We start from the raw sequence: 144,179 nt of genomic DNA on the forward strand, positions 1-144,179 counted from the left end.
TGGCCGCTCATCGTGGCCGTTTACCACGTGATCGCTCCGTCAAATGATGGAGCAATCACTTGTAAACAATTTGGCGTCATGTTATGACGCCGGTTCCTCCCTCCCCTCTCTGTACCGATCGGTACAGCGGAGGGGGAAGGGATCAGTGTCAGCAGCACTGTGAGCTGGATCTGCAGTGCCCACAGTGCTGCTCACCAAAAATGAACCCCTCAATTCCCTGCCAATACCCTGCAATACCCTGCCAAATCCCTGCAATACCCTGCAATACCCTGCAATACCTTAGCAATACTCTGCAATACTCTGCAATACCCTGCCAATACCCTGCAATACCCTGCCAATACTCTGAAATACCCTGCCAATACTCTGCAATACCCTGACAATACTCTGCAATACCCAATACCCTGCCAATACTCTGCAATACCCAATACCCTGCCAATACTCTGAAATACCCTGCCAATACTCTGCAATACCCAGCCATACTTGGCCATGCTCAGCCATACTCTGATACCCTGCAATACCCAGCCATACTCAACCATGCTCAGTCATACTCTTTGATACCCTGCAATACCCAGCCATACTCGGCCATGCTCAGCCATACTCAGTGATACCCGGCCATGCTTGGCTGTACTCGGCCTCTGTATGTGGCCAGGCTGTGGAAGTCTCACACATGTTGTATCGCCGTACTCAGGAGGAGTAGGAGAATCTATCTTGGGGTGTCATTTTTGGTATGTACATGCTGTGTTAGAAATATTGTATAAATTGACAACTTTGTGCTAAAAAAAATCAATTTTAACCACTTCCCGCCCGCTGGCCGTCATATGATGTCCTTGACTTTGTGCGGGGATATCTGAATGATGCCTATAGCTACAGGCATCATTCAGATATCAGCTTTTTCAGCCGGCGATTCCCTACACCATAAAACAATCACAGCGGCTGTTCCGCTGCTTGATCATTCTTACAGGAGGCGAGAGGGGACTCCCCCCTCCCGCCGCCCTCCGGTGCTTCTACCGACTCAAGCCAGAATCTTTTTTTTATTTTTTTTATTTCAGGCTTCCTAGCCTAGAGGTGAGATGCGGGATCTTATTGACCCAATATCTCACTGTAAAGAGGACCTTTCATGCCAAATTCCTATTCCAAGGGATGTTTACATTCCTTGTAATAGGAATAAAAGTGATTAAAAAATAAATTTTTGGGGAAAAAAAAGTCAAACTAAAATAAAGTAAAATGAACAATAAATTTTGGTTTTTAAAGCGGCCCTGTCCCCATGTGCTTGCATGCAGAAGCGAACACATACGCAAGCCCCGCCCACACATGAAAACGGTGTTCAAACCACACATGTGAGGTATCACTGCGAACATTAGAGCGAGAGCAATAATTTTGGCCCTAGACCTCCTCTGTAACTCAAAACATGTAACCAGTAAAAAAAATTTAAAGTGTCACCTATGGGGATTTTTAAGTAGCGAGATTTGGCGCCATTCCACGAGCATGTGCAATTTTGAAGAGTGACATGTTAGGTATCTATTTACTCAGCGTAACATCATCTTTCACATTATGCAAAAACGTTGGGCTAACCTCACTGTTTTTTTTTTTAAGCAGAAAACAGTTTTTTTCCAAAATTGCTGCGCAAATACCGTGCGTGATAAAAAGTTGCAATGACCACCATTGTATGCTCTAGGGTCTTTGCTAAAAAAATCATATATAATGTTTTGGGGTTCTATGTAATTTTCTAGCAAATAAATTATGATTTTTACATGTAGGAGAGAAATGTCAGAATTGGCCTGGGTGCTCCAGAACGCCTGATGGTGCTCCCTGCATGTTGGGCCTCTGTATGTGGCCACGCTGTGTAAAAGTCTCACACATGTGGTATCGCCATACTCTGGAGTAATAGCAGAATGTGTTTTGGGGTGTAATTTGTGGTATGCATATGTGTGAGAAATAACCTGATAATATGACAATTTTGTGAAAAAAAAAAGTAAACAAATCTTGATTTTGCAAAGAATTGTGGGAAAAAATAACAACTTCAAAAAACTCATCATGCCTCTTACTAAATACCTTGGAATGTCTTCTTTCCAAAAAGGGGTAATTTGGAGGGTATTTGTACGTTTATGGCATGTTAGGGTCTCAAGAATTGAAATAGGCCGTCAGTACTTCAGGTGTGATAAATTTTCAGATATTGGCACCATAGCTTGTGGACTCTGAACTTTCACAAAGACCAAATAATATCCACCAATTTGTACTTATTTTTACCAACGATATGTAGTGGTATAAATTTTGCCCAAAATTTATGAAGAAAAATTACTAATCTGCTAAATTTTATAACAGAAACGAAGAAAAATTATTTTTTTTTACATAATTTTCTGTCTTCTTTCTTTTATAGCACAAAAAATTAAAAATAAAACATTGGTGATTAAATACCAAAAGAAAGCTCTATTTGTGTGAAAAAAAGGACAAAAAAATCATATGGGGGTACAGTGTTGCATGACTGAGTAATTGTCCTTCAAAATGTGAGAGCACCGAAAGCTGAAAATTGGTCTGGTTATTAAGGGTGTTTAAGTGCCCAGTGGTCAAGTGGTTAAAAAGGCACCAAAAGCTCTCCTGGTCTGCATTCTGACTGGGATTCTGCTTGGCCTGTTACAGTGACACAGTGACAGGCAGACCGCACAGACCCCCTGGAGAATGGGCAGGGACCCCTTATTCTATGCCCATGGCTAGCATCCCAATACATCGCATGGCTTGTTGCTAAATCTAGCCAAAATCAGCAAAATAAGAAAATATCATCTCATTTTTATTGCCACATTTACTTATCCCAGCTAATACATTACTCTGGTCTAATTTTACACATACAGTATTTCACAAAAGTGAGTACACCCCTCCAATTTTTGTAAATATTTTATTATATCTTTTCATGTGACAACACTGAAGAAATGACACTTTGCTACAATGTAAAGTAGTGAATGTACAGCTTGTATAACAGTGTAAATCTGCTGTCCCCTCAAAATAACTCAACGCACAGCCATTCATGTCTAAACCACTGGCAACAAAAGTGAGTACAGTATCTCACACTTTTGTGAGATACTGTATATCTATAACTATGCCTGGAAGGGTTAAACATGTTAGACAAGCGGTCCTGTAAGTGAAAGCAAACAAGATGCGCTGTTTGCTTTACAAAATTTGCTGTAGGAAGTGACACTGCCTGTGAGCGCCCCTTGGTTTGATACACGGTACTGTGGTCTATTGCTGTAATAAAGAGACATTTTTTTAGGAAAACTAGAAAGCTTTTCTTGTTGGTGACTCCTCCACATATTAACAAAAAGTTATTCTCTCCCCATGCTGGTTTGACTGTAGAATTTCCGATTTTACTGGGAATAGATGACTTCTCAATCAGTCTGGGGTGAGAAAGGTAGAGCAAACCGGATCCTTATTCAAGTCTTTGCTGAGATGCTGCAGCTTGGCAGGGAGTAGACATGCTGAACATATCTTTGAAGAAAATCACAGTATGTCAGATAGCTCTTCAGAAAGATGTATACCCAACTAGTAACTGTTACACAACTATAATCAAACTGGAACTGCTCTCAACCCTGGGAAATAGGTAAGACTGTGGGCCTGTTACAGAAGCTAGCCATGTAATATAAAAATCTTACCTGTGTAGTCTGTTCCATTATAACAAGGAGAACATTTATTGGCAAGAATAAAAACGAATATATATTTTAATGACCCATCGCACAAGTTAGCATACACAAGTTAGCATAACCATTGAATTGTTTAAGTTTTAGTGAACATCTATTTGAAAATGGGCCACTAGGTCTGTGTGTTTCATATCTGCATACAGGACATTACATGGAATGGGTGAAATACTATACAATAGACAATAAAACTTTAAAAAAATATATATTTCTGAAAGTATGTGCCATCTTTATAGTAATGCTTTATATTTACTTGTTAGTAAAAGATCATGCACCTTTCTTCCATTTTTGAAGCTGTATTATAAAAAAAAAAAAAAAAAGAAAAAAGATTAATGTAATTGCATAATGGTAAGATAGCAAATTTTATGAAAAAAAAATAGATAGCAAATTATCAAACAATGTGGAGCAGTGCTTTAGAAGAAGTGAATAATACATTGTTCATCTAAATCAAATTACACACTGCAGTCTTTGAGGATTTTGTAATTAATGTCATTTGGTTTCATATAATAAAAGTTTTATCTCAGTAGTTTTATATTTTTTGTGCTGCTCAGCTAATCACAAGTGCTTTAAATCACACAGCCACTAATTTATTTTTCTGCTCATTTTAATATTATAGACACATTTATGAAAGGAGTACTTTTGCAGAGAAAACTGTTATGATAAACAACTTAAGATTTATTGCCAGATTTTAGCAGTAGATCAGTAAGTTCCATAATGTGTAATAAATAACCTTCATTAATGTACTTAATTTTCTAAATGATAATGTTTCCTTTTCATAAGTGTTTTACTAAATACATTAAAGTAAACCGTTGGACTTTTTATTTTTCACTCTGCAAGGTAAAAGGCATATGCATCGCATACTAACACATCATGTTAAACTTACCTTAAATTGAAGCCCTCCTGCCCTGAGATGTTAGATCTGGAGGCCGCCTCCATCTTCACTCATCTTGCTTCCGGGTTTGTGGACTCCGGCTCTGTGAATGGCTGGAGCCCCGATGATGTCAGGCAGGGGGCTCTGAAGAAACGGCATGGCTGACAGCTTCTTCAGATTGCATGCTCCAGTGATGTCATCGGCTGCATGTACAGTAAGTATATCCTAAACGCCGCACATTTAGGAGATATTTATATTACCTAAATGTAAGCCGTATTATAGGCTTACTTATAGGTAAAAGTTATGCATGGAAGTTAAATCCACTTTAATGTGTATCTAAACCCCAAAACAAAAATGTTAAATATTGTAGCTTGCCAAACCTTCATGTGGTGTCTGCATTATTTTTCTGTTTTTAGGCTTTCTCCATTATTTTTACTTGGTGATCTAGCAAAACACTTTCTGTTCTAGGGTGGCTGCTATATTAATAGAGGAGCAATACAGACACTTTTAAATGGCAGGAGTGTCTGGATAAGGTATTGTTAGATGGAATAGTAGATTTATATGGCCCTTACAGTAACAAGTAAAAGCTGAACCCCAGTTAAAACTTTTTAAGTAGTTACAGAAACAGCATCTTTTTTCCTTTTTTGGATAAAGGCTTTTCATAAATAAATAAAAATTAAATTGTTTACTTTAACCCTCCTACTTACAGTTTTTCTGGACAGTTTGGTCTGTTGAAAAAAGTTGAAAAATAACACTTACTAGTTAGAGAATTGCTGAAATTAAAGGTAAAAAAGAATAGAAAACAAAAGTAATGTAGCCACCACATCAAAGAATCAGTAAACTAGAATGACATTTCTGCTTTTGGGTTTAGATATACTTTTATACTACTACTGCTATTTCTACATCTATTATAATTACTGCTATCACTAATAATAATATTAATATAAAATACAACATTGAACAATTGGTAATATAATGGCACGCAGTCAGGTTCTTGTTTTTGTAAAGGATTCCATGTTATTTTTTTTTAAGTTCAGTATTAGACCTAAGGATCTTTGACAGTGCTTGATTGTTAATATGACATTGTACATGGCAATATCACCAAGATACATCAGTATTTAAACGCTTGGTCCTTAGCTCCTCCTGATATATTCGGATACAAAGCACTTGTCAACAATTTATTGGTGGCACAATGACTATACATTACTATGCCATTCACAGCTCTGCAGTCACAGTGCTAAAGTTTTGTACACAATGTCTCTCCTGTTTTTTTATATGTAGTGCCAAAAAAGATCCTGATGCCCTGCATCATGTACACCTGAATTCCAGGAACTTGTTGCATCCAGGGCCGGCCATATCATGGGTCCTGCTGGGTCCATTGGTCCCAGGTGGAACCTTGAGAGGAGCAGCAAATTGACGCCCAAATTTCTTTCCAGGAGTTAAGTGTGCAGGGCCGTTGCTATCAGTACACATCAGTCAAGGGCGCCAGAGGTGCCCCCTTCTCATTGGCCGGCTGTGTGGGTTAGGGACATCAGAAGGAAAGACCTCTGGACGTGAGATGCTCTGTGTCTCCCCCATCCAGGCGGGCAGATGGTGCATCCCAGTGAGTGGGCTTCCAGGCTGCATATGGTGCACAAAGCATCTGGACTGTCCCTGGAGCTTGCGGCCACCCACTCAGCCTCTCCACGGCCGCCCATTCAGTTCACAGAATGGCCAGATGTTGGAGACCAGAGGTCAGTTGACTTGTGAGGACTGAAGTGGGAGGGGCTGAAGGAGACCCCATCTCCTGATTTTGGCATAGGTGTCACTGCTGAAAGAAACCAAGGAGGCAGAGACTAAGTGAGTACCACTGCCATTGATCGCACCCTCCCCAGCACTGCCACTGATCACACTCTCCCCAGCACTGCCACTGATCCCATCCCTCCCCAGCAATGCCACTGATCCCATCCCTCCACAGCACTGCCACTGATCACACCCTCCCCACCACTGCCACTGGTCCCATCCCCTCAGCACTGCCATTGATCCCATCCCCCCACCAGCACTGCCACTGATACCAATGTCATATACTACCCTAGCCGGCCCCTTGGAATTGAGCATAAAGGTATGTCATATCATTTTGCATATAGACAAGGTGCTGTAAACCTGACTTCCTGATAAATTTGATTTTAGTTTTAATTATCATGCTATAAAATAATGGATGTCGGGGCCTTTTGGTGGGTGTGATTTTTTATTTTTTTTGCAGGGGGGCAGCATTTTATTCTTGGGCCCAGTCAGCATACAATGTCTTGGGCCAGCCTAGTTGTATCACCTAATTTTTATCAAGCTTCAAGCCAGACTGCTACCCTGATGTTTTCCTGTACATGCAAATAATCTCCTTCCAGCTTCACCCCAAAAAAGAAGGCTCTTATATCATTTATAAAGGATCCAAGCATAACCATCCTGCCAGATGACAAAGAGAGAGCCACTGTTATAATGAAGCATCCCATTGTCATTTGAATGCTGACCACACATTGTACAGTTTTTGTAAGGTTCAGCCAGCAAGCTGAATGAACAAAACAAAATAAAACTGTATTGATTCCCCCATTCGCACATTCAATGTGGATGCAAGAATCCTCTCCACTGTTCCATTATATAATGATAATGGGGCTCCCCTGCCATCAGAATTCACTGATCAGTACTGCACACCATTGGTGAGAAAAAACTGTAGTGTGTACCCAGTTTAAGAATCATTTGTAGAGAGTCACTGGAGGTCCTCTTGTGTCCTCTATAAAATAACTTAATCTATTGAACAAACATCAGGCTGATCTGACAAATATTCATCACTTAATTACAGTTCTGAAACAACTGCCTGGACATAACATATTGGTGTAATGACTATGAAATATGTTCACAGTGGCTATGATAAATGGTGTAAAATGTCAAGCTATATTGTACCTCATCTTCTTAAATGAAACTCATATTCTGATCAGACTCCATGGATAATAACGTGTGCCCCAAGTCTTTTGGTACCTTAGCATTGACCGAGTACAAGGTACCTTTTGGTTCCATCTCCCACTTTGAATAAAATGGTTAAGATGTGGTCATGTGAAACACCTTGTTTTAAGCATATAAGTTAATGCTCCCCTCCAGCTTTCCTTTGTGTAATAAAATCCTACCAGGATTCACATGCTGTGCACTGATCAACTGTTCCAGTCGTGTATCACTGGTCTCTCAAATCATCTGAGTGTGATTGAGTCCTGCTAATCCAATCATAGGTGGCTGGTCTTTTCAATACACAGTCAGCTGAGCCATGATGGAAATGCTTGAGCTCTCTGAGAAGATGGGGTGGTCAGGCCAGATGACAAATGGGGGGGGGGGGAATCCCTGTGTCTGCATCTCCATGTTTCATTCCAGGGGGCGAAACTTCATCAGGACACAATCAGCGCACACCATGTGTTTGTTGGGAACAGCAGAGCGGACATTACTCACCTGCAGGGGAGCATTAACGGTGGACTGTTAGTACTTATGACATCCAGACATGGGATTAAGTGTTCCCTGATGGTACTATTGACAGGTTGAGGTTACCCGGTTGTTGTTGGGAAGCTCCCTGCTGTATCACTCTCCTCTGTCAGCCCTCCAACCTTTGTTATCAGCACGCTCCCCAGTAATGCTTCAATGCTGATACAACTGCTGAATATATGGTCTCTCACACATACCATCATGGGTCATTTTATCAGTTATAGTCCAATGACTGTCATATGCAAGGCTCTTTTATCTTTGCTGATTGTTGGGACTTTTCCAACTGTGGAGGGGCAATTGATGGGAACACACGTCAACATAGTTCCACCCCCCAACTCTGGATCCTACTATTAGAACTATAAGGGGTTTAATGGTATTGTGATGTTGGCGGTGGTGTCGGCGAGATATGAGTGGTGAGGACGTGGGGAAAAATGGCCGGATGTCGGAGTCATCATCCAGACGGACTTCTACAAACGTCTCCAGAGTGGTGGCTTGGGATTGCCACCTCCGGAAGAGAACATGGAAGGACTCCCGTTTGTCTTTGTTTCTGATGAAGCATTTGGGCTGGGTAAACATCTGATGAGGCCATATCCCATGAGGAACCTCACCATGGACCAGAGCATTTTTAATTACCGGTTGGCCAGAACCAGAAGAGTGGTGGAGAATGCTTCCGGGATAATGGCCAGCCGGTTACACCTATTTCTGACACCAATCCACATGGTGGAATATAAACGGAACCATATTGTGCTTGCCTGTTGCATTCTGCACAATTTTCTTCGAAAAAATTAATGCAAATAAAAATATTCATAATTGTAAGCACCATGAAGTAATTTTTGGGAGTCACGAAAATGGCGCGATTTTTGCAAATTATAAAGCACTGTGGGTGTTATATTCTAAAGGAAAATCTACTTTGCACTACACGTGCACTTGAAACTACACTGAAAGTGCACTTGTAGTGCAAAGTGGATTTACCTTTAGCAATTAAACCCCATTGTCACTGTAAACACCAATTACCTCCAAAAAATGCTCTTGAGTATTGAAAGAAGCAGCCACACATTGTTGAGTATAAAACTTTTTACTCAAAGCACATTTGTTTATAAAAAGGGTTTTTGAACAAACCAAAATCTTTGTTGTATAACATTTTTGTCACATTAATTAGAAATAGCCTTTTTTGATTAAACAGGCATGTTTCAAAGCATAACTTACACAACTCAGGAGCTTACAAAGTTCAACTTTGATAAAGTGAAAGCAATATCAGACATTAGTATGTCAAAACTGTGTTGATCTTGCTTTCATCAGATGGGATGATGTCACCACTGTAAAAGCCAAATTTTGAAGATGCACACAAATTGAGAGTCAAAATGGGGATTTCCCTCCTGATCCCATGCCTAATGTCAACATGTGCTAGCTCCCATCATGGGGGATCAATGGACATGTTTTGGGGGTGCAACCCCTTCCTCTCAGCTACTTTAGTTGGTAGGAAGGGGTTGCACCTACAAAACGCGTACATTGATCTCCCGTGATGGCAACATGAACATGTGCAACTTCAAAAAATGTGGCTTTTAAAATACTTTAAAACTTTTTTTAAAAGCAAAAATACACAATAAGGGTAAAATGTTTGTGTGTTTTGCTTAAGATTTTCTAAATCACGATTGCATCCCATTATTTCCCCGATGAGGATCTGGGCACTTTCACTTGTGAAATGACATTCTTCTTCCACAACATCCACATCACCTAAAAAAAAAAAACACATCATGTATTATAAATATGCAGGCATCCATCTATTACGTGAATCTGTGGTCTCAGACACTCACCTGTTGTGGTGACAATTTTGCCCACTTCCAAAACGTCTCTCTCTCCTCCTTCTCTGCTTGCATTTTGGTGACTTCCCCTTCTTTCGGAGGTGGGGAGTCTCTGGTGTCCTCAGATGTCCCAAGTCTTTTCTCCCCTATGTGAAAAAAAAAATAGGTATACTTAGCACACACATATTTGAGGCCATAAATAGTAATATGAAACATTGCTTGAAAGTGTCGTACAATTGTGTGTTTTAGCAGAGTTCCAAGCTGAAGACATTTTTATCTCCTTTCCAATGCTGCAATACTTCCCTTTTTTGGACAAGTTTCACACATGGAGACACCTCAAGTATCCACTGGAGCACCTGTGTGGGACGCCCTAAAAAGATTTTTCTGGTGTCCCACACTAGTGCTCCTGCGTCCAGATGTGTAAACAGCTGCTAAGTGTCCTCTCCTTTACAAGTTTGCATTTCATTCTAGTTACAAACCCATCTAGACAACAAACTTGTTTTAAAACAAATGTAGTTAACCTGCATGTGCCAAAAACATTGTATTTTAGTGGGCGAACGAACAATGTTTCCTGCGACCGATTAATGTGCCCATGACCATGAAAGTTGCCATTTTAAACTGTACAACAGTAAATAAAAGCACATGGAGCAGCATGCAAATAATAATAATAATAATAATAATAATAGGAACACAGGACAGCTACTTACTTTTTAGAAGCAATCTCTTGATCCTTCTGTACTGATCCTGCTCCCTCAATTTGAGGTCTGGCCATCGATTCCCCAGTTGATCCTTGAATGGCCGTACCCCAAAATTCTTCTGCAGACTCTTTACAACTTTAGTCATGATCTTGGCCTTTATGACATTTGGGTTTGGGTAAGGTCCATGCTTCCCATCATAGTCCACCCTCTTCAAGATGTCCGCCATCTCTACAAAGGGCATATTTGAGGCCTTAAATCTCCTCCTGCATCAGGACATTCGTAGCTCCGGACTTTCGTTGTCCTCGTTGCTGGTATTATCATGCACCTGCTGTGTCTCCGCCATGTGCTCTCTCTCTCCCCACTGCACGAAAGACAAGGGGGGGGGGGAATAGACTAGAAATAACATCAGGGGTGGGCGGAGTTTCGCGCATACATAGTCTACATAAAGCGTAACATGCATTAGTTGTATGTACGATTTGTGAGACTGAATTTTCTGTCAGACCAGACTGAAGTCAAGCCATCACTCTCCACTAGGGATGAGCCGAACACCCCCCCTGTTCGGTTCGCGCCAGAACTTTCGAACGGACCCCAAATTCGTACGAACGTTAGAACCCCATTGAAGTCTATGGGACTCGAACGTTCAAAATTAAAAGTGTTAATTTTAACGGCTAATATGCAAGATACTGTCCTAAAAAGGGTTTGGGGACCTGGCTCCTGCCCCAGGGGACATGGGTCAATGCAAAAAAAAACTTTTAAAAACGGCCGTTTTAGCGGGAGCACTGATTTTAATGACGATTAAAATGAAAAAAAAAAAGTGAAATATTCCTTTAAATATGGTGCCTGGGGGGTGTCTGTAGTATGCCTGTGAAGTGCCACGTGTTTCCCGTGTTTAGAACAGTCCCTGCACAAAATGACATTTAACGGAAATAACGTCATTTAAAGCTGCTTGCGGTTTTAATGTTATGTCTGGTTCCTGCAATATGGTTGAAAATCATTGAGAAAAATGGCATGGGTAGCCCTCCCTGCCCATTACCAGCCCCTTTGGGTCTTGTACGCATATTAAGGGGAACCCCATACCCATATTAAAAAAAGGAAATGCGTGTGGCCCCCAGGCCCTATATACTCAGAACAGCAGGATACAGGCGGTGCAAACAAGACAGGGACTGTGTAGGTTTGTTGTATTAAGTTGAATCGGTTTGTAATTTTCAACTGGTACATTTTAAAAGTGTAGCTCCAGTCAGAAAAACTATTTTTAAGCTTTTTGGAAAACATAGGGAAGGGTTATCACCCCTGTATAATTTGTTTTGCCGTCCGTCTTTTTCAGAGCACGCAGACAGCACGCACAATCTCCTAACACTGACTGAGAGCTCTATTTAAAACGAGCAAGATATTTAGCTATATAGGTGGATATAGCGGTGTATACTGCGTTCAGAGCACGCAGACAGCACGCACAATCTCCTAACACTGACTGACAGCTCTATTATAAAAGATAGATATATCGCTAGATATATAGGTGAATATAGCGGTGTATACTGCGGTCAGGGCACGCAGACAACAACCACTACAGAAGAGCAAGAACGAAAAATCGGCTGGTAACGATCGGTGTATACTGTGTTGAAGGTACACAGAACACCCATTAACTGCTACAGATGCCAACACACTACACAAGGCCGCCGCGCTGGCGGCCTTATATAGTGTGGGGCGTGTACTACACAGCCTGAGCTATGATTGGCCACAGGCATCCTGCCTGTGGCCAATCATGGCTCTCCTCGCTGCCGGCACTGTGATTGGCCAAGCATGCGGGGTCACAGTGCATGCTTGGCCAATCATGAGCCAGCAATGCACTGCACCATCGCAGTGCATTGTGGGCCGTGAGCGCCATACGAATTTGGTGCGAACGGCCCATAACGTTCGGAATTCGCCGAAAGGGCGAACAGCCGATGTTCGAGTCGAACGTATGTTCGACTCGAACACGAAGCTCATCCCTACTCTCCACTCTTCCTTCTAACTCAGCTGAGGCTTCCGACGCCCAACCTAGGCCTTCCAGCCAGGAAGAAGTGGAGGAGCCCAGCTTGAGCCAGTTATAGCAATGTTCAACAAATTAATGATGTTAACTTGATGTTATTATTGATCATCAATTGCTGATTTAATAAAGTGTTTACATATCAATAGACAGTAGTGTCACTTTCCTAGTTTGGGCGATTATGCTTGTATTATCTGAGCCTTCTGCTCAATAAATTTGTAGTTAAATCATACTGGTGTGCAGTGTCTATTTGTTTTTTATTCATCAGTAGTTATCCCTAGGCAACACCCCCCTTACTTATAGAGTGAGCATTACTCTTTTTTTTAACCAGTGGGATTCCAATTTTTCCTTTTTTGGTACACATGCTTACCTTTTCAGTGGCCCTTGTGTAGAAACATCTCAGCTTCACTGCGACGCAGCAGTAACGGCCAGTAATGGCCGCTCTGTGTGCAGGAAACCAGCGTGTCCTGTGTGCAGGGTTCCCTGCACAGAGTGGCCATTACAGGCCATTACTGGAACACTGGACACTCAGACTCAGTGCTGGTCTACGGCACATATACACGTGAGTGTAAATTTTAAACCTTTTAAAAACCCAAATAAATATGGAATTTTGCACAATGATGGGCATTTTGTTTTCTATGAGTACACAAGAAGCCACACTGAAGAAACTTAAGGAACTAACTCTGTATCTGGTGGAAACGTGATAGACTGGCTGTTAAACACAGTTTCTTTTTTCGTTTCTGCTTTCTGGTAAGCGGTTAAAGTGGATGGTGGTGGTGAATCATGTATCACGATTGTTTTGGATGCACAATCGATTCAGTACGGTAAATAAATATATAAACAACACAATTCATGGGAGTTGTAGAACACACAATTTTGCAAATGTTTTTCTGTTTTTTGAATTTTGACTTTTTGTTTTATTGGATCTAGACAGATACAGTAGGAGCACTGTATTCGATAGTAATAGATGATATATATGCATATTGATGGCACAATTTTGATTTGAACAAAAAAAAATGGTGGATATTTTATACGGTACAAGGGTGAGTGCAACTACCTAATATAAAGGATCAGTGAATGTCTTGCATTTCAAACAACAGACTGACAGAAATGTAAATATATTGCTTCTTCTTTTATTGGTATGCTCTTGTATGCAAGTCGCCCTTTGGGGACAAGGTCACATCAGTGCAGGGCTGCTGATAAGCCAGTACAGCTGACACTGTTGTACCGGGCCCAGCCAGTAGGGGGGGCCCGAGCAATCTTAACAGCATTTAGAATAATAAAAAAAAAAGAAAAAAGTCTGACTGCACAGTGCTGACCGAGGGAGGAGGAGAGCATCACCCCAGGAGCCTGGATCTCAGATAACACAGGGGTCTATGGATAAGAGAAGAGGGGACGTGTATTCCTATCAGCACCCGGGCCTCCCTCCCCCTCCTCGGGAAGGACAGAACACCGGAGCTCTCCTCAAGGCAAGATAACAGGTGACAGATTGCATTCTTCTCCTGTGATCCCCGTTCTGCCTCTGTACAAATCTGTGCTGTAAACTTGCCCTGCACCTCAGCAGGACAGGTCTGGTGGATATGAAAACATACACAAGCGCTGTAGGGAACCATTCAGCGCTGGAAGAAGCCAGCTAAAGCAAGAAATTGGGTAAAGCTGGGTACACACACATCAAAATTCAGTTTAGCAGTAATCGGACAAATTTTGATCTATGTGTAGCCCTCCGTGTTAGAAGCCAATCATTATACCACCTTGGTATATTCATATGCCATCCCACATACTGACTCCTACCACCTTTGATCACTTCAAATCACTGAAGTGGTCATTGTGGTTAGAGTGTTCCTTTAATATCTCTCAGAAAAAGTTAACCTCTGTATACTGATTCCATTTCATTTGATCATCCTCTAGTTGTGTTAAATTGGTGGGGGGTGCTGCCTGTATACCCTAGCCTCTCGGTATAGGGGCGGGGCCAGGGATGTGGCTAAAGGGGGCCCCATCAGGTAGGCTGTACGGGGCCCCATGATTTCTATCAGCAGCCCTGCATCAGTGATTCAGAAAATCCACCCAGAGACAGTATTGCTTTTGTTATACAGGTCCTAATCTTTACAGTATATCTCTTAGGGCCTGTGTCGATGGACTTTTGGGCTTTGGTTGGCATCAGTCTGAGACACTTCTTATATCATTCAGAATTAATTTACAGGTATGTTTGAACTGCAATGGACCTTCTTCTGATCAGCTTGAAATGTAAAGTGCTTCTCTGATCAGCGTGGCACTACCACAAAAACAAAAGGAACAGCCACAGACATGCTTTTAACACATTGGAAGGAGGCTGGCAAGGGGGGAATTAGAGAAAGCCCAATTGAGATCAACCTCTACCGCTTAAAGTAATTGTGAACATACAATTTATAGATACTTTACAGCTGTAAAGTTGCAGGTACCATAACTGCTTTTGCCAAGTTTCAGAAATCATTCTTACTATCAAAGTTCTCTCAAAGTTCTGTCATGTGACCATGCATCCCTTCTTTCTGATAGTGGGGTTACAGGACACTGTGCAGACATACAGTATGCCTTGTGGAGATGCGACCCCATGTCACAGGTGTATATGAGCAGTGTATGCCTGATTTTGGTAGGCTTGCTAATTGCACACCTGTGGGCTAGTTTTATATTCCCCTCCAGAAGAGAGCTCAGGGCTCAGACTTGGAGACAGCACCACCAAGCAGACAGGAAGTCTGGTCTGGGAGGTCAGGAGGGTCCCAGTAGTAGACTGCTCCAGGAGAAAGAGACAGGAGGTCTCGGAGTCTAAAGGCCCGTACACACGGTCGGACTTTTTGACAACAAACATGCAAATTAGCTGTTTTGGAGCAACATCCGACTGTGTGTACGCTCCATCGGACAAACTTTTTCTGTTTTCATCTGACTTTTGTTGGCTGTGCGAACGGACAAATTTTCTGGCAACAAAAGTCCGATGGAGCAAAGTCCGACCGTGTGTACGCAAAAGCATCGGACTTTTGTACAAGGTACAAACACGCATGCTCAGAACCAATGCAAAAGATCAGACTACAATACAGAAGTTCACCAAAGGTGGCGCTGGAGTCATTGAACATCCTCTTTTGAAGCGGCGTCAGTACGTTGTGACGTCATTACATTCGTGTTTGTTGTCAAAAAGTCCGACCGTGTGTATGCAATACAAACTTGTGGACCACGCCCTTTGTACAAAAGTCCACGGAAAAGTTTGTACAAAGTCCGACCGTGTGTATGAGGCTTAAGGCTGCAGGTGGCAGCCTGTGTGTGCATGTATGTAGCAGGCAGATGTGGCCCACGACCAAAACAGCATGAAGCTGACAGTGAGTAAACCAGGAGGCTATAGTTTGTAGTATACAGTGATGGTGGAACCCCCCTGCGAGGGTAGATTATTGTTTGTTTGAACGTTTTCATTACCTTTAAATAAAAGTGGGCTGTCATGCCCTAAAGACTGTCTGGAGTGGCACATTTCTGGAAAACTGCATGCACTACTTGAACCTAATTACCCCAGATCATCACATCCTGTATTTCATAGCCTGTTCAGCCTGAGGTGAATTGCAGGCTGTGCTTGAGCAGGGAACATGTTCAAGAGGCAGACTGTGACTGGTTGGGGGGTGTGGTGGCTGAACAAACTATCCAATACACGCATGCTGTGTGTCTGCACAGTGTCCTGTACCTTTGAATGGCCAGCCAAAAGTTAAAAACTGACTACACAAACACACAATAGCTTCTGTATTTAAGAGGTCAGTTTAGAACATGGAAGAAAGGTGACTGGCAGGATCCACTAGGTACTTCAGATGGAAGAAGTGCATGAAAATGATAGAGACTATGATTTATACAATAAAAATGTGAACACGTACATAGAAAAAACAAATACTCAGAGTAACATACACTTTAATTCTTACATTTTTGGAATAAACAACAGTTATCAGTATATTACTATATATGAATATATAATTTAACAGCCTTTAATTTCAATGTTTTATGGTGAACCAACTTACCAGTGTGCATGCCTTTTAATATTAATATCTTTTTGATCGTGTTTGCATACAAGCTCTTATGAAGTCCCTAAACGTTGTTTTCTGATCAAGTACGGTATATTTTTGCATTGAAAGATTGCTTATGATAATATGTTCTATGTCAAATATGAATTGTTTGTGTTTTTGGTAAGGTAGCAGCACACATTAAATCAGATTTCAATGTGCATGAATGAAAAAAAGTCCAATATCATATAAACACTCAAAGGAAAATATACTGTAGACCAGGGGTACGCAACCTCAGCCCTCAAGCTGTTTTGAAACTACAAGTCCCAAGAGACATTGCATGACCCTGACCATCACAGGCATGACTCCTAGAGGCAGAGGCATGATGGGATTTGTAGTTTCACCACAGCTGGAGGTCCGAGGTTGCCTACCCCTACTGTAGACAGTCTTAGGTCAGCCTTAAAAAAGATTTGTGCAGAATAGTTTTAAAGGCGCATAAATAGGAGTCTGACGATGTCCATTAAATTATTTTTTTTCATTCATTCGATTTATTTTTTTGGGGATCATATACAAAATAAAGGATAAAGCGACCTTGTCATATTCTAAAACAATGCAGTCAAAACTTCACTGTAGAAGAGGTAGTATCATATATTATACCTCAGCCTATGTCTTCTACCTCTGCACCATTTGACACTTTTGGGAATGTTGGATGCCCAATTTCCACATCGCAAGCTGTGGTTCCATCACCTGACCCCTACTTTGCAGCTGAGTCCTGTAGTGATGTAAAGGTTGGAGGAAGGAACCTCAGTGTGTGTGATGCAGGGGCCAAGCTTGAGGGCATGTGGCCTGGTATGGTACAAGTGTGGGGGGGGGGGGGGTTGCTTGCTAGTCCCCAAACTTTCCTGATCTGCTTGCTCGGATATGGGTCTGGTATAGATTTTGGCAAGGCCCCCACGCCATTTTGTTTTATTTTTTAAAAGTTTTGGCATGGGGTTCCCCTTAAAATCCAAAGCGGGACCCTACACCGTGTTTTTTTTTTAGAATTTTTGTTAACAGCAAATGTTTTTTTTTTAATTCAACTGTAAGAGGGGGAAGCCCATTGACAGCTGATGACTCATCAGTTGTTAAGGACGCCATAGCCGGCTTTCTAGCCCTGCTCCTTAACAACCAGCTTTTACTGCGCCCTGATTGGGCAAAGCTTTGCCCAATCAGGGCGCAGAATGCACTATGCAGAATGCAGAATGCAGTGTATTGCAGGGCTTTTAGGGGGGGGGAAACACCCTCCAAACACCCTGAAAATTCGGGTGTTCCCCCCAAACGGGGGCAAACAGCCAATGTTGAACCAGGGTTGAACCATTAGCCCAACTCTATTTGAAATTTATGCAGTCTTTTTCTCCTAGTGTCCAGTAAAAACATATGTAAACGAGGCAAGCATAATATTAGGAGACAGACAGTAAAATCTAAGAGGCAGCAATATGTATCTGATCTTTTTAGGCAACGGTTTATTAAATATGTAGCATTTTCAATAACTTTATTTACGTAGTGGAACAAGTTATGTTTTTTCCAATAAATACATTGTTTCAGTTTATTGTAATACTGAAGCAAATTTGAGCAGACCAAATAAAAAGGGATGTAAAATGTAGCCGTTTGTTCACTTTTTGACCAAATACATAATATATAGTACTTTATAATTTTGTGACAAAAAAGTCACAGCCTGCAAGAGAAAGATATGAATGGCTTCTGGCACTGTTTTTTTAATATTAGTAGAACTTGAAAAGCTCCCTCTTTTTTTTCCCATTTCCACAAGTTGCAAAGAAAAGACCCAGTCAGGAAAACTCATGGAGCTGCAGCAACCCCAGCAGCTGTGCTTTCTGATAAAGTGGTTCATCCGCTTACTGAATTAAGTAATTTAAGAATATTTGGATATTCATTTATTTTCTGTTAGTCTGTAACATATTAAATATATACACAAACACATGTGCCTGAGCCACATGCTGTATATGCTACACGTAAATGGACTAAAAAGAATAACTTTCCTAGTAATGAGTGGTTTATATTATTACATTAGACATACTTTTTGCTGCAGAGTATAAAAGGTGACTGGATAGCTTCCCACAGGATAAAAGTTACACAGGTCCAAATGTATGAAAAAAATTTGTAAGATTGTGGTTAGGAACTCCAGAACCTCCACACACTAGTTGTTCTCGGCACAGTGCATGTGATTTACAGGTTCACACTGCACCTCACTTTAAAATTGCGCAACTTCAGCACAACTTGCATGCGACTTCTTTAACAGAAGTCAATGCAAGTCGTACTGAAGTCGGACCAAAAGTAGTGCAGGAACCTTTTTCCAAGTCAGAGCTACTCAAGTCGCATCAATTAGAACAGTTCCATTTCACAGAACGTTGTCTAACTAGGGTCTAACTTCTGATGCGACAAGTGCTCCAAAGTCAGAGCGATTGTTGCATCAGTGTGAACCGGGCCTAAATTTAAAGAGTGCAAAATCTGGTGCAACTGTACACGATAGCCAATCAGTTTCTAACATCAGCTTGTTCAATTAAGCTTTGGAAAAAAAAAAAAAAAACGAAAAATGGAAGCCGATTTCTATGCACAGCTGCACCAGATTTTGCACTCTCCATGTTTAGTAAATCACTCCCACAGTGCCTGGTTAGAATCCTAGTCCTGTAAAAGAATAATTTACTTCCTCCTAAAATTTTAATCCATAAAATATGTGCAGGTAGGAAAGGAAGACATAAAATGTAGGCTGTTATATGTACCACAAACTAGAACAAGATTTATAGTCCTGGTCCAAACAAAACCTCTCTTGGCTAGGGAGAATAAATGCCATGAAAATGACACTACTGCCTAGAATACTCTACCTGTTCCGCTCTCTACCCATCCCAGCAAGAAGAGATCACCTTAGGTCATTCCAGAGCAAAATACTCAAGTTTATACGGGCTCATCAGGATACAGGATAAGAAAAAAAAACCTTTACTGCTCCTGTAAACAGGGCGGACTAGGCCTCCCCCATCTACACAGATACTATCAAGTTGCCAGACTAGCCCAACTCTCTACAATCTATACCCACGGGAAAAACCCAAATGGGTACAGATGGAGCACCAAGCTTTTCCACACTATACGCTGGATTTTCTCCATTGGAGTCCTCCCAGAAACTGCCCACCAATCCTAGCCCCCACCCTTTCCCACTCCTTTGCTTTATGGGACACATTAATACAGGGCCCACGCATTATTTCAGGAAGAAACCTCTGTCACATATCTTTCATAACCCCCCAGGGCTTGAGTCCAAGGCCTTACAGTGCTGGCTGGATAAAGGGCTGTACCGAATAGGGCAATACTTTACATCAAGGGGTCCCATCTCCCTTGCCCAATGTGTAAGCAAATTTGACCTCCCACAATCGGAATGTTCTCGGTTCTACCAAATCTCTCACTTTCTGTACTGCGTCTGGAAGGATAAACTAGATCCCCCCCAAATTCACAACCTATGAGCTGTGGTGTGGTCAGGCCATGGAGCAGAGGGGTGGGATTTCGATCATCTATACGTCACTTTTCCATCCATCGAGCAAATCTTCAATTATGATTGCTTGGGAGGAGGACCTCCAATTTCAGTAGAACCTGGAGACCTGGCACTCGGCTCTGGCCTCTGCTTTCAAGGGCATCCTTAACACATCTCTTTTGGAAGCAAACATTCAGGTCATGACCAGGTGGTACATGACCCCCCTCCAGACTAGCTACAATTTTCCCTTCAGCAGACTCCCTTTGCTTTAGGGGGTGCCAAATCACAGGCACACTAAAGGCAGCCAAACGGAAAGCCTCATGGATTATGAAAACTATATAGACGCAGCGCTAATAACAACACTTGACTGAATTACATAATTAATTTGTGAATAATGAATACAATTAAATGATCAAAAAAGAAAAAAAGTGATAAAGAAAAAAGAAAACGAATGCAGAGTCCCATTAGAAACAATGGTGAAAAAAAATATATAAAGTGTCCACACAATAATTTAATAATAATGATCTCCGAGATCTATCTTCAAACAGCATGCAATGTGCGTCCTCTTCACCACAAATAATGTATAGATTGCCTGCTTACCAGAGGGCGATGACTGCCAAAAGAACAGTCTCGCCTAGCGTTTGGGAAATAGGTCTCCTGCAACCCTTTAGATGTTCATAGAGCTTCCGTATGAAACACTCAATACCGGGAAACAAGAGAGACTTCCATAGTGTGATACCGTAAAATCAATACGTTTTTATTAAAGATAAAGTTTGCACTCACAAATTAGTAGTCATCAAATGGGCAAAAATATATCCAAGTATGTAAATCTCCAATCTGGTCTCACCAGAAAAATCACTCTACTTCCTCGTTGCTGTATCCATCCACCATCTTGCGGCTAGCATGATGACGTCACCGTCAAGGCTCCACCCTATGCTTTTCATCAAACGGACGTCGTCTGGGGATTTGCCAGTGACACTGTCATCATACGCTAGGTATATATACCCAGCGCCGCCATTTTAACTGATGAAAAACCGGAACAGAATAAAAAAGAGCACCGCCATACTTGTGACGAACCGCAAAGCAAGGCAGAAAATAAATATAGAAAATAAAAACATAACTAATAATGTTATTTAACAGAAAATATTATCTAACAAGAAGTATTTATTTATATATTAAAGCCAGCCTTAGAAGAAGGTGGAGAATAGTTATCGGACATATAAAATCAAATAAAATGGGTAGAGAGAGATTATGGAGAAACTGCAAAGGATATATGACCATTATGGAACAAAGAATTATTAAAAAATTCCATAAAAATTTAAAAAAAATATACAGAGAATTATGTAATATATATTACTATATACAAATAGCAGTATTTCATATATTTCCAATAAAATACAATAAAAATCCAAAAAATTTGGAAAAAAAAATAGAAAATTATGAATTACTAATACAACTATTTATGTCCCAGTCCACGTTTAAACCAAAAGGTACATAAGAATGCATGTCAAAAATCCACCTCGTTTCAAGTTGTGAGATGGATCTCACCATATTGGTCCCCCTCCAATGAGGTTGGACTTTATCTAAGGCTAAAAAAATAGTACCTTCTAGTTTTCTGTTATGGTATTTATCAAAGTGTCTGGATAAATTAGGTTTTTTAAAACCACGCTTAATGTTCCCCACATGTTCAGCTATCCTCACATGTAATTCTCGTTTAGTACGTCCGATATATTGCTTTCAACAAGGGCATTGTATTAAATAAACTATAGAGTAGAGCAAGTCATAAATGATTTGATGTCATATGATCTATTCATTACAGTGGACTGGAAATTTTCACATCTCCGTTCTCTAAAAGTATTTATCTGACAAATACTGCATTTCCGACATGGAAAAAAACCTTTCAAAGATTGAAAGAATGACAACGTTTTAGGAGGGTCAATCACATTTGGAGCTAGATTTTGTCTGAGAGACTAAGCTCCTCTATAGATGACTACAGGTTGTTTAGAAATAATGGGGCCTAGTACTCTATCATTTTTTAGTATATCCCAATGTCTACTGAGAATTTTTTTTATGGAAAAATGTTGGTTTGAATATCTAGTGATCATAGACCAACTAAATTATTGGGCTGATCTACTTCCTTCATATTATTAGTTGGCCTATTAAGCATGCCCGTCCTGTCCATGCTTGTGACAGTCCTAATGATTGCATCAATCTCACTCTCAATATATCCTTTATCTAAGAATCTCTGTTTCAAAATAGAGGCCTGTTAGTAATAATCAGTAATCTCTGTACAATTCCATCGAATCCGCTGTAATTGTCCTTTAGGGACAGCTGCTAACCATGACTTATAGTGACAGCTAGATAGTGGGATGTATGCATTACAATCCGTCTCCTTAAAATTAGTAATCAAACGTCCATTGCTGTTAATATTCAAATCCAAAAAATGGATTTGAGTGTCACTAACCACATATTCCAAACTAATACCTCTGTTAGTATTCAATTTAAGAAAGAAAGATTCCAATGATGACAAATCACCCCCCCAAAGAATTATCACTTCATCAATGCACCTTTTCCATAATCGTAGCTCACTAGGGCGATTGGTATCTATACATTCTTGTTCCCAACGAGCCATGAATCGATTCGCCAGACTGGGCGCAAATTTAGCGCCCATAGCGACACCGCGAATTTGTAAAAAGAAGTCTCCTCCAAACCAAAAATAATTATGGCTCGTGGCAAAACATAAAAGTTCCATAATAAATTTGCTGTGTGTCACAGACAAAGATTTATCTTGTTCCAAATAAAAATTAGCTGCTTCAAAACCGTGTTGATGGGAAATAATGGTATAAAGGGAGGCTACATCCGCAGTAGCTAAGATGCAGCCCTCCTTCATATCAAAACCATCCAAAAGGTTAATCACTTGGGTGGTATCTCGCAAGTATGAAGGTGTCTGGACAACTAGAGGTTGAAGATAGTTATCCACATATCTACCTATTCTCGCTGTTACTGAATCTATACCACTAATGATAGGGCGACCAGGTGGTCTAGTAAGATTCTTATGAACTTTAGGTAGATAATACATAATAGGCTCTCGTGGGACAGTAGGTATCAAATAGGCCTTTTCTTTCTTGTTTAGAATCTTATTTTGGAAGCCATATTCTATCAGCTCAGAAAGATCTTTTTGAAATTTTATAGTAGGATTTGATGGCAATTGTGTATAGGTACTCTGATCTGATAGTATCCTATTCATTTCCTCAACATACTGGGATTTGTCTAAAATAACAATCCCACCTCCCTTATCAGCCGGACCTATAACTATATCATTACGATTACAAATTTGTTGAACCTTAAATTGAAATTCACTAGTATTATGTGACCTAGGAATTTTTAAAGCTACCAGATCCTTCAGTACAAGATCTTTGAAGACCTGCACTGAGGGAGACACCAAACCTGGGGGACTGAAGAGAGAGGCATTGGAAAAATTAGTACGTCGAACTGCAACATTAGTTGTTCCCCCAGTATTAATCTGAGGTCCCAAACTATCCGTATTGTTGGCAATCGGCCGAACTGAAGGAATCATAGCAATTTGGCTACTATTACCAATAGGTTTCAGAAAGAAATGTCTTTTAATATTTAATTTACGAATAAACTTGTGCACGTCTATAAATGTTTCAAACTTATTCAACTTATATGGGGGGAGCGAATTTTAGGCCTTGGCTGAGGACTTTCCGTTCACCCTGAGTGAGTTGAACTAAGCAGAGATTAAAAATAGTACTAATGTCTACTTCTTTCTTTTCCTTGGCCCTAATCCGACCTCCATCAACCACCCCCCCGTGCCTCTCTTTCTTCGTATCCTCTTTTGGTATGAATGTTGTCCATTGGAAAAAAAAAAAGAGACTGATTATCACGCATATCCTCCAATGGAGAATCTTGATAGTTTTCCCTCTGTGAAATAGGATAATCATTATAATTATGTTGGTGTCTGAAAATGGCCTGATTATCTTCAGATCTATCATTCCGATAGTTAGACAAAGGTGCAAACCTATTTTGTGTAGTCAGTGGTCTATTCCTGGGGCTATGTGTCCCTGTACCTGGACCGTGATTGTTAACAAAATCTCTTGGGTCACTTCTAGACTCCCAATGATGAGAAGGATTATCTCTATATGATACATTCCGTGGGGGAGGATTCTTCTTAAAGAGATGATGATTATAAGAAGAACCACGTGGAAGGGTCTGATGAGAGGTTTCTTTTGGATAATTGTAATGAGGGACACTTTATTGACAGTAGTTACCCTGATTCCTATGAGGGTTCTGATTGGGAAAATTGGGGTATCTTCTGCTATTATTCCTTGGGGAAAAACCCCTCGGGTTCTGTCTATAATACAATTGACAAGAGGAGGTGGCAATGTAGTATCAGAGAGAGAAGTAGTTTGGGTTTGAGGTGAAGGGATTGCATCAGCAATCACTCTTGCTTCCTGGGTTACGGATTATGGCCCAAGAAAAAATAGTCAGCATCATTTCGGACTCAAACCCACAAGTTTGAGATTACTTGGGAACCTTGGGCCCATTTCATGGGAATTTCAATCACCCCGGGCATTACCCCCCCCCCCCCCCCATAACTCAGTCCATCGTATAGGTCAGGGATATGCAATTAGCGGACCTCCAGCTGTGGCAGAACTACAAATCCCATGAGGCACTGCAAGACTCAGACAGCCACAAGCATGACACCCAGAGGCAGAGGCATGATGGGACTTGTAGTTTTGCAACAGCTGGAGGTCCGCTAATTGCATATCTCTGGTATAGGTGAATAAATGTTTTCTCAACATCTCCATTCCCCCCTCTTTCTTTTCCTAACCTTTTTTCTTCCCCTCCTCTTCCTCTCCCACTCTAGGTTTCTCTTAAACTAAACTCAGGGGTCACAATAGGGTTTACCCCTAGCATCCCATGAAGTTCTGTGGGGGGGGGTCCAACCCGGGGGATGCGGGTTGGGGATTGGCCCATTTTCCGGCACAGCATGATCCCAACTGGGGTGCCAGGTGGGATCTCCCTGCCCTTCGCATCCCCTGAGGACGGGCCAGGTCCTCAGAACTAAGAACCTCTCACCCCTAGCAGCTACCTCAGCCGGGATGTTATATGTACAAATCTTTCTTAGTACTCCAACGGCTGGTGGACAACATTGCTCAGTCCTCAGACTTCTAGTTAAGTCCCACCTATTATAAGTCTACCGATAATACATGACTTTTATTCCACATATCCTTACTGTATTCTCAATGTTTTACTTTACTATATGAAAGAGTTTTGTTGTTATGCTTTTCATATAAAATAAAATCCTTTGAAAGTAAAATGTAGGCTGTTAAAGCCACTATTTATTTTTTTAGTTTTGAAAAGGTTAAAGTAGAGCTTAAGTAAAAAATTTAAAGATTTGCTATTTTAAGGGAAAACATAGAAATAATAATTGTGCCTAAGCAGTAACTTGAGGCTCGGCAAATGCAGTGAATGTGCATTTTCCGCACCGCATTGAAATCGCATGCCATTCATGTGAACCACAGGGGGTGTCAATGTTACGTTAACGACACCCTAAAATGGTTTGCAAAATGCAGTGTAATTGACAGAATCAGATCCCATAGGTGTGAACAGCCATTCAATCCAATTCCAGTGCGGTAAAAAAATAAGGTACGGATGCATAGACATTACATGTGATTTAAATAGGAATGCGTTGTGATTCCTACCTGAATCACGTGGTGTCCCGTACCACATATATATATATGTGAAACAAGCCTGACAGTTTTATACTTTCCTGGTCTTGAACTCACGGCCTCATAGGTGTATACTGTATCTGCTGTGTAGGTTCTATTGCTCTGCTGCCTCTGACTACTAATCTCATGAGAATTGGATTGAAATTTGAAAGCAAACTAACAGAATGCACTGAAAATCAGAGAGGCCTGAGAAGAGTGAGCTGAAAATCAGAAACAAGCGGACAAGAGCGCACTGAAGAACAAATATGTACTATAATAATATGCACTGAAAAACAAATGCGAACTGACTCCACGCACTGAAAACCAGATAAGAACCCACAAGCACAAACTGAAGAGCAGCAACAATATGAAAAGCACGAGGCTGAAAAACGCGAATCGTCTCTCACCAAACTTCTACTAACACGAGATTAGCAGAAGGAGTCCAAAGGGTGGCGCACTGGCTATTGAACTTCCCTTTTATAGTGCCATTGTACGTGTTGTATGTCAATTTCTAACAAGATTTGTGTGTATGCAAGACAAGTTTGAGCCAAAATCCATCGTAAAAAAAAACATGGATTTTGTTGTCGGAATGTGCGATCGTGTGTACGTGACATTACTGTGTATTTCCACCTTAGCAGTCATATTTTAGAACCCACCACTATGTTTTCTATGTGATCCTATTCATTCAGCATACTATAAAAAAAGAAATAATAAAAAAAATAGTCTTACCTTTATAGTTGTTTAACCGGTTCCCGACCGGCGCACGCCGATGTATGTCGGCAGAATGGCGCGGCTGGGCAAATGGGCGTACCTGTACGTCCCTTTAAATTTGCTGCCATGCCATCAAGTGTGCTCCAACCGGGACCTCCATGAGTCGGGTCGTTGGTCCCACGGACTTGATCGTTACGGGGATATCCGCGATCATCTCATGGGAGGAAGAACGGGGAGATGCAAATGTAAACAAACACACGTAGCCACGCCCCCCCACAGTTAGAAACACGCCCCAGGACACACTTAACCCCCTTACCCTGCCCCCTAGTGGTTAACCCCTTCACTGCCAGTGTCATTTACACAGGAATCAGTGCACTTGTATAGCACTGATTGCTGTATAAATTACAATGGTCCCAAAAATGTGTCAAAAATGTCCGATGTCGCAGTCACGATAAAAAATGCTAATCGTCGCAATTACTAGTAAAAAAAAAACAAAAAAAACGTATTAGTAAAAATGCCATAAAACGATCCCCTATTTTGTAAATGCTATAACTTTTGCGCAAACCAATCAATAAACTTATTTTTTTACCAAAAATGTGTAGAATACTTATTGGCCTAAACTGAGGAAAATTTTTTTTTTATATATATATATATATATATATATATATATATATATATATATATATATATATATATATATATATATATATATATATATATTTTTGGAGGATATTTATTATAGCAAAACGTAAAAAATAATGCGTTTTTTTTCAAAATTGTCGCTTTGTTTTCGTTTATAGCACAAAAAATAAAAACCGCAGGGGTGATCAAATACCATCAAAAGAAAGCTCTATTTGTGGGGAAAAAGGGATGTCAATTTTGTTTTGGTGTAACATCGCCTGACTGTGCAATTGTCAGTTAACCACTTCAGCTCCGGACCATTTTGCTGGCCAAAGACCAGACCACTTTTTGCGATTCGGCACTGCATCGTTTTAACTGACAATTGCGCGGTCATGCGACATGGCTCCCAAACAAAATTGACGTCTTTTTTTCCCCACAAATAGAGCTTTCTTTTGGTGGTATTTGATCACCCTTGCGGTTTTTATTTTTTGCGCTATAAACAAAAATAGAGCAACAATTTTGAAAAAAACTATTTTTATTTTACTTTGTTATAATAAATATCCCCCAAAAATATATAAAAAAACTTTTTTCCCTCAGTTTAGGCTGATACGTATTCTTCTACATATTTTTGGTAAAAAAAATTGCAATAAGCGATTATTGATTGGTTTGCGCAAATGTTATAGCGTTTACAATATAGGGGATATTTTTATGCCATTTTAATTAATCTTTTTTTTTTTACTAGTAATGGCGGCGATCAGCGATTTTTATTGCGACTGCGACATTATGGCAGACACATCGGACATTTTTGACACATTTTTGGGACCATTGTCATTTATACAGCAATCACTGCTGTACAAATGCAGTGATTCCTGTGTAAATGACACTGGCAGTGAAGGGGTTAACCAGTGGGTGGCAGTGTAGGGGTTAAGTGTTGCTGGGCTTTCATTTAGTGAACACTGATCTCTGCTCCAATCACATGGAGCAGAGATCAGCGTCACTTGTTGCTAGGCAGAACGGGGAGATCGCGGGTATGCCCGTGGCGATCGAGTCCGCGGGACACGCGACCGGACTCACGGGGGTCCCGACTGGCATGCGAGCGCGCCGCCACCGGCGCGCTTGCGATGGCAGGGCGGCATTAAAGATTGGACATACCTGTACGCCAATATGCCTGACCGTGCCATTCTGCCGACGTACATCGGCATGCGCTGGTCGGGAACTGGTTAAAAGATGCAGTGCCAAATTGCAAAATGTGCTCTGGTCAGGAAGGGGCTATAGTGGTTAACAGAGGGAATGTGATTGTAAAGTAAAAAAAATGTTTTTAAATAACCAAAATGATTTTGTTACCTACCAGCTCCGTGCTAAGAAGTGCACAGAATGGCATGCCACTTACTATTATGGCCCACCTGCAGGCTCATAGACACAGACAGCGCGGCTCTGCCCCACCACCTTGTCCCAGGATTTGACTGACATCAAGAGTCAACGGCTCCCACTGCCTCAGTAAAGCCTTTAAGAGAGAAGAAAAAGGAGAGTTGCTACAGACTGGCACTGTGCTGGATTGAGTGAGGGCTCAGATAAGGATTGGGGAGGGGCAGGGGGTGATGCTGTTATCTAAACATTTTTTATTGTAATGCAGGGAATGAATTAGCATTAACAATGTTTAGGCTTTAGAGCCACTTTAATATGGGAGTTTGGTGTGCATGGACTCTGACGCCAGGCAGCATGTCAAAGGAAATGGGACACTGGGCTGCTTGAAGGCAACAATAGGGGCCCTCTGCAAGGGGTTTGGGCTACTGCTGCGGTCTCTTTATGTCGTTTGTTCTAGAGTCAGCTATTGTAGATGGGCACCCAGTTGGCTCCTTCACCGGGGCCCTCTGAAGTTTCCCGCTGGCCTTTTATGCTGCGCTTCAGGCTTCACTGGGCTTGGACACACCCGTCGATAATGTCCCACATCATTTCAGCATACCGGTATGCTCAATGACACTCCTCACTGCTACACATGGAAATGCTCAGTATTGGCTCTGATATAGATACTAGTGTGGGTATCCATGCATCCCTACCAAATGTCCCTAATATTCCTGTAATTATGGATAATCAAATGTTAAAACCACTTGACCTTACCAGATATAATGAATATCTATTAGCCTGAAAGATTTTTGGCCAGAAAATTGCATGTAGGGGGCCAGCCTATCCTTAAGTACCACCTAATATCTCAATTTTTATGTGGACTATGTCTGAAATTATGTGAGATCTAACATTAAAACTACTTGATCTTACTGAATCTAATGAATATCTATTAGCCTGAATGTTTTTTGGCCAGAAAAAAATTTGATAAGTGGGGGCCAACCCGTTCCTATGTACCACCTAATATCTCTATTTTTATGTGGAATATTTCTGAAATTATGTGAGATCTAACGTTAAAACAAATAGCTTCCAAAATATCTAACTAGTCAATTTTTGACTGTTAATATTGCTTCTTCAGTGTGAGATATAACGAAAACAATGGTTGATCTAGCCTGATCTAACAAACTGCATATTTTTTCAAAAATTTTGATGAGGGGGCTAGCCCAACAGAGGTCATGTTTCTGCATGTTAGGACTTGCTTTCTTAGCGTTTGAAGATTTGTTATGCTTTCTTGAATTGAAGACAGAAAAACTGGAACAGTGTGTTGTGTGTGCACAACAAAAGTATGTCAAGAACATCTGAAAGTGGTGTTCGAAATGCGGACAGTGAAACTTTTTCATCATATTAGCATAACTTTTCTAACTACCAATGCCCTACACATCAATAATTTAATCTCTCTTTTTTTTTTTTTTTCCACAAAGGTTTTTATTGGTTGAATAGCAAAAAAAAAAATCTGATGAGACATTACAGTAATTAACCTCCTCGCGCCCTCCCTATAGCCGAATGACGGCCGTAGAGCAGGCGCGTTCGTCCGGGCGGTCGTCCCTGGACGGCCTGATGTTTACTTCCGCAATGCGCGCCGCCGCGGGCGCGCATCGCGGAAGTTCTGTGTTCGCCGTGTCCCCCGGGGACAGGCAAACACAGATCGCTGTAAACGGCCAATCGCAGCGGCCGTTTACAGCGTGATCGGCGTGTCCAATGGGAGATGATCTCATATGTAAACATATGAGATCGTCTCTCAGCGCCGCTCTCCTTCCTCGCACAGACAGTGCGAGAGGGGAGAGATGAACGGCTGCAGCGGCAGCCCTTCTGCCTGTGAAAAAAAAAAAAAAGTAAAAAAATAAAATAAAGTGCCATCCTCCCCTAGCAGTGCCATCCGCCCCCAGCAGTGCCATCCGCCCCCAGCAGTGCCATCCCCCCCAGTGCCATCCACCCCAGTGCTACCTGCCCCCAGTGCTACCTGCCCCCAGTGCTACCTGCCCCCAGTGCCACCTGCCCCCAGTGCCACGTGCCCCCAGTGCCACGTGTCGTCAGTGCCACGTGTCATCAGTGCCATCTGTCATCAGTGCCACGTATCAGTGCCATTTGTCATCAGTGCCACCTGTCAGTGTCACGTGCCATCTGTTGTCAGTGTCGTGTGTCATCAATGCCACTTATCAGTGCCATCTGTCATCAGTGTCACGCGTCATCGGTATCATGTATTAGTGCTATCTGTCATCGGTGGCACATATTAGTGCCACGTATTAGTGCCATCTGTCATCGGTGGCACATATTAGTGCCACGTGTCTTCAGTGCCATGTATTAGTGCCACGTGTCATCAGTGCCACGTATAAGTGCCACGTGTCATCAGTGCCACATATTAGTGCCATCTGTCATCAGTGCCACCTGTCATCATTGCCACGTATCAGTGCCATCTGTCATCAGTGTCACGTGTCATTGTCCTGGTGCTTCAAAAGTGTAATAGTCAACAAGTTAGATGTGTAATTTATGCTCCTAGAACACATGATGGCGCTACCTGCATGTTCGGCCTCTCTATGTGGCCAGGCTGTGAAAAAGTCCCACACATGTGGTATTGTAATACTCAGAAGAAGAAGCTGAATTTTTTGGGGGTGTCATTTGTGGTATACACATGCCACGTGAGAGAAATAACCTATTACAATGACAATTTTGTGGAGAAAAAAAAATGAAAAATTTAAATTTTGCAAAGAATTGTGGGAAAAAAAATGACAACATCAAAAAGCTCACTACGCCTCTTACTAAATACCTTGGAATGTCTACTTTCCAAAAAGGGGTCATTTGGGGGGTATTTGTACTTTCCTGACTTGTTCGGGTCACAAGAAGCGAGATAGGCCACCAGTACATCAGATGTGATCAATTTTGTGCGATTCGCACCACAGCTTGTAGACGCTCTAACTTTCACAAAGACCAAATAATATCCACTAATTTGGGTTATTTTTACCAAAGACATGTAGCAGTATAAATTGTGACCAAAATTTATGAAGAAAAATTAATAATTTGCATAATTCTGTCACAGAAACAAAGAAATATGCGTTTTTTTTCAAAATTTTCGGTCTTTTTTCATTTATAGCGCAAAAAATAAAAACCCCAGAGGTGATCAAATACCACCAAAAGAAAGCTCTATTTGTGGGAAAAAAAAAGGACAAAAAATTCATTTGGGTACAGTGTTGCATGACTGAGTAATTGTCATTCAAATTGTGAGAGCACCGAAAGCTGAAAATTGGTCTGGGCAGAATGGTGTTTAAGTGCCCAGTAAGCAAGTGGTTAAGTTGCACATATTTGTTACATAAGGTGTTTTCATACATTACAAAATTTGATGTAGTCAGATAATGTCAAGGAGGTATACAGGATTACCGTTGTACATTACTAAATTTATTCAGTAGAAAGGTACTCACTCTCCAAGAAGAAGAAAAATAAATAAAATAAGATAAAGGGATTTAGTCTGGAAAGGGGAGGTGGAGGGGTGACAGATTGTGTCGTTTATTCATTCTCACTTCTCTTGTACCTTATCGTAAGGGAGTAGACCGTAAAAGAAGAGTTTTGTTACTCTATGGAGGTTTTATAAGCCTGAGAGTTTTTATAGTCGATCCAGTTGGACCATGTTGCAGTAAAGTTAGAAATTTTCTCTTGTGAGATGCTTATGAGTTCGTCTATAGATTCAATATTGTTGATCCTACAAAACCATTCTTTTTTTGATGGAGTTATATTTTCACACCAGTGGCATGGAATACAGTGTCTTGCGGCATTTATCATAAACATCGTCAATGATTTTAGGTAAAGTTTTTTGGGGGTTGTGTAGTGTAAAAGGTATTGCGCTGGTTCAAATTGTATGATTTCTGAAGTTACCAAGGTGATGGTTTCGTGAACCATCTTAACCACTTTCCGACCGCCGCATGACGATATACGTCGACAGAATGGCACGGGCAGGCATATGGGCGTACCTGTACGTCCCTGCCTTCCCGCGGGTGGGGGGCCCGATCGGACTCCCCCCCCCCCGGTGCCAGCGGCGGTCGGTTTTCGTTCAGAAGCGATCCGGGATGAGGGGGCGGCCATTCATTCATGGCCACCCCCTCTCGATCGCTCCTGATGAATGGAAGTGAGGCATGACATCACTTCCTCTCCTGTAATGTAAACACAGGAGAGGAAGTGATGTAATCTCTCCTCCGTGTCAGTATTTTTCGATCCGGCACCGAGGAGAGAGGATTGGTGAGTTGCACCAACACGACACTTCACAGTAGAACATGCCAGGCACACTCACACCCCCCCAATCACCCCTGCCCCCCCAGTCACAGTGACACCAATTGCATTTTTTTTTTTTTGCATTGGTGTCATTTGTGACTGTAATAACTGTTAGGGCAGTTAGGGTTAGCCCCCTTTAGCTCTAGGGTACCCCCCTAACCCCCCCAATAAAGGTTTAACCCCGTGATCACCCCCCGTCGCCAGTGTCACTAAGGCTGGGTTCACATTGCAGCGGTTTATGAGAACGGATGTGATTCGCACCGCACTGCAGTGCAAATCACATCCGATCTCTGTGCGATTTGAGTTCAGCCATACAGATAGTATGGCTGAATTCGCGCCGCACCCGCCGCAAATTCGCACGGGACCCTTTTTTTGGTCCGCAGCAGAATCGGATCGCATGGGTGTTCACACCATGCGATCCGAGTTTGCAGATCGCACTGCGATATGCGAACTGATCTGGGGGTGTCATTAACATTTCACTGACACTCCCAGCAGTTCGCATAGGGCAGTGTGAACTGCCGCCGGGAGGCATGCGATGCGGGAACCCGCCGCGGATTCGTGCCGTTCCCGCATCGCTCCAGTGTGAACCCAGCCTAATAAGCGATCGTTTTTCTGATCGCTGTATTAGTGTCACAGGTGACGCTAGTTAGGCAGGTAGGTATTTAGGTTCGCCGCAGCTTTTTATAGCGCCAGGGACCCCCATATACTACCGCATAAAGCCCCCTGATTGCCCCCTAGTTAACCCTTTCACCAGTGATCACCATATAACTGTTACAGGTGACGCTGGTTGGTTAGTTATTTTTTTATAGTTTCAGGGCACCCGCCATTTATTACCTAGTCTCACTAGTGTACCCCTAAATTTAGGGGTGTCTACTTTCCAAAATGGGGTCATTTGGGGGGGGGGGGGGGTTGTGCCATCTTGGCATTTTATGGCCTTCAAAACTGTAACGCCCTTAGAAAGCCTGAAGGCGGTGCTTGGTTTTCGGGGCCCCGTACGCGGCTAGGCTCCCAAAAAGTCCCACATATGTGGTATCCCCATACTCAGAAGAAGCAGCAGAATTTATTTTGGGGTGTCATTTCACATATGCCCATGGCATGCGTGAGCAATATATCATTTAGTGACAACTTTGTGAAAAAATAAAATAAAATAAAAAAGTTTGTAATTTTCCCGCAACTTGTGGCAAAATATAAAATGAACCATGGACTCAACATGCCTCTCAGCAAATAGCTTGGGGTGTCTACTTTCTAAAATGGGGTCATTTGTGGGGGTTTTGTGCCATCTTGCCATTTTATGGCCTTCAAAACTGTAATAGGTAGTGAGAAGTGAAATCAAAAATTTACGCCCTTAGAAAGCCTGAAGGCGGTGCTTGGTTTTCGGGGCCCCGTACACGGCTAGGCTCCCAAAAAGTCCCACATATGTGGTATCCCCGCACTCAGGAGAAGCAGAATTTATTTTGAGGTGTCATTTCACATATGCCCATAGCATGTGTGAGCAATATATCATTTAGTGACAACTTTGTCATTATTCAATCGCTTGAGGCAAAAAAATAAAATATTCAATGGGCTCAACATGCCACTTATCAATTTCCTTAGGGAGTCTACTTTCCAAAATGGGGTCATTTGGGGGGGTTTTGTACTGCCCTGCCATTTTAGCACCTCAAGAAATGAGATAGGCAGTCGTAAACTAAAAGCTGCGTAAATTCCAGAAAACGTACCTTAGTTTGTAGATGTGACAACTTTTGCGCAAACCAATATACAGTTATTGACTTTTTTTTTACCAAAGACATGTGGCTGAATACATTTTGGCCTAAATGTATGACTAAAATTGAGTTTATTGGATTTTTCTAACAAAAAGTAGAAAATATCATTTTTTTTCAAAATTTGCATTTATATCGCAAAAAATAAAAATCGCAGAGGCAATCAAATACCATCAAAAGAAAGCTCTATTTGTGGGAAGAAAAGGACGCAAATTTTGGTTGGGTACAACATTGCATGACCGCGCAATTACCAGTTAAAGCAGCGCAGTGCCAAATTGTAAAAAGACCTCTGGTCATTTACCAGCAAAATGGTCCGGTCTGAAAGTGGTTAATTTAATTTCTCTCACTTGACAATTTCTTAATTTTTATCGTTATCTGTAAAAATTATGTGCAAAATATTATAATATGAAATACTCTACACAATTAGTGCGCAAAATATGGAGATTACACTTTATCATCATCAAATTACCAAGAATTGCTTAGTATTATATGGCTATTCAATATTTTACTAGCTAAAATTATAATCAAAATTCATAATTACACGGTTTCACAAAAAATAATTATACTAAAACTGTTATTCATTATATGTACCAAACATAGTACAGGGCCCTTTGGACTCAGTGCAAGGTGGTACAAAAAAAACCTGGTAAACCAAGGGTTAAACATATTCTCTCTTCTTACCTAGCAATGGTTTACGGTAAGGCAGTTGACGCCTCCTCTTTCCCCCCAGACATGTTGAAAGCCTAAATTGTGACTATCCTGACTTTGAAAAAATGATAGCTACCCATCTTATCAACATTCTCCCTAAACTGATCAAACCAGGTCAATCTGGATGCATTTGGGGCACACAAACTTCAAATGGGGAATTTTATAATATTCACCATGATAAACAGACTTGAATGCCTTCTCTATTGCTGTCCATTGATTCAGAGAAGGCATTTGACTGTATCCACTGGTCCTACATGTCCTGTGCTCAAGAGATTCGGATTTAGTGAAAAAAATATACAATTCCATCCTAGCACTATAATCATGCTGCTCGGCACAAGTTTATACTTCAGAAAGGCTTTCCACACCCTTTCTAATCTCTAATGGCACTCGCGGTTGTCTATCTCCGTCTTTCTTCAACCTCCTTATAGAACCTCTGGCTGAATTAGAGCTCACCCCGAGATAACCGGATTTCAGAGTTTGACAGTTGCACAAGATTCAATTGTTTTCAGATAATTTTATATTATTACCAACAAACCCGCATTCCTCCCTTCCAAAAACATGAGATGCTACAGAGTTTTATCCTTTTGTCCACTATTCTTGATCCTTGCTTAGACACCTCTACCAGATGCCATCTGGTAGAGGTAGTCCTTACTACCCAATACATGGTCCATCAAAGGAATTCCTTATCTAGGTGTCACACTTTCCCCAATCTAGCCTTCATTGCAGACCTTAACTACGCACCCCCTGATTACTAAACTTTGAACTAAAACAACCTGCTTAATGCAACTTCAGCTATCCTGGTCAGGAAGACTAGCCCCCTTTAAAATGACTGACTGACTGACTATTTTACCCCAAATCTTATATGATTTCCAAACCCTACCTGTCCAACTTCCCTATGAAATACCTTAAATTATTGACTAAGTTATACAATAGTTTGTATGGAACAATAAGAAAGCTAGAGTTGCCCATTCATACCTTCTTAAACATAGGAAAGCTGGAGGGGCTGGAACTATTGATCTTTACAGTTATCCAATATCAACCCGCTTAGTTCAACTCAAACATTGACTCCATGCATCCCTAAATATACCATGGCTCGACTTGGAGAAATCCTTAGTACCTAGTGAACCATTGTTTATTACCTGACCCTTTAAAACCATTAGCACTTAAAACTTTCCTGCCTACCATCCAATCTATTATAGCCTGGAGACACCCTTTATCCTCATCCAATGACATTAGCCCTATCTCCTTACTACCTATCCCGATAACTGTCCTAGAACCAATTATCCCACATAAATCTCTCAAAACATGGGTCCACAAAGAAATAACCCAAATTCCTGACTTATTTGAAGGTACTGCCATCAAAATTTTGAAATGATAGCAAAAGAATTCGATATACCACAGACTGACCGTTTCAACATTTCTCCAAATATCTCTCGCACTACAAACCCTTCCTACTGAAATTCGCTGTTCACCTCCTGCTGTTTGGAGATATTATTAAAACAATAAGATGCCTAACTCAGCACCATCCTTCTTTTATAATAACTTCCATGATAAACTGTTTTTCATCAAATCTATCCCTATTCTCTAATTGGGAGTCAGATCTAATGGAACATTTCTCCCTTCAACAGTGGCATAAAGCCTTCTCTATCCATAGAGCTAATTGTATTAATCATTGGGTGCTTATGACCAAAATAACCCTACGCTTCTATTACACCCCCTATCAACTCTCTAAATTTAACCCATCTGAGGCTCAACTCTGCTGGAGAGAGTGTGGCTCTCTGGGTACCCTAATACATATATTATGGCACTGAAAACACATAGGCAACTTCTGTAGAAAGGTTTCCCAAACTATAGCTAAAGTAACTGGCATTCTCCCCCCTCCTTCTCTGGCACTAGTCTTGTTAAACCTGGAAATGCCCTCTTCACTTCCATTCTATCATTTTCCATATATTGTTGGCTGCTAGGGCAACAATTACAAGATACTGTAAACCTCAAACAGCACCTAGTCCTACAGAAACCATTGAGATAATAAAGACCAATTGTACTAAATGAACAGCTGATAGCCATTCAGAATGACAAATATCCTTGCTTTGTCAAAATGTCGAACCTATGGATCACCTGGTTAAATAAACCTTAATACCATTCAGACCAGTATGACCCCTTAGGTATCCCTCACCATTCTTTCTTTTTTCCCTCCCCCTTCTCAGAGATGATGTAATGTTCTTATTCTGAGTTTATTGTATTTTACAATGTTCTATTTACCCATTTCTATCAAATGTCCACACATGCTGCGCTGTTCTGTAAAAAATCTTCTCATAATGCATCGTTCTAATGATGTACTATGACTTTTTAATATGACATGTGGCATTCGTTATGTTCCTCATTTCTCCTTTTTATTTATACTTTGTTTTTGTAAAAGCCATAAAAGCTTAATATATACTTTTTGGAAAAACAAAGTCTGAGAGATTACTAGCATGAATGCTCTGAGGACAGTGACTCATCCAGTCCCTTGATACCGCAAAAGTCCCAGTAAATGCACACTCAACCTCTCCTGAACACTCACTGTGACCAAAAGGGGAAAAGGGCGGAGCCTGCGGTACAGATCCCATGCCAGACAAACTTGTCTATGAGCACCATCTCTGGGATCTCTCATGGGGCAGGAACTTAGGTTCTCATTTTTAACTGAAGCTCTATTGAAGAGGGAGTTCCTCTAACCCCTGAAACAGGTTCCTTGTATTGCAACACATTAATAAATGTGGACTCCTACCTTTTGGTCTGGCGATCCTATTTATGCATGTCTTTTCCTGGTGACCTGCTGGAGGCAACACTGTAGGTCAGCCTTTCCTGGTGCGAGCATCCTAACCTAAACCAGTGGGCTCTTCAAATGTTTTTTACCCTCATTACTTTATTTAAACTCATACCAAAGTCCCAGTGCCTAGGAGGAAAGAGGCTGTTGAGGTAATTAGATGTACCTCCAAGACGATGCTGCACTTTGTGACAGCAAACAGAACTCTATGGCTTAAGCCAAAGTTACCATTTGAAGTGGCCAGAATTTGGAGCAGGCTATCACATGGTTGGTTGGGCCTTCTGTGGCAAGGTAGGAAGTCTAGACACCAGAGAGCTCACTTGGCTAGGGGCCTCATGCCAAGAGACAGTAGCAACTTTCATCAGAGACTTCAGGAAAGAATAGAAAGGTACGCAGGCTACCTTCCTTAAGACAGAGAAATCAAAAAGGTCCTATCTGCCTTGTTGGACTCCCAGAAGCATTGTTGACCGGAGGCCCGCCCAAGTGGGGGTGGCGGTTTAATCAATTTTGTGCACATCTGTAAAGCACAGTATCAGGCTCCATGGGTCCTGTCTACAATAAAGCACAGCCACTTTTGGATATTCAAGGATATGTAATGCCCTGCACACCACTTATACCCCTTTCAGGGCAATACAATGCAAAAGTTAACTGTCCATCAGAACATCAGGATCTTGCAGCTTTTTGAAAAATTGAATTTTTTGGAAAATGAAAATTTTTTCATAATTTTTTAAAACCTCAAAAAATGATATCTACAAAATACTCACACTGCCTCAAATACCTTGGCGAATCTACTTTCCAAAAAGGGGTCATTTGGGAGGTGTACTATCCTGGCATTTCAGGGCATCTGAAATCAAATGCGCAAGATACGCCCTTTAAAAACCTGACGGTGGTTAGGGAATTTTGGGTCCTCGTACGCAGCTAGGCTTCCAAATAGTCTGACATGTGGTATCCCCATACTCAGGAGAAGTAACAGAATGTGTCTTGGGGTGTAATACCACATATACCAATTACGTGTGAGAGAAATCTCAGTAAAATTACAACTTTTCGGGGGGTATTGGGAAGAAAAAAATAAATACTTTTGCCATTTTCCAAAAAGTTGTGGCAAAAAATCTTCCATTAACTCAACATGCCTCTCCGCAAATTCCTTAGGGTGTCAATGGGGGATGTTTGTACTGTTCTGGCATTTTAGCGCCTCAAGAAATGTGATAGGCAGTCAGAATTGCTTAAAAGTTGCATACATTTCAGTGTATATACACACGCACCATAGGTTGTAGACACTAACTTTCACCCAAATTAATATACATTAGGATTTTTTTTTTTTTACCAAAAGACATGTAGCAGAATACATTTTGGGCTAAATGTATGAAGAAATTATATTTTATTGGATAATTTTTATAATAAAGTAGAAAATATTGATTTTGTTTTTAAATGTTCAGTCTTTTCTGTTTTAATTTATAGAATACAAAAAAAAACTAAAAACTTTCAAATAATTAAATATCACCAAAAGAAAGCTAAAGTAAAGTTAAAATAGTATTAGGCTGAATAGCAAAAAATGGTTTGGGCATGAAGGGGATAAAACCTTCTGGAGGTCAAGTAGTTAAAAAGTGTAAATATGCACTAAAGCCCTCCCCGTTCAGCTCTTTATTATATTGTATGCTGCCATGTTGGCATCAGGAAAATACTATCAAATACTTAAGTACTTTTCCTTTCCTGATACCAATCCATGGCAGCGTATGGACCTACATCAATCTTGTGGTGGGTTTTCTCATTTTCCTTCTGTAGATTTAAACTGGTCCTGGGTGGAGGTAGGAGAAGAGCTCTTTGATATGTATGTTGCCACAGATTGGAGTCAGGAAAGGAAAAATTATGGTATTTAATCCAGTTTATTTTATTGTTTTTACACTTTTCTTGTATTTTTTCATTCTTTTCTTTCTATGGATGTTGTAAAACTGGGCAGTGGAGACCAGATCCAGCCCCCTATGCAGCAGCAGACCACTTCTAATAGTGATCTATTGCTGGCTGCAAGTAGCCAACAATAGACCTATATAGCAGTAAACTACCACTGAAGGTAGAGGATAAACACAGCTGCAACAGCGCCGCCATAGCTCCAAACTGTCCCTGATTTTGAGGGACTGTCCCCCTTTCCTCCTCATTTTTGACCTATATAGTTGTATATAAAAATACACTAATTATCTATCCCGAATATTTTGCAGTGCTAAACCTTGCATCCAATTTCTAAATTGCTGCATATGTAAATGCAACGGAATAGTAGTGTGGGATTAACCATTTTTTTTTGTATATTTATTTAAAGGGGGCGTGATAGGGGGGGTGTCCAATGCCTACACACTTTTGCTAATAGGTGTTCCTCATTCTCAGCTCCGGCCAAACCTCAATACTGACAGGAAGAGCAAAGACTCATGTCGTCACTACAGTTCTGATGTAAACAGTACGTGGAAGGATACTGCTAAGCATTTACTTGTACATATGAAAACGGTGCTGTAGACACTGAGTGCCGTTTCAACCGCTTCTGGACCCCTCCAATGTACATTTACTGTGGCAGGGCAGCCTGGGTGCACAAAATTATGTACCCGGTGCGCCGCTCCCACTGTGATTGGAAACAGTGGGAGCCAATCAGCGGGTCCGCCAGCCGCTGTGACCCGCTGATCGTTCACAGGAGAGTCAGATCAGCGGTGTGCCGATATAAACAAAGCACTCTGCTGATCTGTCAGGGAGGAAAAGTGAGAAATCATGTTTCAGCGAAGCTGAATCACGATCTTGTTTCCTCCAGTGAATACAGTCCCCCCAGAGATCACCTTTAACCCCTTGATCACCCCCTAGTGTTAACCTCCCCCCCCCCCCCCCCGCCGTGTCATTTATACAGGGATCAGTGCATTCTTTTTTATTTTTTTTTAGCATTGATCCCTGTACTGATGTCACTGGTCCCAAAAAAGTTGCCAGAGTGTCAGATTTGTCCACCGCAGTCCTGCTAAAAATCCCAGATCACCACAATTACCAGTAAAGAAAATAAAAAGTCCATAAATCTATCCCGTAGTCTATAAACGAGCTAACTTTTGCACAAACCAATCAATATATACTTATTGGGATTTTGCTTTACCAAAAATATGTAGCAGAATACATATTGGCCTAAACTGATGGAGAATTTTTTTTTTCCTTTTACATTTCTTTGGATGTGTATTATAGAACTAAGAAATATTGTTTTTTTTCCAAAATTGTCAGACTTTTTTTTGGTTATAGCACACAAAAATAAAAACTGCAGAGGTGATAAAATACCACCACTCTATTTGTGGGAAAAAAAAAAAAAAAGGACATCAATTTTATTTGCACGACCATGCAATTGTCAATTAAAGCGACTAAGTGGCGCATTGCAAAAAACAGCCTGGTCAGGAAGTGGGTAAAACCTTCCCGGGCTGGAGTGGCTAAAAAAGTGCTGTGGACTAGAGTGATTAAAGCGGAGTTCCACCCACATTTGTAACTTTACATCATCTGCTTCAATACAGCAAGGTAAAACAACATTGGATGTTTTTTTTCCCCTAACTTTGTTTACCTGGTTCCCATGGTATATTCTTTTTTCTTCCTACTTAGGGTACCACGGCGAGATAAGTCATATCCTGCGGCACCTTGGTTTCTTGGAGATGTGCGTCATCATTCCCAGGAGTGAGTGGGCATCTCAACCTGTTATCGCATTATTTCCAAACAGGAAATGACATGATGCAAGGCAGTGCTAAGCACCATTTTTAAAAAGGGCAGATTGTTGCCAACCAGAGACACAATTGTGTGCCGCGCCTTGTGTCTTATGCGCATGCGTGAGATCGGGAAGTGCATGCTGGGTAACCAGCAGCACCTTATCCCAGAAGAATACACTAGTGGGCTTCACATGCTTGGTTTTACAAGTGCACTTTTTTTTGAAAATACACATTAGTGAATTAAAAAATAAAACCGTAATGTTAGCCCAATTTTTTTTACATTGTGAAAGATAATGTTTATGTCAAGTAAATTCATACCCTACATATCACGCTTCAAAATTGCACCCGTTCATGGAATGGCGACAAACTTACCCTTAAAAATCTCCATAGGCGACGTTAAAAATTTGTACATGGAGCAGAATGGGGGCCTATGGAGTCGAGTGGGGGACATCTTCCCCTCACTTGGCAGCCAGCCAAACAGGGGAGAGGATGCGATTGTCTCCACCACTACCGGCGGCTCCAGGAAGCGGTGGAGAGCACCGGACAGCAGCTGGAGGGGCCCTCTCCCGCCCCTGATAAAAGTGATCTTGTGGCGAACCCACCGCAAAGACCACTTTTATCTGAAAGTGGACAGCCCGCTGAAGAAGAGGATGCCAGGGTTATGGTAGCTATCTGCTACCGCAACAACGGTATTCCTCTTCAAACAGCCAACATATGACGATGGAGGGTGCACCATAAGTGGTTAAATATATAAAAATAGGCTACCAAAATATTTGTGCTGTTACAATTTAAGACACACAGGGGACTTGTGAATACTTACAAAGCAATAAATCTAACATTCACCAAACATTCATAGCAGGTGAAACTTTATGTACATGTGTTTTAAAGTGACAGTGATTTATTCACCACCTGTGGATGTTAAATGAAAGCCACATTCACTTATAAGTATGCCATTTAGATACATGGGACCCAGTAATCATGAACTCAAACACATTTAGGTCTACTACACGTTCATAATGTAATGTTTAACGTTGTGAATAAAAAGTAAAATGAAGTCAGTTTTCTGCACTGCTGTACCCCCTTTTTTATAATAATCTTAATGTCCAGTATGTACACCCAGTGATTTGAAGCTAATAAAACCCTGTTCACCAGCTTAATGAATGTCAGCTGCAAAAAAATGCCTGTACAGCACCTAAAACACTTAATTTACAATGGGTCACACAGCGGCTCTTCTGCATATTTTGCTTAATTATAATCAAACGTACTGTAAATGATACCCAGATGAGAATTTTTTTTAAATATTATAAATTTCCAAAAGCTGCAAACTGGACCACACACTAAAGATGTTTGCCTCTCTGTGGTTCAGCTATGGGTTGAGGGTTCAGAGGATGCAAGTTCTAAATTTTATTTTTGAGGTTTCACCGTTTCAATGTACGTGGTTTTCTTTCAACTTTACCATCATAAATATTAGCATAAAAACACGTGTAGTTAAAATAGTTTGGGGAAAAAAGATCAGCATTTACATGTATGAACAGATACTGCATGCCTTCCACCAATGTTGTCAATATGGTTTATTAGAACTTATGAATGCCTTAGGATCAGAGTGACAAGAGTGCATGTCATAATGTTTCCACCTGGTCTACAATGCATCTACCTTTAACAAACAAGGTATAACATACATACAAAAACTATACAGTACAACAGTGGTTTGCAAATTATAGTGCAAGAAATTAATTAAATTTACAATTATAATTTAATATAGTTTTTAAATATAAATGATATTTTCTTGTAATTTTGAAGCTTGCAAAATCTATTGTCAGCACTAATTTTGATTGTGGTAACATGGAAGTTTTGCCTGCTGCAAATAATACAATCACAGAGGCTTAATGAGGAAGTATAACGTGCAATCAATGGGCAAAGTGCACATTTAGTTTTTCCCAGATTTTCCCAATCCAATTTTCCCAGAAAACGTAATCTGATTGCTTATTTGGGGTTACTGCACAAAGTAACTGCACTTTCTTGTTCTAGGCCAACTCTTATAGTTAGGCACTGATAGATAGCATATTTTGAGTTCCGGTGGGAAGATTTCCCCACAGTCAAAGCAAAAAGCATCACTCTTGCACCTATGGTTTCCAGTTATTTATTCTACAATATGAAGAACTCACAAGTAAAAGGTGACCAGTGGCTGCAGCCAATGGAATGTGCTGTGATGTCTGCAGAGAAAAGCTTACCCACTTAGGTTTCTAAGAGGTGTTTCAAATTGTCAGCAACTATACAAAAGCAGTTATCAATGAGAAAACCTGTTTCATAAGGAGGAATTTCAATGTATTGAAAACCATTTAACTCAACATAAATCTAACCACTATTTATATAAGCCATTGTTCACGTTCCTTCATGTATTTTTCAGACCATTTTCTGGTGATATCCAGATAAATGCTAGGTTTATGGGGCAAGTAGTCCTCATATTTCATCTGTGGATTCTTTTTTGGAACTGCTGCTTCAATCTGAGTTCCTTCATGCCATTCATTGAAAGATGTAATAGAAACGATACTTGGTCGCACCAATAATGCTGCATTAAGAGCAGTCTCATAGTATTTACCATTAATTCTGTTTCTTGTATTTTTAAAATTCCAAGGGCGTATGCTGGTATCTATGTACCCAGGTCCAACACTTGGAATAAATATCAAATTATTAGAATCGCAAAACTCTTTCAAACTTGGCCAGTGTTGATGCGAGGATCCATATGTAAAACCATTGGTAGCAAAGTATGTATAAATCCCATCAAAACCACTACTTTTTATATCAAATTTATGTTTTTCTTCTACAAGCAAAGCAATAAAAATTCCATCATATGGTGTATTCCGAATACTTAGGGATCCTGACGCTGTGAACAAATTAGCCCACTTGTCAGGACTTGTAATATAGGAATCATAAATGTAAAACATGGGCATATTTTTGCCAGAATTAGTCTTATGTCTGTAAAATGCGGGATGGTTTCCATACCTGAAATAAAAAAGGTAGACAAAAAGTTAGCAACACAAAGTCAACAAAACAAACCAATTTACCAATAAAAACCCCAAAATGCAAAATTAAATTCATTTGGAGATACTGGCTAAAGTTTGCCTGCAAGCAAGCCTAAAAGGGAAACTAATGCAGATATCACATCTAAGCCCTTGTACACACGGTCAGAGATTCCGACGGAATGTGTCCTATCGGACCGTTTTGTCGGATAATCCGACTGTGTGTGGTCTCCATCGGACTTGTCTCCATCTGAGTATCCGACGGACCAAGTTTTCCAACTTGTCCGTAAAATTTTCCAACAAAATGCTCCGATCGGACATACTCCGATCATGTGTAGCCTACTCCGACGGACAAAGTGCCAGGCATTCTCAGATCAAATTCCTAGACCAAAGCTATTGGCTACTAGCCTGAACGTAGTCCCGTTGTAACGAAATAACGTCATCACGTTATGTACAATCGGATTTTCCGACAACTTTGTCCGACCGTGTGTATGCAACAGTTTCGGACAAAATCTGTCGGACAAAATCCAACGGATTTGGCTGTCAGAATGTCCAACTGTGTGTACAAGGGCTAAGAACTGGTAAATGGCTAGGTTTAGTTGTTAAATTAACCACTTTCATACCGGGCCTATTCTGGTACTCCTCTCCTACATGTAAAAATAAGATTTTTTTTGCTAGAAAATTACTCAGAACCCCAAAACATTCTATATATATTTTTTAGCAGACACCTTATGGAATAAAATGGCAGCCATTGCAACTTTTTATCTCCCACGGTATTTGCGCAACAATTTTTTAAACATTTTTTGGGGATTTAAAAAAAATAACAAAAAACAGTAAAGTTATCCCACTTTTTTTATATCATGTGAAAGATGATATTACGCCGAGTAGATACCCAACATGTCACGTTTTAAAATGGCGCACACTTATGTAATGACGCCAAACTTCAGTACTTAAAAATTCAAAGCGTCGCCTATAGAGATTTTTATTTTTTTTACAGGTTACACGTTTAGAGTGCAGAGGAGGTCTAGTGCTAGAATTGTTGCTTGCGCTGTAATGCATGCTGCAATATCTCACATGTGTGGTTTGAACAGTATTTGTGAGCGGGACTAGCGTGGGTGTTCACTTCTGAGTTCGAGCTACCAGGGACAGGGGCGTTTTTGCTTTTTTTTTTTTTTTTTTTTTTTTACTTTCTTTTACAACATTTTTTTTTTGATTACTTTTATTCCTATTACAAGGAATGTAATCATCCCTTGTAACAGAAATAATTTGTGACAGGTCCTCTTTATGGAGTGATGTCACACGTGTACCATGAACTTTTGTTAAAAATGATTCTGTTCCCTTTGCTTCCGTTGTGTTAAATACCTAGTGATCTTGCCAGTTATTCTGCTTTCCTATTTCAAACTAGACACACTAGGCACGAGAGCACATCTTTTGCAGCATGGTCTGCTTTCTGGCTGTTCTGAGAGAACATCCTGCATGTCCTCCAATGGCAAAGATTTGTGTTGATACCCCCCACACTGCACAGCCATTCGCTGGGAAGATCAGTGTAATGCTGTTTCTCCACCCCCCAGGTTTCTAAGTCCCTTATGCAGCTGAAAATAGAGATATGTGACCATTAAAGAAAAATAAAGTATTGCGACGCCTGCCTTTACACGTACATGAACTTGAACCACTTTAACTTAAATAGGCCAAGCCTATTTATATAAAGCAGGACAGGGCCTCTTTAACCACTTGGTTCCCACACTACGTCTATTGACGTCATGGGGTTTCGGTGGTTATATCTAAATGATGCCTGAGGCCACAGACATCATTCAGATATTGCCGTTTTCAGCCGGCGATTCCCTACACCATAAGAACGATCATAGCGGCTGTTCCGCCGCTTGATCGTTCTTACGGGCGGCGGGAGGGGACGCCCCCCCTCCCTTCGGTGCTTCTACCGACTCACCGTTTCCATCGGTGAGTCGGTCACAGGATCCGCCAGCCCCAGCAAGTAATCAGAGATTTCCGGCGGACTAGATTGTCCCCGAAGTCTCTATGATCGTTTGGATGCCGGGCGCGATGTTATGACGTCACGCCCGGCCTCGGTATTCAAATTAACGGCGCCGATCTGGCTAGGAAGCCAGGATCGTTTTTTTTTTTTTATTCTTCCCAGCCTAGAGGTGAGATATGGGGTCTTATTGACCCCATATCTTACTGTAAATATGTCCGATCGTGCCATATTCCTATTACAAGGGATGTTTACATCCCTTGTAATAGGAATAAAAGTCAATTTTTATTTTTAATTTTTTTAAGTGTAAAACTAAAAAAATAAAAATAAAATTAACAAAAAAAAATAAAATTATTTAAAGCACCCGTCCCCATGAGCTCGCACACAGAAGCAAACACATACGTAAGTCCCGCCCACATATGAAAACGGTGTTCAAACCACACATGTGAGGTATCGCCGCGAACGTTAAAGCGAGAGCAATAATTCTAGCCCTAGACCTCCTCTGTAACCCAAAATATGTAATCAGTAAAAATTTTTAAAGCGTCGCCTATGGGGATTTTGAAATACCAAAGTTTGGCGCCATTCCACGAGCGCGTGCAATTTTGAAGCGTGACATGTTGGGTATCCATTTACTCGGCGTATCCTCCTCTTTCACATTATGCAAAAAAATTGGGCTAACTTTACTGTTTTTTTTTTTTTAAGCATGAAACAGTTTTTTTCTGAAAAAAAACGCGTTCGAAAAATTGCTGAGCAAATACCGTGCGACATAAAAATGAGCAATGAGCGCCATTGTATTCTCTAGGGTCTTTGCTAAAAAAAAAAAAAACATATATAATGTTTGGGGGTTCTATGTAATTTTCTAGCAAAAAAATTTGGAAATTTACACGTAGGAGAGAAATGTCAGAATTGGCCTGGGTGCGAAGTGGTTAATGCAAGATCTGAGGTCAAAAAGACCTCAGATCTCACATTTACAAAAGTAAATTTTACTTTTATACAAAAAATAAATGAATAATGGACCCTTTAAGACCAGAAGGTGGAAGTGACGTTCGATTTCGCACCGGTCCTCCAAGGGCATAGAGTTGAGTGGGGGCAATCTTTCCCTCACTTAACTTCCTCCTCATCTGTCCAGCACACTGGATCCTTTTCACTGCTACCGACAGCTTCGGTAAGCGGAGAAAAGTTCAGGCACTGATGTTGGAAAAGAAGGCCTGGCTCGCATCTCCACTCCAATTCATCCCAAAGGTGTTCTATCGGGTTGAGATCAGGACTCTGTGCAGGCAAGTCAAGTTCCTCCACCCCAAACACTCCTACCCATGCCTTTATGGACCTTGCTTTGTGTACCGGTGTGCAGTCATGTTGAAGGATCCATCCCCAAACTGTTCCCAAAGTTGGAAGCATTAAAAATTGTCCAAAGTGTCTTGGTATGCCGACTCCATAAGAGTTCCTTTCACTGGAACTAAGGGGCCAAGCCCAACCAATGAAAAACAACCCCACACCATAATCCCCCCTCGACCAAATGATTTGGACCAATGCACAAACAAGGTCTATAAAAGACATGGAAGAGCAAGTTTGGGGTGGAAGAACTTGACTGGCCTGCACAGTGTCCTGACCTCAACCCGATAGAATACAGTTGGAATGAATTAGAGCAGAGACTACGAGCCAGGCCTTCTCGTCCAACATCAGTGCCTGACCTTACAAATGCGCTTTTGGAAGAATTGTCAAACATTTCCATAGACACACTCCTAAACCTTGTGGTCAGCCTACCCAAAAGAGTTGATGCTGTTAAAAGCTGCAAAGGGTGGGCCAACTCAATATTGAACACTACGGACTAAGACTGCAATGCCATTAAAAACGTCACGTGGTTGTAAAGGCAGGTCTCCCAATACTTTTGACAGCAGACAAATGTCGTAACTGGATGTTGCATATATTCATTACTTGTTGATAAAGTCTCTGTCAGACAGGCAATGAGCCATATCTTTCAGGTGGCGCTCATCATTTAGCTTTCCACATGCATTCTCTCTGTAGTCAGGGAAGTATTTGAAGGACATTATGCATTAAAGTATAAAGCTGGCCAAGCACCGGAGAGGATCATTTCCTATTCCTGTCTAGAGGAACAAACTAAGAATGTCAGGCTCCACCGGCTAATACTGGGTTAAATAGTGATGCAGCATAGTTAACCATTTTGGCTTCTGTTATCCTAGGTGCTAGGCTAGTCTGCCAACACATTCCTTTTTAGGACACATTGTAAAACCAAGGCAGATATCCAATTGGCTTTCTATACCTTATGCAGCCACTTGTCCTTCCTCCACATTTGTTTATAAAGTCTAGGTCTAACCAGCAGGGAAATGTAGCATATTTTTGGTAATGTGCATCAACCACAATCTTCCCATTTGTAGAAATGCATTATAGAAGCATAAGTCACATGAATAAAAAAAATGTGCTGGGCAAAATAAAACAAATACCGTATTTTTCCGTGTATAAGACGCTACTTTATCCTTAAATTGTTAGGCTGAAATACGAGCAGCGTCTTATACACGGTCAGTCAGCCTGGGAGAGAGCCGCGCGGGTGCGTAGATAGTGCGTAGCTTACGAACGGCTTCCTCCAATCACGAGCTGTATGCTAGTGACGTCAGCTGGAGGTAGAGGCGGAGGTGGAGAGTGCGCAGATGCGATCCCGTTCGACGTGGAGACTGCGCAGATGCAGAGAGCGGAGCATTTTGAGCCCAAGATGTCACAGAATACCGGTAATAAAAGTAAGAGACTGTCTTATTCTGCAAAATTCAAACTCAGTGTAGTTAGCTATGCAAAAGAGCATGGGAATAGAGCTGCAGAGAGACAGTTTGGACCTCCCCCCACTGAGAGTATGATCAGACAGTGGAGAAAACAGGAAGAGCAACTCCTTAAGATGCCAAAAAAGAAGAAGGCCTTAAGGGGAAAACCAGCAAAATGGCCAAATTTGGAGCAGAGGCTTAAAACTTGGATTTTGGAGCAGCGCCAGAGTGGCTTATGTGTGTCAACCAAACTTATTCAATGTCAGGCAAGAATGTTTGCAGGCGAAATGAACATTGTTGATTTTACAGGAAAGGCAAAATGGTGCTTCAATTTCATGAGGAGAGAAGGGCTGGCCATGAGAACACGAACAAAGTTAGCTCAGAAAATGCCACCAGTTTACGAGGATAAAATCCAACAGTTTCACTCCTATGTCATAAAACTTCGGAAAAAATATGATTTTGAACCAAGTCAGATTGCAAACATGGATGAGGTCCCTCTCAATTTTGATGTGCCTTCCAACAGAACTGTTGATGTGAAAGGAATCAAAACAGTGCCAATAAAAACAAGTGGCCATGAAAAGACACACTATACTGCTGTGCTTTCATGCTGTGCAGATGGTACTAAACTGCCTCCTATGCTTATTTTCAAGAGGAAAACCTACCCTAAAGAGACCATACCACCTGGCATTATTGTGCAAGTTCAAGAGAAGGGATGGATGAATGAAGACATTATGGCCATTTGGTTTGCAAAGGTTTGGTCCAGAAGACCTGGAGGGCTCTTAAAGAAGCCAGCTCTGCTTGTCTTTGATCAATTCCGAGCACATTTAACAGAAAAGACTAAAAGGGTTGCATCAGATTTACGAACACACCTAGCAGTTATTCCTGGTGGACTTACAGGTCAGCTACAGCCACTCGATGTTTCAATCAACAAGCCATTTAAGGTCCTGATGAGAGAAGAATGGAGCAGATGGATGCAAAAAGCAGGTGATAACTTGACCCCGGCAGGAAGAGTGAAAAAACCAACCATTACCGAGGTCTGCAATTGGGTCCTAAACTCATGGCATGGCGTCAAACAAGAGGTGATTGTGAAGTCCTTCAAGAAATGTGGAATCAGCAATGAAATGGACGGAACTGAGGATGATCTCACATATTTAGACAGTGACTCAGAAGACAGCAGTGATGCAAATGAAGTTGAAGAAATTCTGTCTGGAACTAGTGATGAAGAAGAGAACATTGATGCAACAGAGGTTGAATAAAGTGATATGATGCATAATATACTGGTATGTAAACTTTAATTACTAAATAAAACTGTTCTGTTTTACCTGTTTAAAATATGGATTTCTTAATTCTGGGTTGCAAAAGTGGGGGGCGTCTTATACATGGGGGCGTCTTATACACGGAAAAATACGGTAGGTAGCATGGCACACAAGAATTAAGTAAAAAAACAAAAAACAAACATACTTATCAACAATATATTTAATATTGTCACGTAGATTAACATCATCTCGGTCTTTGTATGGCTCAATATGAAAATTAACCTACAAAAAAAAAAAAAAGGGGGGGTAAAAACTGCATTAAAAAAAACAAAAAACATACAAGTAAAATTTTCAGCAAGGGGGGGGGGGAATAAAATAAAAAAAGTGGTTTAAACAGAACGTGCAGTCATTTATCTTTCACAGAGGTCAGTCAAGGCTGAAATTACAGTGTAGGACATATCTGCAGTGTCATTATAATCAACAACACATGCATATGCATTAGAGGCTATAATTTAAAGGTCATTTACCACACATGCTATGCATACTAATAAATACAGGAAAAGTAAAGCGGAGATAGGGTTGCTTCTCCAGACCTTACAACAAATTAAGCCATCACAATTATTCCTGTAGTATTGTCATGGTCAAAAATATTGGCACCTCTGCATTTCTGTCAGATAATGCATCACTTCGCCCAGAAATTGTTGCAATTACAAATGTTTAGGCATTCTCATGTTTATTTTTTTTGTTTGTAATGATATGACACAAAAGTGAACAAAAAAAAAAGCAAAATCTGACACATTTCACGCAAAACTCAGAAAATGGACTGGACAAAATGATTTGCACCTTCTCAAAATTGTAGGAAATAATTGCATTCCAAGTTTGTGATGCTCCTGTAATTTGTAATTAAACTCACCTGTATCAACAGGTGGTGAAAATATAAAAACACCGGCAACCAGTTAAAATTATGCAAACTTTCCTCAACCTGTTGTGCGTCTGTGTGCCACATGGAGCAAAAATTGTGATAAAGCATGGACAATCTCAAAGTTACAAGTCCATCTCCAGAGATCTTAACGTTTCTGTGTCCACTGTGCACAACATTGTCAAGAAGCTGCTAATTTCCCTGGACATGGAAGAAAAAGAAAAAAAAAAAAGAGCAAAGATTGCAATGAAGGATTGTTCGAATATAGAACCTTGATCAACTTCAAGCCGGCCTTCAGGCACAGGGTACAACTGTGTCAGCTCACACTATACATCACCATCTGAATGAAAAGGGGCGCTATGATAGGAGACAGAGGAAGACCCCACAGAAACAAAGCCAGATTAGAATTTGTCAAAACTTACCAGAGGAATCCTTTTGGGATAATGTGCTGCGGACAGACAAAATAAAACTACATCTTTTTAGTAAAGCTCACCATTCTACTTTTTATCAGAAAAAGAAATGAGGCCTTTAAAGAAAAGACTACAGTCCCTACAATCAAATGGTGGAGGTTCCCTGATGTTTTGGGATTGCTTTGCTGTTTCAGGTACAAGATGCCGTGTGCATGGCATTATGAAATTTGAAGACTACCAAAGCATTCTGGGGTGCAATGTAGGGCTCAGTGTCAGAAAGTTGGGTCTCCATCAGAGATCATGGTTCTTACAGCAGGACAATGACCCAAAGCACACATTAAAAAGCACCCAGAAATGGTTTAAGACAAAGCACTATAGAGTACTGAACTGGCCAGCAATAAGTCCAGATCTAAATCTCATACAGCACCGTGGAGAGATCTCAAAATAGCAGTTGGGAAAAAGGAACCCTTGCAATCTGAGAGACCTAGAGCAGTTGGCAAAAATGGGATTTTTGTACTCACCATAAAAATCCTTTTCTCTGAAGTTCATTGACGGACACCGCTCCTTTAAATCTTGACCTTAGGGTTATGTCACCACCTTCAGGATAGGACTAGGCAGAACATGTAAAACATGTAAAAAACAGCAAGACTGCACATTACCCCCCAGAGGGCAGTCCCACGGGCTATAACCCCTCACTCTGCTTCCTGCAGCTCAGTTTGCCAAAAAGCAGTACAAACATAACTAGGAGGGGTGGGTGCTGTGTCCATTAATGAACTTCAGAGAAAAGGATTATGGTGAGTACAAAAATCCCATTTTCTCTTGCGTTCATTGACAGACACAGCTCCTTTGAAAACGTCCCTAAGGTCAAGATTTAAGCAGTGTCAAAAAATCAAGGGGTGGAAACCGCAAGAAATAACTTCACCCACAACAAGAGGAACTCCTCAAACAGAGAAGCTGCCACCTTACACAGCTGCCTGAAAAAACCTTGCGGCCAAAGCAAGCATCTGAAGATGCGCTTATGTCAACTTTGTAGAATTAAGTTAAAGTGAGAACGGACGACCAAGTCGCCACCTTACACACCTGGGAGACAGATACTTGATGTCGGAAAGCCCAGGAGGTTCCAATTGCCCTGGTGGAATGAGCCATGACAGGAAAAGGGGGCACCCGCCCCTTTAAGGCATAGTCCTGAACCATGATCCATCTGATCCACCGAGAGATGGTGGTCGACGAGACCGCCAGAACTTTCTTCGGACTAACCACCGAGACAGAGTCTGACCTCCGGAAAGGAGCCGTAGCAGACAGATACACCTGTAGAGCCCTGGACCATGTCCAGGGAATGCAAAGCAACTTCTTTTGGATGTGTCGGCCTCCACTCAGTAGCAGGATCTTTAGTGGGGGTAGCGTAAATCAGCCGATAATGCCCCCATGGAGCCATCAACACTTCTGACACGTCTGCCCAGAGGTCTCTTGTCCTGGACACAAACCTCTGCATCTTCCGATTGAGCCGAGAGGCCAAGAGATCCACATCTGGTGTGCCCCACTTTAGGCAAATGAGCCGGAATACATCCGTATCCAACGACCATTCCCCTTGGTCCAGCATCTGATGACTTATCTAGTCCGCCAGCCAGTTTTCTACACCTGGAATGCATATGGCCAACACGCTGTGCCCACTATAGGATGTGAGCAACCTCCCCATTCCTCCTTGATGGTTGATGTACGCTACTGCCGTGGCGTTGGCAGACTAGATCCTGACCGGACGCCCCTGCAGCCTCTGTGACCATGTGGAGAGGCACCGCCTGATCGTCCGAAGCTCGAGCACACTGATCAGCAGTTGGGATTCTTCCGGCATCCAAAGGCCTTGTACGCCCAAAACTCCTCCCCCCCCCCAAACCGGTCAGGCTGGCGTCCATTGTGATCACCGTCCAATGGAGAGGAAGGAACGATCTCCCGGGCCAAAGGGCTGGAGACCTCAGCCACCAGAGAAGGGAATCCCTGACTAGCTGGATCACCCAAATTTGACAATCCAGGGATAACGGAGATTTGTCCCATTTTGACAAAATCTTTTTGCAAGACTAAAGTGTGAAATTGAGCGTATGGTACCGCTTTGAAAGTGGCTACAATGAGGCCCAGGACTCTCATGCAGAAGCGCAGCAACGGCCACCTGAGGTTCACCAACAACTTCACCGCAGCTTGAAGAGTCTGCAGCTTGTCTGAAGGGAGAAAAACTCTCGCTTCTGAGGAGTCCAGCAGTAAGCCCAGGTATTTCAGGCATTGAGTCGGTATGAACACCGACTTTTTTAGGTTCAAAACTACCGGAGAGTCTGTATGGTTATCGCTACATCCTCCCTTAAGTCTGAGGCGGAAGCTGCCCTCAGAAGGAGGTTGCTTGGTAACCCACGATTGCGATCCCACGTTTCCTTAACAACGCCAGAATTGGGGGCTAAAACTTTGGTGAAGACTCGGGGTGCTGACGCCAGGCCAAAAGGGAGAGCCAAATTGGTAGTGCTCTTCCCCAAATACAAATTGCAGAAACCACTGATGCCTGAGGCATATGGGTACATGTAAGTATGCGTCCTTGATATCCAAGGATGCCAGGAAGTTCCCCTGATGGAGTGCAGTGACCACGGAGCGAACTGATTCCATCCTGAACCTTTGCACTTTCACAAAACTGTTGAGGGCCTTGAGGTCCAGGATTGGACGTACCCCTTCCTCCTTTGGGACTACAAACAGATTGGAGTAGAATCCCTGAAACCTTTCCAGCGTCGGTACAGGTACTATCATCCCTCGCAGCAGCAGGTCCTGTACTGCCCCGAACAGGGCTTCCCGAAGACCCGGAAGCAGATGAAGATTGGAGGGAAAGAATCTGTTTGGTGGACAAGAAAAAAACGAATCTTGTATCCCGATGAAACCAGTTCACAGACCCATTGGTCAGACAGAAGGGAGGTCCACCGAGCTGCAAATTCCCGAAGGCGGCTCCTTACCATTTCTGGACCGTGGGACATGCTCTTCCCATCGGTAACATTTTTAATAAGGTCATCCAGAAAGGCTCCAAATAGCCTCTCACCTTGGAAGGGCAAATCTGCCAGTGCTTTTTTAGATGCCTGCTCTGCAGACCAGCATTTCAGCCACATCAGGCGCCGTTGCACCGCTAATACCAATGCTCTAAAGAGCAGGGGGACCGTATGCAGGGCCGCATCACAGACATACTTCAGGCCATGCACCAACTGATCTGCAAATTCTATGCAGACCAGGGAAGTCTGTTGCTTCTCCAATTTACGGTGCAACAACTTTGCTCATTCAGTAAGCGTCTGTGACACCAAGGCCGTGGCCAGCACAGGTCGTAATGCTGACCGCACCACTGTGAACATGGACCGAGCCACTGCCTTGGCCCTCCTGTGGGCAGGGTCCTTGAAGGCAGGAGTCCCTTCTACCGGAATCGTGGTTACTTTATTCAACCTGGATACTGGGGGGTCAACGACCGGAGGATACTCCCATTTTTTCAAGAGGCGCTCCTCAAAGGGGTAACACACCGCCATTCTTCTCGGGACTGAAAAAGCCTGTTGCGGGCCTCCCCATTCCTTGTAGGTGAACTTATCAAAATAAGTAAAATACGGAAACACCTTAGGCTTTCGGGCTGGTTTGCAGGACCCAAAAGGGGTCGCCACCTCTGCAGATGTCCCTGCTGCATCCTGTATCTTCAGGGTATCCCGCACCGCAATTGATGCTCCTACTAGCGATTTTTCCTGTGCTAACCCGGACACATCATTCTCGCTGTCCGAACGGTCCTGGTCCGTATCCTGTGACACGCCAGAACAGGGGCCACCTGTCACCACGGGGCCAGAGTCTGAATCAGAGCTCACATTAGATGGAATAGAGATCTGTGAGAACCTTCCTCCTCAATGGCAAAGACGGGATATACAAAAAGAGCAAAGAATGTTCATAACATAATACCATTTTAAATGATAAAATCAAGTGATATAAAAAGTGGTCAAATGGCTCCTTACATTTAAAAGTGCTGCTGGATTGTCAAATAGGAGTGATGTATGGAGTCACCTCCGTTCCCACCTCCGTGGATGCCGTGCATTCCACCGGCTCACACTGACAACCAGACAGACTGGAAAAGTGACTTTTTTCTGCCTACGCAACTTTCGGACTGGCTGGTTGATTCCATACATCACTGCTATTCGACAAGCCAGCAGCCCCAGTGTCGGTATTATGCGAAGGACGTTCTTTGCTCTTTTTGTATATCCCCTCTTTGCAATTGAGGAGGAAGGTTCTCACAAATCTCCATTCCATCTAATGTGAGCAGGCACTATCTTGCAAAAGTGCTGTTTGACTAGCTTTCCTAGGAAAGAAGTCAAATTGGTCTGATAAGCAGATCACTTATCCATATCACGTCTGGGTGTTCATGTTTTCCTAAGTTTGGAAAAGGATCACAAATCTCTGTTGGAAGACACCTTTAGATTTGGAAGTTTGACTTTTTTTCATATTATTCTTCTATGGACTTATATGAAAATATTTGTTCACTATAATTTCTTCACTGATTTGGTTTTATGTTTTATCTGTCACTTGGCTGGGACATTATAACCATGAAATTTTTTTTTTTTTTTTTTTTTTTTTTTTTTACACAACAATACACATCAAAACACAAGTCTGAACAAAACACCTTATACAGCATCTCAAAAAAAAGTGAGTACACCCCCTCACATTTTTGTAAATATTTTTCTATACCTTTCATGTGACAACACTGAAGAAATTACACTTTGCTTCAATGTAAAGTAGCGAGAGTACAGCTTGTATAACAGTGTAAATTTACTGTTCCTTCAAAATAACTCCAGACCTAAACCCTATTGAGCATCTGTGGGGCATCCTCAAACGGAAGGTGGAGGAGCACAAGGTCTTTAACTTCCACCAGATCCATGATGTTGTCATGGAGGAGTGGAAGAGGACTCCAGTGGCAACCTGTGAAGCTCTGGTTAACTCCATACCCAAGAGGGTTAAGGCAATGCAGGAAACTAATGGGTCCCAACAAAGTATTGACACCAATTTAGACATTTTCACCTTTGTTGCTAGTGGTTTAGACATTAATGGCTGTGTGTCAAGTTATTTTGAGGGGACAGCAAATTTACACTGTTATACAAGCTGTACACTCACTACTTTACATTGTAGCAAAGTGTGATGTCTTCAGTGTTGTAAATATTATATATTTTAATGTGACAAAAAACGTGAGGGGTGTACTCACTTTTGTAAGATACTGTATTGTTAGGCCCCCATCCACAGTAAACATATGAATACATAAATACGACCCCCTGGATATAATCAATCAGCCTACTTTGACATATAACATAAAAAGTAGAAAATTCACTTGTAGACTAAGGAGGGGTTCCATTTGAATTATGCGTTTCGCAGATGTGCTTCCTCAGGAGGGGTGTTCAGAAGGGTGTCAAAGTTGCGGTGCCAAAATATGGGTACTATCAGTTTTCAGGAAAATGGTGGGAAAAGAGAGCAGATCCAAACAAGTAGGTAGCTTCATAGTCCTTATTGTATCCAATATCAATCAAGGGGTAAAACAGCCATCAACTTTCACATCACCAGACCACAGACGCAAAGGCTTTTATCAAATATTATAAATGCTATATCACCAAAAATTAAATGAGTGAATATTGACACCAATCCTATGCGGAAGTATGTGCAAAAAATTACAGTGAGAATATCAATATACTTATATAAATAGAATAAAAAAAAATCACTCCTATGTATTAAAGAAAATACAAAGAATAATGATTAACCAGTAATGTGACAAAAAAAACACAATTGTTAAACTGTGTATGTGTTATGGGAAATACAAAAAAATACATACATACATATATATATATATATATATATATATATATATATATATATATATATATATATATATATATATATTGACTGGTCACACTCAAAAAGAAGGCACAATTATAAACAATATAAAAGAAACACTTTGATAATAGTAACTTTTAAAAGTCCATATAGAAAAGTCCCAAATCAAAAAAAGAAGAATAGTGGCTCCGCAGTGATGAAGTGATGAGAGACCATCCAAAATAGTGTGAATTGTGAACACCTCCACCACGATTAACACTGCCGCTTACCAGAAGTATATGGTTCTTTGTTACAGAGAACCGTAAAGCGCGATTGACTGACTCCCCCAGTCCAGGGTATTTCAGGATGGATAAAAAGATAAGGGGACTTCTCACAGCTCCAACCAATCCAGGTTAAATTAGATGAGTTCAGTATGTGGTGAAAATCGCCAGTCCTGGAGTCTCATAAATGTCTCCCCTTTGCAGCCTGCGACACAGGTGTGATCTTACAGGGATCCAGAGAATGCTGGGAACCAGGAGGCAGGAAACAAGAAGCAGCTGGCCGTGACTTCACAGGAACAGGAAATGTGATTATTCACATGGCTTTATGTCACATGGGTTGATGTCACATGGGGACTATGACATCGTAAGGGGCGGGGTCACCATGTGACACCAACCCATGTGACATAAAGCCATGTGACACCGCCCCTTGTCCCTATATAAGTGGCCGCGCAGTGCGTCCCTGGCATTCCGGTCGGAGAGATCGTCGAGGCAACATCTCCTGGAGAAGAAGAAGAAGAAGAACGGAAGGCGGCGGCAGCGGCGACAGAAGACCGGGCCACCGCCTGTAAAAGAGCTATAAGAAGGCGCGGTGGCCCGGCAGAAGAACCGAAGAGGGGGACAAGACCCCCGAAGTCGGGAGAAGAGGCCGGCGGCGAGGAAGAAAGCCGGACTCCTCCGCTAACAAAAGAGCTACAAGAAGATAGCGGAGGAGTCCGGCGAGAAGACCCCCGAAGACGGAAGACCCCCGGAGCTGTGCAATAAAGTATTTTATCTCGTGTGTTGTGTTTTTTTTGGTACTTTTATTTTACAGGTGAATGGGTAGGGGTACATTGTACCCCATACTCATTCACATAGGGTGGGGGGGCGGTATCCGGGGGCCCCCTTATTTAAGGAGGCTCCCAGATTCCGATAAGCCCCCCGCCCGCAGACCCCGACAACCAACGGCCAGGGTTGTCGGGAAGAGGCCCTTGTCCTCATCAACATGGGGACAAGGTGCTTTGGGATGGGGGGGCCGTGCTGCCCCCCCTTCCCCAAGGCACCCCCCCCCATGTTGAGGGCACGCGGCCTGGTACGGCTCAGGAGGGGGGGGGGGCGCTTGCTCGCCCCCCTTTCCTGGCCGGCCGGGTAGCGTGCTCGGACAAGGGTCTGTTGTGGACTTGGGGGGGACCCCCACGCCGATTTTTTTCGGCGTTGGGGTTCCCCTTTAAGTCCATACCAGGCGGCCGGGCCAGCGACGTCTCCTTCGCGGGCCCCGCCTACCTGGAGACGCGCTCGAAATGAGCGGACTTTCCTCTGCGTGTGTGGGCGAGTCCGTTCATTTCAAAAGTAGGGCGGATAGTATGGCGGACTTAGTACGCCGTATTAGTCCGCTCAAAAAGTGGTGTGTGTGGTCAAGTCCGTTCATTCGAAAGTATGACGGACTGTCCGTCGGATTGTCTGAAGGACTAAGTTGGCCAGACAGTCCGCCCCGTGTGTACGCAGCTTAAGTTGTACCGTCTCATGTAATAGGACCTGAATGCAGCTGCAATGTCTGCCGTAATATGCAATTTAGTGCCTGTGTTGGAGGATATGGCTAAAACATAGGTTTGAGTTCCATGAGATCTTAGGGCATAACCTGCTGTTAAGTAGCAACAGGCATTTTGTCTTGTAAAGTGAAAGAGTACAGCGTTGTGCCCTGGTCTTGGCAATTTCAGCATCTAGTAATGTGGAGAAGGGGACTGCATTGTGACAGTGCTTGAGCCGCAGAAGTTTAACCACTTTCAGAACGGACCATTTTGCTGGCTTAAGACCAGACCCCTTTTTGTGATTCGGCACTGCATCGCTTTAACTGACAATTGCGCGGTCGTGCGACGTGGCTCCCAAACAAAATTGATCACCCCTGCGGTTTTTATTTTTTGCTCTATAAACAAAAAAAAGCGACAAATTTAAAAAAAAAAAAAAAAACATTTTTTACTTTTTGCTATAATAAATATCCCCCAATTTCTTTTTTTTTTTTACTAGTAATGGTGGCAATCAGCAATTTTTATTGTGACTGCGACATTATGGCGGACAAATCGGACATTTTTGGGACTATTGTAATTTATATAGGTAACCCCAAGGGAGGTTTCAGCGAACAAGAGCTATTACCATTACGCACAATGAGGTGACATGAGTGACCCAAATTGTAAGGCAGGCCTTGAGAGCTAAGCTTGTCCAGAAAAGGTTTAGGGATGGTCTCATTTGCAGCATTTTCTTGGAGACACCCAGCTATATTGGCTTCAGAAAGCATAGCTGGTGGGGCAGTTTTGCGGCAGCTTCTTTGGTCTCTTCTTGTTAGTCAACCCCATATGCAGGTATACTGGGACTGGTAGGTGACTGCAGAGTAGAAAAGTAGAAGGCTCGGGGCCCAGCTACAATTCTGCTTTACTCCTCCATGCCAAGACCATACCAAACTATACGTTTTTAGCGACTGTCACAGGGTATATGCGAAAACATTCAGATAATTAAAAAGAATAAAATGAAGACTAAAACATACATGCAAACACAAACATCTCAACTTACCTTCAGGCCATATTTATGAGCCATGTCTAAAACATGTGGCACCAAATCATCAGAAGGGACACCACTGTCATCACTCATTTGCGGTGGATACCATGATAAAGATAGCACACCTGTAATCAATATTGATATACATAGTTGATATTCAAAGCTATACAGATCGCCTGCAGAAAGAATAAAATAATTCACATGTTGACAAGAAAAACCTATAGATTAGTTCAAGAAGAATATAGGGTTGATTTACTAAAGGCAAATAGACTGCACTTTGCAAGTGCAGTTGCACTCATTTTCCCCAGAGCTTAGTAAATGTGGTGAACCTTTCACTTTTGGCTTGTACAGAACTGGACAATGAAAATTCAGCAGAGCTTCTGCAAATTCACTAAGCTCTGGGGAAAATGAGTGCAACTGCACAGTTCACTCATCTTTAGTAAATCAACTGCTATATATTTTATATACAAATATTTGAACTTTTGAATTTGAACAATGCAGTCCAAATAGTGAAGATCATCTTGTGTTCTCAAACAAGGCATAGGTATCCATTTCTTTATTCCATTTTCTGAAATCGAGAAGTTTGGATTGATTCAAATATCTCAGAATCATCATCTTAGCTGCTATGATCAAAAAAGTAACAAAGTTCATACATCCTGGGGCCAAGCTTTGATTTGTCAAGGTTAAACAGAACCAACTCTGCTTGTAATTTCCATTGAAACTAAGAAGATAACATCAGTGGAGTCAGCTCTATACCATCTAGTGACCAATTCAAAAAATATATTTCTTATAGAAAACACATCACTGTATGCCATTGATATCTTTACCTGCTGTAGGAAGGATAATACATTTCTGTTTCCTTTTTTCTTTTACATGGTGGTGTGTATATTCTGAAAGCAGAAGCCATTCGCATATGCAAGGTCTGGATTAGAAAGGTAATCGGTAAAAATATTTATAAGGTGTTTAAAGGTTTACATGGGTAAGACTTCTCGCAGGGTTAGAATACTATCTGCGACTTTGCAAAGGAGATTCTGCTATTTATCCTCATTGCACACAGACAAGAAATTATACAAGTGTTGCCAGTACAGAAAAGTACGACAGTTTTGCTGGAGTTAAAGGCCACGCCTACCTTTTGCAACAAAACAACACATGCACCCATTAAGAAAAAGTGCATTTTTGTATTTTTCTTTTTGCATTGGAGGCTGCAAAGCATTGCAATGGCAACCAGTGCATTTTATCTGTTATGCTTTGCCTCTTGAAGATTAGTCCCCCAGCCATAGGACGGCGCCAAGGTATGAACCTTCAGTTATGGGGCTGGAAGTATCATTGGACTACAAGTGTGGAGACATTATCACACTTATGCTTCATTGAAAACTATAAATCTGGTGTCCAGAATGTATCTTCTACATCAGCAGTCATTAATTGGAGGCCTGCCGTCCGGGCACGGACCAAGCAACGTTCTTGCCCGGACCGCCAATCCGCCAGTGTAGTAGCAGTCACTGGCTTGCTGGGACTGAGGGTATCCCAGCAACCAGTGACATTGCGTGTGTGCGCCCCGCCTCGTGACCGTGGGTCTCGCTCCTGTCACAAGAGCGCCCGGCCGGGCAAAACCTCACGTGCATGCTCCGCCCCACCCCCTGCTACTCGCAGCTCCCGACTCTCACTTGCGAGATATATCTTGCAGCTTCCGCTCCACTGCAGCTTGTGCTGACTACTCCTGAGCTCAAAGTATGTGGGGCACATGTTTCCTAAGCTGCACACTGATGGGCATAATTTGTTGTGCCCATCAGAGTGCCCTTTAACATAAAATATGCCCATCAGCATGACCCTTAACATAAAATAAGTAGCAAGTTGATGGGCACATTTTATGTTAAGGGGCAAGCTGATGGGCACAATTTATGTTAAGGGGGAAACATATGAGGACATATGATGTAAGGGGACACTGAGGCGAATGCCTGATGTAAGGTGGCTCTGTGATAGGGACACCTGGTGTAAAGGGGCACTCTGATGGGCACACCTGATGCGGGGACACCTGATGTAAGGAGGCACTCTTATGGTGACAACTACTCTAAGGGGAACTCTTACAAGAACACCCTATGTAAGGGGGTACTGTGATGGGGGAACCTTATATAAGGGGGTACTCTGATGGGGACAAATGGGGACTTGAGATTCGGACCTCGGCCCAAAGAAAATTCTAGCAACTGGACCTCCTTGAATTTTAATTCAAGACCCCTGTTCTATGTCATGATCACACCTGTACTTCATTGAGAACTATAAATTCCTCTGCTGTGGTGAAAGATGGGACTTGTAGTATTTAAATTAATAGATTTCAAATAATGTCAGGACATGGTGGGGAGAAAAAAAAAGTTTTCTGCAAGTAGAAAGGGGGGGGGGGGGATGTTGTTGGGTAGGTGGTTTGCAGACTGTCCAGGTTTCATGTTAAATACAGGTGTAACATGAAACATGGTCACTCTGAACCGAAAAATACTGTACAAATGGGATGAAAAATTTTAACATTTCCCCAAGAATAAAGTACAGGTCATGCTCAATCACAATTGTAAAGGAAACTCATGCTCAAAGCCAGCAATGAGCTCATCTCTGTGATTGCAGGCGCTGGCTAATAAAGATTGTCTGTGTTCCCCACATGGAATAAACCAAGCTGGCTGCACGACAGATGTTACACAACTTTGTTTCAGGACACAATCACAAAAAAAGTATTGTTTGTTCCCCGTTTATGGCACTTCTCACATGCATGTACAAACAGTCCAATGCTCTTGCTGCCTGTTTTAAACGGGCATTTTGACTTGTCAAAAAATAGAAGAAAATAAAAAATAAAAGGGAAGAGCCAATAATGCTTACAGATCATGGACCACTTTTAAATTTAACAATGCATCACATTTGCACTAAAAATGTACTTTATAATTTCACACAGGTGTAATGTGAGTCCATACACTGTTCAATTGTCATAAAAATTTCTCATCTTCTTGCAGCGATGGGAAAATCTAGAAATTGTGCACTGCAATGCAGAAGGATAATGTACATTTTAAAATGACTTTAATGTCACCCATTTACTTGCAAAGCCCTTTATGTGCGAACGTGAAAGTTTTATAGCCATTCAAATTATAATCCTTTCCTACTCAAGAGAATATGAAATTCAGTCATCATATCACTTACGCCTTAATTTCTGTAAGCTGTCCCCCGACCAGCAATAGAAAAAAAAAAACTAACTGGATTCTTCCACATGCTAATGTAAACTAATGGGAAACATGTTCAGAGTTAAAAGGGGCTAATAAAAAAAGCAATATATCCTTGGTTGCTTTAGATTCTGTAGTATATTGCCATTATTTAGGTATATGAGTATAATCATTGGTTTCCTTCTGTGCTGTATTATGTTTTTAAAAAAAAAACACAAAAAAAAAAAAACACTTAGATAACTACTGGATTGTTTAGAATTAGATGGACTCAGAAGGCACCGTGGTGCAGAGAGGTCCAGGACAGTGCAATGCAGACCTAAATTAGGACTCCTACAATATAAGACTACGCGCACACAGGCGGTTTGCATAAAATTATGGCATTTTCAGGTGCCTGGGAATCACAGGTGCAGCATCCAGCCCCATCTAGCAGTCGGTCCAAATCTATGACAAAAAGTTAGAATTCTGGCAAGATAAAGTTACTTTACTGTTTCATGGTTGGGAGCAGGTTCGTGCTAGGAGGGGGAAAACAGTTCCAACCCAAGATCACTGAACCCTGCCTCACAGACAACATTTTAGGGCTTGTTCACACCAGGTGCAGTAAACACATGCAAAATCATGTTTTCCCATACCGCACATAAATATGCAGCCTTTTGCAGTCACCCGTGGGTGCCATGAATTCTTCATGACACCCCCATGCATCTATCAAATTCGCACATGTTCGTGCCCATTAACCACTTGCTGACCACCCGTCGCAGTTATAGTGCCACAAGGTGGCTTGGCTGCGAGAATCGCTGTACCAGTACTGCTTTCCGTGCACTTGTTTCTTTGGGTGTGCCGATTGGACAGCGGGGGAGCCAAGCAGCAGGTCCGGCAGAATCAACATTTGCCCGCGATCGTTCCCCGCAGAGACAGAACAGGGATCTGCCGAAGTAAACGACAGGGAATTACACTGAGATCTTGTCTTACTGCTATGCAGGAAGACGGATCTCTGTGTTCTCCCAGGCAGCCCATCCCCAATACAGTTAGTAAAGACACCCAGGAAACAGTTAACCCCTTGATCGCCACTGATATTAACCCATTCTCTGCCAGTGTCATTAGTATAATGTCAGTGCAATTTTTTAGCCCTAATCACTATAATAATGTCACTGGTTCCCAAAAGTGTCAAAAATGTCAGTTAAGTGTCCGATTTGTCTGCCGCAACTTCGCAGTCATGCTAAAAAAAAAAAAAAAAAACAAACACTGATCAGCGCCATTACTAGTAAAAAATAAATAAATAATAAAAATGTCATAAAACTAGCCCCTATTTTGGAGACTATATAATTTTTACGCACCAATATATGCTTATTTTTATTTTTTTATCAAAAACATGTAGCAGAATACATATTGGCCTAAACTGTCAAAGAAAATAGGATTTTTATAACAGCTTATCTGTAAAATCCTTTTCTTGGAGCACATCATGGGACACAGAGCCACAGTAATAACTGTATGGGTTATATTGAACTTTCAGGTGATGGACACTGACACACCCTAAACAGGATGTTAAATTCCCCATATAACCCCTCCCCTTACCGGCAGTACCTCAGTTTTGTAGCAAAGCAGTACACATGTAACCAGAAAGAGGGGAGGGACCTCTGTGTCCCATGATGTACTCCAAGAAAAGGATTTTACAGGTAAGCTGTTATAAAAATGCTATTTTCTTTATCGTACATCATGGGACACAGCCACAGTAATACATTTTTGGAATGTCCCAGAGCAATTCCACCTGAGGGGAGGGGACACAAACAAAAGTAGGGTGCAATCAGACCTGAGGAGCTATACTGCTGCCTGCAGCACACTATGCCCAAAGGCGATATCCTCATGCCTTCTTACATTGACCTGATAGAATCTGGTGAATGTATGGACTGAAGACCAGGTTGCGGCCTTGCAGATTTGAGCCATGGAGGCTTGGTGATGCACTGCCCATGAAGCACTAACGGCCCTGATGGAGTGAGCTTTGACCTAAAAAAGGTGGAACCTTCTTCATGCCATAAGCTTGAATAATTACCTGACAAATCCATTCAGCAATAGTGGATTTTGATGCTGCCTGTCCTTTCCTAGGACCTACAGGCAACATGAACAAGATATTGGTTTTTCAAATCTGATCAGTCGCCTTCAAACAGATCTTGACTTTCCCCACTACATCCAAAGAGTGCAGTGACTTCTCTTCCTTAGAACAGGTTTCTGGAAAAAATGAAGGTAAAACAATATCCTGGTTTAGGTAAAAACCTGAAACCACCTTTGGCAAAAAACTAAGATGTGGATGCAGTACTACTACATCCTTGTGACTGATTAAATATAGCTCTTTAGGAGAAGGAGCCACAAACTCTGATACCCTTCTTGCAGAAGAAATGGCTACCAGAAAAATGTGTTTCCTTGTCAAAAAGGACCAAAGGAATATGTTGCATCGGCTCAAAAGGCTGTTTCCTAAATTCAAAAACTAAAAAAAAAAAAACGAAATTCAAGCCCCAAGGGTTCAGGGATGCTCTAACTGGTGGATTAAGCTGCGTTACCCCCTGCATAAAGATTTGAAACAAAAAATGTGATGCAAGCGGATGCTGAAACAATACTGATAAGGCCAAAACCTGGCCCTTGATAGTACTCAAGGCCAGCTTCATCTCTAGCCCCATTTGCAGAAAGGCAAGAATTTTACTTATGGCATACTTTTGAGGATGCCAACCCCTGGATTCACACCAAGAAACATATGCTTTCCAGACTCTATGATAAATGAATCTGGAAGCTGATTTCCTTGCATTAATCAAGGTAGATATCACTGAGCCTGAAAGCCCACGATTCCTTAAGATGTGGGTTTCAATAGCCAAACCGTTAAATTTAGCGCTTGTAAAGTAGGGTGGAACACTGATCCCTGCTATAGCAGGTATGGACGTGGTGGTAGGGTCCATGGGGCCCCTACCACCATCTTTCCTATTTCTGCATACAAAGACCTTCTGGGCCACAAGAACTACCGACTTCCTTTCCTGCTTGATCCTGAAAAGAAGTTGAGGTAGCAGCAGAATAGGAGGGTATGCAAAAATCTGTGAGAAATGATCCCACTGGGTCACCAACACATTTCTTTCCCGCATGCGAGTGGATCACTTGTTCTTTGCACAAAGTTGTCGACTTTGTTGTTGAGTCTGGATGCAAACAGACCTACATCCGGGATTACCCATCTTGGCATATAGCCAGGAAGACGTCTGGGTGAAGGAACCATTCCCCCGGGAACAACTGCTGGCGACTTAAGTAGTCTGCCTGCCAGTTCTCTACCCCTGGAATGAAGATTGCCGATATGCATGGCACATGTCTTTCTGCCCAGGCTAGGATATGTGCCTGGGCTGCGCGACTTCTGCTGCCCTCTTGGTAATTGATATAAGCCACTGCTGTGGCATTGCTGGATTGAATCCCAACAGGAGAATACTGCAACCTGAATGTCCAGGCCCTTAGGGCTAGACGCGCTGCCCCCATTTCCCTTGGACAGATGCTTCTTTCAGGACTGCCCGTTAAGAATTTGCCGCCCTCCAGATTCTTGGAAATCCTCCACCAACTGAGGCTCTGGTGCTTTTTTGTCGACAAATGCCTTGGAAAATCTAGTGCCTGAATCTTCTTGCTCCAGGCCGATAGGATACTGTCTTGCAGCAGTCTCGAATGAAACGGAGCCTAGGGAACTGCTGCGAATGAAGCCACCATCTCCCCCGGTGATAATGGGAACATGAATTTGGATGATCTGTTTTGGTGTATAACAGGCTGAACCCAGGAGCAGAGGATAAGAAATTAGTAGCCAGCTTGTTACCGAGCGTTATTGGAGGAGTGGATCTTATCCCATTTTCTTATACAGCGCTGTATGACCCTTGGTGGTCTTCTCTGGAGGTGAGAGGCTGGGGGAAACAAGGAGCGCACCCCGGATCACTTGTGAACACGTACATCGGGTGTTTTTTTTCACTGGTTTGAAGTGGAATGCACCACAAATAGACATTTGGGACTTGTTATTTATATTGGTTACCATTCACAATATGAATTTTTAGATTTTGCAAAGCAAAAGGTTTATCAAATAGTGGACATGCTTACCCAGTTGATATCATTGATTATATTTGTATTTGCACTTTATTGTCATATTTTTGCACTTTATTATCAGCTATTTGCACAGTATTTTCTGTGTATGTGCACATCTATTTTTGAGCTGTTTTTGCACATTTCTGCACTTTATCTCACCATATGCACTTTATTATACAAGTTAATGATTATTGTTTATTATAATTGTGTTATATAATAGTATAGATAAGGTAGCGCCACATAACATTCAATGCCACATAACATTCAATACAATGCTACTTATACTTCCAAAAAAAGAGGAGTCTTAATAGCAATAAAGAATAATGTAGACTTTCACCTGCTTCAAGAAATATCTGACCCCAATGGTCGCTACTTAATTCCAGTATGTACCCTCCACAAAACCAAGTACACTGCTAAATGTGTATGCCCCTAACACCCACCAGATAAGTTTCCTCCGGAAGGCCATATGCAAAGCCCAAGCAGTCCGACAGGGACATCTGCTCATGTGCGGAGACTTTAATCTGGTAGCAGATATACATATGAATACCACGTCAGCAGCAAAGAGAAGAGAGCCTCCGCGAAACAATTTCTCACATCACAAGATATATTTGATGTCTGGAGTTGTCAGCATGGTTCTGAAAAGGACTACACTTCTCCCCACATCATAAATCTCCAGTCCAATCTCCATAGACGACACTAAGCCCCAGCGGAATACATTTCTCTGGCGTACCAACACTTCCATACTACATCATCCAAGCCACTCTCAGGAAATTAAAGACCACCTAAAAGAATAGTTCGGCCATAATAGTGGATCAGTGGACGACCTTGTTGTGTGGAAGGTGCACAAAGCCGTTATCCATAGTATAATATTGAAATTAAGTTCCCTATGTAACAAGAAGAAGAGGACGAAGCCCATTGATTACTTCACAAATTGCTAGTATTTAGACCCAACACAAAGCCAACCCACAACCAGCACAAAAGGCCCAGCTGATGACAGACCGGAACCGAGGTCACTACTCCTCCATTCCTTCGAGCATGTACAGCGTAAGATTAAAGCCACCTCTTACTCTACTTCTAACAAATCTGGCAAAAAATTAGCACATCGCCTCAAAAGGGAAGAGGACCAAATCTAAAATAACTCACTTATTCCGCGCCCACACACTAAAGAGAATCTGACTAATCCTCGGGACATAGCAAACACGTTTAGGAATTATTATAGTGACCTCTATAACAGACAAGACCCTTCCACATTTCAACCCTCAAACGAGGACATTAATGCATTTCTGCAACAAATTAAACTCCCTACGCTTACAGAGACACAAAGGTCTTCTTTGAATGAGCCCTTTACTGAGCAGGAAATTCTCTTAACAATAATGTCACTACCCTCAGGGAAAGCACAGAGACCTGACGGTTTGGCTGGAGAGCACTATAAGCAATTTTCCAGCCAAATAATCCCACACTTAACACAACTCTTCAACAATGCTGCCTCCTCTTCCATCCATGTCCTAGAAATCTGTGGTAAAATAGAAAGTTTGTCACTACTGCGCCCAAATTTACAATGGTGGTTGACGAGCACCCCTTTAGGATCAAAAATACCGTCATCCCCTACCATGAAAACCTCAGCTAATGCATGGAAAATATTGACCCAAAATAGTCACATTACCCCCAACACCCCACTGATCCCAATACCAATTGAATCTCTTCATCATCTATCACCAGATTTGACTCAGTCGTACCGACAGGGAATCAAATCCATCCAAAATGTAATCCAGGGCTCTCGTCCAAAACCTTTCCCCATTCTTCAACACAAATTTACGCTACCCCCTATGGACCTTTTCACATATATACGTGTCAAAAACTGCCTTGAAGCAATCCAACTTCATCTATATATGATACACCCAAAAGCAAGGGAATTTCTATCAACTTCATCCTCCAAAACAAAAAGGAATCTCACTATTCTACAATATTCTCCACCAAAAACGCCAATTCACAAAATCATCCCCCCACATTCACTAGGAGAATGATCTGGGACAAAAGTACACAAAACACCAATGGCAATGAGCCTTACAAACAATATACAAAGCAACTAAATGCTCTGCTTTATTGGAACTCACCCAAAAACTATCCCTCAGGTGGCATTTAACCCCTTCAAGGTTTAGCTCAAATACCCCAGACACGTGCTGGAGATGGAAATCAGCCAAAGGAGACATGTTTCACATCTTTTGGAAGTGTGACCGTATCCAAAACAACTGGAAAGCCATTTTCCAAGTCCTACCGGACATCACAAAACATGCACCCCCTGCTCCATACCACAGCTCATCAGACGTGTTACAACACACATACTGTTAGTTGCAAGATTGAGCATAACGAGATGGTGTAAAAGAGACAGGACCCCTTTACATTGCACACACACTTGACATTACAATTATGAAATAACAATGGCCTCAAGCAGAGGTTTTCTAGCTAAAGAGCGTGGTTACCATGGGAACAATGGTCTGGAGTAGCGAAGTTCCTATAACATAGTAGAACTTACTCTTGGTTTGGTCATGGTTCAGCAATAGGTCAGGTTCAAGAATTCTTGTAATGTCCAAAACATGTGTTATACAAAAAGACACAAGATACTGCCGTCCCCCAGGTAACAAAAGAGGTCCCATTGAGGGTTTGGGAACCACAGTTTGATGGTCAACATATATTTGTATCTAAAGTATAATAAGCTTTACCTCAGAATTTTCTGCTAGTTTAATACATAAAGCATATATTTAAGTATTAAATTGTTTCTGATACCTTCCCCCTGGTTTTGTTATAGAATAATAAAAACTTTTGATGGAAAAAAAAATTGCCACATTCGTGACCTTGTCTAAATGTTCACTTAATTTACAGGTGTGTGAACATTTACATACACAGATTATTCAGAATAGCAATAGCAGCACTATCATTAGTTGGGTGTGCTGGCCAATTAAAAGCATTTTATCAAGTCTAAACACCGGATAGCCATTGTTCACTGGAGCAAGAATAGTATTTTAGCATAAGGGAGTCTCAAAAATAATTAACAGTTACAGTAGCCAGAGAGCATAACCCAGTTGTGTAATATGTTTTAAAAATCTTTACCTATTGCAGCGGATTGCATTTGCTTCATATGGGCTTCCAAAGCAGAAGGATCCTTGGAACTGTATGGTCCAAGTTCTGGATAAAAATTTGCTCCAATATCTTCAGGTGGATTGTGTTTTCCAGTGGGGTAATTACCAGCGATTTTAGCATCCCAGTGTTTCAATAGTTCATGATTCCAGTGAATGTATTTACCATCAAACTGAGGGTTTCCATACCACATATAATAAAAAACATGAAGGTTATAATTAGGAGCTGGTAGGTTTTCCATCTTTATATTGTCAGGCTTCTGGGACTCAAGCATGTCAGCTTGAATTTTGTGCTCTGATTGAACATTGTGTTTTACACGATTCTTCTCATGATGATCTGAGACTTTCTGAAGTTCAGGTAAAAGGCCTAATGCAAAAGGACTTCCAAATGCAGCTGTTTCAGGTCTCAACGATTTCAAGGCCAGCATAAGACTACAGACAATAAAAAGGACAATTCCTAACGTGATACATGTTCTTCTGCGAAATCTTGTCATGATGACATAGCTCCATTAATTTTATACTGAAAGAGAGAAAACACAGTTAATGAAGATTACACATAGTCAAGTCACCAGCAAAGCGTAATAAATGGTAGTTGTAATGCCATTATGATGAGGTGGTGCTTTCATCCTGTTTAAAAGGAGATTAGTCGACATAAAAGGCCTGTAACTAAAAACAGATCATTTATCTCTTGGTATAAAACACGGTAGGCGATGGCAAGGTTTTATACACATTCAAAAAGGGAGAAAATGTATTTCTGCCTTAAGTTGTTTTTTTATGGATCACTGGGAAACAGCAACTTCAATAGATTACTGTGTGAGACAAAGAAAAAAAAAAAAAGCTTAGGGTATAGACCAAAGATTGTAGAAAAATACAAAAAGCTTTACTAGATAAAAAGATCTAAAAGCATTTTAACCACTTAAAGATCGAGCCTCTGAGATTTGTTGTTTACAAGTTAAAAACAGTTTTTTGCTAGAAAATTACTTAGAACCCCCAAACATACATTTTTTTCTAACACACCGTATTTGCACAGAGGTCTTACAAGCACACGTTTTTTTGGAACAAAATACACGTTTTTTGAATTAAAAATAGGACAACAGTAAAGATAGCCCAATTTTTTTTTTATATTGTGAAAGATAATGTTATACCGAGCAAATTGATACCCAACACGTAACACTTCAAAATTGCGCCTTCTCATGGAATGGTGACAAATTTTTACCCTTAAAAATCTACAGAGATGACGTTTTAAAAATCTGCATGTTTTAAGTTACAGAGGAGGTCTAGGGCTAGAATTATTGCTCTACCGATCGCAGTGATACCTCACATGTGTGGTTTTCATATGCGTGCACTAGTCACGCATTCGTTTGCTCCTGCATGCGAGTTTGTCGGGACGGGGCGCATTTAGAATAAAAAATTGCCCTTTTAAGAGCTACAGTGATATGGAGACTGCGAGGGCCATCTTCCCCTTACTCGTCTCCTTACCCAGGCAGGGGACAGGCGCAATTGCCTCCGCCGCTGCTGATGGCTCCGGTAAGCGGTGGAGGGTACCGGATTGTGGTGGGAGGGGGGTGACCCTCTCTCGCCGCCGATAAAAGTGATCTCGTAGTGAATCCCCCGCAGAGACCACTTTTATCTTGTTGTGGACCGCCCGTTGTAGACGAGGATACTGAGGTTATGGCAGCTAGCTGCTGCCATAACAACAATATCCTCCTTCAAAGTCATCACGTAAAATTACGGTGGGCGGCCCGGAAGCGGTTAAATGCTTTTAAGAAGATGGTCGTTTTTGCTAAGGCTTTAAAAAAATATCTTTGTCCATTAAATCATTTTATACTTTCAACTGGTCTATATTAGAAGTCTTCACATTTTTCAGTATAAGGGTCACTTTGTACATTTAGGACTCAATGCACGCCAGCTTAAAAAAAAAAAAACGCTCCTAGCAGCAGCTTTTGAGCATTTTTTTTATCCTATGGGACTCTTCACACAAATGTGTTATGGGTGCGGTGGATTTTGAAAGTCCTGCATGCTACATCTTTGGTGCAGCTTTTAAAACCACACCCATTGCAATGAATGGAAAACACATCAAAATCGCAGTAAAACACACAGCGTTTTGCATTTTTGAGTCACATGTCCATTTTTCACAGGTGCATGCAACCAAGAAAAAGCACAAGAAATGCATCTGAAACAAGCAAACTTGTGTTTTTACCACAAAATTGCTACACAGCAGCGTGAAAGGGCCCTAACTGCTAGTCTCTTTTTTTTTTTTTTTTTTTTTTTTTTTTATTAAGAAGAACTGCACAGAAAAAAAAAGGGGGGGGGGGGGAAGAGATCCATCACAGGGCCTCTTACATCCACCAGTTTTGTGGAATTTTTTTTTTTTGCAAGCTGACTTATGAAGACTTCAGTACGGGGTTCAGGTATATATCTACTATAAGACAAGGAACTCCAGTGCCCCATGAACTTGATAATATGTCAAGGGAACCCCTGTTTGGAAGCTGCACAAGCTGCCCTGATACTGAATGAATGGATTTAGGCCTAATTTAGTGACTAAAACCGCAACAAGAAATTATATGCTTTGAAGAAGTGTGAGGATGTGCAGGAAAAGGAAGTAACAGACTGTCCAGGGGAGCCATTGTGAGTTGATTACAGAGGTCAAGCACGACCACTGGACACCAGCTACTGTTGGTACAGTAATAATTAACTATGAACCCCTGGCCTGTTTGTCTGTTCTTGTTGTTGGGGAGTTGTAGAGTGTAATGGTCAGTGAACCTGGCGAGACTGCCTTTGAGCAGTATAGGTGCATGATGGCCAGCCTGAGACACCTCCCTGGGTCTGAGGAAACCAAAGAAACTCAAGTAGATGGCTGCCTTGACTACTAAACTGGGACCAAAGCCAAAAGGGATAACAAGTCTTAAATTCCCCAGAAAATCTGTCCGGTTACTGGCAGACGTGACAGCTGTGACTGTCCTCGAGTTCTCTGAATACCCTTCATCATAGCTTTGAGAGGGTGAACTGCAAAAAATGGACTGCCAGGATAATGCAGGTACCTAAAGTGCTGTACACCTGAAAGATATAACTTGATGGTATTGGCAGACAAGGACAGTTCACCATTTCAATAAGCAGTGAAAGCCCATCACATAGTTGATGTTTCCAGAGCAACTGCCAGGGTATAGGGTCCTGAATCTGAGAAAAGACTTCCAAACCAGTGGTGTACACGCTCAGGGTATTCCTAGATAAACTATTTACAATATTGATCGCCTGTGCCCAGACTGTGACTAATCCATGATCAGAAGGGAATGATGTGGAACCGGCTTGCCCACTAGCTCTGCTTTCAGATACTGTAGGAAACATTGTGGGAAATTAAACAGAGGTGGGCATCTGCTGCGCGATTGTGATTACCACTGATAAACTCTCCCATGAAATGAAAGTCAGGCCTAGCCACCTCAACCTGCGCACGGACATGATGGGAAAGGACCCAGATCAACCTTTATTGATAATTTCTGCTGTGACCAAATTAGCCGTAAAGAAAAACAGATTTCCCCAAACAAACAGGCCCCCACGTGACTGCTGCCGCCAATATTGGGTAGATTTTGAACAATGCCGAAGTATGGGCAAACAACACTTCAGAGGGCCAACCATTGACGTCCAAAAAAGGCTGCAAAACCAAATGAGGCTGCGGCATATGAAAACATTCTAGGGGACCTAATAGTAGTTTGTGGAATGAACATGAAGTGTAATTTCGATCACATAGAAACTGGTCCCACATGATCAGGTCAGCTTGTGCATCCACTTGTAGACTAACTGAGTCAGAGTCCTGGTACAGGGCAAGGAGGGCCAGTAACCTAGAAACAAAAGACCCACCCTGTGGAATAATTCTCATGGCACAATTAAGCATGCCCAAAAGCAGCAAAAAGTATTTTTTGGAACAGATTGGGGACCTGACAAAAAGATGAATAATCTGCCGTATCCTGACCAATTTCTTCAAGGGCAAACTCGCCCCCATGAGATTAGTATCAAGTGATGCCAAAAAAAAAAAAAAAATCAATGACTTTGACCGGCCCTTCCACTTTATGGGCAGCCAAGGGGAATTTCATCTCAGAGAACAGTCCTGTGAGAGACTACAGATACCTAGGCAGGTGACCAGGGTTTTCTAACAGCAGAAAATAATCTAGCTAACAAATGACCCATCAGCAAGCTCTGCAGTTAGCCAAAATCCAATGAAATGCTTGGGCAAATGTATCAAATAGGCAAGGACTGCTTTTTGACCTGAACGTCAACCTGGTGGCAAAATAACGCTCACGCCATTTAATACCATGCAATTGTTAGAGGGCAGGTTTAATAGGAAGTAATTTGAAATCATCTGAAATATCTGCTTTGGATAACCAAGTACCCTTACCTAACCACAGAATGTGCTGGATAGCCAAAACCCCAATGAGTACTTTAACCACTTGCCGCCCGCCCTATAGCAAATAGACGGCGGCAAAGTGGTTGCATAATCCTGACCGGACGTCATATGACGTGATCAGGATTATGAGCCGCTGCGCGCCCCCGGGGGCGCGCATCGCGGCGATCGTTGTTGCGGGGTGTCAGTCTGACACCCGGCAACTACGATCTCGGTAAAGAGTCTCCGACGGAGACTCTTTACCATGTGATCAGCCGTGTCCAATCACGGCTGATCACAGTGTAAATAGGAAAAGCCGGTGATCGGCTTTTCCTCACTCGCATCTGTCAGACGTGAGTAGAGGAGAGCCGATCGGCTGCTCCTCTGACAGGGGGGGTCTTTGCTGATCGATTATCAACACAGCCCCCCCGAGGATGCCCACACTGGACCACCAGGGATGCCACCAGACCACCAGGGATGCCAAGGACAAGGTATGCCACCCTAGACCACCAGGGATTCCAGTCAGTGCCACAATGGATGCCAATCAGTGCCCACAATGGGCATCACTGATTGGCATGCATTATTGATTGGCACTGATTGGCATCCATTAGTACATTATAATACAATGCCGCCTATCAGTTCTCACCTGTGCCGCCTATCAGTGCCTACCCATGCCCACCTGTGCCGCCTACCCATGCCCACCTGTGCCACCTACCCATGCCCACCTGTGCCACCTACCCATGCCCACCTGTGCCACCTACCCATGCCCACCTGTGCCACCTACCCATGCCCATCCATGCCAATCCGTGCCACCTATCAGTGCCCATCCGTGTCGCCCATCAGTGCCACATATCGGTGTCCATCAATGCCACCTCATCAGTGCCACTTCATTGGTGCCACCTTATCATTGCCCATCAGTGTAACCCCATCAGTGAAGGAGAAAACATACTTATTTGCAAAGTTTTGAAACTGAAACAAAAAAAAAATATTTTTTTTTTCAAAATTTTCGGTATTTTTTTATTTGTTTAGCAAAAAATAAAAACCGCAGAGGTGATCAAATACCACCAAAAGAAAGCTCTATTTGTGGGAAAAAAAATGATAAAAATTTCATTTGGGTACAGTGTAGCATGACCGCGCAATTGTCATTCAAAGTGCGACAGTGCTGAGAGCTCAAAATGGGTCTGGGCAGGAAGGTGTTTAAGTGCCCGGTATTGAAGTGGTTAAAGGAGAATTCCTAATGAGGAAATTATACAATTGAGATGTGGAATGTGAGACAAATTATTTACAATTTGTCCGCTCCTCAAATTATATTAGAAAATTTGCCTTTGACCAACCCAATAGAGCCAACCTGTATGAAAACCTATTGAAAAACCTGCCAACAGGAACTTTCTGAAGGCAGGGGACAGGTGATGTTCTAAACAAGCCTCTAACAAGGGAGCATTGACTTGGCTTAGTCATAAACTAGAGGGCTTGCTCTGAAGCAACTAGCACAAACGTGCAGGAGTCTGCATTGATTGTAATTGCAGCCTGAGTAAATGTAAAATGTTGCACAATTGAGCCTTACCCAGGTAATGGATGGGTCTACACAGCTTGTCCACCTGCCCTGAAAGTCCTGCAGAGGAACCCCCTAGCCGTCTGCTTGGTAGTACCCGTATTACTAGAGGGATCAAAATTGGGACACCAGGCTGAGATATACGCTGATGATTGACAACTAGTGCATACTGGGGATTTCTTGTTGGCGAAGTGCCTGCAGAACAGCTCCATGTCAATATTGCTCCAACAAGTCACCACTAGGAGATGCTACCTTCCCTGCAAAGGACTGGGAATAGTCATAATAAATAAAGCCCTGTACTTGTGCACCAAGTCCACCACCTTGTGTAAATACAAGTCTAATGCCACCCTCCTGCCCAGACTGACAGAACAGATGAAGTCTCTAAAAATACCAAACGCCAGCATGAATTCTGTCACGCCAAGCTTGTGGTTAAGCCTGAGATCCTTCACTTTGAGCACCATGAAACCTCCCCGTAAGCATAAGATATCTTCTACGTGATGTCCTGAGATGCTATTAGAAGGGAGGCTATGTTAATATCTTTCCCCTTAAGAATGTCCTTAATATTAGCAGGGACAAAATGGGCCGGGGACACAGAAGGCAAAGGAGAAGGAACTACAACAGGTAAAGAAATACTGACACTACCTACAGAAGCACTGGTAAGAGCAAGGAGGTGCAACCGACACCTGCATTCTAGCTGAGTTGGCTTGGATCATCTCCATCCTGTCTTGCAACTGACATGGACGTGGAGAGTGTGTTTAGCACAGCATGCATCTGTGTCAGAGAAGTATGAAGAGAAACAGGTTCTGCACTGGTTGATGGGAGTGGTTGGGATGGACTAAGGAACAATCTGAACAGTTTTGCCTTCCTGGCTGTGGCCGGGAAAGGAATGCCCCTGCAGCAAAGCTCTGCTGTGAGCCTAGGTATAGTCCAATCCCTAACGAGGCGTTTCCATACTCCAAACTCCTAAGCAGGGTTGGAGTGATAAATGCAAATTCATCAGTTTCCAAAATATGCGACTTGTTAAGATCTATGGGAAAAAGACAACCAGAGAAATATAAGAACAACCAACCAGTACATGAAAAACAATAACAGCCCTTTATGCCCAAGTGTATTAATGTGGGAGCAATAATATGACAAACAACAACAGCGCACGAATATGGACCTAGTATGGACCCCTAATGCCGCGTACACATGATCGGAAATCTGGCCAGAAAAAGACAGATGAGAGCTTTTCATCGGAAAATGCGAGTGTGTATGTTCCATCGGAATTTAGCTGTTCGAATTTCCGCCAGCCAAAAATTGATAGAAAGTTTTTCCATTGGGAAAATTGAGAACATGCTATCTGTAATTCCGATTGTGTGTATGCAATTCCAACACGCCAAAAATCACGCATGCTCAGATTCAACTACGAGACAGAAGCTATTGGCTACTGGCTATTGAACTTCCTTTTTCTAGTCCTGTCATACGTGTTGTACGTCACCGCGTTATAAACTATCTGAATTTGATGTGACCGTGTGTAGGCAAAACAGCTTGAGCCGAATTCCGTTGGGAAAACCATCAGAGCTTTTTCCAACGAGAATTCCGATCGTGTGTACGTGGCAGAAGTGTATGCGGTAAGTGAGCCTGAGGAGCAAGGACAGGTAATTATAAAGGAACACTCAGGGCTAAAATGTACCCACGGACCATGGTGGGTAGAAAATAAGAATGTACAGAAATTAACATGCAGTGTATGATGTATGATATACAGGCGAGAAGATTGTGGTCCAACAATCACTTAAAAACAAGGGAGGTAAGGAGGAAGGGAGGAGGGAGGTTGCAGTTTCAAAAGCATTGAAGCAGAGGAAGACATAGGTCAAACAGTAAGAGATGGTTTTCCATCCCTAGAACCCTTTGGAGTAGTACATGGCTTTGAGGAGGCAGTTCCAGATAATCCTCAGTGACTCAGAGGAATCTTCTTTTTCATGCCTCCACAAATTTGCGGTGCATGGGCTCCCTCAGGTTTCAAAGCCAGCGAAAGGACCCAAGAATACATGGTGTAATGGGAAGGGATCACTATTGGTTGGCAACCCTTCTTGACCATCGTTATAAGGGTAAAGTCTCAGAACTCATTCTGTCCCCACAGAGAGTGCAGAAGGTGAAATCTCTTGAGTACATCTTAAAGAGGAGTTTATTGAATGTTTTTCTTGACTCCAATAGGTTAGTGTTGTGGAAAAATGTTGTTATAAGGTTTCTGTTGGTTAAGAGAAGAGCAGTGGAGAAGGCAGCCGTCTAAGTGATGCATTTCTCAATTTTTTTAGTCCTTGCCCCCCCCCCCCCCCCCCCAAGGGCTGTCAACTTCCACATCCCATCGGCAGCATCTGCATCACATGGTGTACGATTATCTAGGGGAGAAAACTGAGATGGAGAGTTTTCCAGTCGACGATCCACTGGCTTACTGGGTCACGAGAATAGACCACTGGCCAGAACTTGCCCAGTATGCTATTGAGCTGCTCTGCATCCAGTGTTCTTTCTGAAAGGGCCTCCAGTGCTGCTGGAAGTTTTGTTACTGATCATAGAACATGTTTGTCCACAGACTCCGTGGACCATCTGACTTCATCAAAATGAATCAGCCCTGGATTAACAGCAGTTATGAAGCCCCTGGTGCCAATGTCGCAGATTAAGTGTTTTTGGGAGGTGGAATCTCTGCAGGACTTACAGGCTGCCTAGTGTTGCATGTGTTAATTTCATCTGAAAAAATGTTTTTGGTGTAGGCTTCAGGGGCAAAATTATTATCCAAAGACCAATTTTTCCGCACCTATTTGACAGGGACTGTATTTTTTTTCCTCTGAAAAAGATGGGGCAGAGAAATTTGCCGGCTATAATCTACAGCTGGTGGTATGCTGCTGGCAGATGTACTGCAAAGACCTGTCAGAGGACTGCTGAGAGGTCATGAGGTATAGCAGGGACAGACTGGGGTTGAGGGACAAATTTGTGCCCCTTGTGTACGGCTTTTAGGTGCTCTTGCCAACGGGCTAATTGCAGAGTGGTTAAATGCATTGTCCAGCATGTGGTAGCCAAATGGTTGCTGTTTTTGCCACACTTGACCTGCTTTAGAAAAAGTATGCAAACTGCACTGTTGCTATCGGCTGTACATCTAGTAAAAAAAGGCCCAGACAGCTGAGCTGTGGGAAGTGGGCTGGGAGATAACAGCTCCACAATGTGATGGAATAGGGTGGCTGCTCTCTACTCTCATGACGGCTGCCTCATTGGGGTTGTGCCTCACCCTCACTTTCCTCCTCTGCTCTATCCGGCACCCAAGTCAAGTCAGTGACCTCTCATCATCTCCTCCATCCTCATTACCACTGGAGACAACCTGGTAATATGCTGCGGCTGGGGGAACATGAATGTCAATTTGTGTACCAGTGTTCTCCCCTCTCTGTAGGCTCGTGTTCCTGCCTTCCTCAACCTCTGAATTGAGTAATGGCTGTGCATCATCAAGAAGTGGCTGACACTGTGTTCAAAAAAGTAAACTGACTCCTCTTTGCCTGATGCAGGAATAGCGATGGACAAGGAGGTAGGTTTTGCAGTTTTGCAGCTGTGCTATGCTGTGGCTGTATAGCACAGGCAATGTCACTAAACAGAGGAAACTATGCCCTGCCTGAGGAATGACCACGTCCACCTTTGCCTGTGGACACATAAGCTGCTGGCCCCCTTACAGTGCCATGGGAACTCTTTGAATGTAAATGCATTTTAGGGTGTGCCCCCCCCCCAGGCTTTTTGTATGGATCCTGAGCAGGTCCCATGGGTCAGAGCACCCCACCTCCCCTTAATTACCTCTTATTAGTGTCCACCTATGTTATAGGAGTCCTTTCAGTTCTCCCATAAAGAGAAGTTTGTCTCCCATGGTTGAGTTGCAGAATCTTTCATTCTATTATTAGTGTAGGACCCACTGATAATGGGGTAGTTTGACACAGTAAGTGGGCTTAGCACGATATGACCATATAGTGTGACAAAATCCCCATATTTTTTTATATATTCAGGTGCTTTTAAATAGGCAGGACTGAAATGTCATTTTTGTATGTGTGCGCTATAATGCATTTTGTTTTGCCTCTCCTTGATGTCCTCCCAGACATGATGAGGGGAGCTTATTAACAAAATGTAATAAAAAGATGTGTAAATGTGTACGTGGATGCACTTTAATCAATGGAAAGTGGTGTTTGGTGCACTTTAATTTGAGTATTTACTACACAGACACTCCACAGATACACTATAATATACTGCGTCAAACGTGCAGTAATTCACTGAACTATACGGCGTTAAGTGTGCACTAATCGGATTTTGTTGTCGGAAAATTTTACATCCAGATCTCAAACTTTGTGTGTCGGAAATTCTGACGGAAAAAGTCTGATGGAGCCCACACACTATCGAAATTTCCGACAACACAGTTCAATCGTACATTTTCCATTGGAAAGTCCGACCGCGTGAACAGGGCATTATAGTGTTTTTACAGATGAAAAACTCCTCTCAACCCACTAGTTCTGGGTTTTTTTTTTCCAGCCAGAAAACACCCCTGCCAACAAACGCTGATAACAGCATGTGTGCGCATGAATAACATGCTGGGGAGTTTAAAAAACCCCTGAAGCCAAAAACAGCTGTTGTAAAAACGTCCAGTGTGAATGAGGCCTTATCATCACTTGTGTGACCAACCTTAGTTTACCAACAGCTGTATCCTCCACAGGTATTCTCTTTGCTCTATGCATCATAGGTTGCCTCAGATATGATATTCATGTGCATGTATATTTGCCATCCCTATTTGTCCGCTGTGCAGCAAAGCTCCACGAATGCATACTTCAAATCATGAGTAGCGATGCAAGTTGCGTAGAGCATATGGTTGCACCACAATACTGGTCTCATGCATTATGTTTTATATGTAGTATAATGTCAGGTGATCCCTTTTGCGTATTAGCCATTTCAATGATTCTACACGAATGTTAACAATACTGCACAGCAAAGAACATAGCACATGTTAACCGCTTGCCGAGCAGCCACTGTCATTTTACTGCAGCAGGTTGGCACGATCCCATGAACCGTCCTTGCTATTAGTCGGCTTGCAGGATCGGGATAGCAAATGCATGCCCGCTGCACAGCAGGGGTGTCGATGCTCTTGGCCGATGGTCGCGATAACCGCCAGCCACGAGGGATCGCGAGCATGAGACAGAACGCACAAAAGTACGAGTGTGTGTAAACACACACTTCCTTGTTCTGAGAGGAGTGACAAATCGTGTGTTCCTATTAGCTAGGAGTCACGATCCGTCACTTCCTCTGGTCAGTCCTAGAGGTCGACCGATATATCGGCCGATATTTGCAGTTTTTTAAATAATCGGCATCGGCCGATTGTGCTGATAAAAAGCCGATTTAGAACTACAGCGGGACTTTGAAATTACTTCTGTATAGAAGTCAGTGTAAGTTGCCTGAGTCCTCATAGAAACACTTGTCTCCTCTCTGGGCAGGCTGCCAAGAAAAGAACAGAAAGATACAATGTTTACACTTCAATGAATGAAGTCATCTCTGTGTGTAGAAGTTCTCCATTTAACCATTTAAAGACTAAATCTTTTCTGACACTTGTTGCTTACAAGTAAAAATCCTGTATTTTCTGCCAGAAAATCACTTAGACCCCCCAAAAATTATATATATTTTTTTAGCAGAGATCCTAGGGAATAAAATAGCGGTTGTTGCAATATTTTATGTCACACGGCATTTGCACAGAGGTCTTTCAAATGCATTTTTTGGGGAAAAAAATACACTATTTAAAAAATAAAAATAAAATAAAAACAGTAAAGTTAGCCCATTTTTTTTTTTTCATCAAAAAGTTTTGACTACCTGTTTTTATTTAATATATAGGTTTTTTGTTTTTTTTTTATCTAAATCATACATACAAGTAAACTGATTGGAGGTTTGTTTTGTTTAATAAATGTTTAAATGTAAGAAATTTTCTGTATCACTTATGAAGGCTGCTTTCACACTGGAGCGGGCAGGCGTTGATGGTAAAACGCAAGTTTTAGCGGCTCTTTACCATCATTTTAGCGGTGCTATTTGGCTGCTAGTGGGGCACATATAACCCAGCTAGCGGCCAAGGAAGAGGTTAAATGCGCCCATGAAGCACCGCTGCCAAATCGCAGTGCATGCGCTTCGGCAGTGGTGCCCATTCATATCAATGGGCAGGAGTGGTGGAGGAGCGGTATACACCACTCCAAACGTGCTGCTTGCAGGACTTTTTTTTTTTTTAAGATCCTGCCAGCGCATCGCCTCAGTGTGAAAGCACTCTGTCTTTCACACAGACTGCAGGGGAGCCATTTTGCAGGCACTTTACAGGCGCTTTTTTTAGCCCAAAAGCGCCTGAAAAACGCCCCAGTGGGAAAGGTGTGTTAGGGGGGGATTAAAAAATAAATAAGGAAAAAAAAAAATAAATAAAAATCGGCCTAACATATCGGCCCAAAAAAAAAAAAAAAAAAAAAAAAAAAAAAATCGGCATCATATATCGGCTATCGGCCGCCATGATTTCTAAATATCGGCATCGGCCAGAGAAAAACCCATATCGGTCGACCTCTAGTCAGTCCCCTTCAGTTAGAAACACAGTTAACCCCTTGATCGCCCCTAGTGTTAACCCCTTCCCTGCCAGTGACATTTTTACAGTAATCGGTGCATTTTTAAAAGCACGGATTGCTGTATATATGCCAATGGTCCCAAAAATGTGTCCCATGTGTCCGCCATAATGTCGCAGTCCCGATATATATTGCAGATCTCCATTACTAATAAAAAATAATAATAATAAAAATTCTATAAATCTCCTATTTTTTTTAGACGCTATAACTTTTGAGTAAACCAATCAATATACGCTTACTGCGATTTTACCAAAATTATGTAGAAGAATACATATCAGCCTAAACTGAGAAAAAATGTGCTTTTAAATTTTTTATTTTTTATTTTAAATGGGGATATTATACAAGTACAAAATATTGTGTTTTTTTTCAAAATTGAAATTTTTATTTTTTTGTTTATAGCGTAAAAAATTAAAAAAAACGCAGAGGCTATCAAATACCAGCAAAAGAAAGCTCTATTTGTTGGGAAAAAAAGACGTCAATTTTGTTTGGGTGCAACGTCACACCTATTGTCAGTTAACCACTTCAATACAGGGCACTTAAACACCTTCCTGCCCAGACCAATTTTGAGCTTTCAGCACTGTCGCACTTTGAATGACAATTGCGCGGTCATGCTACGCTGTACCCAAATGAAATTTTTATCATTTTTTCCCCACAAATAGAGCTTTCTTTTGGTGGTATTTGATCACCTCTATGGTTTTTATTTTTTGCGCTACAAATAAAAAAATACCGAAAATTTTGAGAAAAAAAAATGTTTTTTTTTGTTTCAGTTTTAAAACTTTGTAAATAAGTACGTTTTCTCCTTCACTGATGGGCACCAATGATGTGGCACGGATGAGGTGGCACGGATGAGGTGGCACGGATGAGGTGGCACGGATGAGGTGGCACGGGTGGGCGGCACGGGTGGGCGGCACGGGTGAGGTGGCACGGGTGGGCGGCACGGGTGGGCGGCACAGGCGGCACAGGTGGGCACTCATAGGCGGCACAGGTGGGCACTCATAGGCGGCACAGGTGGGCACTCATAGGCGGCACAGGTGGGCACTCATAGGCGGCACAGGTGGGCACTCATAGGCGGCACAGGTGGGCACTCATAGGCGGCAAAGGTGTTATGTTGTACTAATGGATGCCAATCAGTGCCAAACAATAATGCATGCCAATCAGTGATGCCCATTGTGGGCACTGATTGGCATCCATTGTGCTGACTGGCATCCCTGGTGGTCTAGGGAGGATTACCTTTTCCCTGGTGGTCTGGTGGCGTCCCTGGTGGTCCAGTGTGGGCATCCTCGGGGGGGGCTGTGCTGATAATCAATCAGCACAGACCCCCCTGCCAGAGGAGTAGCCGATCGGCTCTCCTCTACTCGCGTCTGACAGACGCGAGTGAGGAAAAGCCGATCACCGGCTCTTCCCATTTACACTGTGATCAGCCGTGATTGGACACGGCTGATCACGTGGTAAAGAGTCCCTGTCGGAGACTCTTTACCGAGATCGTAGTTGCCGGGTGTCAGACTGACACCCCGCAACAACGATCGCCGCGATGCGTGCCCCTGGGGCGCGCAGCGCATAATCCTGATCACGTCATATGACGTCCGATCAGGATTATGAAACCACTTTGCCACCGTCAATTGCCTATAGGGCGGGCGGCAAGTGGTTAAAACGCTGCATTGCCGAATTGCAAATAATGGCCTGGTCATTCAGCAACCAGGGGCTTCCGGGGCTGAAATGGTTAAAGCCTTTAAAAAGGAATTTCATTATGTGTAGTTTATGTAAGACGGTTCTCTAATACATGCCTTTTATCCTCTGTGATACTACAGCAATGACTGTATACATATCATTATATAGTTTTATTTTTTACAGGACAAGTCAGTACATTCACTTTTCTACAATAAATCCTCTGGCTTCATACACTGTATGCTTCTATAGTTGAAGTGTTACTAAACCTACAACAGTAAAATTTGTCTGTATATGCAGTAAAACATGCTTGTTATATTAGCTAAGGGGTTAATCCTCCACATTGTGTAAAAAGGCTGTTTGATCTTGTCTTCTGTGATCACCCCCCCCCCCCTTCTTCCACTGTCCCCAATCCATCTGCTGATAGAGAGAACCTTTGGAGTCACTCTGCACATGCTCAGTTTGGTGTGCATTGCTAGAGAGTTTTTTATTTTCTTGTGAGGGTGCATGTGATAAGCAGAGGGCCAGTCAGAGCTGTCTAGTCAGAGAGTCAGGGGTCCTGTGGCCACAAAGGGCAGTCAGAGCAAAATGAAAACTACTAGCTTTAAAGTGGTTGTAAACCTTCCTTTCTTTAAAACTAAAAATAAAAAACATCCTATTATTTACCTGTGTAATGGTTTTGCAAAGGGAAGCCCCTATCCTGCTCTTCTGGGGTCCCCCCGCCAGCGCTCCAGGCACCTCCTCTTCAGACGCTTTCTCTGGGGGGCACCTGTGCAGGCTTGCTCCCAAGTCCATTGATCCAGACCGTGGCCCCTGCCCTCCGTGTCACAGGATGCTTGCCAATGGCTCCTGCTGCTATCAATCTGCCCAATGAGGAGAGGGACAGCAGCTAGAAACACTGCGCTCATGCACATTGCTGGATCGGCTTGGGCTCAGGTAGGAAAAAGGGTGGAAGCTGCACCACAGAAGGTTTTTCACCTTAAAGCAAAATGCAGGAGTAAGGTTTAAGTGTCCAGTAAGCAAGTGGTTAAACTACACCTCTCCAATTCTCTCTGTTCTCTCTCTCCGCAAATGTGTTTGTATTTCCCACCAATGCCAGCTTTGACAAAGTGTTAGCTGCCAGTATTTTATGGGTCAGAAAGGTTGGCAATTTGATGACGCCTATTTTATAAATAGGAGAGAGAAGATCAAAGTGATATACACCCTCAGAAGAAATGGTCAACTTCATCTTCTGGCACAATCACAAGTATAATACTTTCCCGGACAATCTCCGCAACTGTTCATGACTCGTGAAATTGGCCCCCAGTGTGATTAAATAAAGCCGTTTATTTCTATGGAGATGGGAAATCACCTTCCACATTAATGCAATATACTCACATTTGAACACAACTAACACCTTACAATATTTCTGTGCGACTTGGGTTTCATTGTGCTAGATACGATTAAAGTTATACTAAACACACTGTTTAATTGACATTGTTACTTCTATTTCTGTATAGGGATGATGGCCCTATAATTTGTTATGATAAAATCAATATACAGCTGTTACATGACCCAGCTCCCCCCCAGCCTGTCTGCAAGGAAACATAAGCAGGGGGAGCTTATATCCCTCTGCTGCTGGTCATATGTTCAAAATAAAACAAACAAACAGCCTTTGGAATAGAGAGTAAAATTAATAATATAAAAAATGGTTTTAAATGATCATACAAATATATATTTGTAATCAAATCTTTATTATTTTTTGGCAACAACACGGCGTAGGCAGATTTCCGCCAGTCACAGGCTGTGTCACGCCCCTCCAGCCTGTGTCTTAGAATGAGAGGGAGGCGATTTCTCCATTAATCTTCATGTAATATCCCACCCCATTGCGTTTAGCTGGTTAGTGGGCATGGAGGAGGAGGAACGGCACGGGCTGTCATTTACCACTGTGCATATATATATATATACACACGTGTGCCTCTATAGTCACATGGGCTTCTCAGATGTAATGGAAAAGAAATATATAAATTTATGTATAATGGTGCGCTCTGGTCAACTTCCTTTTACACAATCTACAATGGAAAAAACAGGAATAATGGTCCTGAGACTACTATAGAGGATATACACTGAACATACATACATACATACATATACACACATATACACACACACACATACTTTTTTCTCCATGATATTTTCTGTGATTATTACATACTAACTCTCATCGGAGTGTTTTTATCTGTTGGTGCTACATGTTTGCTACATGTTCCTGACACCTGTTTGAATCTTTGGGGTGTTCGGGAAACAAGCTGAACGCCAAGAAGCACAATAGCACTTTTATTTTAATTTTTCTATTTATTGCTTATTTACACATCTTTGCGAAAAAGTGCACAATTGTGGGTTTGCACTTTGTTAAATTGATTACACTAAATCCTTTATGCACTTTCTACTCAATTTTATATGGCACTATCAGAATTTTGCACAATACTCTTCCCCTGAAGTAGTTTCGGGATTGAGAGTTTTGCTGTTCATGAACTAGGTGGAATAGCAATTAGAACAAATAGCACTTTGTCTTGGATGTGAAGGAGGTTTTTTGCCAGTGACATCCATTATGGTTTACTTGCACATGCTTTTGTGATTAGTGCTGAGTATTTTTTGTATCTTTTGGTTAGTGCACATATACTTATACAACTTTTTTATTGTTCACATACTATTATTACAATTTTGCATGGCTGTTGATCAGTGTATATCCTCTATAGTAGTCTCAGGACCATTAGCCCTGTTTTTTCCATTGTGTAAAAGGAAGTTGACCAGAGTGCACCATTATACATAAATTTATATATTTTCTTGGTGATAGAACACCAGCATGGTTGCAGCCTAGTCATTTGGGCGTTTCCTATATATGCATGGTAATCCTACATATTTATTAATATCAGCGCTAAGGCTTTTTTGTTATTCATACTCAATGGAAAGGAAATGCTCAGCATAAAAACTTACTGAAAACTGAGCATGTCCAGAGTTGCCGCCACAGCGAGCCCAGGTCAGAGATCACGTTTGTGATATCCCCACGCATGCTAGATTCAGGACATTGACAGATGTTTACGATGGTTTACAAATTATCTGATTTTTTTTTTTGCCAGCTGCTCCTTCTTAGATATGCCACCGCAATATCTGTATGTTTATCATACCTCCCATGGACACCAACGCAGGGGTACCATTCCTCCCACTGACGCCAATGATGGGGCATGGTTTACTCCCACTGGGCACAGTCGGCAACACCCCCCCTCCAAAAAAGGCTGAAGGGATGGTAAACTGGCCCTTTGTTTAGAAAGTTCGAAGACCCTGCACTAGAGCTGCACGATTCTGGCTAAAATGAGAATCACAATTTTTTTGCTTAGAGGATAGATCACGATTCTCTCTGCGTAACATCATCTTTCACATTAAAACAAAAAAATAAATATTGTGCTAACTTTACTGTTATATATATTTGGGGGTAATTTTCTAGCAAAAAATATTGATTTTTACTTGAGAAAGAAGTGTCAGAAAAAGATTTAGACTTTAAGTGGTTAAACTTCCTGCATTTACACTGAAAGCCTGGCAGACTGCCCAGATATTTTGTTTACACAAGAAGTTCCAGTTAGTTACAATGTTTCAAGTTCTACACTTGGCAGATTGCCCAGGATGCTTTCTTTTGACAGTTGAGTGAGCAGATAATCTCTCCACTTGTAGAGATTGTGGGGGGTGAATCCAGATTGCTTTTTTTTTAATGATTAATCGTGCAGCTCTACCCTGTACTATACACTTCCACATTACTCCATTTCTTTCATTTAACTACTAAGCTTCTAATACTAGCCAGTATACACCCAGCAGACATGCTAAAATCAGAAAGATCAGTAAGACCTCTTTCACACTGGGGTGCTTTTCAGGTGTTTTAGCATTAAAAATAGTGCCTGTAAAGGGCCTCTCAAGCCACCTCAGTGTGAAAGCCCTAGTGCTCTCACACTGGAGAGGTGTGCTTGCAAGTCCTGGAGGCATCTTTGGGGCAGTGTGGGAGCGGTGTATACTCCTCCACTGCCCCGCCCATTGAAATGAATGGGCGGCACTATCAAAACACCTGCAAAGCACTTTGGCAGCCCCGCTGCAAAACTGGTGCTATTAACCCTTTCCTTGGCCACTAGCGGGGGTTAAAAGCACCTCACTAGTGGCCGAAAAGTGTTGCTGTAACAGCAGTAAGGGGCCACTAAAACTAGCGGCGCTTTACCGCTAATAGACCCGCCGTCTTCTGTGTGAATGGGTTATTACAGTCATTTACATTCATCAAGAGTCCTATACAATACACTGTATTCAGATTCCACACAGCATTTCAGAAGGACTTTTGGAGTATACAAGGGATGATTTACTGAAGGCGAAAGGCTGTTCACTGAATTTCCTCATGGCTTAGGTGTCCGTTTATGAAGCAGTGATTAGTGGAGATCCAGAGGATCGCCGCTGATCACAGCCCATAAACCGTTTATAAACCAGAGATAATCAGGGGAGAAGTGTTTGAACTTGTTCTCCCGCTGATTATCTCCACACACTGAGAATACTCATTGAATGACACACTAACGGACAGTTTATGAAGCTGCGATCTCAGCGCTTCACTGGCGATCTGTGTCAGAATTCACACTCCCCAATTCACCAGCTCAGAGGTGGAGAATCGGGGAGTGAAGAGAGAATGTGGGGGGATCTGAGGAGGAAAGAGGAAGATAATTAACTTCCTTATGCCTCGTTCAGACCCCCCAACTCTGTAACCATGTCCCCCTGTGTGTATGTGTATATATATATATATATATATATATATATATATATATATATATATATATATATATATATATATATATATATATATATATATAATGTGTGTGTATATACATGTATATATGTCTGTATGTGTATACATGTATATATTATGTAGGGGGACTCTTTATTTTATATAATATAATAAATTTACATCTCTGTGTATCAGTGAATTTCTAGTACTGTAATCTCGTAAAGTCTCACGAGATTCCAGTATTAGGGGCCGTTCTCCAGTGGCGATCAGATCAGATATTGATCTGTTCAGATTCTATATGACTACGGGAGGTTTATGCTTTGCGCGTGGGTGTTAGCGGTACTGGCACTAACATAGCGCTGCCTGGGGCGACGCAGACCCCAACCTTAAAACCTAATTGATATCACCCGCCGGGTGATCAGGGGGTTAAACCTTTATTGGGTAATAAATGGTGGGTGCCCTGATGCTATGAAAAAGCAAACTAACTAACCAGAGTCACCCGTAACACTTATACGGTGATCACTGGTGAAAGGGTTAACTAGGGGCAATCTGGGGGTTAAAATCTTTATTAGGTAGTATATGGGGGTCCCTGACGCTATATAAAAACCTGACGGGGAACCTAAATAACTAACTGGCTATCCAGCGTCACCAGTGACACTTATACAGTGATTGCTGGTGAAAGGGTTAACTCTAGGGGCAATCAGGGGGTTGAAACCTTTATTGAGTAATATATGGGGGTACCTAACGCTATAAAAACCTGGCAGTGAACCTAAAAAAATAACTAGCTACCCAGCAGCACTAGTGACACTAATGCAGCGATCAGAAAAATGATCGCTTAGTGCAGGGCTCGACAAAACCCAGGCGCCTGGTCGCATTTGCGACTAGAATTAGCGACCTGGCGCCTGGGGCAGCACAGCTGGGGGTATCCTGTCTCTGTGGACCCCCCCCGGCGTGATTGCGTCGGGCCGCGCTGCCGGTGGCCAGAATTGAGCCCGCGGCTTTGAGGCCTACTGCGGTCCTATGGTTCCTTCTGGAATCTGGCGCCCTCTTGTGGTGGCCGTTGGAATGACAACCAGCAATGCTAATGGAGCTTCCCCTGCCTGCCAGCCTATCTCCTTCCTTTTACTTAGAACCCCTAAACATTATATATATGTATGTATTTTATTCTAACACCCTAGAGAGAATAAAATGGTGGTTGTTGCAATACTGTCTGTCACACCGTATTTGCACAGTGGACTTACAAGCGCACTTTTTTGGGGAAAAATAATTTATTTAATAAAAAAAAAATATAAGACAACAGTAAAGTTAGCCCAATTTTTCTTATATTGTGAAAGATAATGTTACGCCAAGTAAATCAATACCGAACATGTCACGCTTCAAAATTGCGCCCGCTCATGGAATGGCGACAAACATTTACCCTTTAAAATCTCCATAGGCGACGTTTAAAAAATTCTACAGGTTGCATGTTTTAACCACTTTAAGACCGGACCATTTTGCTGGTAAATGACCAGAGGTCTTTTTACACTTTGGCACTGCGCTGCTTTAACTGGTAATTGCGCGGTCATGCAATGTTGTACCCAAACAAAATTTGCGTCCTTTTCTTCCCACAAATAGAGCTTTCTTTTGATGGTATTTGATTGCCTCTGCGATTTTTATTTTTTGCGATATAAACGTAAAAAGACCGCAAATTTTGAAAAAAAATGATATTTTCTACTTTTTGTTATTAGAAAAATCCAATAAACTCAATTTTAGTCATACATTTAGGCCAAAATGTATTCAGCCACATGTCTTTGGTAAAAAAAAAGTCAATAATTGTATATTTATTGGTTTGCGCAAAAGTTGTCACATCTACAAACTAAGGTACGTTTTCTGGAATTTACGCAGCTTTTAGTTTACGACTGCCTATCTCATTTCTTGAGGTGCTAAAATGGCAGGGCAGTACAAAACCCCCCCAAATGACCCCATTTTGGAAAGTAGACCCCCTAAGGAAATTGATAAGAGGCATGTTGAGCCCATTGAATATTTTATTTTTTTGCCTCAAGCGATTGAATAATGACAAAAAAAAAATTTTTTTTTTTTTTTTACACAAAGTTGTCACTAAATGATATATTGCTCACACATGCTATGGGCGTATGTGAAATGACACCCCAAAATAAATTCTGCTGCTTCTCCTGAGTACGGGGATACCACATATGTGGGACTTTTTGGGAGCCTAGCCGCGTACGGGGCCCCGAAAACCAAGCACCGCCTTCAGGCTTTCTAAGGGCGTAAATTTTTGAGTTCACTTCTCACTACCTATTACAGTTTTGAAGGCCATAAAATGCCAAGATGGCACAAAACCCCCACAAATGACCCCATTTTAGAAAGTAGACACCCCAAGCTATTTGCTGAGAGGCATGTTGAGTTCATGGAATATTTTATATTTTGCCACAAGTTGCGGGAAAATTACAAACTTTTTTTTTTTTTTTTTTTTTTTCACAAAGTTGTCACTAAATGATATATTGCTCACACATGCCATGGGCATATGTGAAATGACACCCCAAAATAAATTCTGCTGCTTCTCCTGAGTACGGGGATACCACATATGTGGGACTTTTTGGGAGCCTAGCCGCGTACGGGGCCCCGAAAACCAAGCACCGCCTTCAGGCTTTCTAAGGGCGTAAATATTTGACTTCACTCCTCACTACCTATTACAGTTTTGAAGGCCATAAAATGCCAAGATGGCACAAAACCCCCACAAATGACCCCATTTTAGAAAGTAGACACCCCAAGCTATTTGCTGAGAGGCATGTTGAGTCCATGGAATATTTTATATTTTGCCACAAGTTGCGGGAAAATTACAAACTTTTTTTTTTTTTTTTTTTTTTTCACAAAGTTGTCACTAAATGATATATTGCTCACGCATGCCATGGGCATATGTGAAATGACACCCCAAAATAAATTCTGCTGCTTCTCCTGAGTACGGGGATACCACATATGTGGGACTTTTTGGGAGCCTAGCCGCGTACGGGGCCCCGAAAACCAAGCACCGCCTTCAGGCTTTCTAAGGGCGTTACAGTTTTGAAGGCCATAAAATGCCAAGATGGCACAAACCCCCCCCAAATGACCCCATTTTGGAAAGTAGACACCCCTAAATTTAGGGGTACACTAGTGAGACTAGGTAATAAATGGCGGGTGCCCTGAAACTATAAAAAAATAACTAACCAACCAGCGTCACCTGTAACAGTTATATGGTGATCACTGGTGAAAGGGTTAACTAGGGGGCAATCAGGGGGCTTTATGCGGTAGTATATGGGGGTCCCTGGCGCTATAAAAAGCTGCGGCGAACCTAAATACCTACTTGCCTAACTAGCGTCACCTGTGACACTAATACAGCGATCAGAAAAACGATCGCTTATTAGGCTGGGTTCACACTGGAGCGATGCGGGAACGCCACGAATGCGCGGCGGGTTCCCGCATCGCATGCCTCCCGGCGGCAGTTCACACTGCCCTATGCGAACTGCTGGGAGTGTCAGTGAAATGTTACTGACACCCCCAGATCAGTTCGCATATCGCAGTGCGATCTGAAAACTCGGATCGCATGGTGTGAACACCCATGCGATCCGATTCTGCTGCGGGCCAAAAAAAGGGTCCCGTGCGAATTTGCGGCGGGTGCGGCGGGTGTGGCGGGTGCGGCGAATGGCTGAACTCGAATCGCACAGAGATCGGATGTGATTTGCACTGCAGTGCGGTGCGAATCACATCCGTTCTCAAACCGCTGCAATCTGAACCCAGCCTTAGTGACACTGGCGACGGGGGGTGATCACGGGGTTAAACCTTTATTGGGGGGGTTAGGGGGGTACCTTAGAACTAAAGGGGGCTAACCCTAACTGCCCTAACAGTTATTAGTCACAAATGACACCCGCCGGGTGATCAGGGGGTTAAACCTTTATTAGGTAATAAATGGCGGGTGCCCTGAAACTATAAAAAAATAACTAACCAACCAGCGTCACCTGTAACAGTTATATGGTGATCACTGGTGAAAGGGTTAACTAGGGGGCAATCAGGGGGCTTTATGCGGTAGTATATGGGGGTCCCTGGCGCTATAAAAAGCTGCGGCGAACCTAAATACCTACCTGCCTAACTAGCGTCACCTGTGACACTAATACGGCGATCAGAAAAATGATCGCTTATTAGGCTGGGTTCACACTGGAGCGATGCGGAAACGCCGCAAATCCGCGGCGGGTTCCCGCATCGCATGCCTCCCGGCGGCAGTTCACACTGCCCTATGCGAACTGCTGGGAGTGTCAGTGAAATGTTACTGACACCCCCAGATCAGTTCGCATATCGCAGTGCGATCTGCAAACTCGGATCGCATGGTGTGAACACCCATGCGATCCGATTCTGCTGCGGGCCAAAAAAAGGGTCCCGTGCGAATTTGCGGCGGGTGCGGCGGGTGTGGCGGGTGCGGCGGGTGCGGCGAATGGCTGAACTCGAATCGCACAGAGATCGGATGTGATTTGCACTGCAGTGCGGTGCGAATCACATTCGTTCTCATAAACCGCTGCAATGTGAACCCAGCCTTAGTGACACTGGCGACGGGGGGTGATCACGGGGTTAAACCTTTATTGGGGGGGTTAGGGGGGTACATTAGAACTAAAGGGGGCTAACTCTAACTGCCCTAACAGTTATTACAGTCACAAATGACACCAATGCAAAAAAAAAAAAAAAAAAAAAAAAAATGACATTGGTGTCACTGTGACTGGGGGGCAGGGGTAATTGGGGGGGTGATCGGGGGGTAAAGGGGGGGTGTGAGTGTGCCTGGCATGTTCTACTGTGTGTGTAGAGTGTTGGTGCAACTCACCGATCCGCTCTCCTCCGTGTCGGAACGGAAAATACCGACACGGAGGAGAGAATACATCACTTCCTCTCCTGTGTTTACATTACAGGAGAGGAAGTGATGTCACGGGGGATTTCCATTCGTCGAGAGCGATCGCGAGGGGGTGGCCATGAATGAATGGCCGTCCCCTCATCCCTGATCTCTCCCGAACGAATGCCGACCGCCGCAGGCACCGGGGGGGGGCCCGATCGGGCCCCCCACCCGCGGGCAGGCATGGACTTATATATACGCCAATATGCCTGCCCGTGCCATTCTGCCGACGTATATCGTCGTGCGGCGGTCGGCAAGTGGTTAAGTTACAGAGGAGGTCTAGGGCTAATTATTACTCTCACTCTACCAATCGCAGTGATACCTCACATGTGTGGTTTGAATACCGCTTTCATATATGCGTTCGCTTCTGCGCGCAAGCTTGGCGGGACAGGGCGCGTTTAAAAAAAAAATGTTCTTTCTTATTTTAACTTTTATTTTTTATTTTTTTCACTGTTCTTTTAAAAAAAAAAAAAAAATGCGTGTCACTTTTATTCCTATTACAAGGAATATAAAAATCCCTTGTAATAGAAAAAAGCATGACAGGTCCTCTTATATATGAGATCTGGGGTCAGAGACACCTCACATCTCATATTTACACTAAAATGCAATTTAAAAAAAATTGTCATTTGAAAAAAATAAAAAGTCCCTCTAAGAGCTATGGGCAATGACTTGGAGACAGGTGGGGGGGCTGGGGGCTATCTTCCCCTCACTCATCTCCATGTCAGGCCAGGGACAGGTCCAGATCGCTGTCACGGACCTGGCTCCTAACTTTTTTAGCTGGCTCCTAGATTCCAAGCAAATTTGTCAACCCCTGGCTTAGTGACACTGGCAAAAGGGGGTGAAAGGGTTAACTCTAGGGGCAATCAGGGGGTTAAACCTTTATTGGGGGGTAAGGGGCTACCCTGGACCTAACACTAACTGCCCTGACACTTTTTACTGTCACAACTGACAGTAAATGCAGTGATCAGTAAATAAATGATCACTGCAATCAGTGACACTGTGACTGGGGGGGGGGCGATCATGGGGGTGATTTGGGTGCCTGTGTGTACCTACATGTCAGTGTAGTGTTTGGTGCACTCACTATGTTTTCTCGCAGTCTGGTCTAAAAGACCGCCCCGAGGAGAATAACATCCCTTCCTCCCTGCCTGTGTTTACACTAGACAGGCGGGGGAAGCTTCTCATTCGCCAGGAGCGATTGAGAGGGGATCGGCCTCCAAAGGCCATCCCCTCATCCCGGATCGCTCCTGAAGCGAAACGGAAAGCCGCAGCCAGCGGGAGGGGGTCCGATCGGACACCCCACCCGCTGGAAGGCAAGCACGTACATGTACATGCTTGTGCCTGTCGGTTCCATTGTGCTGACATACATTGACATGCGGCGGTCCTAAAGTGGTTAAGGACCGCCTCATGCCGATGTACGTCAGTAGAATGGCACGGCTGGGCACAAGCACGTACAGGTACGTTGCTCTTTAAGTGCCCAGCAATGGGATGCGAGCGTCGGCGCACTCGTGACCCGGTCCTGAGCTCCGTGACTGTGGCCGCGGAACCCGCGGACCCGATTTCCACGGGTCCCGGGATCGGGTCACAGAGCTGAAGAACGAGGAGAGGTAAGTGTAAACAAACCTCTCTTCGTGCTTCTTACTGAGGCTGTCACTGATTGTCTGTTCCCTGTTATAGGGAAAGACGATCAGTGACGTCAGACGCCAAGCCACACCCCCTACAGTTAAAAAACACACACAAACACTTAACCCCTACACTGCCCCCTAGTGGTTAACCCCTTCACTGCCAGTGAAATTTTTACAGTAATCAATGCATTTTTAATTGCACATATTGCTGTATTAATGTCAATGGTCCCAAAAATGGGTAAAATTGTCCGACGTGTCCGCCAAAATGTCGCAGTAACAATAAAAGAAAAAAAAAAAAAACGCTGATCTCCGCCATTACTAGTAAAAAAAAAAAAAAAAAGATTAATAAAAATGCCATAAAACAAAAGAAAGCTCTATTTGTGGGGGGAAAAAAAAGGAAGTCAACTTCGGAGCCACGTCACATGACCGCGCAATTGTCAGTTAAAGCGACGCAGTGCCAAATCGCAAAAAGGGGCTTGGTCCTTTAGCTGGAAAATGGTCTGGGGCTCAAGTGGTTAAGTAAGCTAAGGCACAGATGGATCAAAATTTGGACAGTTCAGCAGGAAACAGACAGATTTTGATCTATGTGCAGACATGCATGTATGTATGTACTGAAGTCAATCTATCATTTGGCTTTGGTACAACCAGCCTGTTGGCTTTTTCACGTGCAATTACTACTGGGAACTATAGCCCCAAACAGTGATCACTGTATTCTGACAGTGGGGGAACCTCCTGCTGTCAGAATACAATAGCTCAGTGGGAGGTATTCCCCCATCAATGAGGTCTGTGCTGATGGGAGGAAAAAAAAAAAAAATCAAGCAATTTTCTTTCCTTCCATCCACGGTCAAAGAAAAGAAAATTGCATAATTCATGGCTTGTATAAAAAGGCATTGTAAACCCTAGTTTTTTAAAAATAAACATAAAACAAACATGCCTATACCTACCTGCTCTGTGCAACTGTTTTGCACAGAGCACCCCTGATCCTCCTCTTCTGGGGTGCCCTGCCAGTGCTCCAGGCCCCTGCTCTTCATCGGATGTCCCCATGTAAAGCTGCTTTCCCTGGGGGCACCTGTGCGTGCTCGCTCGAGTCCCGCTGTTGCGTCCATTGTCCACAGACAGCACGAATCAGCACCACCCCCATGTCACTGGATTTGATTGACAGAAGCGGGAGCTAATGGCTTTACTGTTGCTATCAATCTGTCCAATGAGGAGCCGCTGTGCTTGTGCATATTGCGGAATCGGGTTGGGCTCAGGTAAGAAAAATGGAGGGGGTGGTCGGCAGCACAGGTGGTTTTTCACCTTAATGCATAGAATGCAATAAAATGAAAAACATTGAGACTGTACAACCGCTTTAAGGGAAAATTCTCTTGCAAAAGTGAATAGCCTATTTGTCTTTAGTAAATCAATCCCTGTCGTAACCACTTGACGAACCGGCTCCTGTACATATACGTCGGCACTTTGAAGCAGCTGCAGCCACAACCGAGATATCCATCTTTTCAGGAGCTGGTCATGTTTACGATAATGGTGATCTCTGCAGCGGATTTGCTGTAAGATCACCGTTATCAGCAACAGGAGAGGTGCCACTCACCCTCCTGGCGCTTACCGGAGCCGTCGGCAGCGGGGGAGGTGAACAGGTCCTCTCAGTGCATGGGTATGGAGACGAGTGAGGCTAAGATGGCCCCCACCTGTCTCCATACCATTGAAGGGCAGAAGTGACGTCAAAACGTCACTTCCTCCCATAGCTTTTAAAAGGCACATTTTTTCAATGTAATTTTTTCAAATGACAATTTTTTTATTTTTTTTATTGCATTTTAGTCCAAATATGAGGAGATCTGAGGACTTTTTGACCCCAGATCTCATATTTAAGAGGACCTGTCATGCTTTTTTTCTATTACAATGGATGTTTACATTCCTTGTAATAGGAATAAAAGTGATCCAGATTTTTTTTTTTTTTAAAACAGTGAAACATTTTTTTATAAAATGAAGTAAAATAAATAAGAAATTTTTTTTTTTTTTTTTTTTTTTTTAAGCGATCTGTCCCAAGGAGCTGGTGTGCAGAAGCGAACACATACGTGAGTAGCGACCGCATATGAAAACGGTGGTCAAACCACACATGTGAGGTATCGCTGCGATTGGTAGAGCGAGAGCAATAATTTTCCCCCTGGACCTCCTCTAACGCAAAACATGCAACCTGTAGAATTATTAAAACTTCGCCTATGGAGATTTTTGAGGGTAAAAGTTTGAAGCCATTCTACGAGCGGGCTCAATTTTGAAGTGTGACATGTTGGGTATCAATTTACTTGGCGTAACATTATCTTTCACAATATAAAAAAAAATATAGGTTTTGATGCATTTGTATCCTCTAAAATAGATTTAATGTATTTTTATCATGAGCTCTCAAAAAACAGTACCACTTTTTATTCTACTGGTCTTACGCTTTCAGAAAAAATATGTTTTTTCGGGTCGTTCAAACTCTCAAAGCTATAAAAGGGGACAATAAAAAAAATAAAAAAATGGGAAAATTGCAAAAATGGTCCAGCCATCTGAGTTTAAAAGTGAGACGTAGGGCCTTGCAGAGAAGGGGGTAAAAATAAATCAGGTCCCCGCCCCCATGACATATTGCTGCTCTACAATTAGGCTAGGTTCACACCTATGGAGGTCACAGTTGATGCAATTTTGCAGTGCGTTTTTTTGACACGCGTTTTGCTGTATGCGTTTTTTGGGAGGTGTCTGTTGTCATGCAAGAGCAGTAAAAACGCACAGGAAGCACAGTGCTTGCATTTTGATGCATTTCCATTTAAGTCTACGGAACAAAAAAACACAACCTGCTGAGGTCAAAAAAGTCCCTGACTTTATCCAAAAGGCAAACCTGTTGAAAACGCACAGATGTGAACGTGACCCATAGAAAATCACGTTGAATGGACTCGTGTGTTTCTCCAAACCTGAAAATGCACTAACCTGTTCTTGAGCCCCGGTTCACACTGATGCAGTGTGGGAAACACAGAAAATCTTGTGTGTTTCTAGCATTGCACTGCAATCATGCGTTTTGCAATCGGCTGAGAATGTCAATTAAAAGTTAACAACGCCCAAAAGCAGGTTGCAAATGCAGTGCGTTTGCCTGAACCAGGTTGCATGGGTATAAACACCTATGTGATCCCATTCCAGTGCGGCAAAAATAAAAAATAAAATAAAAAGGGGTGCCTGCACCTTTTTGATGCAGATTTGGTGCGATTTCACCTATCAAAATTGAACGGGCTCAAATCGGACCACACGGAATCGCCTGTGATTTGCACAGAAATTTGCAGTGCGAATTATGTGTGATTCGCATGCGGTTAGCAGTGTAAACCTAGGCTGAAGAAAACCTGACGAGTTACTAGCTTCTATACTGTTGGGGGTGGTGTTTCTCTGCTTCAAGCAAGATCCTTGAATATGCCGATTACCCAAAATCTTGCAAGAAGACGATGTACAACAGTGCTGGCTCATACTGTTGTCTACATAATTACTGCTACACTAATAGTGCGATTCCTCCACATCCATTATCATTAAATCTTATACCACTGCATTCAGAAAGTTGCCAAAGTGACTACGCAATTCAACCTCACCAGTTTCCACAGCATCAGCATCACAATTCTGTGAATGTCAAACTAATCACCACCATGTTTAAATCCAGAGCTTACCAAAAGGCTGGTCCTCAAAAGCACAGAGGTCAATACAGGCATGAGCATGGTACAATCCCCATTCACTACCAATACTGCAATAAATCACCTGCATCCATGAGGAATAAAAATATCACTCCAGTAGTGACACCAATAGATTGCTACCAATGTAACTTACAACATCTATGATGACTTCAGTATCTAGATTCTAGAATCTCCACCTGATGCAATTCATCACAATAGGCCAGCCTCAGGGTCATGTGCTTGCCAGATTGGGGATACTACTCAGCACTGCTTAGAATTTTGCTGGAATGAGGGTGATGATACTCTTAACTATGATCTAAGGGTGGAAGTCAGGTCTATGGTAAGAATACTTCATTTATTTTCTTGTGGGTGTTTTTTTTTTTCTTTTATACCGGAAAGCTACTTTTGCGATGGAGGGGGAAAAAGCATGAAAGGGAAACCCTACTCCCCTTTAGTCCAGCAATGCAGCTTCCTCAAGCTTCCAGGTATCAATCGCTGGCCAATAAGATGTCACTCCCACGCATGCGCAGGAGTTCATTCTATTCCGCATTGCCGAATTTGTATAAGGAGCTGCACATGAATCAGAAAACTGAATTTACAACCTTCTTACTTACACCATTCTTAACAGGCTAGAATACCCTTAAAATACGAGTAGAAAAGTCTTAATAAGAGCACAGTTACCTAAGGCAGACACAATGTATTTGGTATAGTCATATCCTAGGCAGCTCTGAAAGTAAAGGTGGATCCCAATCTAGCCTACCCAGGGGGTTTCATTGCTCCATGATGGTTTCCTAGGATTCGTTAGGATGCTTGCTCTCTGGGCCCTGTACAGTCTAGGACACACGCCTACAGCCTGTAGTCTGTAGTTCACTTTGCAAGCCAAAGTTAGACTGATTGTTGGCTAAATGATATACACGAGCTATGTACCTGATCAGAGTTCACTTCAGCCAGACCAGAGAGACTGAGCTGTTTGTTATGAGCATTTCTCTTTGTACTTGGCTCCTTCTACAGCTTAATTACAAAAAGTGTTACAGAACAAAGCCCTTACATAAACCAATTTGTATATCATGTACAATTCTTAACATACTTGTAGTATATTCTGCTGCACTAGTTAGGAATATCTTCCATGGTGTCCTAGAACTCTTACCCATTATCCAGAGGGGGATCTATTTGGGAACTACCAACCAATGCATACAACTTTAAAGTGGGGTTCCACCCTAAAGTGGAACTTCCGCTCATCGGAACCCTCCCCCCCTCCAGTGTCACAGTTGGCACCTTTCAGGGGGGAGGGGGTGCAGATACTTGTCTAAGACAGAAAACTGTGGCTTATTAACCTCCCATTTGACGGTGCCTGCAGAGTTCTGGGGTCAACTCCACTTGGCAGAGCCAGCTGCATGACACCAATATTCATTTTAGCTGTCTATAAGGATGGCTTTCTTCCTACCAGCCACCAAAGTAAGGTACACGTTTCCGATTGACCACCAAACAATTGGTTTTAGCAAGGCTTCCCAGATACCTGAAAATGATTGCAATGGTTTCTATGGGGGAGTTTGTGAAAGACTTCTGTAGCTTATCAGTAACTTGTTTCTACTACTTCCTAACATTACATTTTTTGGTTAACCCCTTGGAGCAGACATCTCTTGGCCATTTAAGGGGTTTAGGATTCTGAGAGGCGAGGCAGGGTGGGGTTTACGATCCTGTAACAGCCAATCACAGCAGCCCCCAATCACAAGCAGCGATCGCGAGCTTTCTGCTAGCTGCCAGTAACTGTGTCGGAAGCGTGCAGGAATCGCTCTCGGCACAGCTGTATTTGCACTACTGCACACAAATACAGTGGTGTGAAAAAGTGTTTGCCCCCTTCCTCATTTCCTGTTCCTTTGCATGTTTGTCACACTTAAGTGTTTCGGAACATCAAACCAATTTAAACAATAGTCAAGGGCAACACAAGTAAACACAAAATGCAATTTGTAAATGAAGGTGTTTATTATTAAAGGTGAAAAAAAATCCAAACCATCATGGCCCTGTGTGAAAAAGTGATTGCCCCCCTTGTTAAAACATAATATAACTGTGGCTGTCCACACCTGAGTTCAATTTCTCTAGCCACACCCAGGCCTGATTATTGCCACACCTGTTCACAATCAAGGCATCACTTAAATAGGAGCTGCTTGACACAGTAAGGTCCACCAGAAGATCCTTAAAAGCTACACATCATGCCGAGACCCAAAGAAATTCAGGAACAATTGAGAAAGAAAGTAATTGAGATCTATCAGTCTGGAAAGGGTTATAAAGCCATTTCCAAAGCTTTGGGAATCCAGCAAACCACAGTGAGAGCCATTATCCACAAATGGCGAAGACATGGAACAGTGGTGAACCTTCCCAGGAGTGGCCGGCCGCCCAAAATTACCCCAAGAGCGCAGCGACGACTCATCCAAGAGGTCACAAAAGACCCCACAACAACGTCCAAGGAACTGCAGGCCTCACTTGCCTCAGTTAAGGTCAGTGTTCATGCCTCCACCATCAGGAAAAGACTGGGCAAAAATGGCCTGCATGGCAGAGTTCCAAGGAGAAAACCACTGCTGAGCAAAAAGAACATCAAAGCTCGTCTCAATTTCTCCACAACACATCTTGATGATCCCCAAGACTTTTGGGACAACATTCTGTGGACCGATGAGACAAAAGTGGAACTCTTTGGAAGGTGTGTGTCCAAGTATATCTGGCGTAGAAGGAACACTGCATTTCATAAAAAGAACATTATACCAACAGTAAAATATAGTGGTGGTAGTGTGATGGTCTGGGGCTGTTTTGCTGCTTCAGGACCTGAAAGACTTGCCGTGATAAAAGGAACTATGAATTCTGCTGTCTACCAAGAGATCCTGAAGGAGAATGTCCGACCATCTGTTCGTGTACTCAAGCTGAAACGAACTTGGGTTCTGCAGCAGGACAATGATCCTAAACACACCAGCAAGTCCACCACCTAATGGCTGAAGAAAAACAAAATGAAGACTTTGGAATGGCCTAGCCAAAGTCCTGGCCTGAATCCTATTGAGATGTTGTGGTATGACCTTAAAAAGGCCGTTCATGCTCGAAAACCCTCTAATGTAACTGAATTAGGACAATTCTGCAAAGATGAGTGGGCCAAAATTCCTCCAGGACGCTGTAAAAGCCTCATTGCACGTTATCGCAAACGCTTGGTTGCAGTTGTTGCTGCTAAGGGTGGCCCAACCAGTTATTAGGTTTAGGGGGCAATCACTTTTTCACACAGGGCCATGATGGTTTGGATTTTTTTTCACCTTTAATAATAAACACCTTCATTTACAAATTGCATTTTGTGTTTACTTGTGTTGTCCTTGACTATTGTTTAAATTGGTTTGATGTTCTGAAACACTTAAGTGTGACAAACATGCAAAGGAACAGGAAATGAGGAAGGGGGCAAACACTTTTTCACACCACTGTATGCGGCAGCTTAGTGCCAAGACCCACCAACTGAGACGCCGCATGTATGCATGCAGCCGATGCCAAGAGGTAATAAAAACACCTTGAGGAAAACTGACCAAAACTGGTGCACACTGGATCTGGTGCCACTGTGCATAGTAACCAATCAGCTTCGAGGTTTTCTTGTCACAGTTTAATTAAACAAGCAGAAGTTAGAAGCTGATTGGTTACTATGCCTTACAAGTTTTCAGACATTATCAACAGTAAAGACAACATTAGCCACTCACATAATTTAAACCCAAGTCCTGTTCGTTTCCCTCCCGCCCCCCTCCTTTTTACCATTTGGCACTTAGTTTTTTTGGGGAGGAAGCAGGTACCTGGTTTTGAGAGATCGCTGAAGAGATCTAAGTGGAGGTTCACCCCCTCCATCCTTTGCCCACAGCCTTTTGGGACATATCACAGGTCATGCAAAAGAATTCTTGCACCAGCTAATGATCAAAGACAACCATGTGTCACCTCAATGGTGAGAGCTGTTTACTAGAACTTTTAACTTAGTTTTATAGACACTGTGGTTTGCTTAGAATAAAGATTGCGATTTCTGTGATGTAACATCATCTTTCACATTATACAAAAAGATTGTGCTAACTTTACTGTTTATTTTTTTTTCATAATTAAAACGTATCCCAAAAAAAAAAAAAAAAAAAAAAATAAAAAAAAAAAACCTATCCCCCCCCCCCCAAAAAAAAAATTGCATTTGAAAGACCGCTGAGCAAATACAGTGGGACGTAAAATATTGCAACAACCACCATTTTATTCTCTGGGGTCTCTGCAAAAAATAAATAAAATTATATATTATGTTTGGGGGTTCCAAGTGATTTTCTAGTAAAAAATACTGGTTTTATCTTGTAAGCAACAAGTGTCAGAAAAAGGTTTAGTCTTTAAAGAGGAAGTAAACCCTCCTGCAAAAAATAACAACACACCCTGCAAGATAAAGGCATAATGAGCTAGTATGCATAGCAAACTAGCTCATTATGAATTACTTACCCAAGAACGAATCCCCCGCAGCCATCCTTGTCTACCCCTCAGGCCGCCGACATGTCGTCTGGGGGTTGCTTCCGGGTATCACGGCCCCGGCGCTGTGATTTGCCAGAGCCGCGATGACGTCCCTCTCACGCATGCGCGTGGGAGCCACTGCGAACAGCACAGTACAATTGAAACAACAGCACGTACTGCCATTGCCTCAGTTGGCTTAAGTTCACATGTGCCGCATGATGTTGGCACATGCATATACAGGGATATCTCCTAGACCGTGCAGAGATCTCCAGTGCGGCTACAGGCAAGCCTACTTATAGGCTTGCCTGTAGTTTAAAGTGGTTGTAAAGGGTTTACAACCACTTTAAGTGGTTAAACTGACCTAATTTACAGACTGAAGTTCATCCCTTTTATCTAAAGGAACTATACGTTACAAATGTTTCTCTTCATCTCCATCTGAGGATGTTGTGAAAAACTTAGCAGGCTGGCTGTTTTTTTTTGTTGTTGTTGATAGCTGTGGCTTGTGCAGAGAACTCTCTACACTGAATCAAGGAAATGTTTTTTTGAGATCGGGAGGGGGATCTTGATTCTTTAACGATTAATCATGCAGCTCTATCTTATGTTATAAACAAAAAGAAAAATTCCTAAGCATATACAGTATAGTTATATATGTACACAAAAGACATAAAAGTCTTATAGAAACTGCATAACTCCCAACCCTCTAGAATGGGAAAGGGAGAACTTTAAAGTGGACCTTCCATGCCAAACAGAAGGTCCACTTTTTTGCAAACCCCCTATTCCCCCCCCCCCCCAACACAAATGGGTATAACCCCTTCACAGCACCTCCCAGCAACCCATTAAAGCAGAGTTCCACCCAAAAGTAGAAGTTCCCCTTTAAGCGCTCCTTGTCCCCTTACATGCCACATTTGGCATGTCATTTTTTGTGGGGGGGGGCAGTAGTTTTGACAGGTACCTGTTTCCACTTCCGCTCGGAAAAGGTGCACACAAGGGGTGTCCAGACATAGGATGGAAGTGACGCAAGTGCTAGAACCAATCCAACTGCAGTGCAGCCAGAGGGAGAAAGAGGAGGAGAAGATGACAGTAAACAGTACAGCCAGCCCCCCTGCACAGTAGGTGCCCGGGTCCCCCTTTTAAACTGATGGGGCCTGCGCTCAGTACAGAAGGGCTGGCTGTACTGCCTTATCAGTGGCCCTGGGCACAGGTGACATCACAATGTTTTTCTGCAGAGCTGAGAGACCCAAATCCACAGGAATGCATTCCAGCTCACAACAAGAGCGCATTCTCATGGGAGCTATCCTGGAAGCGTCACACGCCAGGGCCAAGCTTTTTTTTTTTTTTTTTTTTTTGAGTAATCTGTTTACTCAAAAGAAAAAAAAAAAAAAAAGTTGGACCTTCTGTTTATACATGGAGTGTCTGGGGTAAAGTACAGAATAATAAAGGCCGAGTCACACTTTAGTGATCCATCGGAGTGTGTTAAAGTTTTACTGCTGCAAACGTACATGCAACACACAACAGATGGGGAAAGCACACATGACCCTTTTTAATAATGCATAGTATATGTGGACTGTGAGCTGCCTTGAGATGTCATATTCACAATGAACATGCCACACGTTGAGCAGCTGCATTACAGGAATACACACACATTGCCCCAATACATACCTCCCAACATTTTGAAATGGGAATGAGGGACATCTACTAGCAAATGTATGAAGGCATAGGAAACGCCCCCTGACACTCTCCCTTAAAAGGAGAATTAACCCCCCCCCCCCCCAAAAAAGGGGGGTTATCATATGACGTCCACAGGAGGGATCTCCCATCCTGGGCAGGCTTCATATGATGTCCTGGGCTTCCCGGCCACGTCACTCAGGAGCCGATGCGCATACCCGACAGCTGCAATTGCCCAATAGAACAGGACTGTGGATGTGTGTGTGTGTGTGTAAACACACAGATCCACAGTCCTGTCAGGTGAGAGGAGACCGAGCATGTGTTCTCAGTACAGAGGAACACCGATCGGTCTCCTCCCCTTGTGAGTCCCCTCCCACTACAGTTAGAATCACTTCCTAGGTAACACACTTAACCCCTTGATCGCCCCCTAGTGTTCACCTCTTCCCTGCCAGTGACATTTACACAGTAATCAGTGCATTTTTATAGCACTGATCTCTGTACAAATGTGAATGGTCCCAAAATGGTGTCAAAAGTGTCCGATATGTCCACTGCAATGTCACAGTCACGAGAAAAATTGCAGATCGCTGCCATTACTAGTATAAAAAAAAGCCATAAATCTATCCCCTATTTTGAAGACACTATAACTTTTGCGCAAACCAATCAATATACGCTTATTGCGTTTTTTTTGTTTTGTTTTTTTACCAAAACTATGTAGAAGAATACATATCGGCCTAAACTGAGGAAATTTTTGATTTTTTTTTTAATGGGATATCCAAATCCAAATCAGGGACAGTCCCTTGAAATCGAGGGCATGGCTCCAAATCAGGGACAGTCCCTCCAAATCGGGGGCATGGCTCCAAATCAGGGACAGTCCCTCCAAATCGGGGGCAAGGCTCCAAATCAGGGACAGTCCCTCCAAATCGGGGGCATGGCTCCAAATCAGGGACAGTCCCTCCAAATCGGGGGCATGGCTCCAAATCGGGGACAGTCCCTCCAAATCGGGGGCAAGGCTCCAAATCGGGGACAGTCCCTCCAAATCGAGGGCATGGCTCCAAATCAGGGACAGTCCCTCCAAATCGGGGGCATGGCTCCAAATCAGGGACAGTCCCTCCAAATCGGGGGCATGGCTCCAAATCGGGGACAGTCCCTCCAAATCGGGGGCAAGGCTCCAAATCGGGGACAGTCCCTCCAAATCGGGGGCAAGGCTCCAAATCAGGGACAGTCCCTCCAAATCGAGGGCATGGCTCCAAATCAGGGACAGTCCCTCCAAATCGGGGGCATGGCTCCAAATCAGGGACAGTCCCTCCAAATCGGGGGCATGGCTCCAAATCGGGGACAGTCCCTCCAAATCGGGGGCAAGGCTCCAAATCGGGGACAGTCCCTCGAAATCGGGGGCAAGGCTCCAAATCGGGGACAGTCCCTCCAAATCGGGGGCAAGGCTCCAAATCGGGGACAGTCCCTCGAAATCGGGGGCAAGGCTCCAAATCGGGGACAGTCCCTCGAAATCGGGGGCAAGGCTCCAAATCGGGGACAGTCCCTCGAAATCGGGGGCAAGGCTCCAAATCGGGGACAGTCCCTCGAAATCGGGGGCATGGCTCCAAATCGGGGACATGGCTCCAAATGACAGACAGTCCCTCGAAATCGGGGACATGGCTCCAAATGAAGGACAGTCCCTCGAAATCGGGGATATGGCTCGAAATCAGGGACAGTCCTTCAAAATCAGGGACAGTTGGGAGCTATGCCAATACACAAGTGTGACACCAACCATAAAGGGAAGGGGCATCTAATAGAATGTAACGTACAAGAAGGAATGCAAAGCTTGGGGTAATGTACATAACTAAGGCAGGCACATGTATTGGTACAAAGGAGGGACAGAGCCATCCGATTCCACATATGGGACATGAGGGGATGTGATAGTACAGTACAATGAGCTCACATAGTAAACCTCGTGCTGTCATGTGATGGGGGTCCTGTACAGGCTGAGCTGACACTATACATCCCAATAGAGCTTGTACATATCCCTGTGGTGTGTAGGGGGTTCTCTTATTAGTAAATACCTGAGACTGAGGACAGGAGGTGTCCAGAGAAGAGCAGGCTCTCTCCAGGCGGTGCGAAGACAGCTGAGCACGCACAAAACACTGCACACTTCCTGGATGGGAGGAGGCGGGGCGCTTACACACTGGGAGAGGCGGGGCGGGGCTCACATTACATTCTGTTATTACAGCAACGCTGACTAAGACAGGTGCACGCTGCATAGCCTGTGACAGCCAATCACATCCCGTGTTTTTTTTGTAACCAGAGAGTACGCACTCGCAGCCTTCGTTTTTATGTAACCTGTTTGATGCAGTCATGCCAACCCATCTACAAATGTAATGGCATCATCTTCCGGCATTGTATTCCTATGAACATAGCCTGGCTGTCTTGCTAAATATGAGCTCTTAGTCACCATACAAAGAAAAGGGTAGGGTCTGGTGAATGCCAAATTATAGTATTTAGCTACGCTTACACACCGCTAAGGTGTCATTCTCTTACTAAGCCCCTGTTGCCATAAGTGCGATTTCACAGGTCAAATGGAAGCCTATTGCAGGCAATAGGGGCGTCCCATTCGATGCAATGCCAACTTTGTGGTATGGTTGCCGCCTCATCCTTTTAAACCCGAACACATACTGATTACACAGGTTCTGTGGCTGATTAAGGTGGTAATTCACTTGCCGACCGTCTCACGCCGATATACGTTGGCAGAATGGCATGTACAGGCATATTAAGGTACCTGTACGTTGCCCTTTAAAGTGGTTGTATACTCGAATTTTTAACTTTTACCTACAGGAAAGCCTATAATAAGGCTTACCTGTAGGTAAAAAAAATATCTCCTAAACCTGTACAGTTTAGGAGATATTCCCCTCGGTATGCGCCGCTGACTGCAGCGGCACATGCGCACGAGGGGATTCTCAGCCTGAAAATCCGGCAGTGGACGGCGGCCGGAAAGAAATCTCCCGCGCGCATGCGCGGGAGTGACGATATCGCGGCTCCGGCCACTCACAGCGCTGGAGCCGCGATACCCGGAAGAAACGCCGAGAGAGCATGTCAGCTCCCTTGGCGTGGATCGTGGCAGATGTCGGGGCCTCGTTCTAAGGTAAGTATATCATAATGAGCTAGTATGCGGTGCATACTAGCTCATTATGCCTTTTGCTTTGCAGGTGTTAAAAAAAAAATAAATAGCGGGTTTACTACCGCTTTAAGACACGCCATTGTGATTGCGGGTCCCACAGACTCGATGTCCGAGGAGATACCCGCAATCGTCTCACGGAGAGGAAGAACGAGAAATGATGATGTAAACAAGCATTTCTCCGTTCTGCCCTAGTGACAGGACACTGATCACCGATCCCTGCGATCAGGAGCCGTGATCAGTGTGGTGACACATAGCCCACCCTCCCTACAGTTAGAATCACTCCCTAGGACACACTTAACCCCTTCAGCGCCCCCTAGTAATTAACCCCCTCACTGCCAGTCACATTTACACAGTAATCAATGCATTTTTAATTGCACTGATCGCTGTATAAATGTGAATGATCTCAAAATGGCGCCAAAAGTGTCCGATGTAGCCGCCATAATGTCACAGTCGCGATAAAAATGCTGCCATTACTAATAAAAAAAAAATTATTAATAAAAATGGCATAAAACCATCCCCTATTTTGTAGACGCTATAACTTTTGCGCAAACCAATCAATAAACGCTTATTGTGATTTTTTATTTTTTTTTACCAAAAATATGTAGAAGAATACGTATTGGCCTAAACTGAGGGAAAAAATGTTTTTTATATATATTTTTGGGGGTTATTTATTATAGCAAAAAGTAAAAAAAATATATTTTTTCAAAATTTACGCTCTTTTTTTGTTTATAGCGCAAAAAATAAAAACCACAGAGGTGATCAAATACCACCAAAAGAAAGCTCTATTTGTGGGGAAAAAGGGCGTCAATTTTGTTTGGGAGCCACGTCGCACGACCACGCAATTGTCAGTTAAAGCGGCACAGTGCCGAATCACAAAAAGTGCTCTGATCTTTGGCCAGCCAAATGGCCAGGCTGAAGTGGTTAAACTCACTTGGTGCCTTATCTGCATTTAATTAGCCTCAGAGCTTGTGTAATTCAAAGGTGTTCGCAAAACACTATTCGGGTTTAAAGGGATGAGGCCGCAACTCTACGGCGCCGCATAGATTTCCGAAAGTAGTTCCTTTACTACTTTTGGCGACTTCGGGGGGGGGGGGGGGGGGGGCATCTGTGCAGGAACCCCCATAGATGTTTTTCAAGTCGGACTGAAATGCGGCTTTGAAATCTTGCGATTTTATCTGATTTCAAAGCCGTGTTCAGTGTGAACAAGGGCTAATGCATAAATCAACCTGTGCATGAATACATATACCACAAAAAGCATCAATATCCAAAGATCAATCAGAAGAAATTCATCAATGTGTAATCAAAAAAAAAATATGTGTAATCCACGATTTAAAAATTAGGCATGCTGCCAAGTAAAAAAAAGTGCATTAACGTTTCATTCATGTGAAGTTCATCAAATATTAGACTGTAAAGTGCTCCATGCTTGTGTAAATTCACTGCAACACCCAACGTGCAGATTCCCATCAGAGTGCGCACTCACCCGCAGGTGTGGACCCCTGGTCTTATGCCGTGGTGGGTCAACAAGGCTTTGGAATAGATGTATATTCACCCAATGGCATGGGAATCCTCTCATGCTCTTCAGATCATGGAAGGGAAAACAATCACAAAGCAGACATAGTGTAATTCCATTTATTAAAAATGTCACGCACATATTTTTGTGCCATGTCTCGGCACTAAGAATGATCTGCCAGCTGTATGTATGCAATCATCGCTGCTCCATGGGTCCTGGAGCCAGCGTGTGTTCGATTCCGCAGAAGTGACAACAAAAAACGTGACCAATGTGCCTGTCCCTACGCGTTTCATCAGGTAGAGGTCATCAGGAGGTGACTGGTGAATGAGTGGCAAGGAGGAACACAGAACAGAGCTCTGCCTATCTAAACAATGTAGATTTTTTTCTGTCAGCAGGGATGTGCTGGATTTTGTTTCCCTGCAAAGCATTCCATACAGGAGGGCACTCTTAGGCTTGGTTTACACTGCCACGACTTGGAATCCAACTTGTGAGACCCCAAGTCGCGTGACATGTGAAACTCCATGTTAGTCATTGAGAGCTGTCTTAATTAGCACTACTGAAGTCGCTCTGACTTTAGAAAAGGTTCCTGTACTACTTCAAGGCGACTTCTATCCGACTTGTGCCTCGAAGTAGTAGTCAAGTTGTCTGGAAGTCATCAGGTGAATATACATCTTTTCCAGGGCCTGTTGACCCACCACGGCATAAGGCCAGGGGGTCCACACCTGCGGGTGAGTGCGCACGCTGATAGGAATCTGCACGTTGGGTGTTGCAGGGAATTTACACAAGCATGGAGAACTTTACAGAAAAGTCTCACCATAAGTCATGCGACTTTCAGGTCAGTGTGAACCAAGCCTTATTGTACAGCTGTGTAAAGTCAGTGTTAAGCCCACCCTTTACTCAAAAGATAAGCACACAGGATGAGCACTGCAATGAATGTGAGAGGTGTCGTTCTGACAGCCTGAGCTGGCGTGGTGAGCTGGAAGGAATTCATTGCAAATCCCACATGGCATTGGGGCAAAGAGGGGAGATGCATCCCTGCTGTTTTCCCAGGCAGAGGAGAGTAGGTGTGGAGTTTCTGAGAGGACTGTGTGGACAGTTGGCTGCTGGCAAACTGCTCACCACTGCACCTGAGAGGGAGAGAGGCATACAGCGCCTTGAAAAAGTATTCATACCCCTTGGAATGGTACAATAGGCGTGTTCCCATGGTCCACGTGCTGAGCCCACCAGGAGGTCGGCACATCGCTGCACTAATCACAGGCAGTGAGACATTGCCCGATCTCTGCAGCCACACATCGGGACAATGCCTGTGATTAGCGCTGCGCCGACTTCCTGGCAGGCTTAGCACGTGGACCATGCAAACACGCCTGAGCTCATCCCTAGTTACAACTAAAAACGTAAAAGTATTTTATTGGGATTTTATGTAATAGACCAACACAAAGTGGCACATAATTGTGAAATGGAAGAAAAATGGTAAATAGTTTTCAAAATTTTTTACAAATAAATATGTGAAAAGTGTGGGGGGCATTTTGTATTCAGCCACTCTGAGGCAATACTTTGTAGAACCACCTTTCACTGCAATTACAGCTGCAAGTCTTTTTGGGGATGTCTCTACCAGCTTTGCACATCTAGAGAGTGATTTTTTTGCCCATTCTTCTTTGCAAAATAGATCAAGCTCTGTCAGATTGCATGGAGAGCGTCTGTGAACAGCAATTTTCAAGTCTCGCCACAGATTCTCAATTGGATTTAGGTCTGGACTTTGACTGGGCTATTCTAACACATGAATATGCCTTGATCTAAAGCATTCCATTGTAGCTCTCGCTGTATGTTTATGGTCATTGTCCTGCTGGAAGGTGAACCTCCACTCCAGTCTCAAGTCTTTTGCAGACTCTAATGCCACGTACACATGACCGGACTTTTTGACGGACTAGGTCTGACGGTCTTCCCGACGGACTTTCGGTGGAGGTCCGACTGACTTTCTGAAGGATCGGACTTGGCCACACACGGCCTAAGTCCTTTGAAAGTCCGTTCATTTTGAACGTGATGATGTAAACGGGACAAAACAAGGAAGTTCAATAGCCAGTAGACAATAGCTGCCCTTGCGTCGTATTTGGTCTGTCAAACTAGCACACAGATGAACGGTTTTCCCGATTTTTAGTCCGTCGGATAGATTTGAAACATGTGCTATTTCTAGGCCCAGCTGTTTTTTTTTAGAAAAAACGATCGGATAAGCCCACACACGAATGGATTGTCCAACGGACTGATCCCGTTGGACCTTGTCTGCCGGAAAGTCCGGGTTGTGTGTACGCGGCATAACAGGCTTTCTTCTAAGATTGCCCTGTATTCGGCTCCACTCATCCTCCCATCATCTCTCACCATCTTCCTTGCCCCTGCTGAAGAAAAGCATCCCCACAACATGATACTGCCACCACCATGTTTCACAGTGGGGATGGTGTGTTCAGGGTGATGCGCAGTGTTGGTTTTCCACCACACATAGCATTTTGCTTTTAGGCCAAAAAGTTCAATTTTGGTCTCATCTGACCAGAGCACCTTCTTTTACGGGTTTGCTGTGTCCCCCACATGGTTTCTCGCAAACTGCAAAAATGACTTCTTATAGCTTTCTTTCAACAATGGCTTTCTTCTTGCCACTCTTCCATAAAGGCCTAATATTTGTCCTGTGGACACATTCTCCCACTTGAGCTGTGGATCTCTGCAGCTCCTCCAGAGTTACCATGAGCCAGAGTTTTTGGCTGCTTCATTGATTAATGCTCTCCTTGCCCGTCCTGTCAGGTTAGGTGGACGGCTATGTCTTGGTAAGTTTGCAGTTGTACAATACTCTTTTCATTTTCGGCTGATGGATTGAACAGTCCTCTGTGAGATGTTCAAAGCTTGGGATTTTTTTTATAACCCAACCCTGCTTTATACTTCTCCACAACTTTTTCAGTGACCTGTCTGGTGTGTTCCTTGCCTTCATGATGCTGTTTGTTTAATAAGGTTCCCTAACAAACTTCTGAGGACTTAGTAGAACAGCTGTATTTATACTGAGATTAAATTACAAATAGGTGGACTCAATTTAATAATTAGGTGACTTCTGAAGGCAATTGGTTCCACTAGATTTTAGATAGGGGGTATCGAAGTAAAGAGGGCTGAATGCGAATTGACGGCACGCTTTTTTCATATTTATTTGTAAAAAAAAAAAAGTGAAAACCAGTTATCTTTCTCTTTCCACTTCACAATTATGTGCCACTTTGTGTTGGTCTATCACATAAAATCCCAATAAAACACATTTACGTTTTTGGTTTTAACATGACAAAATGTGTAAAATTTCAAGGGGTGTGAATACTTTTTCAAGGCACTGTAGCGACAGACATATAAGGACATTTGAGTGACGCCTGCATGTTGGTGGAGCCCGCTGCCTGACCAAGGGGGAGGACATTGTAGACACAGAACAGCTGCGTTTCACCTGGTATCCAGCGGAATACCACTTGCTAACATAAGATGTTGATAAGTGTCTGCTGGCCAAATCCAAATGACAGAAGGACATTGTTGGCTGTAAGTATCACAGAGTCAGGGACATTATCAGTGCTTAAAGGGACCTTGAGTCAGTGTCATCATCGGTGCTTAACCCTTCTGCTGCCAGAGTTGTTTTTGCATTTTTTGCACACATGCTTAAAAAAATCATTTTAGCCCTCAAGATTACGTAAAACCCCCAAAACATTATATTTTTTTCCAAAAGCAAACAGCCTATAAATAAATAACAATAAAAAAATAGTGGTAGTTCCAAATTTTTATGTCACACTATATTATCGCAAAAAATTCAGTAAAAAATACACTAAAGTTAATTTTGGGGCACACAAATGCACTGAATTACCAATTTATTTTCGTAAAATATAAAACACAAGGTTGCACCGAGTAAATAGATACCGAACATGCCAAATCTTAAATTTACGTGTACCTTTGAAATGGCAACAAACTTCATTACCTTATATTTTCCATAGATTATACTTTAAAAGCCCCCTATAGGTCATCAGATTAATGTTACAGGGGAGGTCTGGTACTAGAATTATTGCTCTCGCTCCAATGTGTGTGACAATATGTAACTTTTTCATGCATAGGCGCCAGACGTTTACGTTCATACAGAATATATGTGGGGGAGGGGGATGTTATGTGCTTGGGTGTAACTTTAATGTTTTAAATGTTTTTGTCACATAGGGGGCCGTTACCGGGGGTGTGTGGAAGCAATCGGGCAGCAAATTGGGTAGCAAATACAACTCCCATTTTGAGGCACTTTTTTTTCAGATTTTTACATCATTGTATATATTTATATGAAAAATAGGAAATTTGGAGGAAGGCCTCAATGAGAGACCCTCATTTGGTAGACCATGTAGGTCTGGTACCTCATCCTAATTAGTGATATACAAAATAATGGACCCTAACAAACTAAATGAAAGGACTATAACGGTACCCAATTTTTGTAAAAAGTATCAAAAAATGTTTATTACATGATAAAAATTGCACATGTATACATATCAAAGAACATACAAAATACATAAAAACTTAAGTGCGACTGCACTTCCGAGTGTACTTTCAGACCCCTTTTACACCAAAAAGGGTTAAATCCACCCGCAAAACACAGCCGGAGTGGCGTTTTGCTGGTGGCATCGCAGCGCTGCCCCATTGATTTCAATGGGAAGTAGCGGTGGAGGAGTGGTGGAGGAGTGGAGAGTTCACCGCTCCTTCACCGCTCCAAAGAAACTGCTGGCAGGACTTTTTGAGATGCCCTGCCAGCGTACCGCTTCAGTGTGAAAGCCCTCGGGCTTTCACACTGGAGTGAATGGAGCCGCTTTTTTCAGGCGCTAGGCAGGTGCTAATTTCAGCGCTGTAGCGCCTGAAAAACGCTGGCAGTGTGAAAGGAGTCTTAGTGCACTGAAAGTGCAAAGTGGATTTGCCTTTCGTAAATAACAAATAACTGCATACTTACATTAGTATAGCTTGGCATAATGTAATGCCGCGTACACACGACCGGACTTTCCGGCAGACTAGGTCTGAATCATTAGGTTGGATAGTCCAATCGTGTGTGGAATAGTCCGATTGTTTTTCTTTAAAAAAAATCTGATGGACCTAGAAATAGAACATGTTTCAAATCTGTCCGATGTTCAATTTCTATCGGGAAAACTGTTCTGTGTGCTGGTCCGACAGACCAAATACGACGCAAGGGCAGCTATTGGCTACTGGCTATTGAACTTTCGTTTTTAGTCCCATCTTATGTCATCACGTTCAAAACGGACTTAGTCCGTTCGTGTGTGGGCAAGTCCGTTCGTTCATAAGTCCATCGGAACTCCGCCAAAAGTCAGTCGGGAAGACCTTTTCTGCCGGAAAGTCTGGTTCGTGTGTACACGGCATAAGAGTGCAAATCTTATACTTGAGGGGCAGCTGAAGAAGATGGAAATCACTGTAGTATTTACTCTTCTGCAATAATAGCCATGATATTTTGGGCCCTGTGGGATCTGCTTCCCTATTGCACACTGACCAGGGCGGTCACTCGCTCATTATTGCTAATTATAGAACACATTGGGGGTTATTTAAGAAAGGCAAATCCACTTTGCACTACAAATGCACTTGTAAGTGCACTTGGAAGTGCAGTCACTGTAGATCTGAGGGGAAGATCTGAAATGAGGGGAAGCTTCGCTGCTTTTATCATCCAATCCTGTGCAAGCTAAAATGCTGTTTTTTATTTTCCTTGCATGTCCCCCTCAGATCTACAGTGACTGCACTTCCAAGTGCATTTCCAAGTGCACTTTTAGTGCAAAGTGGATTTGTCATTCGTAAATAACCCCCATTGTATTTATCCCAGTGAATACAATGCATTCTCTGACTGGATGAAGTCGAAAGGAGGAGCTGTGACATAATTAGCGTTACCTTATCTAATTAGGGAGTGCCTTGTATTCTATGTAAAAAATAAAAGGTGTTCTAAGGATAGCAACAGTGCCAAGAAAGTTGCCCCCTGTGGTTAGTGTGAGGGATTGCGGCTATCACTGTAGTAGTGCTGACTGAGTACTAATGTAATTGTCAGCTTCCCTAGCAACCTCCCAGGTATGCTATACAAATACTTAGGCCGGCCATACACGTAGCAAATTTCTTTCCTGTAAACATGGGTTGCGGGAAAGAAATTCACTCGATTCCCCCATCAACATAGTGTTGATGCGGGAATCCCACCTGTGAGAAGTTGTCCCAGCTTGAAGAAGACAGTAATTATCACTAGTGGCTATAGCAGCCTATAGCAATAATCGCAAGCGAATCTGGCAGGCTGGTTGTACCCAAGTTGATTGATCAAAACATTCAGCCTGCCCATTAATGGTTCGAATCTCGGTTCCTGCTGAACCAGCCGAGATTCGAACCGTGTATTGCTGGCCTTACATTTGGGTTGAAAATAAAAAACAGCATTTTTGGTTGCACATGATTGGATGATAGAAATCAGCAGAGCTTCCCCTCATTTCAGAGTGTCTTGTCAGATCTAGAGAAACTGCAACTTGCAGTTCACTTCTAGTGCACAGTATATTTGCCTTATGTAAATCAACCTCATTGTGTCAAGCTGGACCAAGCTAAGTATTCAATAAAGATCATACCTTGAGTTCAGCTTTAAATACTTGCTTTTGCCTAGGACATTCAGTGAGCTGTCTGCAGGGTCAGCCTATAAAATGAGTTGTATGGATGGTATTTAATGGTGACTATGCTTGTGTGCCAATGTTGACTAATACTTTGACAAGGCTAAACCTAAAAACATGCAGAAGTTGGGGCCCTGTTCAAGTGATTGTAAAGTTTCTTTTTTTTTCTATAAAAATAACAAACATTTCATACTTACCTGAGCTATGAAATGATTTTGCACAGGGCAGCCCAGGTCCTCCTCTTCTCAGGTCCTTCTTTAGCTCTCCTGGCCCCTCCCTCCTGTTGAGTGCCCCCACAGCAAGCAGCTTGTTATAGGGGCACCTGAGCCGAGCCATAGCTCCCTGTGTCCATTCAGACACCAAACTGTTCTTCGCCCCCACCCCCTTTCTCTCCTGAATGGCTAACTGACTTTGATTGACAGCAGCGGGAGCCAATGTCACCACTGCTGTGTCTCAGCCAATCAGGAGGGAGGTCCCGGGTGGCCAAGGCACTCATGGACATCGCTGGATAGAGATAGGGCTCAGGTAGCATTAGCAATGCTAATTTGGGCATTGTGGCAGGTTTACTTTAAGGCATGCCGCTAAGTGGGTCTGCTCATTTAAAACTCAAAAGTAACTTTTGGGTTGTCACCGTTGAATGCAGTAAGCTGTCAAATATGGGATTATGCTATCATTTGCTTTTCTTTGTATATCTAAATTAAAAATTATGAAGTACTTTAAAATAAATTTCAATGACTATAGAAACTAAAAGATCTGCCAAATGATGCTTGAACTGTGTAAAAGAACTTCACTATAAAGATACTTTTATCCAACTGACTGAACAAATGTGCCATTACTCTAAAACTATATTCATCACAGGGGTAGCTGTTGGGTAGCAGCATACTTCTAAGTGTGCTGCTTGATGAAATTGACAGAAATACCACTAATTACAAAAACTATTTCTCTAAAGTGCAATCATCTCTATTTTAATCTTTCATATCACACGCTATTTACTAGAACAGCTACAATTAAATCAGGAATGGTCTGTTTAAAACACTTTGTAGTGGCTTTTCAGTTCATTTGCTCACACTACGGCTGGGAATTGATGCTGGTTCTCAGGGTGATTGTCATCATTAAACTGCACAAAACAATTGGAACCATTGAAACATGGCAAGAAACTGTGAGGTGCACAGAGAAAAGCACATAACAAGAAAACTGATTTGGCTATTCTCACACCTTAAACTGGTATGTATAAAGGTTTTGTCTTCTGAAAAGGGAATTTTAAGTCATGATAAGTTTACCCACAGCCTTATATTACAAAAGGAATACCTGTTCTTTAGCCTGCAGGGGTGTATAAAAACACTGGTGGGTCCCGGGTATGTGGCCCCCATGAGTGGACTCGCATGCCACTTTGCATCCTTCCAGCTCAAAAGTCATAGTGATTCCAAGTGTATAGCAGATATGGAGAAATTTGCCAGCCTTGTGGAACTGCAGGTCCCAGCATGCGTGTATGTATCAGAAAACAGGTCAGTCATGCAAAAATTATTGAAGATAGTGGGTCAACTGAGACGTAAGTAGGTCAACATTGTTTTTGTCATGACAGATGCAGAAGGAAAGTGTAGCACAACTCTGTCTGGTGATGTATTATCGTAAAATATTGGATGACATGAGCATTGGGTCCCCCATGTATAGAAATTAAGCACATCATATAGTAAAGCTCTCCCCTCTAAGTCATTCGAGGAAAAAGGATGAAAGATAATATGGAAATGCGTTGTTACATGGATTTCCTAGACATGGTTCATTGCTACAAATTATTTTGCTAGTTCCGCCCTCACAGCCAAGGCACACAAGATATATACATTTTTGGTATACAAGGTAATAGAAAAACACATGGCTTTATGCAGAATCATGATAGTGGCACCCAAGTGGACCTCATAATTTGAAGCTGTTATACTTCACTAGGGATGACCTTGCGGTTCGCCCGGCAGTCAGTTCGTGGCGAACTTTGCTCGTTTGCGAATTGCCAAACCAGCAGACTTCTGACGCTGTTTGCGCTGTAGACATATGCGTTTACATTGTGAAAGAACTTTGACCCATGATGACACATCCATCATGGGGTACAGGACAGCCAATTGAGACATTTCAGCACATGGACAATTGGACATTCCCCCTACCTTATAAATAGACCTGATCTGGCGGCCATTTTACATTCTGTCTTTTGTCAGTGTAGGGACAGGACACTGTGTGGAGCAGGGACAGTCAGTTTAATCACTAGCTATTACTATTAGGTCCACAAAAGTCCTTTTAAAGACTGGTATAGGTGTACAGTATATAGGGTTATACACGTATAATATACTTTCTTTCAAATATAGAAAGCCTATTATACTTGACTGCTGAGCTGAGTGCTGACCGATTCTGCAGCTGTCTTTTATCAGTGTAGGGACTGAGGGACAGTCTGCAAATCACTAGCTACTAGGTCCACAAGGGTCCTTTTAAGGACTGGTATAGGTGTACAGTATATAGGGTTGTACACGTATAATATACTTTCTTTCAAATATAGAAAACATATTATACTAGACTGCTGTGCTGCTGAGCTGATTGCTGCCCGATTCTGCAGCTGTCTTTTATCAGTGTAGGGACTGAGGGACAGTTTGGGGTTTGGAGCAAGGACAGTCTGCAAATCACTAGTTACTAGGTCCACAAAGGTCCTTTTATAGGTGTACAGTATATACTGTAGGGTTGTACACGTATAATATACTTTCTTTCAAATATAGAAAGCATATATAGTGCACTGCACTGCTGTGCTGCTGACCGATTCTGCAGCTGTCATTTCTCAGTGTAGGGAGGGACAGCTTGGTTTTTGGAGCAGGGACAGTCTGCAATTCACTAGCTACTAGCTAGCTACTATTAGGTCCACAAAGGTCCTTTCAAGGACTGGTATAGATGTACTATTTGTTGTGCAGTATATAGGGGTGTAATACACGTATAAAATACTTGCACATATAGAAAGCATAGTATAGTGCAGCATTGTGACTGCTGAGCGGTTCTGCAGTGATACTACAAAGAGTGACAAATGCAATATAAAAAAAAGTATTATAACTGGTGTGATAGACCAGTGGCCCCCAAAAATGACAGATTGAAGCAGGGTGTTATATACCTTCTTCCACATACATACTGCACTTCTCTAGAGACTTTTGTCACAGGGTCATTTAAAAAAATTACAGGCAGAGGAAGAACCAGGCCCTTCCGCAGGGGTGGTAGGGGTAGGGCAGGAGCAACAGGCTTGAGCCAAAGTGTCAAATTGCAGAAGGTGCATGCGATTCCGTCAAAAGGCACACCAGACTTGGTTCAGTGGCTCACTCAGCCTTACTCTTCTGCACCCTCCTCATCCTCTCGATCTGCACCCTCTTCACTCTCTGCTGTGTGCACCCCCAAAGACACTACCACCAACACCACCACCACCATATACCTTCCGCTTGAGTCACAGGAATTATTTTCCAATCCATCACAAGACATTTCCGATGCGCAGCCATTCTTGGCATTGGATCAGGAAGAGGAGGTAGCAACAACCTCCACTCAGTAGTCTGACGACAGCACCCAGATCAGCCCAAGAAGGTTGGTCCCCGCTGTTGCTGTCTACTCCGAGATCTATAATTATAGCGGTGTGGAAGGTGAAGTCGATGATGACGTGTCTAGTGATGTCACTTGGGTGCCCACAAGAGAGGAAGAGGAGGGGAGTTCAGAGGGAGATATGGACCAGCAGATAGGGAGGAGAAGCAGGCGGAACTTAGATTGCACAGGAGGGACAAAGCAGACTGCCAATGTATCAAGAGCGAGGCATCAACCATGTACGGTCACATCTGGCGCTCCCAGGACAACGGCACATGGCTCCGCAGTGTGGGCTTTTTTTAACGTGTCCGCTGCTGACAATAGTGTTGCCATCTGCAATCTTTGCAGTCAATGCATAAGTCGTGGTAAGCCCAACACTCACCTAGGGACGACCACCTTAAGAAGGCACATGAGCTGCCATCACGAGCCCAGTGGGAGCAACGGAACCCACAAAGCCACACTCCAGGCTCTCACCGTCCAGCCTCGTCTTCTACTTCTCCTTCTACTCTCTCCTCACAATTGTCCTCCACTCCACCTTCCATCATGCCGTCCTCATGTTTTTCTGCAAAAAAGCAGGCTTCCGTGGGCCAAATGTTTGAGCATAAAAAAATGATGAAGCCGGATAACCCTCTTGCCCAACGATTGACAGCTGGCTTGTCAGAACTGATAGCCCGCCAACTACTGCCATATAAACTGGTGGACTTGGAGGCCTTTCGAAAATTTGTGGCCATTGGAACACCACAATGGAAGGTCCCAGGAAGGAAGTATTTCTCACAGAAGGGCATCCCAGAGCTATATGGCCATGTTCAGCGACAAGTGAATGTATCTCTGGCACACAGTGTCGGTGCCAAGATACATCTGACCACAGACACGTGGTCTAGCAAACATGGGCAGGGAAGGTATATAACTTTTACTGCCCACTGGGTGAACCTTCTGATGGCCGTGAAGCATGTAACCCGTGGCACCCATGTAGATTTGGTTTTACCGCCACGGATTGTATGCAGGCCTGCCTTTTCTTCTCCTCCTCCTACTCCATCCTCCTCCCTCTCCTCCTCGGCTGGCTCCTCCTTTTGCGCTGCTAGCGTCTCTTACGCTGAGCTGCCCAGGATGCCCAGAACCTATTCGACATGCCAGGTGAGACGTTGCCATGGTGTGCTGCGTCGGTTGTGCCTGGAAGCCAAGAGCCACCTGGCCCTGCACTCCTTTCAGCTTTGCGTTCACAGGCAGATCAGTGGCTAACACCGCTCAATTTGACAGTTGGTAAAGTGGTGTGTGACAACGGTGCCAATCTGCTTAGCGCATTGAAACAGGGCAAAATTACACACGTGCCATGCATGGCACACGTCTTAAACATGGTCATGCAGTGATTCGTTGTCAAATACCCTGGGGTCCAGGACATCTTGTGGCAGGCAAGGAAAATCTCGGCCCATTTCAGAAGATCTTACACGGCCATGGCTCGCCTTGCTGAAATGCAGCGGCGACACAATCTGCCGGTCAGACATCTTATTTGCGATGCGATGGAACTCAACCTTCTATTTGCTTGATAGGCTGCTCCAGCAGAAACATGCAGCTAACGACTACCTGTACGAACTCTGTGACAGAACAGGTTCTGGGAGCTTGGTTTTTTTTCACCGCGCCAGTGGCTGCTCACTACAGACTGGTGCAGACTGGTGTGGTCGCAGTGCTCTCTATCACGGTGCTATCACAGTGCTGGTGTGGTGTCAGTGCCCCCTTTCTCGGTGATGGTGTGGTCTCAATGATCTCTATCATGGTGCTGGTGTCAGTGCTCTCTTTCTCGTTGCTGTTGTGGTCTCAGTGCTCTATATCACGGTGCTGGTGTGGTGTCAGTGCCCTCTATCTCGGTGCTGGTGGGGTCTCAGTGCTCTCTATCACGGTGCTGGTGTGGTGTCAGTGCCCTCTATCTCAGTGCTGGTGTGGTCTCAGTGTTCTCTATCACGGTGCTGGTGTGGTGTCAGTGCTCTCTATCTCGGGGCTGGTGCGGTCTCAGTGCTCTCTATCTCGGTGCTGATGTGGTCTCAGTGCTCTCTATCACGGTGCTGGTGTCACTGCTCTCTATCACGGTGCTGGTTTGGTGTCAGTGCCCTCTATCTCGGTGCTGGTATGGTCTCAGTGCTCTCTATCACGGTACTGGTGTCATTGCTCTCTATCACGGTGCTGGTGTGGTGTCATTGCTCTCTATCTCGGTGCTGGTGTGGTCTCAGTGCTCTCTATCTCTATGCTGGTGTGGTCTCAGTGCTCTCTATCACGGTGCTGGTGTCAGTGCTCTCTATCACGGTTCTGGTGTCAGTGCTCAGTCTCAGTGCTGGTATCAGTGAGGGAGATAGCAGCGGAGAAGTCAATCAGCATTCAGTGCCAGCACCATGGCTGAGGATCAGCACTGGACTGGCACCTCCGGACCACCACAGTGGAGCCCTGCATAGGTGGGGGTAAGGGCCAGGCAGAGGGAGGGGCTCAAGCACAGGTTGGCACACTGGGAAACTGGCACAGGACTGCGTTGCCCTGACTGTTGCACTGATCATCTCCTGCACCCCCTTCATAGCCTCGCTTGACCTTGCCTCTCCTCCATGGCCTTCATGCGCTCCTGAATTTTCAAAATTTCACAGATAAAAAAAGAATGCTTGTCGTTGTCGATCCCAGATTCACTTAATACTTTTGTTATGTCAGTGTCCATGTTGTGGGACTATGTGTGCACAGCTAGTAAGTATTTTGTGGCAGAAAATATGACCTGCAGGTTTTTAAGGTTCGCCTGCCATTAAAGTCAATGGGGTCCGCCGCGAACTTTGCGGTTCACAAACTTTTGGCTGTGTTCGCGAAACATCCCATTGGAAGTTCGTCCATCACTAACCAGCATCGTGATAGAGAGCACTGACACCAGCACCAAGATAGAGAGCACTGACACCAGCACTGTGAGAGCACTGACACCAGCACTGTGATAGAGAGCAATGAGACCACAACAGCTCCGAGATAGAGAGCACTGACACCAGCACCGTGATAAAGAGCACTGACACCAGCACCGTGAGAACACTCACACCAGCACCGTGATAGAGAGCACTGAGACCACACCAGCACCGAGATAGAGAGCACTGACACCAGCAGCGTGATAGAGAGCACTGAAACCAGCACCGTGATAGAGAGCACTGACACCAGCACCGTGATAGAGAGAGCACTGACACCCCACACCAGCACCGAGATAGAGCACTGACACCACACCAGCACCGAGATAGAGAGCACTGACACCACACCAGCACCGAGATAGAGAGCACTGACACCAGCACTGATACCAGCAACTCGTTGCGGGACCCAAAAACATGACACAGCTTAACCTCTTCAAACAGGAGGGTACGGGCATATAGTACGTGTGCTTTTTTTGTACAAGGAAGTGAGCCAAAAGTAGAAAAAAGGTCAGTGTGCTCGATTAAATAAATCGTTTATAGAGTTATGCATATACATGGTCTACTGGTCACATGTGTTGAATTCCTCTGAGATCCATGCCTCATTCATTTTTATAAATGTGAGGTAGTCAACACTGTCGTGAGCTAGACAGGTGCACTTATTGGTCACAATCCCCCCTGCTGCGCTGAACGTCCTTTCGGACAGGACACTGGATGAGAGGCAAGCCAACAGTTCCATTGCAAATTGGGCAAGCTCTGGCCAGAGGTCAAGCCTGCCCACCCAGTAGTCCAGGGGTTCATCACTTCTCAGAGCATCCACATCGGCCGTTAACCCGATGTAGTCGGACACCTGTCGGTCTAGGCGTTCCCTGATGCTGGACCCGGGTGATACCTGTTGATGGGTCAGCTGAAAGAATGACCTCATAGCAAAGCAAGGCCTGTAAGTGCTCCATTCTGACAGGCCTCTGTGATGGTGGTAACATTTCCGCCATTTTGTGTTTATACCGGGGGTCTAAGTACATTGCCACCCAGTACTGGTCCTTGACCTTTATGATTTTTATAAGGGGGTCCCTGTTAAAACACTGGAGAAGGAAGGCCCCCATTTGCACTAAAATGGAAGCGGTGTGGTGGCCTGGCTCCTGCTCATCATCCAGGATAATATCGTCCTCCTCGTTCTCCTCTCCCCATCCACGCACAACAAAAGGGATCCCAGAAAGGTTTAAAGCATGCTCTTCTTGCTCCTCCTCATCCGCCCCAGCACCATCCTCCTCTGACTCCTCTTCAGACTGCTGTTGTTGACTTGTCTCAGATAGAGTAGCCCCCCCCTGGGAATTCATCCAGCATTGCGACTTCCTCATCTTCCTGCTCCTCCACGGCTTGTTCAATGACACGACGCAATGCACTCTCCATAAAGAAGGCACAAGGTACGATGTCACTGATGGCGCCATGGCTGCGACTGACCAGTTTGGTGATCTCATCAAATGGCCGCAGAAGTCTGCATGCGTCGCGCATGAGCAGCCACTGGCGCGGTGAAAAAAAACCAAGCTCCCAGAACCTGTTTTGACGCAGAGTTCGTACAGGTAGTTGTTAACTGCACGTTTCTGCTGGAGCAGCCTATCAAGTAAATAGAAGGTTGAGTTCCATCGCATCGGGCAATCGCAAATAAGACGTCTGACCGGCAGATTGTGTTGCCGCTGAATGTCAGCAAGGCGAGCCATGGCCGTGTAAGATCTTCTGAAATGGGCCGAGATTTTCCTTGCCTGCCACAAGATGTCCTGGACCCCAGGGTATTTGACAAGGAATCACTGCATGACCAAGTTTAAGACGTGTGCCATGCATGGCACGTGTGTAATTTTGCCCTGTTTCAATGTGCTAAGCAGATTGGCACCGTTGTCACACACCACTTTACCAACTGTCAAATTGAGGGGTGTTAGCCACTAGGGATGAGCCGAACACCCCCCGGTTCGGTTCGCACCAGAACTTTCGAACGGACCCCGCGTTCGTTACGAACGTTAGAACCCCATTGAAGTCTATGGGACTCGAACGTTCGAAATGGAAAGTGCTAATTTTAACGGCTAATATGCAAGATACTATCCTAAAAAGGGTTTGGGGACCTGGCTCCTGCCCCAGGGGACATGGGTCAATGCCTAAAATGTTTTTAAAAATGGCCGTTTTGGCAGGAGCACTGATTTTACTGACGATTAAAGTGAAAAAAAAAAGTGAAATATTCCTTTAAATATGGTGCTTGGGGGGTGTCTGTAGTATGCCTGTGAAGTGCCACGTGTTTCCCGTGTTTAGAACAGTCCCTGCACAAAATGACATTAAACGGAAATAACACCATTTAAAACTGCTTGCGGTTTTAATGTTATATCTGGTTCCTGCAATATGGTTGAAAATCATTGAGAAAAATGGCATGGGTAGCCCTCCCTGCCCATTACCAGCCTATTTGGGTCTTGTACGCATATTAAGGGGAACCCTGTACCCATATTAAAAAAAGGAAATGCGTGTGGCCCCCAGGCCCTATATACTCAGAACAGCAGTATACAGGCGGTGCAAACAAGACAGGGACTGTGTAGGTTTGTTGTGTTAAGTTGAATCTGTTTGTAATTTTCAACTGGTACATTTTTAAAGTGTAGCTCCAGTCAAAAAAACTATTTTTAAGCTTTTTGGAAAACATAGGGAAGGGTTATCACCCCTGTATAATTTGTTTTGTCGTCCATCTTTTTTCATCTCACTTGCTGCTGTCTCCTTGCGTTTGCAAGTAGGAGATGTTTGTAAGTTGGATGTTTGAAAGTAGGGGCCTGCCCTATATGCTCTGCAGAAATGGCGGAACAAGGTGTTGGTTTTGCCACATTGTAAGCCCTCAAAGTGACTCTTGGTGGGTGCTGGAGCGCCCTGCTGTGAACGATTATATCAAGAATTGTAATTACATGCCATTGTTGAACAGTGGTAGAAAAATTGACCTTTGGTGGTTGTGGTGCTGGTGCCACAACACTATAAGTCCTCACCGTTACTCTGGGTGGGCACAGGAAGGGGCCCTCCTGTGAAATATTATATCAAGAATTGTAATTACATGTCCCTGTTAAACAGGGGCAGAAAAATTTGGCCTTAGGCACTGCTGCTGGTGCCACCACACTGCAACCTCTTCCATATACTCTAGTTTTTTTGCTGGAATTAGCCCTGCTGCAAAGCATTACATCAAAAATTGTACTTAAACGCCCCTGTTAAACAGGGGCAGAAAAATTGGGCCTTAGGCACTGGTGCTGGTGCCACCAGACTGCAACCTCTGCCATATACTCTAGTTTTATTGCAGGAATTAGCCCTGCTGCAAAGCATTGCATCAAAAATTGTACTTAAACGCCCCTGTTAAACAGGGGCAGAAAAATTGGGCCTTAGGCACTGGTGCTGGTGCCACCACACTGCAACCTCTGCCATATACTCTAGTTTTATTGCAGGAATTAGCCCTGCTGCAAAGCATTGCATCAAAAATTGTACTTAAACGCCCCTGTTAAACAGGGGCAGAAAAATTGGGCCTTAGGCACTGGTGCTGGTGCCACCACACTGCAACCTCTGCCATATACTCTAGTTTTATTGCAGGAATTAGCCCTGCTGCAAAGCATTGCATCAAAAATTGTAATTAAACGCCCCTGTTAAACAGGGGCAGAAAAATTGGGCTGCTGGCATCACCCAGAACCAAAAATGTTCTTCCAACATATCAGCGGAGGAGGAAGAGGATAGACAATCAACATAACAGGACAGTCACTCAGCATCAGCATAGGCAGTCTTGAAGGGATGTGGTATTTCAAAAAAAATTATTCGGTTACATCAGCTTCAGGTGCTTGGTAGCTGTGGGTGATCCAAGACTGATTCATCTTGATGAAGGTCAGTCGATCAACTGATTCGGTGGACAGGCGCACCCTGTGATCGGTAACAAAGCCACCAGCAGCACTGAAGGTGCGTTCCGAAAGAACGCTGGATGCAGGACAGGCCAGTAGCTCAATTGCATACTGTGCAAGCTCTGGCCAGTGATCCATCCTCAAGACCCAGTAAGCCAGAGGATTTTCGATGGGAAAGGTGTCCAAGTCTGACCTTGCCCCTAGGTTTTCCTGCACCATGTAAATCAGACGCTGGCGATGGGTGCTGGAACCAATCATACCTTGGGGCTGCGGACTAAAAAATTGTCTGAAAGCATCAGTCAGACGGCCACCTTCTCCACCGCTCCTTCTGACCGATGCCTCAGCAACACGTTGTCCAGGACCAGGAGTTTGTAACCTCCCAGTCTCTGGGAACGCGTTGCACAGAGCTTTCTGCAAGGCCTCCCGGAGATCTCTCATCCTCTGCTCCCTCTGCGATGGCAAGATAAGGTCGGCAACCTTACCCTTGTACCGTGGATCAAGGAGAGTGGCCAGCCAGTAATGGTCCCTCTCCTTGATCCGAAGAATACGAGGATCCTTCCGCAGGCTTTGCAGGATCAGGGAGGCCATGCAGCGTAGGTTAGCTGAGGCATTCGGTCCGGAGTCCTCTGGGTCACTAAGGACAACATGATCCGCAGCTACCTCCTCCCAGCCACGTACAAGTCCACGTGTTTCTTGGAACTGTAAATCATCCCTATAAGACTGCTGCTGCTGCTGCTGATGCTGAGTGCCAGCCTCCACCTCCATGCTGACACAATCATCCTCCTCTTCCTCCTCCTCATCCTCTTCCTGTGTGATGGGTGGCACAGCAGGAACACTGTCTGGATAAAGGGGGCCTTGAGAGGCAAGGAAGTCCTCCTCTTCCTGCCTCTGTTCTGCCTCAAGTGCCCTGTCCATTATTCCACGCAGCGTATGCTCCAAGAGGTGGACAAGAGGTACAGTGTCACTGATGCATGCACTGTCACTGCTCACCATCCTTGTGGCCTCCTCAAACGGTGACAGGACAGTGCATGCATCCCTGATCATGCCCCACTGGCGTGGTGAGAAAAAACCAAGCTCCCCTGACCCTGTCCTGGTGCCGTAGTCGCACAGGTACTCATTGATGGCCCTCTGCTGCGTGTGCAGCCGCTGCAGCATGGCCAATGTTGAGTTCCATCTGGTGGGCATGTCACATATAAGGCGGTTCTTGGGCAGGTTCAACTCCTTTTGGAGCTCAGCCAGCCGAGCACAGGCATTAAATGATCGGCGGAAATGCACACAGACTTTCCTGGCCTGCTTCAGGACATCCTGTAAGCCGGGGTACCTGCCCAAGAACCGCTGCACCACCAGGTTAAGGACGTGAGCTACACAGGGCACATGGGTCAGTTGTCCCTGTCGGAGGGCGGAGAGGAGGTTGGTGCCATTGTCGCAAACCACCATTCCTGGCTTAAGCTGGCGTGGCGTCAACCACCTCTCGGCCTGCCCCTGCAGAGCTGACAAAACATCCGCCCCAGTGTGGCTCCTGTCCCCCAAACAAACCAGCGCAAGCACGGCATGGCATCGTTTTGCCTGCGTACTTGCGTAGCCCCTGCAACGCCTACGGAGCACCGCTGGTTCTGAGGACAGAGCACTGGAAGAGGCCATGGAGGAAGAAGAAGAGGAGGGGGTGGAGGAGAGAGGTGTGTCACAACCAATAGTAGCATTTTGGAGGCGTGGTGGCAGAACAACCTCCAACACTACTGCACCTTGTCCTGCATCCTTCCCAGCAGCCAGAAGAGTGACCCAATGGGCCGTGAAAGACAGGTAACGTCCCTGTCCATGCCTGCTGGACCATGAGTCAGCGGTAATATGCACCTTACCGCTGACCCCCCTGTCCAGCGAGGCAAGGACATTGCCTTCCACAAATGCCGGTAGAGAGCCGGAATCGCCTTCCGTGAGAAAAAGTGGTGTTTGGGGACCTGCCACTGAGGAACCGCACATTGTACAAACTCACGGAAGGGGGCAGAGTCTACCAACTGAAAAGGCAGCAGTTGAAGTGCTAGCAATTTAGCCAAGCTAGCATTCAACCGCTGGGCATGTGGATGGCTGGGAGTAAACTTCTTCCGCCGGTCCAGCAGCTGGGGCAGGGACATTTGCCTGCTATAATCGGACGTGGGTGTACCGCTAGCAGAGTTCCCGGAAGCACTTGGCTGTGACACACCTAATTCTACACCTTCATTCCTCTCAGAGCAGGTTTCAGAGAGGACTGAAGGTCTAGTGGGGTTGGAGATGCCAGCTGATGAGGAGCAAGGAGAGGTCCACTTTGTTCTTTGGTGTGGGTCTTTGAGGTACGCTTGCCAACGAGCTGCATGGCAGGTCAACATATGTCTGGTCAAGCATGTGGTGCCCAAGCGGCTGATGTTTTGGCCACGTGAGATACGCTTGAGACATATGTTGCAAATAGCAGCGGTGCGATCTGATGCACTCGTCTCAAAAAAGGCCCACACCAAAGAACTTTTAGAATAACGCGCAGAGGCAGCGCTCTGCACAGGCGGAGCTCTGCAGTGTGATTCAGTCGGTGTGCTGCCCCTAAGCTGGCCCCTGGAGGGCATCCTGCCTCGTTGGACATGTGCCTCCTCCTCCTCCTCCTCCTCCTCCCTCCTTCCAGGCACCCACGTGGAGTCAGTGCCCTCATCATCCCCTCCCTCTTCATCGCTGTAGCAAACCTGGCAGTATGCTGCAGCTTGTGGAACATGACTGCCAGATTGCTGTCCTTCTTGAGCATCCCCTCTCTCTGCGCTCACGCTACTGCCTTCCTCTAGCTGAGTGTCATCATCAGAGCCCACAAAACACTGGGCATCCTCCTGGAGCATGTACCCAACACTGTGCTCAAAGAGTTCAGGAGACTCCTCAGGAGGACGTGGTGGGTCTAGGGAAGGAGTCACTGATGATGACATTGAGAGGAGGGAAGACGATGCGTTGGCAGCTGCTTTGCGACTACCCTGAGACTGGGTGAGAGAGGATGAGGAGGATGAAGAGGGCTTGGTCATCCACTCTACCAAGTCGTTGGCATGTTGCGGTTCAACATGTCCAGCTGCCGAAAAGAAGGACAAGCATGACCCATGGCCACGTGCTGATGACAATGCACTGCGTCCACGACCAGCACTGTTGTCTCTAGACACAGAGCCTGCTTGCCCTCTTTTATCGGCTCGCGCCTGTCTGCCTCTCCTTGCTGGCCTTCCAGACATGGTAATGGCCTGAAGGGAGTTGGGTAAAACAGCAGTTGGGTAGTTTATATTGTGCTGGAGGCACACACAACTTCCAATAACTCCTGCAGATGGCAATTGGGCTCAAATAGAGAACAGCTATGTAGGTGGATTATAGCGGTATGTACTGGGTACAGAGCACGCAGACAGCACGCACTATCTCCTAACACTACTGACTGCAAGCTCTATTATTAACGATAGATCACTAGCTATATAGGTTAGGTGAATATCGCGGTGTATACTGCGGTCAGGGCACGCAGACAATAACCAGAAAACAGCAGAGATAAAGGGGTATATACAGATGTATACTGTGCTGTGCTGGAGGCACACACAACTTCCAATAACTCCTGCAGATGGCAATTGGGCTCAAATAGAGAACAGCTATGTAGGTGGATTATAGAGGTATGTACTGGGTACAGAGCACGCAGACAGCACGCACTATCTCCTAACACTACTGACTGCAAGCTCTATTATTAAAGATATATAAATATAGTGAAGTGAATAGTGAATATAGCGGTGTATACTGCGGTCAGGGCACAGACAATAACCACTACACAACAGCAAGATAGGAAATCAGCCAAAAACGATCGGTGTGTACTGTGTTGAAGGTACACAGAACACCCACTGCTTCAGATGCTAACACACTACACGAGGCCGCCTCAATGGCGGCCTTATATAGTGTGGGGCGTGCACTACACAGCCTCAGCTATGATTGGCCACAGGCATCCTGCCTGTGGCCAATCATGGCTCTCCTCGCTGCTGGCGCTGCGATTGGCCAAGCATGCGGGGTCACAGTGCATGCTTGGCCAATCATGAGCCAGCAATGCACTGCGCCATCGCAGTGCATTGTGGGCCGTGCGCGCCACATGAATTTTGACGCGAACGGACCAAGAGTTCGGATTTCGTCGAACGGACGAACAGCCAATGTTCGAGTCGAACGTACGTTCGACTCGAACACGAAGCTCATCCCTATTAGCCACTGATCTGCCTATGAACGCAAAGCTGAAAGGAGTGCAGGGCCAGTGTGGCTCTTGGCTTTCAGGCACAACAGACGCAGCACACCATGGCAACATCTCATTTGGCATGTCAAATAGGTTCTGGGGTTCTTGGGTGGCGCAGCGGAAGAGACGCTAGCAGCCGAAAAGGAGGAGTCAGCCGAGGAGGAGAGGGAGGAGGATGGAGTAGGAGGAGGAGAAGAAGAGCCAGGCCTGCATGCAATCCATGGCAGTAAAACCAAATCTTCACGGGTGCCACGGGTTACATGCTTAACGGCCATCAGAAGGTTCACCCAGTGGGCAGTAAAAGTGATATAACTTCCCTGCCCGTGTTTGCTAGACCACGTGTCTGTGGTCAGATGTATCTTGGCACCGACACTGTGTGCCAGAGATACATTCACTTGCCGCTGAACATGGCCATATAGCTCTGGGATGCCCTTCTGTGAGAAATCCTTCCTTCCTGGGACATTCCATTGTGGTGTTCCAATGGCCACAAATTTTCGAAAGGCCTCCAAGTCCACCAGTTTATATGGTAGTAGTTGGCGGGCTATCAGTTCTGACAAGCCAGCCATCAACCGTTGGGCAAGAGGGTTATCCGGCGTCATCATTTTTTTTACGCTCGAACATTTGGCCCACGGAAGCCTGCATTTTTGCAGAAAAACGTGAGGACGGCATGATGGAAGGTGGAGTGGAGGACAATTGTGAGGAGAGAGGGGAAGTAGAAAATGAGGCTGGATGGTGAGAGCCTGGAGCTTGGCTTTATGGGTTCCGTTGCTCCCACTGGGCTAGGTGAAGGCAGCTCATGTGCCTTCTTAAGGTGGTCGTCCCTAGGTGAGTTTTGGGCTTACCGCTACTTATGCGTTTACTGAAATGGCTGCAGATGGCAACACTATTGTCAGCAGCGGACACACTAAAAAAAGCCCACACTGCGGAGCCATGTGCCGGCATCCTGGGAGCGCCAGATGTGACTGCACATGGTTGATGCCTCGCTCCTGATACATTAGCAGTCTGTTTTGTCCCTCCTGTGCAATCTAAGTTCCGCCTGCTTCTCCTCCCTATCTGCTGGTCCATATCTCCCTCTGAACTCCCCTCCTCTTCCTCTCTTGTGGGCACCCACGTGACATCACTAGACACGTCATCATCGACATCACCTTCCCCACCGCTATAATTAGAGATCTCGGAGTAGGCAGCAACAGCGGGGACCAACCTTCTTGAGCTAATCTGGGTACTGTCGTCAGACTGCTGAGTGGCGGTTGTTGCTACCTCCTCTTCCTGATCCAATGCCAAGAGTGGCTGCACATCGGCATGTCTTGTGATGGATCAGAAAATAATTCCTGTGACTCAAGCGGAGAGTATATGATGGTGGTGGTGGTGTTTGTGGTAGTGTCTTTGGGGGTGTACACAGCAGAGAGTGAAAAAAAGGGTGCAGATCGAGAGGATGAGGAGGGTGCAGAAGAGTAAGGCTGAGTGAGCCACTCAACCAAGTCTGGTGCGTCCTTTGCCGTAATCGAACGCACCTTCTGCAATTTGCCACTTTAGCTCAAGCCTGTTGCTCCTGCCCTACCCTACCACCCCTGTGGAAGGGCCTGGTTCTTCCTCTGCCTGTAATTTTTTAAATGACCCTGTGACAAAAGTCTCTAGAGAAGTGCAGTATATGTGGAAGAAGGTATATAACACCCCGCTTCAATCTGTCGTTTTGGGGGGCCACTGGTCTATCACACCAGTTATAATACTTTTTTCTAATTGCGTTTGTCACTCTTTGTAGTATCGCTGCAGAACCGCTCAGCAGTCACAATGCTGCACAGTGGAAGTGCACTATACTATGCTTTCTATATGTGCAAGTATTTTATACGTGTATTACATCCCTATATACTGCACACCAAATAGTACACCTATACCAGTCCTTAAAAGGACCTTTGTGGACCTAATAGTAGCTAGCTAGTAGCTAGTGAATTGCAGACTGTCCCTGCTCCAAAAACCAAGCTGTCCCTCCCTACACTGAGAAATGACAGCTGCAGAATCGGTCAGCAGCACAGCAGTGCAGTGCACTATAATATGCTTTCTATATTTCAAAGAAAGTATATTATACATGTACAACCCTATATACTGTACATCTATAAAAGGACCTTTGTAGACCTAGTAGCTAGTGATTTGCAGACTGTCCCTGCTCCAAACACCAAACTGTCCCTCAGTCCCTACACTGATAAAAGACAGCAGCAGAAGCGTTCAGCACTCAGCAGCACAGCAGTGAAGTATAATAGGCTTTCTATATTTGAAAGAAAGTATATTATACGTATACAACCCTATATACTGTACACCTATACCAGTCCTTAAAAGGACCTTTGTGGACCTAGAAGCTAGTGATTTGCAGACTGTCCCTGTTCCAAACACCAAACTGTCCCTCAGTCCCTACACTGATAAAAGACAGCTGCAGAATCGGTAAGCACTCAGCAGCACAGCAGTAAGCAGTGCACCATAATATACATTGTATATTTGAAAGAAAGTATATTATAGGTGTATTACAACCCTATATACTGTACACCTATACCAGTCCTTAAAATGACTTTTGTGGACCTAATAGTAATAGCTAATTAGCTAGCTAGTGATTAGACTGACTGTCTCTGCTCCACACAGCGTCCTTTCCCTACACTGACAAAAGACAGAATGTAAAATGGCCACCAGATCAGGTCTATTTATAAGGTGGGAGTATGTCCATGTGCTGAAATGTCAGCGCCAGATGTTCGCCGGTTTTGTGAATCGCGAACGAGCAAAATTCGCCGTGAACCGACCGCCGGGCGAACCGCAAGGCCATCTCTATTCTTCAATAGCAACAATAAAAATATATTGTAGAGGTAAAAATTTAATAAAAAAATTAATAAAAAACAAAAGTCTTTGTAAAAAATCGATTGATCAAAGTCCTGAAATAAACCCCCCTTGAACATATAGTTCTAGGAGGTGTGCCCCTGTCAACTCTGAGTCTCTGAAACAAATGCTGCAAAAGGGAGTGAGGCTGCTTTAGGCACGAGCTGGGGGACTCAATCACTATGGAAAAAGGGAAGGCAAAAAAGGAAGAGAAACACCAGGAAAATCCTAGTGCAGCATTATTTTATTTGATTAAAATACAAATGGTTGACAGTATAAGGTGCACTTACATAGTGCTAGTGAGGGTAGGTGCATTCCAGGTCCAGCATCACAGAAGAGCCACTGGGGTGTCCCTGTGGAAGAGTCCACGAGCACCGCGTGTCCACAAGCACCGTTTTCATATACATAGCAAAAAATTAAAAACCCAGTGATGATTAAATCCCACCAAAAGAAAGCTCTATTTGTGTGAAAAATTATATAAATTTCATGCATGCATGACTGCGCAATGCTGAATAGCCAAAAATGCCTTGGTCATGGACGGGGTAAAACCTTCTGGAGATCAAGTGGTTAAATCAGAATATCACCCTCTCCCTCGTGTATCAAAACTTTCTTGTGTCCTAAAAGGGTGGACACTTTCCTTCTTTGAGTTGTGTTTTTTCCTTAGGCCCCTTTCACACTGGGGTGCTTTGCAGGCACTACAGCGCTAAAAATAGCGCCTGCAAAGTGCCCTGAAACAGCTGCCGCTGTCTCTCCAGTGTGGAGCGGTGCGCTGGCAGGACGGCCAAAAAAGTCCTGCAGGCCGCATCTTTGGAGCGCTGTAGGAGCGGTGTATTTACCGCTCCTAAAGTGCCCCTTCCCATAGAAAACAATGGGGCAGCGCTGCAAACCCACCTGCAAAGCGCCGCTGCAGTTTTAACCCTTTTTCGGCCGCTAGCGGGGGTTAAAACGACCCCACTAGTGGCCGAATAGCAATGATAAAACAACGATAAAGCACTGCTAAATAGAGCGCCGCTTTACCGCCAGCGCCCGCAACGCCCCAGTGTGAAAGTAGTCTTATGGTAGTTGCTGGTTGTCCTCCACTTTATTTCTGAGGTCCATCATTTTTTCAGATAACAGCCTCACTCTAGTGGTGCTACCTGTCCTGCTCTGGAAAACCATATTTTTTTTCCTTCCTTATGTTAGAAATTTCCATATTGTACCCTTTTCGTTTAGCCTCTTTAGGCAATTATTCTTTCAGATATTCTTCTAGTAAGATTTTCACATTGGTTGATGTTCGCAGTGGCTGTTGCATATCCCTCAAGTTGGAGTGGTTTTAGATGCCTCACACGTCTAAGAATTTCTATATTTCTGTGCACCTTAATAGACAAAAAAGAAAATAAGATTTTTGTATTTACCGTAAAATCAATTTCTTGAAATTCACAAGGCACACAGTTCCCCCTCTGTGTTTAATGACCCTATGCACTTCATGCTAATAAAACTGAGATATGATGATTAGGGATTATAGTGGTCCTGCAGGTGAAAATCACTTTATAAATCACAGATGACATTGCACATTTTATATTTTTCTCCAGGATGAAATAACAAATGTATTATAATGTAATCAAGTAGCACGGACACCTCACCCCACCCAACTCTATTCTTTTATCATCTCCTGGACAGCGTTTGAACAGTAACAGATTAGTCTGCTGGTTGTTTGCACCAGGCTATAGTTTTTAGAGGAATGACTAGTTCAGTTTTGGTCCCTCTTCTTGAAATACACACATTTTGCTGAAGGGCACATGGGTTTGTATTAGTGAAATAAATAATGGGGTGGTGTTTGGATTCCCCCTATTTATTATAAAATATGTATGAACTTGTCTATTCCTATAATTAGCTAGTCTGTCAAAGTTCTGATAAAGTTAATGGTGATGGTACAACAACAAGGTTAGCTATAAAAATAAACACACTGCTTTAACAAACAAGGGTCTCATTTATTTTCCAAGAAAGTAGGAATTCTAACATAAAAACACAAAAGGAAAATATTAAAGAGCATATAAAATGAAAGAACATAAATGATACTTGTGCAAAAAAAGGGGAGATAACACTGCGCTAAACCTAAAAGAAAAAAGAGAAAAATAACTTTCTGTAGCAGCTAACACTCAAACAGACAAAGTCAAGCAAATTTAAACAAACATATGTGTAGCGCTTAAGCACGTAATTGACGTGTGCCAAAATGAATATAAAATCCAAAAAACACAATAGTGCACAGTATACAGTGTGGAGTCCAGTGGCCAGTGATAAAACTGGTTGATGAAAGTCTATCTGGGAAACTCAAATGTGGATGACAGTCAGCAATGATGTCCCAGAGACAATAACTGAGAAGAGGTATGCTGCTTGAAACACAGGGAACATCGGTACTATAGACACACAATGAGGTACTCTTACCAACAATGGTGGACGCACATACCATACAGCAGTGAGTCAAATATGCTTGTGTTTCTACCGTTGGGTGTAACAACTAAATCCTGGTCCAAAGGGCACACCATGGGGCTGTGGACTGGCGGCCAGAGATGGTCTGTAGACTTGTCCGGGATCTCGAACTCCAACTCGACAGTAATCACAGATTATGGAATATGATATAAAAAATAGGAGAAAAGTGCTCCATATAGTGCAGATCAACCAATAATGCTTTATTGGGATATATTCTCACAATCAAGGAGACATAAAAAAAGGTAAAATAGTCCAATAATAATATAGTGGCATAAAAAACATTAAAAAGCAATGTGGGAACCTCAAATAAGCAGCCTTACACGTTTTGACACGAGTGGTCTTCAACAGGGACATTAGGGCTACAGATCAGTTTAAAGGATAAATATATTTTTGTATGAATATTCCTTAAAACATTTGAAAAGTCAATTCTTTTAACGTGTAACAACAAACATGTTATACTCACCTGCTCTGTGCAATAGTATTGCACAGAGTGACCCCTAACCTCCTCTTCTGAGGTTTCCTGCTTGCAATATTGGCTCCTCCTCTTCTGTGTCTACCCCTATAGTAAGCCACAAGCTATGTTTGCAGACATGCGGGCTCGCTCCTGGGCTGAGCTGTGTGTCTCCATAGACAAACACAGTATGGTTTGGCCCTGCTCCTCACTCTCTGCTCACAGGATCTGACTGACAGCAGCAGGAGACAATGGATCCCACTTCTGCCTGATCCTTCTATGAGAAGAGAAATACAGGGGAGAAGAGCTGAAGTCATGAGTGGCAATTTTTTTTACCCTTGGGCAGGGAATGCATTAATGTGAAAAAACACATTAGCTTTAGAATTACTTTAAAGTCAATGTAAACCCTCATATATACCCAGTGAAGTGGTCATCCTCAGATGATACAGAGAGATTAAACAAATCCTCCTACATAGCTTTTACTTGTTTATCTGTGGTATTCTGCCCCCTACACCCCTTCAAAAGGGCAGAAAAGTCTAAAAATCCTTTGTCATCTTTCAGAAGCACAGAAAAATTGTGTTCTGTATAGACACGTTGTCTGCTGAGCTCTCTACCCCCTCCCTACACAAATTTATGTCACGTGTCAGGAAAACTTCTCAGAAGTGACTGACATACCTCCCAACAGTCCCAGATTCTGCAGGACAGCCCCGGATTCTGCAGGACAGCCAAAGATTCTGCAGGGCAGCCCCGGATTCTGACTTATGTCTCACAGTCCTGCTCAGCTGAACAGTTTCCCGCATTGCCTCTCCGCTGCCCCTCACTCTTCTCCTGCACAGCACATAGGAGGCAGGAGAAATGACAGCCGATTTCTCATCATAACCCCGCCTCAACATTTGTCTGTCAATACCTCACACCCACTGTCATTTCCAATTCTGGGAGCCAACATCCACAGCCTGACATGCAGGCTTTCTGATATATGACAGGTGGGTGATCTTTCTGCACCTACACGCTTTCTCCTCTGTGGTCCAGTTTGTCTATTCTCCTTTGGTCTGCACTTTCCCTCCATCCTGGTTCAGCCACATCTGTTCTCCGCTTTCCTTCCCCACAACTAACATCTCCAGCTCCGCTACTCCTCTCTTTGCAATCAGTGGCTTTAGTCCTGCAGCACAATTATCCAGCTCTCCTCTCCTGCTGGCAGCTCTTCCATGAATCCTGATACACATCACCCCTTCCCACTCATAAATCCCTCTTGTCCTGACACAGCAAACCTCTGTTTTCCTCCACTAGATGCCTGTTCCCTTTCCCTATCTACAGGCACCTTGGTTCAGCCACCAACATTCCCCCTTTCCCTGCCAATAGTTTCTGCTAGACTCCTCCATTCCCCAGATACTTCCCCCCATCCACAGCCCAACTCCCTCCTCTTACAGTAAGCCTACAGTATCTCCCTTTTAGTGGCCTACATCTTAAGCTTAGGATCCCTGTCCCAGTCTTTATCTATTTTATTCATATCCCTGGAACACCCCTCCCAACGCTCCCCCCCCTCTGCCTCATGTAAAGGTGGGATTCTAATGTGAAAAGAGGACTCCATATGCTAATCAGGGATCCCCTGATATAAAGGGAAGACTCCTGATGTAACAGGGTCTCCAGATGTGAAAGGGGACTCTAATGGGAAAGGGGGAATACTTCTGATTTAAAGGGCCACTGCTGATGTGAAGGGAGGACACCTGTTGTAAAAAGGGACTCTTATGTGAAAGGGGAGCACCTGATTTAAAGGGTGGTTCTTAATGTAAGGGGAACTCTTGCTGTAAGGGGGGATTCCTGATGTGAAAAGGGAATTCTGACATTTGGGGGATTCTGTTGTGAAGGAAGACACTCCTGATGTGAAAAGGGGGACTCATCATGTGAAAAGGGGGACTCCTCCTGTGAAGGAAGAAACTCCTGATATGAAAGGGACTCCTAATGTGAGGGGTCCTGTGATGTAAGGGGGAACTACTGAAGTGAAGGAGGTGACTCATGATTTGAAAAGGGAGGCTTTAATGTGAAGGGGGACACCTGATGTGAAAGGTCAGACTTCTAATGTGAAGGGCAGATTCTGATATAAAGGGCGACTAAGTATACATCAGTCCTTAACTGTATCTGAGTGTATACATGTACACATGGCGCATGTTTATGTCAGTGAGCCACTCACTCATAGCACAGAAATTAGGGAGTAATTTGTGGATACAAGGACTGTAGACTGTGTACAGCATACACCATATGTAGACTTAAAGTGATAATAAACCCCCAAAAAATTTTGTATATTGCAGGTTACCAATCATTAGATGTGGTTGCTGCATTCCTTTTCTTTTTTAGACTTTTTTCCCCTCGGTTTCAACCTGGTGATTTGGCCAGCAACACACCTCCTGTATTAGAGAGCCCCACTCTGAAGGAGCACAGGGGCACCTTTGGACAGCAGCATTGTCAGTCTGGGGGGAGGGGAGTGTTAGATGGACTAGCAGATTTAGATACACTAACACTTTATAAGGTTTAGCGAACAGATTAATAAAAGCTGATCAATGTAAGCATCCCTGTCAGTGGTAAATAGTTTGTCAACACACTAATGGCTACATCTGCAGGACAGCTTGTTCTTTTGAAAAACAACAGATGTACTGGCTGGATCATTAGGTGAAAATAGAAGAAAGCCTAAAAAAGAAAGAAAAAGAAAACAAATGCAGCTATCACATTTAGACTGTTTAACCATGCTTTAAGCCACCTCAATATTTTTATTTTCCAATAATCTTTATTTGCTACGTACATATAAAAACATATTATGTTGACTAGAGTGAAAACAAACGGAAACTTCCTTATGTATGACCTGTATACCTTAAAAAGAGAAAGTGAGAGAGAGAGAGATATGGTCCCTAGGAAGTTGTGGTTCCTACTCCTCCAAGAACCCCTAATGGGACCTCTTTTGTTACTTGGGGGAGAGCTAAATCAGGTGTTACTGTTGGACCATATATACTAAATCATGACAAGACTTAACTATGTCAATATTATAATTCACAGCTCCAGACCACTTTTCCCACGGTAACCTCACCTTCTTCTCTTTACCTTGAGGCCATCGCTAGTTCATAACTGTAGTGTAGGTTTATTAGGTCAAGTGTGTGTTCGATAGAAGGGGCTTTTTCCGCTTTCCATGGTCTTGTTATACTCAGTCTTGCGGCTAGTAGGATATGAGTGGTGACATGTCGGATGGGTTGTGGTATAGAATCTATATTGAGGTTTAAGATCGCAAGGTAAGGTGAGGGAGGAACATGTGTGGTGGCAATGTCTGATATGACTTGGAAGATAGTTTCCCAATAGTTGCGAATATTCCTGCACTACCATAAGATGTGGAACATGCCGCCTTTATTTAAGTTGCATCTCCAACAATTGTTGGGTGTATTTGTGTTAAATAGCGCAAGTTTTGAGCGGGTTAGATACCATTTAAGTGACAATTTTGAAGTGAGTTTCCACAAAGCTGAGCATTTAGTTGCTTTGTATACGGATTGTAGTGCACGTGGCCATTGACGTTCAGTGTATGCTTGGCCTAGATCTTTTTCCCAGTGTATGTGGAAGGGGGGGTTTGTAAAAATGAGTTTTTGGTGCAGTAGGTTGTAGAATAGTGATATCCCTTTAGGCTTGGGGGATGATCCAGAGAAGAGATCTCATGATTTTGGGGGTTTTGTGTATAGAGGAAAGCCTTGTGATTCCAGACAGTGCTTGACCCTGATGTAAGTGAACAATTCCGTGTGTGGTAGCGTAAATTTGCATTGTAGAAGGGAGAAGGATTTCAGATGAGAACCTTGAAGTAGGATGGATCTGATGCCCTGACATGACCTATGGGACAGAGATAAGTCTGGTGAGAGGTGGTGCATTGTTTTGATCGGGATAGGGGTTGAGGGGGTTGTGGCTGAGCTATGGTTGGATTGGGCTAGTGTTTTCCATGCATGAGCTTTATTCATGAGGGGGTAATATCACCGGTAATTGCCATCTTAGGGGGGTGCTCATCATAGTAACAATGAGCTTTCAATTTTACTTCACAGCTTATGTGACTTTGGGAGGAATCAGTTGGTCAGTTGGTCCAGTACAGAGGCCAAGTGGTAATACTCAAACTCAATGGTCCCTGCTCCTCCTGCCAATTTGTGTTTCATTAGCGTTGCGTGTGTGCATCGAGGCTTAGCTCCTTTCCAAATACATCTGTTAAGTAAGGTTTGTAGGGATTTGAATAAATGTCTAGGTATGGGGATGGGAAGTGTTCTGAAAAAGTAGAGAATTTGCAGTAGGTAAAGCATTTTGAATGCTGCAAGTCTACCAGACCAGAATAGTTCACGTTTTGTTATATTTTGGGTGTCAGTGTGAAGTTTGGTGAGAAGGTATTTGAAGTTGGCTGAGAAAAGTTGTTTGACTAATCTTTTAAGTTGAACCCCAAGATAGGATACACTGTGGTCAGACCATGCAAAGGGGTACTGGATCTGTAGTAGGTTTTATGTAGTAGTGTCAAGTTTAAGGTCTAGTATGTGTGATTTGGACATATTCAGTCGATAGTATGACACTTTACTAAACCAGTCCAGTGTTTTTTGGACTTCTGCTAAAGAGGAGGTTGGGTTTGTAAGGATCAGGATTATGTCATCCGCAAAGAGGCTGATTTTTTTGGGAGTTTTGTCTATCATTAGGCCCGAAATTAGAGGGTTTGACCGCACATGTTCCGTCAAGGGTTCCATCGGTAGGTTGAAAATGATTGATGAGAGAGCACACCCTTGGCGGGTGCCATTCTTGATGTTGAATGGTTGGGATAACATATCTGTGGAGTAAACTTGTGCTGACAGTGTAGAGTAAAGTGCCATAATGGCCCTGTATACGTGGTCCCTGAAACCTAATTTTTGGAGGACCTAGATAGTAGATAGTTTCAATGCACCCTGTTGAACACCTTTTCTGCGTCTAAAGAGAACAGCAGAGAAGGCATTCCGCTGGATTCAGCATGGTGGATTAAATTGATTATACGTCTGATAGCATCAGGTGCTTGGCTCCCTTTGGTAAATCTTGATTGGTCCATATGAATGAGGTCTGGCATAACGTCTAGTAAATGTCTGGCAATAGTCTTGGCATCGATTTTTATGTTCAATTTCAGCAGGGATATAGGGCGAACATTTTGGGGAGATGTTGAGTCCTTGCCCTGTATAATTATTGCATTTAAGGATTCCTTAGCGAAGCTGGAAGAGAGGGCAGCAGCGTTGAAAAGGTGAGATAGGTGTGGGAATAATTGAGTGGCAAAAGTTTTGTAGTATTCCCCCGTTAATCCGTCAGGACCTGGTGCTTTCCCCGGGGGTAGGGAGTTTATTGTGGCGAGAATTTCTAGGTCTGTGAAGGGTTCATTTAACTGTTGTAGTTGTGATTCTGTCAGAGTAGGGAGTGTAATTTGTTGTGAAAAAGCGTGAATATCCTCATCTGAGGAGTGGAATGTGGAAGTGGTAGTCACTAAAAGCATTCACAATGTCTTGCGGGTTGGTCAGGTGTGCTTTGGTGTTTGGATGGATTAAGTGGCTTATATTGGCTTTGTCCTTTGAGGTGTTATGCCAACTTTTTCCCCACTTTGTTAGATGTGGAGTAAAAGGTGGCCGTAATCATGCACTGTACATGTTCAAAGGAATGCAGGAGAAGTGATCACAATTCCTGTCTCAATGACAACAATTGTGACATCCATGTCGGGGTTGGGTCAGTTTTATGTTGGGCTTCAATGCTAGCTGTTTGTGAGGTAAGAAAATCAATTTGCTGCATCCTCCTCTTCCTGCATATAGAGCTTAGTTTCA

At 43.4% G+C, this 144,179-nt stretch overlaps 1 protein-coding gene across 1 annotated transcript; it reads right to left on the minus strand.

Annotated features, from left to right (window-relative positions):
- Nucleotides 1–43,346: 43,346 nt before the first annotated feature.
- On the minus strand, nt 43,347–108,765 carry MANEA (mannosidase endo-alpha). The gene is made up of 5 exons (XM_077487228.1): nt 108,653–108,765; nt 71,187–71,732; nt 60,817–60,926; nt 51,030–51,106; nt 43,347–44,793 (listed from the first exon to the last, which is right to left on the minus strand). Exons 2-5 carry the CDS (start codon nt 71,704–71,706, stop codon nt 44,157–44,159), a joined length of 1,344 nt encoding a protein of 447 aa, XP_077343354.1. The 5' UTR covers nt 71,707–71,732; nt 108,653–108,765; the 3' UTR covers nt 43,347–44,156.
- Between the last annotated feature and the right edge of the window lie 35,414 nt (nt 108,766–144,179).

This window comes from Lithobates pipiens, unplaced genomic scaffold (assembly GCF_037356315.1).
Source record: "Lithobates pipiens isolate NorthernLeopardFrog02 unplaced genomic scaffold, aLitPip1_a1.2 Scaffold_18, whole genome shotgun sequence".
Lineage (NCBI taxonomy): Eukaryota > Metazoa > Chordata > Amphibia > Anura > Ranidae > Lithobates > Lithobates pipiens.

Excerpts from the sequence above, each read along its gene's own strand:
- MANEA (XM_077487228.1), bottom strand. The coding sequence starts at position 71,706 with ATGACAAGATTTCGCAGAAGAACATGTATCACGTTAGGAATTGTCCTT. Across the intron at positions 60,927-71,186 it reads AATGCAATCCGCTGCAATAG|GTGTGCTATCTTTATCATGG; the intron begins GTAAAGATTTTT and ends TATTGATTACAG. Across the intron at positions 51,107-60,816 it reads CTCATAAATATGGCCTGAAG|GTTAATTTTCATATTGAGCC; the intron begins GTAAGTTGAGAT and ends TTTTTTTTGTAG.